General features: G+C 44.7%; 1 protein-coding gene across 1 annotated transcript; it reads left to right on the top strand.

Moving 5' to 3' along the window:
• The first annotated feature begins 56,733 nt into the window (after positions 1–56,733).
• LOC144935824 (visinin-like protein 1) lies at positions 56,734–100,193 on the top strand. The gene is made up of 4 exons (XM_078862612.1): positions 56,734–57,265; positions 85,460–85,636; positions 95,423–95,638; positions 99,334–100,193. The coding sequence occupies exons 2-4, from the start codon at positions 85,475–85,477 to the stop codon at positions 99,529–99,531; spliced, it is 576 nt and encodes a 191-aa protein (XP_078718738.1). The 5' UTR covers positions 56,734–57,265; positions 85,460–85,474; the 3' UTR covers positions 99,532–100,193.
• The last annotated feature ends 43,986 nt before the right edge of the window (positions 100,194–144,179 follow it).

Below are 144,179 nucleotides of genomic sequence, written 5' to 3'. Positions count from 1 at the left end.
TCATCTCCAGCCACTAATTTCCTTTCTTCACAGCGGCGGGTTACTCCCGGTCAAGTGGATGCAGGGACAGACTGCATCATCTTCTTGAAGAACAGGTCTGTCGAGAAGACACCTGAGGATGGCTGCTTGCGTTGTGGCCGAAACGTCGTGATAATTATTTTATTATGTTTAATTTTTATTATTTTATTATTTCCATTCTACGTGACTTTACCGAAAGATCCAAGAAGATGAATCCCTGCAGTCACGAAAGCTTTAAATCGAAATTTAGACTGCATCATGTCGGGAGTTAGGGAACGGTGTTGTTGTGGGGACCGTTATGGTGGAAAGACCTTTAGAATTGTACCGCCGTATTCTGTGGTACGGTGATGTAATGAAAAGTTATACAAACCTGTTTCAATGTTGCATTAGAGACGAGTGACCCATCGCTTAGACGTCGTTAGTGGTATCCTACCTGTAACAGTGTCAACTCAGAAAAACTTTGACCTCGTTTTTTTTGCAACGAGCTAGAGGATTTAGCTTAGTGCTCTGATATAGATGTAAGCACTAGCTCTCGAAGCTACACATCCACGTTTTTCATATCAGTTTTATTCGTATAAATTTCATCTTCTGTCTGATTGTTGTATGTTAATAATACTTAGTGGTATTACGGGTAACAGACTTGTTATGACTTGCCACAATTTCCACTTCAATTATTTATTTCTGTATTTTGTCAGAAGGATTTTATGTATCGTACAACTTTTTTTTACAACCTTGTGTACTGCATACGACTTTTTTGGCTTGGAAATATGGGTGTTGGACAGATGTAATTATTTCTTTACGTTTGTTTTCTTGAAGTAAAACTTTGTGTAAAGAGATTTATGGTGTAAAAAAAGGGTTTATGGAAACGTTTGGACTACCGTATTTTAACTGTCAAACCCCTATTAAATGATGCTCAAATATTTCCATCTGCTAACTTTCCTGTTTGCTGTGCTCTTGAGAAGCTGTATCTTTCGATAATGCTCACTCAATTGCCACATTGTGATGGTGGAACTAACTATTATTATTTTACCAGACAAGGCCCACTGAGCTACATATCTATTTTTCAAAAGCAACCTGGCCACAAATGATAGCTCAACGAATTGGCTGATTATGTGGACATTTATAGCAGCCATGTAATCTAAATGCATGTTTCTAAATGTGGAGGGGAAAACTGGAAGACCCAAAAAAATCCACGTGAGCACAGGGAAAGCAAGCAAACTCCTCCATGCCAGGCGAGGTGGTTAACATCTCACCACTTTAGCGCTGATGAAATTTACATATTTCCTGATTGGTTAAGAGAGGTTAGATCTTATCTATGCACGGCAATTCTGTTCGCAAAACTTACTAGAAATATAAAAAAAGAGTACGGCTTAACATTATTATGTTTACCGTGGTGCCTCCATGGTTTCGTGTGAGCATGACCCATCGATAATAATTATGGCATTATCAATTTAATGTCATGCCCTTTATATCCCCAGGTGATGAGTATTACATAAAGGATATCAGTGGTGGCTGTGTCTCTCTGCTCATGCAAGCAGCAGGGTGGCATCATCTCCATTTGGTGGCCCGAACCAGTGGTGGAAATTCCACATTATCATGGCTAAGTGAATATCCCTCTATATAGACAACCGCGAGTGACTCTCAACAAAGTGGCACTCGTGTTGTTGTTTACCTTCTCATGCTGAAATTAAGTATAATATCGAATTTCAACAAAGTCCCTTGTTTATAGAGGTGAGAGCCCACGGATATCAATTATCGCTTTTGCTGGAGCGAAACATAAGACGTCGTTCCGAACAACGTGGGCGAACCCGAACACACACCAGAGAGCAAGCGATACGGCACATCTGCGAAACCCCTCCACAGTGGCACTCATTGCATTGACACTGCACAGGGTTCTCGAGTCGACTGTGCACCGACACTCACCCAGCATATACTACCAGACAGCACCACTAAGCCAGATGTAATAGATATTGCATATCTTCTCTGAACGATGGACAAAAAAAACACAACCAGTATCTTCGCATCAAAATCATCTCCTCCTCCTCCGCAAGTCGCACGCGTGACGCACATGGCCCCGCACGTGCGCGCGTCTGTAAAATAATAAAATAAAAAAGAGGTTGCGGAGCCGGAAATCTCAGAGTCATCTCGCCAATCGGTGGCCCACCTCTTCTTCACAAAGGGCAACCCCCTCCCCCCCCTCCATCATCGATGTATACGGTTGGCTACGTACGGCGTGAAAGAAGTTCAACGTACATAAATACATGCACACGTATTCTAGATTTGAAGTTTTCGTGACTGCAAGGATTCATACTCTTTGGTTTTTTCGGTAAAGTCACGTAGTTAAAAAAGAAAATTAAAATAAATGAAAAAAAACTGAATTAAATCACGAAGACGGAAGCTTGTGTTGCCTCCGAAAAGTCGTGATTGAATTCAGTTGTTTTTTCATTAATTTTACATTTATTTTTTAACTACGTGACTTTACCGAAAAACCCAAAGAGTATGCACACGTATGTTAAACAGCCCCACCTCTGCACGCACGTGTCATGCTATCGTCAATGCCGCTCAATTCCCATCCGCGAACCACACCCTCGCTGATGACACGCGCGTGCACTCGCCCCTGGGGCAACAGCGACTCCCTCCTCCTCCTCTTCCCTTATCGGAGCAGCCCGTCCGCGTCCCCGCTTGACCCCAGCTGGTGACAAACTCCACGTGAAATTCGCTCGACCAATTCCCATGCAATTGTTGTTGATTTGTTTTTGCATACCCGGCTAAACCTGATTTAACGACGCTTTCTAATACAAGCAATTAATGCCCCTTTATTTATGGAGGTGAGAGCCCCACCGAGATCAATTATTGCTTTTGCGAGGGAGACCTCCGTAAGTGTGTGGAGCATTGCTAATGATGCGTCCGATGTATCTGTGTCGTGCCTGCATTGGGTGCGTGCGGCGTGCTTGGATATGAGATGGGGCGCCCGTACACAATTCCGTACTCTGATACATAGCGTCACGGGCTCTTTGACATCAACTTCACAGTGATAGTTAAAGGCGCAGCCCTGCAATTTCTTGCTCATGTCGCTTCTGGCGGAAGGGCATCCATCCACTAAAAAAACACACTCAGCAGGGAATATCTACTTTGACAATTCCTGCGTTGATTAGTAGCTGTCTCCTAATTGCTGGTTCCGTGATGAGCGCGATGCCCGTCGGAGCTGCCCCGCCGCCCGCCACGAGCCGCGATCGATTCCCGCTTCGTGCATTTGTCGCGCACAGCTGCTTGAACCTGGCTTCATTCCATGCAGGAGAGAGGAGAGGGAAGCCCATTCCGGGCTTTATGGCACGCTACGACGCATGCACGCTTTCCTAATCATCGGCATCAGCATTGTTCATGCGCGTCTAATTATTGCGCTGCAATTGCTCACGAAGCGCGCAGAATAATTAGGAATTGCAGCTGCTCGCAGTGGGGGGGGGGGGGCTTGTGCCTTTGTCATTCCGATGTTAGGAAGCCACTGGAAGCTCTGCACTTTGAAATCTTGATTGAAATCTCATTCATCTAAGAACTGCATTTCGTGGTTAGCGTGTTCCCGCCCCCCGCCCCCACACCTCCGATTAGCACGGTTGGCTACGTACGGTGCGAATGAAGTTCACCATACATACAGTACATGCATTCCAGCGAGGGTGTGGCTCGCGGATAGGAATAGAGCGGCATTGACGGCTGACATGAACACGTGCGTTCAGAGGCGGGGCTGTTCAACATACGTGTGCATGTGTAATATCTTCAATAATGGCGGGAGACGAGTTGACGGGGCAGCACTCTTTATTCACAACGGTTGCACACGTAACAGTCCCAACCGAGATAACACCTATGTCACACGTGCCTGACTCGACCACGCACTCCGTCTTCCCCGTGGGGTACGCGCACCTAACTCTGCCTCGACTCAGGCTCTCCGGCTACGCTCTCCCCACGGGGAGCTATCAGACCCCTACGCGCACTCGGCTCGGGCCGCACTCAGTCTCTCCCGTAGGGTACGCGTGCCTATCTCTGCTTCGACTCAGGCTCTCCGGCTACGCTCTCCCCACGGGGAGCTATCAGACCCCTCTTGTCAGGCCACGGGTCTCGACCACTGGGCTACACAGCCCGAGCCCTTACAAGTGCGTCGGACCGTGAATCCCAAGGCCTCGCCTCTGAGCCTCTCAGAACCCCGGCCCTTACAAGGGCAGCGGGGCTAGGGGTCCCAGGGCCTATCTCTTCCTCCGTCTTCTGTGTTCACCGGTTACCAACCCCCCGAGTGCCCGCGCGCATCGCCTTACATAGCCCTCCGTTCCCGAGGGGGCGGAGCCTATGCGGACCGCGATGTGAGCACCCATTCGATGTAACCAATCACCACGCGCTGCCTCACGATCCCTCCTGCCAGCGCGTATCACCACTACATCACCCCCTCCTACATAGCTCGGCTGCTAAAAAAAAACCCCACTCCACATGTGCGCCCCGTAACATGAACACAACACAACACAATAACCACGAACATTAATCAGTAATAACAAGGAACCTATGTACAAACCGACGAGTAACTCAATAAAAATTTTTTATAAGACCGACGTGTCCAGAGTCTTCTTGACCCCCTGGTCCTCCCCCCCCCCCCCCGCTCGCCCCTTGAACGGAACAATAGAGCGGTCGGACGGACGGGGAACGCTGTGACGAGACGATCCGACCGAACCGTCCCGCACCCCCCCTCATTTATTCAGTCATGAAAAGTGGTGCGACCTAGCGCGAGTCCGCCTGGCCGGTCCGTCGTACGGGACGGGACGTTGTCAATCGTCCGGTGGCTCCGGCAGCCCCGGGAGGCATGGAGCAGTCCTGGAAGAGCCGCCCGTGACTTGAGGATCCGGTCACCGCCGGTCGGCAGCCGTCAGTTCCGAGACACCGTGGGTAGTTGGGACGACTTGGGGCCTTGGTCGTCGTCCAGTCGAGGTCCCGCGGCGCGCTGACGTGGAGCGCGGCACCCGGACGCCACGTGGCCGCGAAGGCGGCAGTTGTAGCATGTGACGAGGGACGTCGCAGGTCTCGGTTGCTCCAGCTTGCGGGTCGATCGCAGAGGCGAACGACCCCCCGACCACCAATCCCCCAGTCGCGCTGTAGCGAATGCCTCCACCCGTGGGCGGCTGACTTGAGGTTCGGTGTCCACCGGGGCAGGAGCTGAGACCGCGGCAGAAGCGCAGACGACCGCCTGTTTCCGTTTTAGGACCTCATGCGCCTGGATGTTCGTTGCAACTCGCAACGAACAAACGTCCACCTCGTCTGCCGTGTTGATGGGGACCCCCAGGTCCTGAGCCAGCGTCAGCAGCTGTTCCAATACCATGGCGTCCTGCCCCTTCTCGTCCATGCGAGGGAAGGCGGCGTCCGCGAGAGCCAGCAGCGCTGTGCGGTATGCGAGCGCTATCTCCGTGTCCCCCTTCCGTCGCCCGTAGATTTGGTTGGCGGCAGGCGGAGGGTGGACCATTCACCTTGGCCATGAGGCCCAGCGCGGCCTTGAGCGTGGAGCGGGCCGACCTCGGAGCGGACCTGAAGGCCGCGAGCGTGTTGTCGTCCAGCATCGCAGGCAGTGCCCGTAGCGCCGTAGCATCGGACCACCCCGACATTTCCTGATGGGCGAGGAATCTCCGCTGGAAGGCGCCCCAGTCACCCCCTTCGGCTTTGAAGGCCGTCAGTGCGGGAAGTCGCTGCTGAAAAACCATGTCGTCCTCCGACAGGTGATTTTCCCGCGCCACGCCGTCGGTATGGGAAATGGCGGCCCCTATCACGGGTGGTTGATGGCCGCCCGTAGCGCACGCTGATGACGTGAGCGGCAGAGAGTGGAGGTCCCCGGTCACGTGTTGCTCGCGATTCCCGCCAAATGACGGCCGCTCGGTAAAAATGGCGCCATTTTCAAAGTCCTTGGCGCGCAGCACATTTTGACGGGAATCTCCCACGCGACCCCTCTCGACGTCCGTCGACATCCTTCCTCCTCCTGACGCGGTGATCTCCGCCAGGATGGACGCCGCGGCAAGTAGCAGCTCCGCCAGACGAGAGTGTGCGTCGCGGAGTCCGCTGTCGGACCCCAGCGGATCGTCGGGCGCCCGTGAAGGTTCCTGCGGTGTCGGCATCTCCTCCTCCTCTCCTCCCGATGCTCGCTGTCCCGAATCGTCGTGGTCGTCCTCCCGGTCACGCTCGTGAGTCCGATGAGTCTTCCTTGTATCCATGACTTGAAGACAGGTTCACTTCTGACGCCAGTTGTAATATCTTCAATAATGGCGGGAGACGAGTTGACGGGGCAGCACTCTTTATTCACAACGGTTGCACACATAACAGTCCCAACCGAGATAACACCTATGTCACACGTGCCTGACTCGGCCACGCACTCCGTCTTCCCCGTGGGGTACGCGCACCTAACTCTGCCTCGACTCAGGCTCTCCGGCTACGCTCTCCCCACGGGGAGCTATCAGACCCCTACGCGCACTCGGCTCGGGCCGCACTCAGTCTCTCCCGTAGGGTACGCGTGCCTATCTCTGCCTCGACTCAGGCTCTCCGGCTACGCTCTCCCCACGGGGAGCTATCAGACCCCTCTTGTCAGGCCACGGGTCTCGACCACTGGGCTACACAGCCCGAGCCCTTACAAGGGCGTCGGACCGTGAATCCCAAGGCCTCGCCTCTGAGCCTCTCAGAACCCCGGCCCTTACAAGGGCAGCGGGGCTAGGGGTCCCAGGGCCTATCTCTTCCTCCGTCTTCTGTGTTCACCGGTTACCAACCCCCCGAGTGCCCGCGCGCATCGCCTTACATAGCCCTCCGCTCCCGAGGGGGCGGAGCCTATGCGGACCGCGATGTGAGCACCCACTCGATGTAACCAATCACCACGCGCTGCCTCACGATCCCTCCTGCCAGCGCGTATCACCACTACACATGTATTTACGTATGCTGAACTTCTTTTCGCGTCGTACGCAGCCAACCGTGCCCAAGTCGGAGGTGCCATGCGTGCCTTTTGTGGTTGTCGACGCTCGCCTGCACCTTGCCTCGTGCTTCCGTTTCAGGAGAGCCATCGAGTGTCCTCGGGAAGACTGTGACGGCAACTATGACGTCACACTCGTGCGTCAGCAAAATGTGCACGGTCGCGTGCGCATTTTCCTTTCCACGCTCACTTTTGTCCGCATTTTTACTTCGCTTATTTAAGACGCGTGTCTCGTGCCAAGAACAAGTCCTCCGAGATACGCGTGCTGCATTTGTACTGAAGATTCAGACCTCAATTTGCAGCGGAAGTATTGATTTGGGGGGGAAAAAATCAGTCGCGCTGTGCTTGTTTGTGAGAGTGCCGAGTCAGCGCTGCTGAACTCATGGATTATAATCGCGCGTTCCTGCGTGAAATAGGACTACGTTTAGGGCGCTGAGCGGATTGGATCTACACTTTAAACTTGCAATGATAGGCACACAAAAAATAATTCATAACAGAAAAGTCGTTCTGTGTTTATATCAGTGTAGCCCTCCTCTGACAACTAAAATCTGACAACTAAAATCTACCGTATGCATGCATGATATGAAGTGAACCACTCAACTGCACAACACGTAGGGGACAATGTCCAGGCTGCTGGTTAAGAGGAGCCTGGGAGTGACATCAAAAGTAGTGGGTCTGCTGTGTGGTCTGGGTTTATTACCCACTACAATTGTGCAGCCCAGTTTTGTTTTTATATATGCATGTTGGAGAAGACACTTTTTCACTCTGTATCGACACATATATTACAATTATGCATAATTGGTCATGAAATCACCGAAGATCAAGGTTATTCATAAAACAGAGATCATATTTAAATTGTCACGTTTCCCTTACACCGGGCGGCTTTTTTTTACTTGCAATGGGATTTCAGCAGGAACACTTGACTTAACACCCATGCTCTTTGTGAAGAACGGTTAAGGTATTATTAGTGTCCGCCGAGTGGACAGGATCTCATTTTGACGTCCCACGCTGAAGCTGACACTCCGAGCAGCACGGGGCCCCATTAGGACCGAGCAAGGACAGCGGTTGCAGTCTGGCCCAGAGGATAGAGTGCTCCCAATGGCCTCCCAATACCCCCTCCTGTGCAGGAAGTAGAAGTAATTTTGTCAACCTGTTTATGAAGTCGGTTCTATTCTCGGCGCTTATTTGGCCAGCGTGTAGCGCCGTCGATAGAGCAGCCGAACTGATGATGACATTTTCAACAAGTTACACAACTCATTGAGAGCGTGGATACTTAGAGGAATAACTGATGAAATGGTCTGAAGGCTAGTTGGATGACGAACCTTAAAGGGGTTTTTTACACCCCCAATTAAATCCAGATTTTGGTATTGGCATCATATCATGAGACGAAGTGTCCATTCCGATCTCTCATAGAGCATTGCAACCCGTAATGTTAGAAAATGGACCACGGAAGTGGATTTCACAGAGCTACGTCTCTTCCTATTCCATCCCCTCGCCCCTCCACTCCTTCCCATCCTTCCCCTACCCTTTTGTGATTGCTAAGTACCCTATCATTCCCTAATCCTTGCATGCCATGCCATTAAAAAAACAGTCCATTCTGTCACCGTTATTTTTGTAAAGTCAAGCGCCTTGAGTGAATGTGCTCCATAAATATCAAATTCGATCAGATCACTTAAAGTGACCTGGTCCACATGGGTAGAGGGCAGCACTTTTCCACCCACTACATGCGAGCAATTTTCATCCGATGACAGTCAAATCAATATTTTTACATTTTCAGAGCTGGATTTTAGTGAAGGTAAGTGAAGTTATTGGTAACAGGGCAGAGGCCGCAAGCTCACAACTATTGAAGACCTGATTTAATTATTGGTGGCTGCCTGGACTCGAACCCAGAATCTCAGCAGTACCAGCCGGGCGCTCTTACTTCTAAAGCACCCAGCCACCCAGCTACCCAGCCACCCAGCCACCCAGCTACCCAGATACTCAGCTACACAGCCACCCAGCTACCCAGCCACCCAGCTACCCAGATACTCAGCTACACAGCCACCCAGCTACCCAGCTACCCAGCCACCCAGCTACCCAGCCACACAGCTACCCAGCAACCCAGCCACCCAGCCACAAAGCCACCCAGCTACCCAGCCACCCAGCTACCCAGCCACCCAGCTACCCAGCCACTCAGCCACCCAGCCACCCAGCCACCCAGCTACACAGCCACCCAGCCACACAGCCACTCAGCCACCCAGCCACCCAGCTACCCAGCTAACCAGCCACCCAACTACTCAACCACCCAGCCACCCAGCTACCCAGCACCCATCTACCCAGCTACCCAGCCACCCAGCCACCCAGCCACCAAGCCACCCAGCTACCCAGCCACCCAGCTACCCAGATACTCAGCTACACAGCCACCCAGTTACCCAGCTACCCAGCCACCCAGCTACCCAGCTACCCAGCCACCCAGCCACCCAGCCACCCAGCTACCCAGCCACCCAGCTACACAGCCACCCAGCCACACAGCCACTCAGCCACCCAGCCACCCAGCTAACCAGCCACCCAGCTACCCAGCCACCCAGCTACCCAGCCACCCAGTCACCCAGCCACTCAGCCACCCAGCCACCCAGCTACCCAGCCACCCAGCTACCCAGCCACCCAGCTACCCAGCCACCCAACCACCCAGCCACCCAGCTACCCAGCCACCCAGCCACCCAGCCACCCAGCTACCCAGCCACACAGCCACCCAGCCACCCAGCCACCTAGCCACCCAGCCACCCAGCTACTCAGCCACCCAGCCACACAGCCACCCAGCCACCTCTGTGTTATTTAAGTTTGTGCTGGTGAAACAGACTCTTGTCTGTTTTATTCATTTAATATTTATAGCCCACTATCCCCCAAGAAAGCACGTAATAAACATTGTTAAATTCTTCAAATTGGTTGAGAGCCAATGTCACATGATAGAAGGCCAATGATAGAGGGGAAAAGCCTACGATGTCACTTCCAGTTCTTTCCGCAACTGTGGGAGGGTGCAGAATGGAGAACACTTTGCTATGTGGACAGATGCCAATAGCATGAGACTGGGATATGCGGGGTAATTGATGGAGCATGCAAAAAGATAGCAAAGGGGAAATCAACGCACTGTACAAACAACAAGCATGCTAAAACATTCTGCAAATAACAAGCTCGGTAACCACACGTTAAAGAACATACTTACTTTGAAATAAACAACCATAATCGTATACAAACAAGCCAGTGTATAAACACGTTTCAGTGAATACACATATACAAGGAAATTATGCAAGATACAAATGGTTTTGATGATTCATAGAGTAACCTTTAAATGCATTGATTTTAAAGGCAAGAGGAAAACGAATGAATGTTCTACGTCCGGTGCTTGGGTCTTGGTCTCGCCATCTGTCTTATCTTTGGCTATGCTGGATGGAATTTACTATTTTTATAATGGGGGGGGGGAAATTTGTTGTTTCGAAAATCTTGGATTTGTCCTTACATTTTTTGACATTCACATGCTGCACAACATTCCTTACTTGACAGTAAAACGTTTACATTTTGGCTTGAAGGTATTGGTACAGCTTGCGGTTTATTTTTTTGGAAGGGATGAGGACATCGGATAAATCGTCACACAACTATTTTGGGCGACATTAAAGCTTTAATTTAAATGCAATTGATTTTGGCTTGTGTTCCTGCGATGATATTATTGGAAGGGGTTGAGTCATACCAAGAAGCAAATCACCTGGTAAATACAGATACTATTTGCTTGCTATTTCAACTGCACTTCCATGTATCTCTCAGGGTTGCCCTTTTCTATTTTTCCACATAATGAAATAAAACTGAGCTATTAACAGCTGTACAGGGTGCAAAAAGATGGAAATCCTTGCACTGGGAACACATTACACATTTTGGAAATGACCCCAAATTGTATTCATCTTTTAAAAATGTGTCATCCTTTTTTTGTTTGCATTCTGACCACAAGCATTGTGGTTAATGCAGACATGATTCCTTGTAAAAGGTTTCAGTTTGGTGTTTTAACATCTTAACACCTGGTTTTGTTTCCATAAAAAAGGGGAAAACCTCATTATCATATTTTGGTATGGGCAACGGAGGTCCCATAATGTGTCATCCTTCTATGACATGTCTTGCTCTTGCCACTAGACTGCCCTGTATTTAGCTGTGCCAATGTACCGGATTGCTCACGATGCGGCAATAGCCGCAATATGCATCTTGAGCTGGGATTCACCAAATTCAGAACAATGCAATTTGTATTTCCATGTTATATATTTACGCTACTTTAACTCAAATATTACCAAAAGTGGTGTGTGTACATATAACTAGATTTAATTAGGAGAAAAGATGGTTACATGGGCAGGCAATAGTCATCACTTAAAGTATGTCTGTTGAGAGGGAATTCCAACTGCAGGCGTGACAGAGGAGAAAATGGGAGAACTCCAACTGAGCAAAGTTTGACTTGAGCAGAGAGCATATGAAGGGTATAGAGAATAATGACACTTGAGAAATATGCGGGAGTGAGTATATGGATGATCTTGAAAACGGTCATCTCTTCTATGAAGAAGGATCGTTCCCTGAAATGTCAATTATTATAGTATATACTTTTCCCCTGAAGGGCCGCGTTTTTTACGAATGCTTTGAGGTTTTTTTTAAACGGTTAGGGCAATCTTGCGGTTCAACTCGAAATTGATTGAGAGCCAGTGGAGGGACCAGGTAATGGGGTGATATGGTCCCATTTATTGGTGCAAGTATACAGGCATTGTGGATCATCTTGAGTTTGCATGTGAGGGATTTAAGGTGGCTGTAGAGGAGAGAGTTGCAGTAGTCACATTAAGAGGTGACAAACGCATCGATGGGGGTCTTGGCGGACGCTGGGGCAAGAAAGTAACACATGCAGAAGAGATGTTGTGCATATGGAAGGAGGTCCACAAATGTCGATGCTGTGGTGTGTTTTTTGTTTATGTTCATTTGTAATTGTACGTATTTCTGTTCATAATGGATCTACACCTAGGCATAAGTCAACTTTGTCAGTTTGGAAGATGGCAATACGAAGTACAAAAGCCACTTTTGATTTCTGACCATGAGCCACCCAGCCAGCATGATTGACATTTTTTAATGGTAATTTGTTGAGTGTGCGTGACCTTTAGTAAACTAGTGAAGCAGTAGTAAGTAATTTGCCTAGCACGCTTGTATATTTGAAAGCTATTGTGAGAAAAGTGTCTGCCTGCATTGTGTATCATTGAGCTACAGTGCTGCATTTCTGCATCCTCAGAACTATTTCCTTGGATTTATTTCTTTCATGATGAAACATTTGTCCCATGAATTTGCTTCCCTGTTCATTATTTTACCTCAGGTCCCCATTATTTTACCTCAGATCTCCATTTTTTTTACCTCAGGTCTCCATTATTTTACCTCAGGGCTCCATTATTTTACCTCAGGTCTCCCTCCTTTTACCTCAGGGCTCCATTATTTTACCTCAGGTCTCCATTATTTTACCTCAAGTCGCCATTATTTTACCTCAGGTCCCCATTATTTGACCTCATGGCTCCATTATTTGACCTCATGGCTCCATTATTTGACCTCATGGCTTCATTATTTTACCTCAGGGCTCCATTATTTTACCTCAGGGCTCCATTATTTTACCTCAGGTCTCCATCATTTTACCTCAGGGCTCCATTATTTTACCTCAGGTCTCCATTATTTTACATCAGGGCTTCATTATTTTACCTCAGGTCTCCATTATTTTACCTCAGGGCTTCATTATTTTACCTCAGGGCTCCATTATTTGACCTCAGGTCTCCATTATTTTACCTCAAGTCCCCATTATTTAACCTCAGGGCTCCATTATTTGACCACAGGTCTCCATTATTTTACCTCAAGTCTTCATTATTTTACCTCAAGTCTCCATTATTTTACCTCAAGTCTTCATTATTTTACCTCAAGTCTCCATTATTTTACCTCAAGTCTTCATTATTTTACCTCAAGTCTCCATTATTTAGCCTCAAGTCTTCATTATTTTACCTCAAGTCTCCATTATTTTACCTCAAGTCTCCATTATTTTACCTCAAGTCTCCATTATTTCACCTCAAGTCTCCATTATTTTACCTCAAGTCTCCATTATTTTACCTCAAGTCTTCATTATTTTACCTCAAGTCTTCATTATTTTACCTCAAGTCTCCATTATTTTACCTCAAGTCTCCATTATTTTACCTCAAGTCTCCATTATTTTACCTCAAGTCTCCATTATTTTACCTCAAGTCTTCATTATTTTACCTCAAGCCTCCATTATTTTACCTCAAGTCTCCATTATTTCACCTCAAGTCTCCATTATTTTACCTCAAGTCTCCATTATTTTACCTCAAGTCTTCATTATTTTACCTCAAGTCTCCATTATTTTACCTCAAGTCTCCATTATTTTACCTCAAGTCTTCATTATTTTACCTCAAGTCTCTATTATTTTACCTCGAGTCTTTATTATTTTACCTCAAGTCTCCATTATTTTACCTCAAGTCTCCATTATTTTACCTCAAGTCTTCATTATTTTACCTCAAGTCTCCATTATTTTACCTCAAGTCTTCATTATTTTACCTCAAGTCTCCATTATTTTACCTCAAGTTTCAATTATTTTACCTCCGGTCTCCATTATTTTACCTCAAGTCTCCATTATTTACCTCAAGTCTCCATTATTTTACCTCAGACTTCATTATTTTACCTCAAGTCTCCATTATTTTACCTCAAGTCTCCATTATTTTATCTCAGGGCTCCATTATTTTACCTCAAGTCTTCATTATTTTACCTCAGGGCTCCATTATTTTACCTCAAGTCTCCATTATTTTACCTCAAGTCTCCATTATTTTACCTCAAGTCTCCATTATTTTACCTCAGGGCTCCATTATTTCATCTCAGGTTTCCATTATTTTACCTCAAGTCTCCATTATTTTACCTCAAGTCTTCATTATTTTACCTCAAGTCTCCATTATTTTATCTCAAGTCTCCATTATTTTACCTCAAGTCTCCATTATTTTACCTCAAGTCTCCATTATTTTACCTCAAGTCTCCATTATTTTACCTCAGACTCCATTATTTTACCTCAAGTCTCCACTATTTTACCTCAGGGCTCCATTATTTTATCTCAGGGCTCGATTATTTTACCTCAAGTTTTTATTATTTTACCTCAAGTCTCCATTATTTTACCTCAAGTCTCCATTATTTTACTTCAAGTCTCCATTATTTTACCTCAGACTTCATTATTTTACCTCAAGTCTCCACTATTTTACCTCAGGGCTCCATTATTTTATCTCAGGGCTCGATTATTTTACTTCAAGTCTTAATTATTTTACCTCAAGTTTCCATTATTTTACCTCAAGTCTCCATTATTTTACCTCAAGTCTCCATTATTTTACCTCAAGTCTCCATTATTTTACCTCAAGTCTTCATTATTTTACCTCAAGTCTCCATTATTTTACCTCAAGTCTCCATTATTTTACCTCAAGTTTCCATTATTTTACCTCAAGTCTCCATTATTTTACTTCAAGTCTCCATTATTTTACCTCAGACTCAATTATTTTACCTCAAGTCTTCATTATTTTATCTCAAGTCTTCATTATTTTACCTCAAGTCTTCATTATTTTACCTCAAGTCTCCATTATTTTACCTCAAGTCTTCATTATTTTACCTCAAGTCTTCATTATTTTACCTCAAGTCTCCATTATTTTACCTCAAGTTTTCATTATTTTACTTCAAGTCTCCATTATTTTACCTTAAGTCTTCATTATTTTACCTCAAGTCTCCGTTATTTTATCTCAGGTCTCCATTATTTTACCTCAAGTCTCCATTATTTTACCTCAAGTCTCCATTATTTTACCTCAAGTCTTCATTATTTTACCTCAAGTCTCCATTATTTTATCTCAGGTCTCCATTATTTTACCTCAGACTCCATTATTTTACCTCAAGTTTCCATTATTTTACCTCAAGTCTTAATTTTTTTTACCTCAAGTCTCCATTATTTTACCTCAGGTCTCCATTATTTTACCTCAAGTCTCCATTATTTTACCTCAAGTCTCCATTATTTTACCTCAAGTCTCCATTATTTTACCTCAAGTCTCCATTATTTTACCTCAAGTCTCCATTATTTTACCTCAGACTCCATTATTTTACCTCAAGTCTCCATTATTTTACCTCAAGTCTCCTTTATTTTACCTCAAGTCTCCATTATTTTATCTCAGGGCTCCATTATTTTACCTCAGACTCCATTATTTTACCTCAAGTCTCGATTATTTTACCTCAAGTCTCCATTATTTCACCTCAAGTCTCCATTATTTTACCTCAGGGCTCCATTATTTAACTCAGGTCTCCATTATTTTACCTCAAGTCTCCATTATTTCACCTCAAGTCTCCATTATTTTACCTCAGGGCTCCATTATTTTACCTCAAGTCTCCATTATTTTACCTCAGGGCTCCATTATTTAACTCAGGTCTCCATTATTTTACCTCAAGTCTCCATTATTTTACCTCAAGTCTCCATTATTTTACCTCAGGGCTCCATTATTTAACTCAGGTCTCCATTATTTTACCTCAAGTCTCCATTATTTTACCTCAAATCTCCATTATTTTACCTCAGGGCTCCATTATTTTACCTCAGACTCCATTATTTTACCACAAGTCTCCATTATTTTACCTCAGGGCTCCATTATTTTATCTCAGGTCTCCATTATTTTACCTCAAGTCTCCATTATTTTACCTCAGGGCTCCATTATTTAACTCAGGTCTCCATTATTTTACCTCAAGTCTCCATTATTTTACCTCAGGGCTCCATTATTTTACCTCAGACTCCATTATTTTACCTCAAGTCTCCATTATTTTACCTCAAGTCTCCATTATTTTACCTCAGGGCTCCATTATTTTATCTCAGGTCTCCATTATTTTACCTCAAGTCTCCATTATTTTACTTCAAGTCTCCATTATTTTACTTCAAGTCTCCATTATTTTACTTCAAGTCTCCATTATTTTACCTCAAGTCTCCATTATTTTACCTCAAGTCTCCATTATTTTACCTCAGACTCCATTATTTTACCTCAAGTCTCCATTATTTTACCTCAAGTCTCCTTTATTTTACCTCAAGTCTCCATTATTTTATCTCAGGGCTCCATTATTTTACCTCAGACTCCATTATTTTACCTCAAGTCTCGATTATTTTACCTCAAGTCTCCATTATTTCACCTCAAGTCTCCATTATTTTACCTCAGGGCTCCATTATTTAACTCAGGTCTCCATTATTTTACCTCAAGTCTCCATTATTTCACCTCAAGTCTCCATTATTTTACCTCAGGGCTCCATTATTTTACCTCAAGTCTCCATTATTTTACCTCAGGGCTCCATTATTTAACTCAGGTCTCCATTATTTTACCTCAAGTCTCCATTATTTTACCTCAAGTCTCCATTATTTTACCTCAGGGCTCCATTATTTAACTCAGGTCTCCATTATTTTACCTCAAGTCTCCATTATTTTACCTCAAATCTCCATTATTTTACCTCAGGGCTCCATTATTTTACCTCAGACTCCATTATTTTACCACAAGTCTCCATTATTTTACCTCAGGGCTCCATTATTTTATCTCAGGTCTCCATTATTTTACCTCAAGTCTCCATTATTTTACCTCAGGGCTCCATTATTTAACTCAGGTCTCCATTATTTTACCTCAAGTCTCCATTATTTTACCTCAGGGCTCCATTATTTTACCTCAGACTCCATTATTTTACCTCAAGTCTCCATTATTTTACCTCAAGTCTCCATTATTTTACCTCAGGGCTCCATTATTTTATCTCAGGTCTCCATTATTTTACCTCAAGTCTCCATTATTTTACTTCAAGTCTCCATTATTTTACTTCAAGTCTCCATTATTTTACTTCAAGTCTCCATTATTTTACCTCAAGTCTTCATTATTTTACCTCAAGTCTTTTTCACCGCAAGTCTTAATTATTTGTTTTAACAGATCTCTATTGTTTTACCTCTGGCTTCCATTGTTCTACCTCAGTTCTCTTTTGTTTTACCCCAGGGTCTTTAGTGTCAGTAGCCCTTACACTGTTTAAATAAAAGCCATTGATTGATTGATAACTGCTTCAGTGGCTTGTGCATTATTAACCACGACGTGATCCATCCATGTCGAAGTGAGGACAGAGCTGTGAGTCCTCATCTTACAGCCCACCTGCAGGTTAAAACAATTGAGTTTCTTTAGCAGCAGCACTGAATTGCCTTTGAGTTTCAGCTAATAACTGTAATCATAATTATAGTAATTAAGCGTTGCCGTTATCTTCATTGTAGTCGGAATCATTACTGGAAAACATCTGCTCAGGATTCTCTCTCTCGAGTGCTTCTGCTGCTGTTGTTGAGACCGAGAGAGATTGAGAGGACGGGGGAGCCAGCGAACAAACGAAAGAGAAGAGCCGTCTAATACTCACAATTGCTGTCTGCTTCACTAGCATTAAGTGTCAATGCATGGGTGGCAAATAAGTACAGCCTCTCGAAAAAAAAGACAAACAACCACCTGCCCTCAATTACACATGCGGACCCACCACAAAGAAAGGGTGGATAAAGAGCTAATCTATAATACTGTACAAACATTACCATGCTGATCTACGACCCTTTATAAATACACGCATGCACATGAGACCCTCTCAAATCATACAATAGATTTTTCAGTATTCCTCGTTTAACTGGTAATTCATGTTGACACAGTTTATTGCATACATTGCACTTTATAGTTGTGATATTTAAAGGAATCGCTTTTGTTCAAAAGGCTCCAAATGAGATGTGTCAGGGTTGGTTCAGGGCACTAGGCTCACATTGCTTAGATGTTGGGTTCAAATCCGGGGGTTTATCCATCTCTAATTAAACGACCAATGGCTGCACACAAAATAAACATCACATTAAATCTCATTCTTCACTTAATTTTGGGTAATATTCCATCTGTGAGAATTTTAAATATATCTAACCTACTAATGAACATATCTGTAGCATAGCACGTGGGAACATGCAACACGCTTAGTTTGGATAAGAGGTTAGTTGAAGGGATCTCAGAATAAGTTCTGATATCCGCTTCCACAGGCTGCTCTATACCATGGGGGGATGCACCACTCTGAATTATGAATGGACATTCCTTTATCTCATCATGTGATTCCGTGATGTAAATCCAAGCGTGCATTTCGCCATGCTTCTTTGCATACTTTTCAGCTTTTGATTCATGGTCTTTGTCAGAATTTATGTTCCTGTTCCATTTGTCATAGCGGGTAATGTGCACGGATAAAATGTTCCTCATTAGGAACATTGGTTCGTTGCTTTTCATTATGAAATGAATTGTTTCCAAAAACACTCCATTCTGTACCTCTTTATTTCATTATTTTCATCGCAGCTGGCCTTCAATAATTTTCCTAGGTGTACATCTTATGCCGAATTTTCTGATTTTGTCCCTCCAATAATGATTTCCTTTTGTTGAATGAACTTGTTGTGTGTCGTATTGAATATTGCAAAAAAGAAGGCATGAAGGCCAATGAAAATTGGTGATGAAATAGTAGCCAAAGGAAGGAACACATCTGAGAGGACGACCACCACACAGATGATGAGATGGGCGATGAGATGGGCCCATGCGTAAAAGCGAGATGGTTTGTGGCATCATGGGTCATAAGGGATGACGACGAGATTAGGAGGCCTTCCTCCAGCAGTAGATACATTATGGCTGCTGATCATATTTGTATAAATGCACAGTACTGTGTCTATTTTACTATGTCACGGTCCATGGCTGAGAATTCCGGAGCATGCAGAGGGTTTACTGATTTGCAGATGTCAATACACCACACTGAAATGGGTTATCGGACATGAAGGAGATCGTGTCATTGACCTCTGACATATGACCTAAATTCAATCACAGGTGAGAATGCTTGTCTTGGCTCTTGTCGAGATTGCTCAAACAGTCCATAATGTACAGAAGAGAAAGGCAACTTGACAGACGAGCAGCCAATTTCATATTTTCTTTAGGAGCGTGATAGTAATTGAGTAAACTATGACGGATTGCCATCCCTCCAGTGGCTGGATGTGGCTGAGTGCTCAGGGCACTCACCATTGAGCCACTTGTGCGTGGAATCTCACGGTTCAATTCCTGTGCCAGTTGCCATTTCGAATTGTGAGAGTGACATTTAAAACCCTCTAATATAATTTGGACCAGAATTAATGGGCACGCAGGCTTAGACTCAGACTAAAAAAAACTCAACGTAAGCTACAATTACATAATAACTTAATTATCTACAAGTTATCTAATGACGGCAATATTGATTTAGGCTAATCTTAGCTACATGTTAATTTGCAGCTGAAATAAGTAACGGTACCGAGAACTGCCTTTGTACCCCAGGTAGTCCATCCAATGAGTAACCCACAATGGGGAGGTCGTGTGTGGTGGGGTAAGATGATTGTGCTCCCACCACGTCTAGAATACCATCGACGGGGGCTCTCTAGAGACCCTCTATCAGAAGCCCTTTCTGCCAGCAGCGGCTTTAGCAATAAATTGCAAGGCTGCACCTTTATCGTCATAACAAAAATCAGGAAAACCTCTGAAATATTGCACCGATTGAATTTCATCATTCTGGTATCATTACCAATTTGTGGACCAAAGAAGTGATACGTACTGATATGCATTACTTTCCTGATATTTAAAAAAATAGAGCCAATCCTAATCCTGACCTTGACACGAACCATTGTGTGACACCTCAAAGGATTATGCTATTAATTAGCATGCTCGACGCAATGCCTTGCACGATGCAACGTCTACTTGTCTCCCTGTTTCCCCGTCCCCTTGACCTCCTCACCCGACTGACCCCCCTCCCTAACCTCCACCACATCTCTCACATAACAATGATGCCCGTGTCAACTGTTAACAGGCTACTTAAATTCTCAATGCGGGCGTTGTAAATGTTGACTTTTGAGTTATGTTTTTTCAATATTCACACGTGCAGTTTCATCCTCAGAACTCGCAAATGTTTTATTGTTATTTCATTTTACATCATTTCAAACGAGCGTTTTATATATGTGCACTTTCAGTCCAGTTGTGAAAATATTGTTTAGATTTAATTTAATATTCATGTCGTTGTCCCTGATGTGCAAGATCTTGGTTTCGTTTTGCTGTGTGATGTTGATTTTGCGGATTTTATTTATTTGCTGTGGTTTACGGAGCAAAATAAACAAACTACGGAATTGAACTTGGATATCATTTGAAATCGTTTAGTTTGCTCTTGTTTGACCCGAGTCCTCCTTCAACCAGGTAAAAGCCTCCATGGGGTCTGACCTGGATACATAAAATATGTATTATATTATCATTGCGCATGTGACGATGCATTGATTCGCCAATGAAAATCGCTTCTTATGCTCACTCTGCATGCATAATGAACGTGCGCGTGTGCAAATGTATTATTCACAAGATGTGAACATTTTACATAACTTATGTATTCTTGTAAAATTCTGGCTAATGAAACTTAAAAAAACTATCATAATCATTGTATAATATTACAACAGAGAGACGGAGTAGTGGCAGAGTCCTATATAGACAACCTCCCTCCTGCAGTCAACCATGGTAATATCTGGTCAAACAAATGTAAATTAATATTTATTCATTAAAATATCTCCAATGCCACTCTGCCAGCATCCATTCAGAGATTATGATCGCGTTTAATGTTGATAGCTGGTGATCAAAAATTAGCCCATATTATTGTGGTATATTTTTAAAATCATGGGTCTAACATACAATAATAATATAATTTACAGTACTTTATATATTGACCTGAGAAAGGCTTGCTGAGCTTTGATACGATATTTTTTAGGAGGAACCTGAAATTAATTGTTTGACCAATTTCTCCTGGGAATTTTGCTCAATGGCAGGAATCCAATGCTGCCTGGAAAAAAAACACACAATAAAAAAGAATACAATAAGATACAATGCGGTTGTATTAACAGTAGTGTCTACATGCGACTGCATCTCAAGACGTTGTACAGAAACAGTGGGCATGTTGATGCTGAAGAGAGAAATAGGCAGTGAGTCATAGGCAGAGGTGAAAGGGGGCAGTCTGAAGCCTGGACCTGATCAGGGAAGGAAGTCGCCAGCACGGATCCCTGGGGAAAGGACGTTCCAGACATTAAGGGCAGTGGAGCAGAATAAACAGGGAAGAGGAGGAGAGACAAAGGTGGAGAAGGAGCTGGAGACAAAGAAGGTTGAAGCAGGAGAAACAGGAGGAGCCAGAGATGTAGGCTACATTTGCACAAATATATGAGCAATCTTGTTTGTACATTCTTGTAGGGATTGCTTCGTTGCCCTGAAAGTGTCTATTTCAAGCAAAAAAGGCTCAACTCTTGTATAAACCACCAAATTGTGTTTCTACATCCCTAGATTGCAAGTCTGGAACACCGCTACATGCAAGCCTTTAAACTTAGAATGTCTCCCAACCTCACATCGTTTACAACCAAACGTGTGGCTACATTGTGCTTGGATGAGCGACAGCCATACGTACAACGAAACATATTGTCTGCTTATGTATTGTTGTATATTTTCTCCACATTGATGCAAATGTTTTTTGTGAGTTATGTATTATATAATTTGGTGTCAAAATCGGACTTATATCGTAAAAAGAGGGTCATTGCCTGTAAGATGGGCATTTCAAAAGATGACAGCCTTCACACGGCCCCACTGTTAAGTGAGAAATCAAGACAAACGCCATCAACGTGGCGACCGAACATCGATCGTCGATCTCCCCGACTCCAGATAAACAACACAAGGGGAGACAATCGCAGCGATACAACTCGGCTGCTCCTGACATGGTTGTCTGGCTTGACCACCATGAATGTGAAATTGTTGTTGTTGTTGCTCTGCAGCTACATTAGCCGTACGAAAGAAGAAGATTCAAGCAAAGCTAATTCTGCTTATGAGACGCTGTATGTTGAAACCGGTTCAGGGTTTATTTGTCTTGAAACAAATACTGCTGAAATGTTGCACTCCCAGAAAGCCGTTTTGGCTGCTGAGTCGTGTTAATATGTTATTTTGTTTACGTTGAGACATTGCTTATTTCATTTGCCATGCATAACACAGGTTTGTTATAGACTGCTGTTGTGTACAGCAGAGGGCAGTGCAGCAAATGCTATTGTACTTGCTGTACGATGTTACCATGTGTATGCTGTCCACTATTACGAACCCGCACTGACCATCACGGTGAGGGTATGGTCAAATAACACCCATGATCAGCACGGCCATGGCAAGGCCCTCATCCAGAAGTAGTAACTAATCGGCACGTTTTATTTACGTCACAAACCTTATAAATTGACTGTCGGCACGTGGTGGTGTTAACAACACATTTATATTTACGCGATCTGACAAAAAAAACCTTGATTATAGATAATATTGGTCGCGAAAGCCTACGTGTTAAACTCATCCAGAATTATATTGACAAAGAGGATGTGCAAATGCAATCTTCCAGCCAGTATTTTTGTTTCCAAAGCATCCCCATGTTCCAAGGTTGATTATTATAATTGAAGCAATGTCTGCGGACACAGATGGTGCAGCTTTCAGGGCATGATTGGGTGGCTTTGTGTAGACAATCATCACGTACATGTGCAGCCCGTTTTGTCAATCCACTGACCACAATGCCAGTCACCTGACTTTTACCCAACGTTGGGAACCGATTCAGGTTGAACCCTGCTTACCTCCCACGATCTGATGGGATCAGCTGCATTCTGGACAATTTGGTCATTGGCAAGAGGCGCTGCAATGGCGAGATGTTAACTACCTCGCCTGGTATACAAGAAGTGTGACTTTGATCCTGACCCTGACGTCTATATATTTGGAGTTTGCATGTTCTCCCCGTGGTCACATGGCTTATTCTCCAAGTCCCCCGGTTTTTCCCTCTACATTGAGAAACATGCGTTTAGAGTATGTAGCCGTTTTAAGTTTCGACACGATAAGCCACTTCGTTGGGCTATTATTTGTGGCCAGGTCGATTCTGAAAAAGAGCTATATAGCTCAGTGGGCCTTACCTGGTCAAATAAAACATAGTTTACTTGAGTTTTAGTTGAGTAAGATGGGCATCATGGGGACATTTTTTTCCTTAAGCGGGCGTGCAAGCAAGTTGGTTGTCCTATCCATTTAAATTATGGAACGGACCTGAGTTTTGCCGATGTCGATAGCACCATCGCTCCCATCGCATATTGGCTGGGGGAGACCACGACTTCTTTAATACCCCGTGGATGCCGTTGGGCTTGCTCTGATATCACCCCCCGTGCTGGGAACAGAATAGATGGTTGCCTGTGGCCATCGCAGACATTCCAGGTCCATTAATAGTCATGCACGTACACATCTCTCTATATGTGTTTGTGTGTGAATGTAGGCTGGGTTTCTGTTGCATACCGAGCACAATACCAAGTCAGTTTGCATGGAGTCTGCAATTAAGTTCTCGCAATCTCCTAGTAAGTTCTGCAGGGACTTACCATAGCCTGCTACATGTTATAAAGCCGACATGAGAGTATCTGTTCAAATAGAGTGTACTATGCATGCATGACGTAATATTGCACAAGCAAGCATGTGCAGAAATAATTATATTGCAGTTATACGTATATGTATTGATTGTTACAATGGGTACGATGTTGCAGTTGTTAGTGCATTGAGCAGTGATATCTGACCAGTGCAGCTTTGGCAGACCTTTAGCCAGCAGTGAATAGACAAAAATATATAGTTAAATTAAATAATTGTTAACTTTGAATACATATGTATATGTGCCAACAACTCTTCCCCGTTTAGCATTGACAATTCCCACACAAGTGCTTTTAGCGAGCACCTATTAAGGTCAGCATCACAATGGAGAGGGTTGCGGAGCCAGTATGAGACTCAGCCACCTTTGTCTCTCCATCGCTGATTTTTATCACACCGCACCAAGTACTCATTTAAGTCTGAGTCAGCCTAAAGGTGGTCAAGGCCAGGTTCTAGTGTTGTAAGCGGCCTGGAATGGAACTGGGTTCCACTTTTATTGTAGAGTATGGTGGTTGCGTCAACACACCGCACAACCGCTCCATTACAAAATTGGTGCTTCCGTCAAGGATACACCTGCACACGTGCACACATTCATACACCAGCACACACACACGTGCTATAATAAAGAAACACGTCAACGTTCTGGATATAGGAAAAGCATTATAAGGATCGGTTGTGGCAGATCATTTGAATTGGCAGAGCTGTGCGTGGAATACTTATTGCTTTGGTCATTTGTAATTCTGAATCGACCATTTCCTCCCGTTGGGCATAATCCTCGGAGTGTTTGTGGATTGTTTGATTATTGCTGCTTACCAGCGACAACTAAATAACCGAAATATTTGTTTTTCTTTGAAGATTTTAGATTCCAATCAAAATTGCCGACGCACCTGCATTCATTTAAAGGTCTACAGTGACAACGATGGCATATTTTATGTAGATCATTATATAAGATCATCACGTGACAGATCCAAACAGCCTCTTGTGCCAAACTGCTGTGAGACAGTAATTGGCATGCCAGTCCATGAGTTATGTATGCGTGTCTGAGTAATGTATGTGTAGTGGGTCACTCAGAGACACACGTAGGAGGCATACACGTTTATTCTACACTTTCCACAGTACAGGAGATAACTATACACAGGTCAGGACAGCCGGCACACTGCCTGATCCAACACCGACGAGGTGGACGAAGACTTCGTGGACGACGGCTCCATTCCCAAACCGCAGTAGCCCTGACCCTGCGTCGGGGCCTCCCTTTTATCCTCCTAAGCGTGGCCTGGCTCTGCCCTCGGCCACGCTCCCTTCTGGAACCTACCAGAAGGTTCTGGGCTCTGCCCCACGTGTCCCCTCTGTCACCTTTACCCTACATCCGTGCCTGTCACGTGCCCTACTGGCAGACTGGCCGCTGTATCCTCAAATGTCCTTCACTGCCAGCAACAGGCGCTACGCGCTCCAGGGCACACTTCACATGCCCTGCTGGTAGACCAGGCTATTACACCCACGATCTCTCTCTCTACCAGTAACCAGCGCTACGCGCCGTAGTGACCAATTCTATGTCACTACATATGTGTGTAATGTATGTGTGTCCGTGTCAACCCTGTGACATGACCGTGTTTAATTGGGGGGCGGGGGGGCATACCAAAACTTAGGGGAGGCACAGCACAGTCAATGTTAAACAAACTTTAAACAAATGTTAAACCTCAAACAGAATGCATAATAATGCGAACGGCTCTATCATGCATTCTGCTCCAGCCCTCGCCCCTTGTGTATAGAGCAACAGCTGTAATGCCCATCGCTTAATTGGACACATTTTTGGGCCAACATTCTTTTTACTTGAATATCAGAATTTAGCAGTGAGGGTTGAGCTTTCATCAGGTTGGGTGGGGGGGGCTAGCCCTCCTCCGGCGTCCCCAACGCTACTTATCTGGTCTGCATGGTAGTGACACCGAAGAAATAAAACAAAAGGGTGGCAACGTGCAGAGGCCCACGTGGTGCATCGGCCAATCATCTCAGTCACAAAACTCATTACACCTGGGTCTGTCCCGTGACTTCCTACCAGCAAGCATTCGACATTTCACGTGGTCCCAAAATGCACAAGCACCGAAGTGATATGGCAGATGCACCACCTGTCACTTGCCACTTTGTGGTGTATGGCAGTTGTTATGATTGTCTCTATGGTGTGCAATGGCATACTGCTTCAATTTGTATGCAACAATATATGGACTTATCAATTAAAGTTGATTCTTATACCCACAATACATGGATTGAATTGTGTGTATGAAATTATTTACAATTAATAATATGATAATGCTATATTTATACGAATGGAGTTAAGCTGAATTTGTTTTACAAAGCTCACGAGACAATACAAATAAGCATTTTAAGAATTACCATAAATAAATAAATTACTCATGACCGCGAATCGTGACAATTCATCAAACCGCTGTGGTACAAGATTGTTAGAAATTATAGCAAGGAATTTTTTATCAATAACAGCGACATCATTGCAGCAACTTACTCTAAATTGCAAAAAAATATGTATCGTAGATGACAGCCCATTGAAGACGCCCAGCACAGGTGGAGCGATGAAATCAGCTCGCGAGCCGGTGCTGGGTGGGGTTGTTGAATAGTGGGATAGTGAGGAACGGCGACGACTTGAGGCGTTCATCAAGCATTGGATTGAGAGCCCATTAAGAGCTCATTCAGACTAAAACGAACCCTTTTCAATGGGAGACCTGTGCAACAAGAAATGTGTGGCTGTACAAAATGCAGGCTTAAACAAATAAAGTAAATCAATGTAAAACATGTAATGCAATTTGAAAATGTAATGAGGAAACAATTTAAGATTTATGTACAATGTAAAGTACAATTCAAAAACACGTGTATGAATAATGTCCCAGCAGTCTAATCCATTAGGCCATTGAGAACTGAACGTGATGGATCAGCTGTTAAGTGTAAAGTAGATGCATTCCAGCTCCAAGTGTGGGGAGCCGATAATGTTAGTGGCACTGTCACAGTGGCTACTTTCTAAATCAAGGCTTAAGACCAATGTCCAGACATTTTGCTTTGTTATTTAATCGTGGTACATTATGCTAATTTTACTGTTTTATTAATTGTTCCTTCTTCTATGTAATTTTATTATTTCATTCGTGTTTTTCCAACATGTCTTAACTTGTTGTATGCAAGGCACCCTATAAATAAAGAGCATCATTATTATTCTTAAAGTGGGCGTGGTGAGAGTGATCTGTGCGTGTATTGGCAAGGGTTTGGTTCCGCCTGACAGATTCACATGCCTGTCGGTGCTTTCTCTGGGTGTGATGTGCAAAGTCTTGCCAAACCAAAGCCTGTGAGATGCTGCATCAGGACACGATGGCAGGGCGCAGGAAGTCGTCACTCTCTGAGCTGTCCACCAAATACAAGTTCTGAATGATCCCTGGCTTACCAGGCCTTCACAAAATGATATTACAACTGTCAGAGAATATAAATCGGCGACCCCCCCCCCCCCCCACTTCTTCCGCGAATATTAGTTACCCCAGAAACAAATATTGTTCCTCGTATTACATTAAGTTTTTATTATTCAGCTTGTTTACCCAGGAAAGCCTCGCTGAGTCTCGAGACTATATTTCAGTAGGGGGGTGAAATTGCTCTGTATAATCCCAAATGATTAATTGCAGGTATTTTTGTATGTATGGGCAAAAACGGTTACTTTGAATGTTTAAAGCTTTGGGAAGAAACCTGGGAACCCAAAGAAAACCGATGCAGAACTGGGGGGAGACCATAAACACTTGGAGCCCGACTCGAGAATCCAGCTCGGACCATTCTTGCTGTGAGACACAAGTGTTACCACTGTGCCAACCTTCTAAAAAACAATATTCAGGAATATCGTCTCCTCTTATGAATATTTGTCCCTATTAATTTTTTGTTAAGAAAGTACTGTATTATTTTTGCATATGAATTTACATCCATGCAATGTTTTGTAAAACCACAATTGTAAAAAAAAATCCAAATGTAATTGTGAACCAGTTGCGAAGTTTGATAATAGAGTATCGTGATATTTCTTTAATACCTTCTGCTTAGTCCCAAATTCGTCCTAAACAATGTACGTAACCATAACCCCTAACCCGGACGTACAAATAAGTAGGTGAGAACAAATGTTCAATGGTGGGAACAAATATTCATTTTTTTCTGGGGGAAAAAATATTCGGGTGAACCAACACCGTTTTCATTTACTTCGGCAACTTCTTTGTCTGAGCTGCCACCAGTAGGGGCAGCAGGGGAGGAGGGGCGACGATTTTATTTGTGGGTGCAAACGAGGCCGTAACCTGCAAAATGTAGGTTCACAGCACAACTTCGCCCCGACAAATCCCACCTGAGGTCATCATGGCAGCGGCGCATGCGACAAGTCTGCCCACTGCATGCGATTAGTTGTGTGGTAATTTGCAAAACGTCACGAAACTAAACTAAAAACTAAGCAATTTTGATTTTTACCAGGCAAGGCCCACTGAGCAATATAGCTCTTTATCAGAAGCGACCTGGCCCAAAATGATAGCGGCTTATCATGTGGAAATGTATAGCAGCCAAAAACTCTAAACGCATGATTCTGAATGTCAAGGCAAAAACTGGAGGACCCGGAGAAAAATCCACGCGACCCCAGGGTCGGGATCGAACCCACACCCTTCTGTATACCAGGAAAGGTAGTGATCATCTCGCCACCGAGGCGCCAAACACTATGAGCTGCCAGTCTTGGGTCTCAGCCTTGGGGGTGGCTTGTGGATGTTTTCTCTGGTCTTCAGGGGTGTGACCTCAGTCCAAAGTCTTGGCTTAGAGGGACCGGCCTTGACACTGATCTCAGCCGAGAGGATCCAGCCTTGGCCTTGGCTTGGTCTTGTGCCTCCCAATATCGAATCCAGGACAGGCAGTTGCTGCATTTTTGTGCGCGTGAATTTGCTGTTCTGTAGCCAGTAAGTGCAATCAGAACAATCTCACATTTGCAGAAATGTTCCAGTATAAATGTGATCTGCACCCTATAATGTGTAGGCTGCGGAACCAGCCGGATAAGACTTTACAGCACATCCTAGTGGATACACCTGGCATGTAAACATTTCATTCGAAATGCAATTAAATGAAACACCTTTTGCCCATATGAAGTACTCGTTATGTAAAATAGTCAATGCAAAGAAAGTTACTCGGCGTTTTTATTTATTAATTAGCTCATTGTTATTGTTAAAATTCGAGTTGGAGTGTAATCCTGTGCTGATCTCAATCATCGCTCCAGGACTGCAATTTCGTAAAGAGCATACAGGCCCTGTCAATCTCTTCACCTCCATCCCTCGGGGTGCGTCCTCTTTTCACAAGCCCATTTGCATCAGATCTCATTTCCATGGCGGCATTTACACGAGGAGCTCTGCACAGATCACAGACCTCAAGCGCTAAAACACGGCTGAGCCTGGATGCTATTTAGATGAGCAAACCACACTGGTGCACAACAACAAAGGGAGTTGTAAACGTCGTGGGCAGAACAAGTGCAGCAACATCCATTGTTGTTCTGTACTCCCTACACCTTCACCAGCGTGGTGAAGTATTGTCAAAACAACTTCGTGACCATTGTGGTGACGTGTTTAGAACCTCACCCAAGCAGTGGATTGACACTTGGAGAAAGTCAAGAAATCTTCTTGGTTCTTTCGGTAAAGAAGGGAAGTAATAAAATAATAAAAATAAAACATTATAAAATAATTCTCACGACGTTTCGGCTACAACGCAAGCAGCCGTCTTCAGGTGAAGAATGAGACACTGCCAAGCTTGGAGCTTATATATAAGCTGGGTTGGAGGTGGAAGAAGAGCGCCTTAACAAAAGAATGTGCATATCAAGAGGAATTTAGCATATTCATGGCAAATGCGTAGGAGGTGGGCGGGGGGGTTTCAAAGTCATATTATGCCCATGCATTATGCAGGATTAGCAGCATCAAAGGGAGGGGGTAGCATTAATGAAGGGAGGGAATGTTAATAGTATGTAGAAGCAATGAAACATGCCAATGGGAGAGCGTGAAAGGAGACCCGCAGCGGAGCAAATAATGCATTCCCTGTGGAGAACACAAGATACACAGTCAATGCCAGTGAGTGGACTGCGGTCTGAAAGTCACCGTAAACGTGAACAGCAATCAGTTAAGATCCGAAATGGTTTATTACGTCTGTCCAATGATTGCTGAGCCAGAATCCATCTTCTCGGTTGAAATTGTCTCTGTGTTTGTATATGTGGATCGCCTCATGAACGAATCTCTCATGGTAGCCAGATGGCTTGCAGATAACCTCTGTCTTGGAGAAGTCAATGTCATGTGAGCCCACTGAATTGTAACAGTGATCTGCCACGGCTGAGGTGTTTGTCCTACCGTTGTTCAGGTCTGCTTTATGTTCACGGATGCGGTCCGAGACATGTCGTTTGGTTTCTCCAATGTAACTGCTACCACAGAGGCAACTTAGTTTGTAGACGCCAGGGTACTGTATGTCTGGAACCACGTATTATACAGACGGGACCAGATCACGGATTTTATGTACTGTGTTGAATCGGACCTGAATCTTGTGTTTAATCAGGATTTTGGAGATATTTTTTGTGACCCCAGCAATGTAGGGTAAGGTGATGGTTTTGAAAGGCTCCTCAACAGGATCCTTCTTGATGGTTGGAGTGATGGCTTTACGGATTGTGTAGTCGGAGTAACCACTAGCCTTAAGAGCTTGGCGTACGTATTTGAGTTCACTGGCAATGTGTTCCTGGTCGGAGATGCATTGGGCTCTATGGTATAGAGTCTTGATGAGGGAGTTCTTCTGGGATGGATGGTGGTGGGAATCCGGTTTTAGATAGGCATCCGTATGGGTGGCTAAACCCGTGGACAGGGTAGACACGGCAGAATCCCCAAGAATCATGGTGGGTCAAGGGCATCTGAGAGACTTGGCGTGATAATGATGTAGCTTTGTTAACTGTAACCTCGGCTGGGGCATTGAAGAGTCACTTCAGCTTCTGAGGCTTGACACGCGTTCTTTAATGTGCTGACTTCGTACTCGGTTTGGATTCCGTGTTACTGACCAATGTCACGGATGAGCAGGCAGACCCCGATCTTTCGATAGGATTATCATATTGATGTCAAAGCCTTTCCCGATGAGGAGCCGCGTCCACTCTTTAGTAACTGTTTGTCCCTGACCCCCAGATGCACGGTAGTATCGACTACTGATGAATTGCAAAAGGTGGGATTGGGCCAAAAAACAGTCTGCGAATCATCCATTGAGACAGAATAAAAGGTGGTAACGCAGCGCACATGAATGACGCCCCCTGTGGACTATGACAAACCCAGTGGAACACCTTCTGGTCTTTTAATACAAGTTCTACATTGTTTCGGCGTGATGTCCAACGTTTCGCTCGACGTGCTGGGAGCTTCTTCATGGACTGAATCGGGCACGCACAGCGCTGCCTGTTGCTGCTGCAGATGCCGTCGGCTCTTGATTGCTGATTGCCTGATTAAAACCAGCACCAGCAGAACTGCGTGGCAGGATGTGGAATGCGTCATGAAGGTTTGAAATATAATGTGGCAACAACAACAACAACAACAAAACAGCGCTGTGGATGTAAACGAGAAGAGGGTTGTTTGCGATTGGGTGTGAGGCATGTGCAAGGACGGAAGAAGGCAGATTCATTAACGAGACAGACATTGTATTGGCAACTGTGGATTGGCAGCCAACAGAGAGACCTGAAGTATGATGGTGGAACACTGCAACAACAACAAAACCAGGCCTTGAAGGACTGGTCTTGACTTTGCTACCAGCTGCATGATCTAAGAGAAGGAAGACATGCAACTGTGAGGTGTGATTGCATCAACTGAATTGGCATTGATGATCGATTTACCTTGACATTTAAGTCGTTTTGTATTTTGTTGCTCTGTCTACATCTTCCCCCCCCCCCCACCGTGAGCTTTTTGTCCTTCAGTCATTGTCCTTTTGTATCCATTTGTTCTGCACAAGTCCACTTGCTATTCTTAATGGCTTGATGTTTCCCGCTCATGTTTGTTCCGTGATCCGTGTCCTTCTCTCTCATATCTTGGTGAGTGAAGTGAAGCGAGCGGCCGTATGCTTTTCATGCCCCTTTGCATTTTCAGTTCAGCTTCGATCACCAACCAAGCTTGTGATCTGTACGAGGAGCGGTACAATTGTCTTGTTTTTAAGGCACCAAAAAATATTGAAGCAATCTAAAACTAACATTTGTTGCGTGAGGAGAAGGTTTGGCCAATGACCTGATTAGCACCGATGGTGATGATGGTACATCATCACGTAGCATGTTCACCACTTGATGGTCATGGTGATGACACATCACCATCACCATCATGAACCTTAATTTAAACTCCATGAGAGCCCATTGAGTCTAAACTTCTCTTTTTCATCTGGGTCACAAAGCAGCATGATGCACGTGTATACTAAAAGTCAAAACAAAATCACAAAACACATAACGAGGCGGAAAATTCAACAATTTAGAAAATATTACTTTCAATAAGATACATTTTATCCGTATCACATAGAGTCTAAAAGCACATTCAGAGTAATACATTAATCTAATTGCAATTAAATCACTGACTGGAAAGTAATAATTTTAAATGTAAGAGAGATTAAATATTATTCCAAGTATGAGAAGAATCACGACAAGAAATACATTTTACCAAATTTATATTTAGTCTTGTGACACAATATAAACAGTTTTAAACGCATCTTCTTTTACAAGGACTTAAATGTGGAATTAATGCCCCAGATAGACAAGAGTCACAAGACCAATTTTCATGAGAGTTTTGCATTGGGATGTTTGGACAGTACCACGTGGGAAGAAACTGCAATAACCAGAGAAACGCACGCGTGTAAGAGGGTCATTTTTTAAAGAAACCCCTTAACAAAAAACATACAACTCACGGATATCTCTTCACATTCGCGAATGGGACAGTGACATGACCTCGCGGTAGCGTGTTCACTACTTGTTTCAGAGGATCGCGGTTCGAGTCCAGTAGCCATTCCCATTATATCACTGGGGGTTTAATAACCGTGATAATACTGTAGGGCTGTTACGGGAGGGCTGTAAGTGCATACGATCCAATGGGTAACAAACACAGTGGGCGGAGTTACGGGAGTACACGGGGGGGGTGCCCGCAGCGACGTCCGCATCAGGCAGCCTGGGGGGTTGTGATCCTGATGGGGGGTATAAAGGGGGAGGACAAAGAGAGCTCGGGGCTCAGTCTGGGAACGAAGGAGGAAGAGTGAAGATCCTCTAGCTAGAGCCCTGGACTCCCCTCGACGCCGCCCTTGTCAGGGCTGCAGAGGAGCGAGCCAGAGGCGTGGTTCCGTGAACCAGGGTTAGACCCTGGGACTCCGGAGACCGTAGCCCGACTCACCAGTGTCGGGCCAGTTAGCCTCCCCTAGCTCGTTAGAGGAGGACTTGGGGATAGGTGAGATTAGCTAGGGGGTATCCCCAGTTATCCGGGTGAGGGGGCCGCTACCCCCTCTAGTGTTGTCCTGTACCGATAAGCTGAAATAAATATACGTGTGCCTCAACCTGGGTGTCCAGCGTCTTCACCGGTACTTCATCTGGTGTCAGAAGTACTACGGACATGGAAACACGTCAGACAGCTCGAGCCAGAGTACCGGAGGAGGACACTGCTGAAGTCGTTGAGCCCGAGGCGGCTCACCAAGACATGGCGCAGCCGGGGGCCGACGCGTTCCTACCGGGGCATCGGCATGAAGAGGGGCCGCAGCCAGACGCGCTACGGCTGGCTCACGAGAGACTGGCGGAGCTACTGTACGCCGCTGCCGCCACGCTGGAAAACATCACGCGGCTGGGGGCTGGTGGTCCACCACGGGGCGAGGGGAGCCGTCAACCTGAGCGCCTTCCCGCCATTTCTGAAAACTCAAGCTTTGAATTTCCCGCCATCGTCACGGCAGCTGCGGAGGGCGTGGCCGGGCTCAACCTTGGGTCCGACACCGCTCTCGCTGGGACAGCTGCGTCATCTCCAGCGGAGGGAGCGTCATCACATCCGCGACAGGCGATTCCATCTGCCATTCGCGCCGACGCACAGCCGAGTCCCGGGGATAGCAGCCTACAGACGTCCAAGGCGAACGCTGCGCTACAACAACGGCTGCCTCCGCTTAAAGAATTTGTTGGTGCAGAGGGCGACTGGGGCGGCTTCCAGCGACGCTTCATCGCCCACCAAGAAATGGCAAGGTGGTCCGACGATGAAGCCCTCTGCGCGCTGCCGGCGCTCCTCGACGCAGACGCGCTCGCCGCCCTCACATCGGCGCCGAAAGAGAAGCGGTCTACTCTGCCGAAGGCACTACAGCTGCTGGCCGGGGTCTATGGACCTTCAGCGGAATGCAGAGAGCGGTTCTACGAGCGCAAGCGGGGTGAGAAGGAGTCGCCCCTGGCATACAGGACGAGCCTCCTAGCGCTGGCTAAGACGGCTTTTCCCCGTATGGACGACGATGGCGTGGACGCGATGGTCACGGAGAAAATACTCCTCCTGGCAGACGACCTGGACATCGCTGTCGTCGCACAGGAGGACGCCGAGATGACCTCTCTTCAGGCGGCGCGCCTCCTTCACGCCAACCTTCTGTCCCTGCGGCGGAAAGCCAGCAGGGCATCGGCAGGGCGTGCGGTGGCTGCAGCCACCCTTCCGACGGAGGAGCTCTTCGCCGTCGACCATCGACGGCAACAGGCGCAAGAAGTACGGTCGGCCCGGGACGGGTCAAGCCGTTTCAACCGCCCGTCGTCTCCACCGGGGCTCCCGCGGTGTTTCAACTGCGGCGTCCGGGGCCACGTCGCCTCGGGGTGCCGCTCTCCTCGACAGCGCGGGACGACGGCTCGACGGGACGCCGGGCCTCCTCCTCCCAAGCTCCAGCAACATGACCCGGCGAGTCGCGGCACCACACATGTTTGGCCAAAGCACCTACCCGTTGCACGCTCTCGCACCACAACAAACGGGGGGCCGATGTCGCGTTGCGAGGGGCTAACGCGGATCACTGCGGGGACTCAAATCGAGCCCAAACAGTGGTCCGTGTTGGCCCATCGCGTGGTAGCCGCGTCGTCAGGGTCGTCGGCCGTAGTCGGACACATTGACGGGGTAGAAGTACGCATCTTGGTCGATACGGGGGCATCGGCGACAATCATTTCGGAATTAATTTACAATATTCTGCCCGTACAAAGCCGGCCTTTACTGCCGGTTAACGTCCCATTCTATGCCGCTAACGGGGGCTCTCTCGGCATCATGGGACAGATTCGAGCGCAAATTTCTATTGGGGACATCAAATTGTCGGGGCCGATTTTCGTTTCCTCCTCGCTGGCGGTTCCGTGCCTGCTGGGGACGGATTTCTTAGGTAAAATGCCCATTCGTATTTTGATCGACCAAGGATGCATTGAGCTTCCATCGGGGCGGCGCATGGCATTCCTGCCATCCCCTGCGGCAGCTCGGTCGGCGTTCGCGACGGTACCGGCGTTCGTCGTTAAAACTGTTCGTGTGCCGCCGGGAGCTCAAATGCTAGTGCCTCTGAAACTTCGTAGGCCCTTCGCTAAGGGCATAGGGGATCAGGGTGTTTTGCTGGGACCGTCTAGGGCCGGGGTTAATGGGCCTCATTTGATTCCGGCCCAGACCGTCGTAAGAGGGGACGGGGACCCTTTCATCGCGGTCCTCAATGTGGGATCGCAGACGGTGGTGGTTCCTCAAGGGACGGTGCTCGCTCACGCGACGCCAGTGCCCTGCGAGGAACCTGTCGCGAACCACGTTGGCACTGCTTCCCGGATGCTCCCACATTCGGACAGCGATGAAGGGTGGATCGACGCGCTTTGTGCGGGATCGACGGACCTGACAAATTCAGAGCGCCAACAGCTTAGAACGCTACTGAGGGAATTTTCCGACGTTTTCAGTCGTGATAAATATGATTTGGGTTGCACTCACCTGCTGCGTCACCATATTGACACGGGTGACAGCGCGCCAATTCGCCAAAATCCGTTTCGGTTAAGTCCCGCCGAAAAGGACCATGTCAAATCGGCTGTTGATGACATGTTAGCCGCCGACATCATTTCTCCCTCCACCAGCCCGTGGGGAGCGCCGATCGTCCTGGTTAAAAAGCAGGACGGCTCGTTGCGGTTTTGCGTTGATTTTCGGCGCCTTAATAAAATTTCGGTTGCCGACGCATACCCGCTCCCGCGGATGGACGAATCGCTGGACGCTTTGGCGGGAGCGCGATTCTTCTCCACACTAGATTTACTTTCGGGATTCTGGCAGCTTCCTCTGGACGATGATTCTAAGCCTAAAACTGCTTTCCGTACACCGCACGGCCTGTTCCAATTCAACCGGTTGCCGATGGGCTTACACTCAGCGCCGGCAACTTTCCAGCGATTGATGGAATTGGTTTTGGCTGGATTGCAATGGGAATCGTGCCTGATTTATTTGGATGACGTTATTGTCTTTGGTAAAACTTTTGATGAACATCTCCAGAGGTTGCGGGCGGTTTTCCTAAAGATGCGGGCTGCTAATTTGAAATTTAAGCCCCAAAAATGCCATTTGTTACGCGAGTCGGTGCGTTATTTGGGGCACATCGTAGGGCGCTCGGGTATTGCTACCGATCCCGCCAAAACGCAGTGTGTCAGCTCCTGGCCGACTCCCACCTCGGTGGGAGAGGTCAGGAGTTTTATTGGCTTCGCATCATATTACCGACGCTTCGTCGCTAATTTTGCAACGATTGCCAAACCCCTACACGCGTTAACATCTAAAGGGGTTCGGTTCCACTGGGGTCAGGATGAGGAAGCTGCTTTCTGCTCCCTTCGGGACGCGCTGGTGAAGGCTCCTCCCTTGATTTACCCAGATTTTTCGAGGCCGTTTTTGCTCGACACCGACGCGAGCAACACGGGTATTGGAGGCGTGCTTTCCCAGGTGGTTGACGGCGTGGAACGGGTGGTCGCGTACGGCAGTCGGGTGTTGTCTCCAACGGAGCAAAGATATTGTGTCACCCGTAGGGAACTGTTGGCAATTGTCTATTTCATCCAACAGTATCGCCCATATCTGTACGGTCGGCATTTCACCGTCCGCACAGATCATGCGGCACTGCAGTACGCCCTGAAGGTTCAACAGCCATCGGGACAATTGTCCCGATGGCTGGAGGTCCTCCAGGATTTCAGTTTTGAAACCACTTATCGTAAGGGCGTTCGCCACACCAACGCTGACGCTCTGTCACGGATGCCAACCGCCTCCGAATGCGCATGTCTCCTGGGGTCGGGGCGTTGCAAGCCAGTAGGGGACATGATGGTTCCGGTCCTGGCGGCGGCCGCCGACGATGAAACGGTAGTCCCCATTGATATCGCCGAACAGGGGAGAGATTCCCTGCTTGGATTGCCCGTTGATGAATAGGGGCGCCTCCAGTTGGAGGATGCCTCCCTCCTCGCGTTGCGTCGTCGCGCCGGGGAGAGGGGGCGTGTGACGGGTCATGCCGACGCATGGGAAACCCATGCGGGCTTGCTTATGCATTGGGACGGGAAATCCCAGCGTCACCGGCTGGTGGTCCCTTCTGGCCTACGAGGTAAGGTGGTGTGGGCTGCTCATGAGCGCCTCCTCCACCTAGGTACCCAGAAAACACTCGCCTTGCTCCAGCTGAATTTTTTTTGGCCGGGTATGACAAAGGATGTCACTGATCTGTTGGCGGCATGCCCTCAGTGTGCGCAGCGCAAACCACCGGCACGGGAGTCGAACCCGCCCTTGCAATCCATCCAGGTCTCCAGAATAAATGAACTGGTCGCACTGGATATTCTGGGGCCATTCCCCGCCACCTCCAGGGGAAATAAATATTTGCTTACTGGGGTCGAATATTTTACGCGCTGGCCTATGGCCTGGCCCCTGGCGAATCAGTCGGCAGCAGCCATCGTCGACGCCTTTGTCCAAGGTTATGTCATGGACAAAGGTGCCCCGGAGCGGTTGTTGACCGACCAGGGTAGAAATTTTTCGGGGAAACTCCTAAAACAAGTCTGTGATCTCCTGGGAACGAAAAAAATTCGAACCTCCCCCTATCACCCGCAAACGGACGGGATGGTCGAGCGTCTGCATCGCACCATCACGTCTATGTTGTCGCAGCAAGTTTCGGACTCACAGGCTGATTGGGACTTACATATTCAAGGGGTTCTAGCGGCATACAGATTGGCTCCCCATGCTGCGACGGGGTTTTCACCTTTCTTTCTTATGTATGGCCGCGAACCCGACCCACCTGTTCGGGCACAGTTGCAGATCCCCGTGCCGCTGGGCAAATCTAAATTGGACGATCACGTTAAATTTAATCTTGACAAACTGACTGAGGCGCGGGATGCGGCGAGGCTAAATTCTGACAGGCGTCAGAAGGCGAACGAGCGCCTCAGACTGGCTCGCGCGCACGTGCTGCAGTGGAAGCCGGGGGACAGGGCATGGCTGCACTGTCCCCAGGTACCACTCGCGACCTCCTCTAAACTCGTACGCCCGTGGCGGGGCCCCGTCGAGGTTGTTGAGGTTTTGAGGCCTCAGTGCGTTCGAATCCAATGGGGGAGGCGCCGGTGGTTTGTACACCCCTCTAGGCTGAAGCCGTTTGTTGCGGTGCGGGGGCCCACGCCACGCACGCGAGGCCAAGCATGTGGGGGGTCGACCGACTCGGAGGGTCCGTCGCTGCTCTCGCCTGATGTGTTGCCGGCTGTCCCACCCACAGGTGTACCGGGAATGACGGGCTCACGCCCTGGAACCCCCACAGGTGATGCCGACAGTCGCGCGACTTCAATCGCGACCTCACCTCAAATGGGACAGCCGCCACCGGATGGTCCGCCGTCCGGGGTTGCCCCGTGTGACGGGCCTGCGGCAAGGACGCGCGCTAAAATGCGCAGACTCTTATAATATACAGCAGGAAGAAAAAGAAAAAAAAAACTTTTCTTATTTATTTTCCTTCACGTGTCATGGTTACTGTATGCTGCGTCGGTGGTGTGCTCCTTGCACACTGAGTGTGTTGTGTTGTGTGGGCGCGGTGTGTGTGTTGTGGGTGCGTTGTGTGTCGTGGGTGTGCTGTGTGTGATGGGGGAGTTCCTGGCTAGTTGTACATACGTGCTTACGGATTTCGTATTTATGCGGGGGGGGGGGTGCGTCGGACATTCCCTTCGGGGGTATGGTTGTTGTTCTTGTTGTTGTTCTGCTATTTGCATTTTGTTGAAAAAATGAGGCACACACGGGGTCGAGGGGTAATTGTTCCTTTATTTGGAATTGTTGCAGCCGGGACGGCTGCGAGCTGTAATGGGGGGGGTGATGTAGGGCTGTTACGGGAGGGCTGTAAGTGCATACGATCCAATGGGTAACAAACACAGTGGGCGGAGTTACGGGAGTACACGGGGGGGGTGCCCGCAGCGACGTCCGCATCAGGCAGCCTGGGGGGTTGTGATCCTGATGGGGGGTATAAAGGGGGAGGACAAAGAGAGCTCGGGGCTCAGTCTGGGAACGAAGGAGGAAGAGTGAAGATCCTCTAGCTAGAGCCCTGGACTCCCCTCGACGCCGCCCTTGTCAGGGCTGCAGAGGAGCGAGCCAGAGGCGTGGTTCCGTGAACCAGGGTTAGACCCTGGGACTCCGGAGACCGTAGCCCGACTCACCAGTGTCGGGCCAGTTAGCCTCCCCTAGCTCGTTAGAGGAGGACTTGGGGATAGGTGAGATTAGCTAGGGGGTATCCCCAGTTATCCGGGTGAGGGGGCCGCTACCCCCTCTAGTGTTGTCCTGTACCGATAAGCTGAAATAAATATACGTGTGCCTCAACCTGGGTGTCCAGCGTCTTCACCGGTACTTCAATACTATACGACGTCTGCTTCACAGTGGATGTTAAAGATCCCATCATGGCATGCGCAAGAGTAGGCCACTGTGTGCCGATGTCAGGGTCCAAATTTGCCAAATAACAAAAAAATACTCAATTGGGATTATAATCTAAAATAAAATAAATAAAAATGTTTTTAATTTTTTTTTTATACCTACGTGACTTTACCGAAAGAACCAAAGAGTATGGATTCCTGCAGTCACGAAAGCTTCAAATCAAGATTGGGATTATAATAGCAACTATTGCCCCCTACCGGTAGACTAATGCCCCAGGTCACACTTGCGAGTAAGATTATTCTAGTCTCTTGAGGTCACACCAGGTTCAACAAAATAAACCTGAAGCTTGAATCACCACAACATTCCAGGTTCTCAACTGGGCTAGAGGAAGGCCCATGACAAATTGAGACAATGGCACGCTTCTCGTGTATGTCAGTCACTCAACAGGGGTCAACATGTATACCCGATCAGGTTTATTTTTCCATCCAGTGGTTCTTCTAAACCAAGTTGACAAATGCCCTTTGCATGCCAGCTTTGTTTATTTTCACGTATGCAATTCCATCAAAGGCTATGGTACAAACATGTTTTTGCTTTCTCGAGTACATATTCTCAGCCGAATAAATTATTTAGCTCGATAATAATTTAAAGACTGTTTCCAATATTTACTGCACTACAGCCTGTACAGTGTTGATATATACATGATCTGGTAGTGGTAATGATAACACATTTGTTTACCCAGAAAAGCCTCAATAGGTATCTTGGCACTTTGAGATGTTTGGCCAATTTATTTTCAAGTGTGTTTATATTTATAGGCAAAAACTGGATTGCCTGTAGAAAAACCCAAAAATACAGAGAAAACTCTCGAGAAATGCCAGCAATCTACTTTCATTACTGTCTTTTGCAAGTATCTCGTGATTGTGCGGGTGTCTCTCGTCAGGCTCCATAGACTACTACTGTCTCTAAGTTGCTTTATTACATGCATTCAGTGCCACCAGTAGGATCTTAAGAGATCATATGCCATAGTATTATTTACCTCTCTGTGTAAGAGTACACCCTGAATATGTTTAATCCTATTTCGTGTGTATAGTTTGTTTTAAAATAGCATGTGCGTGCGTATGTGCACGTGGAGAGTGGTGGTGCAGTGGTTTCTGCCGTGTTGCATACTCGGCGATTTGAGTTTAATCCCTGGTCACAGATAACACCATTAGCAATTGGTATCCAATCCTGGCCTTTCTGTTAGGTCCACGCATACCCATAATGCACCATACCAGCGTTGATCGGAGCTCACTAACAGCACTTGCCCATACCCTGCACCTCCGATTAGCACACGTACGGTGCGAGAAAAAGTTCAACATACATATATACTTGATTTGAAGCTTTCGTGACTGCAGGAATCCATACTCTTTGGTTCTTTCGGTAAAGTCACGTAGGTAGAAAAAAATATAATAATAATATATCACGACGTTTCGATCGCAACACAAGCGGTCGTCCTCAGGCAGAAAAAAATGATCCAGCAATGGAACTACTGAACCAGGGAGAGAGCCGTTACAACAAGAGGTTATTTATGTGGTGATGTGGAAAGCAAGCGGGGTCTGAGCTGGAAAGGAATTCCATCCCCGGACGCAAGCACGTCAGTTGTGTTAATGGGGGAGATTAGGGGGAGAGAGATTAGCATGAAATGAGCTTCTGTCGCCGCATAAGAGTATCATCCCCGCATATGCGCACAATAGCAGTGTTAATGGGAGATTAGCATTTATGTTGATGGGAGAGATTAGGCAGGGAGATTAGGAGGATTAGCAGGTTAATGTCATTTCCATGAGTACCACAAGCTGTGAGGCTGCCAACTGCGCTGTGAGGCAAGCGCGTCCACGCAAGAGAACCACAAAGCCCATCACAAAGCCCATCTCCGACCCTCTGAGTCGCATTGCCCTGTTAGGTGCCTCTACATTAACGGGCTGGGATCTCACTAACATGGCCACCTCTGCTCCCTTAGCCTCGATGTATCGATGGTTCTGGCTGTGTGATGGGCTTTGTGTCTCACTGCCGCCACCACCGTTGCGGAAGAACCAAAGAGTATACATATATACATTTCCCAAAGGCTAATTTGATATTTGTATTTTGAGCACGCACGTGTATGTGTCTGTGTACGTGAAGGCTGGATAATAGGCACGCTGGACACTGAGCCAAGGCAATAAATTTGACTTTCCAATCCACGATATATGAGATCAGCCCCTCATTCACCCCCCTTCATACCCCAAGGGGAACCTCAGGCAGCTACCTGCTCTGGCTTCCAATGACATTTTAGAGACCTCGTGGGCAGTGGTGTTGAGGCACAGATTAAAAATCATTTACGGCCCACCTCCTTCATTAACATACACTGCCTTGAGATGTAAAAAACAATACAAAGGTGGAACACTTCAAACAATATATCTTCATCGGAGCAGATGGAGAGAGGGAAGGCAAATAATAACGTGTGTTATCTTGACTTAAAACTTTCGTGACTGCAGGAAATCATATTCTTTGGGTCACGTAAATCGGTTCAAATTAATAAAAAATAAAATAAACAAAAACCACTTGGCAACTGAATTTAGAGCGCTTTGCTTTACCTACCCTCCCCAATACACAACACACATTTTCTCTGGGTCTTTCGGTAAAGTCACATAGATAGGTTCAAATTAATAAAAAATAAAATAAACAAAAAACACTTGGTTTTTTTAAATTAAATGAACAAAAACCACTTGTTTTTTTATTGTTTTATTAATTGTAACCTATCTACGTGACTTTACTCTACCCCCAAGACATGGCTAACAGCAGTGTGCAAGTGATATCTGAAGCAATCATCCAGCAAAGGATTGACAAAGGGCTGTGAATGTATATTGTGTATCAGTGCCTTACAGTGATGGGAACCTGAATGATGATGGTAAAACGTATTCTACGTGGTGTAGCTGAATTATTCGTGCCCATGACCTTGCTAAGCTTATGTAACGATGGCCAGCACCTTAAGTGTGTCACAACACCCATGGCAAATCACTCCAACAACTTTTTTTCTTTTCAGCATAAAAAATATATAAGCTTCATATTTATTTCATGACGCAGCTGCCAATGTGAGTCATTCTGTAATAAGCATTTACGATTAAAAAAGATGGAGAACAAGGCCTTGAGTCGAGAAGCGTTTCTAGCATGGTCCACATAGCCCCATACATGTGCTTTCATGCCAAGTTCTTTGTTCATTTATTACCTCAGATATGTTTTTCCTCAATATAAACAAAATTATCTTCACGAGTAAACACTGGCACGGCGTGAGGAGGACACTAATCCTTGGAAGTGGAAGATTCACTCATCATCCTCAGAAATTAAAGAATGTAGGTAGCAAATGAAAACAAACATTGTGGGATATTTTTTGCTACTCTCTTTAAGTGAAGGCCACTTGCAGGTGAATGGAAAAGGTTGTGGATACTGTAGAGAGTTAATTTAAATCGTTTTAATGTATCCTCTGTGACTCTGCCTCGATGTCCCTCCATGATGTTTACTGGGCCAGTTAGTCTGTGTGGTAAAAGTTCCTCAACACTGCGCTTCAAAACACACAATCTCGTTCCCAATATAGATTTTGCAATCCGCTTCCAGTAAACGGAACTAAGGGAAGCAGAGAGAGAGAAAAAAAATTAAATTATATGCAACAAAAGAGAAAATCAAATGAAAGCCAGGAAGAAAAATCAAATTTGGTTTTCAAGCTGTTGAAAGGCCTCAAGATGGTGAGTCTGGTGAAGTGGGGCCTTGGTGGATTATGCTGGGGAGGTGGCTGGCAGTGGGTACTGTTGTGGCATTGGTAAGAGCCGCTGACAAGCCTATGACTCATATGCTCAGACAGGATATTGATCTCGATTTGCCCCAAACTCTATGCCGTTGGCAAGTCTTAAAAAAGCATATGGACTCGTGTATATGTGTGTGGGTTGAGCGGGGGTGTGATACAAAATAATGGTTAAATATGCAGCCCTGTGTTAATCCAATGCTGGATGAAGGCTGCCCCATGCTGTAATGGTTGTGGGCTGTGTTTGGCCATATTATACCATGCTGGTTAACATTGGTTGGTGAAGGAGTGGAGAGCTCGGGAACTATTCAGATATCACTCGCAACAGCTATTGACCATGGCAGGGAATTTAACTTAGGAATGGGTTTATAGCACAGTGTGTTCACCACTAAACTTCCCTTTATCTGATTGCAGAATTATTCATATACAGAATACAAAACATGCAAATATGCATGTCCATCAATATACAAAGCTGATTGTGAGTGGATGTTTAAGTAACTTTTAAGGTTCATACTTTGTTGCATTTACATAAGAACACGTTTTATTATCTAGGAAAACATTGAGTCTTATGGTCTCGTAGGGTACTGTAAGAGCAGACATTGAAGGGTCAGGTATCAACTTTACAGCAGAAGGAAGGACGCAATGAAACACAGTGTGGTGGCATCAGCCATGATGACCTCTTGACCTCTGACATGCATGCATGTTTGGCCAATTCCTTGTTTTAATATCTTTACACGTGGGAGGAAACAAGAGAGTTTGGAGAAAACCCATAGTGCAGAGGGAGAAGTACTGTATTGACAACCAATTACTATATTTCCGATATAAATAATGTCTGCTTCTGTTTACAATGAAGGCATCATCATCTGCATTGTTAGCTATGCTCAATTCACTGCTGGATAAAAGCTTCAACAAGCTGCCGCCATGTCTCATGATCCTGCATTGTTATAGTCCAAACCAGTAGCTGTACACAGGTTGCAATCAAAGTTATATCTTCTTAGGAGGGGATAAATACTAATAATATCCCACAGCGTTGGATGTACTCAAACGTTTTCGACCACGCTGGGATGGCGATGATTATTTTACTTTCGTGTGTGTCACACCCATTGACTTAGTCCACAAACTAGGCCATATTTTCCAAAACTACAGATGAGTATCTTCAAAATGATTCACCACATATATATTATTAGTATTTTGAAAAATGTTCACGGGGAGATTGAAACATTTAGATGTGAGATTGTATAAACTGCCGCCTTATCAGCCGTGTAGATATTTTTTAATACCGTGGGTTTTACACTCCAAATCCATCATTTGGAGCATGTCACATACAGCTTACACTTTACTTGGGGGTACGGCTATTGACTACGTCTGGGCATTTTCTAAAAATAGCATGCGCAAGTCAGCACCTTGATCGATAAATACAACGTTAACACTGATTTTGTTAATATTGATATTGTTACCAAAACAATATCAATAGTCCTAAGCACACAACACATGGTATACAATGTACAGGCAGATATACCCTTCTCATAACCTCTCACTGGATGTATGCTACCTGGGTTAATTTCTGGACAATAAGACGAGTGATCTGAGGAACCCCGAGGCGTACTAAGCCTAAAATGAGAACCAGCTTTGTGAGGTCAACATCAGTATCAAGGATACAAAGGCAGCCAGTCAGACGTAATGTTGTAGTGAGGTTCCCTCTAACAGCCTTTGGGGCCGTCCATAAATGACGTCACGCACCTGGGGGGGGGGGGGTCAGACATTTGTGACGATGTGTGACGAAGGGGGGGGGGGTTGAGAAATGTGACGTCACGTAAAAATGCGCAACTTTAAATAAATATAGACAACACGTTCTACTTAATTAAATAGACGTTTTAATAAATGTTTTCTCCTACAACATCAGAGTGCATCGCCACATTAAATACGCACTACAATGACAATTGTTTAAAGCGATTTGAAGCATGTTTTATTTGGGGGGGGGGGGGTGGCAGAGCTTTGTGACGTCATATGTGAGGGGGGGGTCTGACTTTTGTGACGCGGTGTGACGAGGGGGGGGGGGTCAAAAATCGTCCAAAATCGCGTGACGTCATTTATGGACGGTCCCTTTTCTCCATATTCAGATTGTTTTTTTTGTTAAAGACAGCAAATTGAACGATTGCCACGTTTCTGGGTTCACCACAGTTAGTCGATTGGGAGGTTTGTTGGGACAAAGTGTGGACACTTCCACCTCTTCAAAGATGCTTGGCCAAAATACCCTTGAGCGGAGCTAGCGAGAGCCCCCTCTAGTGGCTTTCCTTCCGCCAGCAGTGGCACGAGCAAGAAATTGCAGGGCTATACCTTTACCTTGCCACTAGAGGCCGCTACATTCACCGCAATGTAAGATACAATTCTGAAAACAATTCGTGAGCCTTCCTTTACCGTGGCAATGTGGTTGGGCATCAGACTGACCAGTGTGCTGAAGTATGGTCAAACAGCTCCACTGCCCCACATGGCATGGAGAGGCCTTCATCCAGCAGGATATTGACAAAGTGGCTGCACTGTCACGTGATTGCTACATTCAAGAGCGTCAGTGTTCCCGTGCTCAGAGAAGCATTATGTGCTTATTCCTGTCCGTGGTCCTGAGCTAATGCAGGAAAGGCCACATTGCTATGGTGGAGAGGTGGCTGTGGAACGGTGGCGCAGTGGTTAACATGCCGCGCAATGCACCTCAATTTGATTCCCAGCCTCAGCTGACGTGAGTGGCGAGTGATTTCGGAACCATCCGCCCCCTTCACCAACCCTCAGCAGAGGTCGCAATCGGGTACCCGATACCCGTACTCTACCCGATACCCGGCTACCCGTACCCGGCCGGGTACGGGTAGCCGTTTGCGACCCTGGTGCGGCCGGGTACGGGTAGGCCGTGAGTCACTGGTGAGTAACTGTTTGTCACTCATTTCCCAACGTCTTGTCTCTTCTCACAATTCAAGTTCCTAGAATCAACCCACCCGCGCCTGCAACATGGCTTCATCCCAGAAGTCGCAATCGGGTACCCGTACCCTACCCAATACCCGGCCGGGTACGGGTAGCCGGGTATCGGGTAGGGTACGGGTACCCAATTGCGACCCTGGTGCGGCCGGGTACGGGTAAGGAATCTAAACCCGTTTGCGACCTCTGACCCTCAGTGACCATAATGGTGAAGTATGGTTCATCAACCCTTTATGACCGAATCAGTATAGAGCAGCCTGCATCCAGCAGTGGATGGGCAGAGGGCCGAAATTATTACTGGTATGGTGGTGAACAGAACCGCGTGTATATACATGTATACAGTAATGTTTATATAATGCAATAAATATTTTGAAAATTAGAAATTTCAATGAACTCGGCGAACCCCGTACGCCTTTATTTTCAAACATACTGTAGTAATTCCCAACGGCAACAACATTATTATATGGTTAGTGATGTTTCTCGAGATGGGGCTTCAATTTAATTTTTACATGACATTGGTTTGGCATTGTTTAAAAAAAAACATTGACTGCCCTTCCTGTATAAATATATGCGTAAACACACGCAGGACTATATACACACACAAACAACAGATGAATGGTATCTAATTTCAGTATGTGCGTAGTGCTCATAGTACATTACATTTATCACCAGTTACAGTGATCAGCAATATTTCTCTAAGAGAGCACAATTCATCACCATCTCGTTGAGTTACTCATTCACTGATATCGGTGATTGAATTTCTTCGAGAATGGTATTCTGTGACTTTACATTTATACAGTAATTGATCGCAATGACGGTAAGCCTGGCCAGCATGCCTGACATTACCTTCTGACCGACAGCCTTTGGATTTACTGCAGATATTTATCCGTTCCCTGTCAGCATGACAGTGCTCGCAAAAATGCATACGTTCCCTGTGAACGCAGGCAGATTTTTCACGCCAAATAAAAACACACACCGAAGCAAAAGCACAACTCTATTTAGGCTGCACACACGTATATTGGAGACCCCACGTGATTTCCGCATTTTTAACTGTTGTTCAGTCCAACGACGTACATGTGTAATGGGCCCACAATGTAGCAAATGTCTCAGCAGCATCGCATTGGATATGAAGAGCGAGGGAAGGAGAGAAAAGTGTCAATTAAGGGATCTGAGAGCATAGGGTTGGAGATTAAGGCTATCACGGTGGCGAGATGTTAACTACCTCGCCTGGTATACAGGAGGTCGTGGGTTCGATCCCGACCTTGACGCTTGTATATTTGGAGCTTACATGTTCTTCCCGTGGACGCGTTGACCTTTTCTCCGGGTCCTCTGGTTTTTCCCTCCACATTTAGAAACATGCGTTCAGAGTATTTGGCTGCTATGAATGTAAACATAAGCCACTTCGCTGAGCTATCATTTGTGGCCAGGTCGCTTCTGAAAAAGGGGCTAAATAGAGCTCAGTGGGCCTTACCTGGTAAAATAAAAGAAAAAAATGTGTTTAGGTTTAGAGAAAAAATGTGAACGCAGAGACAGTGGGGATAACCAGGCGGAATGGCCTTTTGAGTGGAGATCCAGAGGTCGGGGGTTACGTGGCAGCTATGGAGCAGCGGATATTGTATCCTTTGTTGGTTTCTATCTTACATGCTGAATAGGCAGATCTCTGCGCCGATGTGCTGAATAGGCCCTAGCAGCTGGGATTGACTGATGTAGGTGCCAACACCAGGGGGACGGGTGAATTCATGTGTGTGGTGGGATTGCATTCAGGCGTTTCCGTCGACCTTAATGCGCGTGGCAGCATGTCCCATCGGCCGTGCGTGATAGGTGGGGCAACAACAACAATTGCCGTTCACCCACAAAGTGGCGGTGATGTTGCCACGGCGTTTGTGCCACTTTGAGGCTACGTAAAGTGTCGAAGGCCCGCTGGCAACGCTGGCAGGAGGTCACGGAGCAGACCCACGTGCCATGGGTTAACTGACTGAGATGACTGGCAGATGCACCACCTGTGCCTCCCCACTGTGCCAACTTTCTGCGTTTTATCCGCCCGGCGCTCCATTCCCTTGTTGTGAGCGTCGCTCCTCTGCCCTCCGTCGTTGCTGGAGGGGCGACTGCCTTCAAATCCCCAGCAGCGTCCTTCACGAACCTCCTGCACAAGCCCAGTGGGGCACACTACCAGCCAATCGAAGCTTCGAGGAGGTGGGGGTGAGAGGAAGGCACGGTCAAACCAACCAGACTTGGATGTCTCACGCGACTCACACGTGTGTAGGCTGATAATGGCGATGAAGATTAGGAGGATGAAGCTGAATAGAAATATGATGGTGATGACGTTCCTGATTATGACAATGCTCCTGCTGCTGCTTTTATGCTAATGTTTGCGTGTGCATGTGCATCTGTGTGGGTGTTAGCTCTAGCCGACCGGTCATCCCATTCAGCCAACCCATGGCACCCGGGTCTGTCCCGAGACCTCCTGTCAGCGAGGCCTTCGACACTTCACGTGGCGGCCTCAAAGTGCACCTGGCCTGGCACAGGCGACGTGGTGACGTCACCGTCACTTCGTGGCGAACTGTGGGTATTGGTATTTGTGCTTGTAGACATGCGTTGTATGTGTGCTTATTGGTAGATGTGCGTATCATCACAACGTATCATCACAACGTGTCATCACAACGTGTCATCACAACGTATTATCACAACGTGTCAACACAACGTATCATCACAACGTATCATCACAACGTGTTATCACAACGTATCATCACAACGTATCATCACAACGTGTTATCACAACGTATCATCACAACGTATCAACGAGCAAGGGTCAACCCGCTGCTAGAGGAAAGCCGACCCATGCAGTCGCCATCACTCACTGGGCTTACGATGCCACAGTTCATCTCACTCCTACACATGAACTGAAAACTGAACCAATCCTGGCCCTTAGGTTGACTCAGCCTTAAATAAATTGTATACATAAATTGTCTATGCATCGGCACTGGGGAGACAAAGGTGGCCAGGCATGGTGCTGGTCACACTACCCCCTTGTGCAGTGGGCCCATCTCCATAGATGCTCGCTCACAGCAATTATCCCAACGGTCAATGTATCGGATCAGTCTTTGAAGGTGTACGTGTGCATTTATGGTATGTGCCAGCGTGGTGAGAGATAGGCAAGACTCCAGCTCTAGCAGGATTTGGTTTTCCACCACAGCTGCATTTCCCCTACCAGAGTGAAACTGGCGGTGCTTCGTGACATTTTCCCCATCACTGCGTGACGGCAGGGACATGGCGATAAACGCAAACTAATCACACCGGAAGCATCCTGGCCACGCTCACTTTCCAGCTTAGGTCAGCACTTTCTTGCCATGATGGGCAGGGTGGCGCAGTGCTAACACTCGCGCCTTCACAGCAAGAAGGGCCTGGGTTTGATTCCTGATTTAGATGCCTTGCTGCGTGGAGTTTTATATTCTGCCCCTGTTATGCATGGCTTTCCTAGGGATGCGCTGGTTTCCTCCCATAGTTTGTTGTCCTTCCCCACATCTGCGATTAGTACGGTTGGCTACGTACGGTGCGAAAGAAGTTCAACGTGTATTATTAAAAAAAAACATACGATATAACCAGAAATGGCCAAAATATCCCAATACTGAAAAATTACTCAATTTCAATAATGCACAGCAACATCATCATCCCTTTCTGAGAATACTTGTCAGGATCCTGCTGAAACACAAACTTGAAACTCAGTGAGGCTTTCCCGGGTAAAGTGTATTAGGAGTAATATTAATTGTCAGGGTCATACCCCATTGCGTTTAGACCACACCTACTCCAACCAGCCGCCTCAGGCGAGACGGGTAACCCCCCCTCCCCCCATTGGTGAGAACAAACAATATATAGTGGCGGCTGATGGGACCAACCCAAGATTGGCCGTGACCTCGCCTCTGTGTGTGGGGGGAAATGCTGGTGCTAAGTGTTCACAAATTCCCGTTTAGATTTTTTACTTAACTTTTTGTGTGTATGTTGAACTTATTTCGCAGTGTACGTAGACCAACCATGGATACTGTCGTGGCATAATGCTTAACACATTTGATTTTCAATTCAGAGGTCATCGTTTCAATTTCCCTTTGCGGCAATTAAAACCACGGTCAAGTTTATTTTTGTACCACTTTTGTCTACCCAGCGGTATAAATGGGTACGCAACAGTTGATTATGAGGTCACGTGTCGTGGGTTAAAGTGTTGGTACTTCCACCTCTTCCAAGATGTCTGGCCAGCGTGAAAGAGTAGGCCAATTACCCTCTACAGGAGCTCTCTCAAATTCCTTCTCGTGGACGCCCTTCTGTCAGCAGTGGCATGGGCAAACAATTGCAAGGTTTTGATTTAAAGCTTTCGTGACTGCAGGGATTCATATTCTTGGTTCTTTCGGTAAAGTCACGTAGAAGGGAAATAATAAAATAAAATAATATAAATATAAAACAATAAAAATTCTCACGACGTTTCGACTGCAACACAAGCAATCATCATCAGGTGTGAAATCCACAGCAAGAACATTTGATAAAAGTGGTGGTTTTTCCTAACGTTAGGAAAAACCGCCACTTTTTTCAAATTTTCTTGCTTGTGTTGCAGTCGAAACGTCGTGAGAATTTTTATTGTTTTATATTTGTATTATTTTATTATTTCCCTTCTACGTGACTTTACCGAAAGAACCAAGAATATAATTGCAGGGTTGTACCTTTTTGTACAAACACAAGCACGGGGTGTTTGGGTTAAGACTTTCAAACTCACTGCACTTGTGAACATGAATTTTACATCAGGCGGGAGCATATTAACCCAGTGCTACTGGCTCAATGTTCTTATCACAGGCATTGCATCAGTCAATTGCATCAGCCAGCTGAGTCACACGACGACCACCTCCTTGGCAAAAAAAAACAGACTCTAATTTCCAGGCAATAAAAAAATTGTGCTGAGTGATTATAATCTACCAGCTTACTTTATGTGCGGGTATTTTTTTCGTCCTCAATTTCGAAATAATGTCTGCAAATCGAGTTGTCGCCTCACTGTCGTACACTCTCGATTTAAAGCTTTCGTGACTGCAGGGATTCATCTTCTTGGTTCTTTCGGTAAAGTCACGTAGAAGGGAAGTAATAAAATAATACAAATAAAACATAATAAAACAATTCTCACGACGTTTCGGCCACAACGCAAGCAGCCGTCCTCAGGCGAGGACGGCTGCTTGCGTTGTGGCCGAAACGTCGTGAGAATTGTTTTATTATGTTTTATTTTTATTATTTTATTACTTCCCTTCTACGTGACTTTACCGAAAGAACCAAGAAGATGTCGTACACTCGTTTGCATCAAGAGAAAGCGTTCTGCGCGATCTCAAATTGATGACACGCAAAGTGCTCGGGTCTGCACGCTGAATAATCACATCTATATATGCCCCCATTACACGGCGCTTTATTTATATATATACTTTAGTGTTGCCCATCGCAGATAATTCCTCCGTCTTCCTCTCCACCCCTGTGAGACTTTGGGTCAAATTTTGCCCTTCCACCGGTGTGGAGTGTCCACAAACCCCCGTGAGTGGGGAGGCTGATGTGGGGATGGGGATTAATTTTAAAACAGGAGGAAGGTCTCAATAGGCTTGCGGCTGGATACCCCTATGGTGGTCAGTGTTCTCCCAGCTGAGCCAGTTTACGCCGATGCGAATGGTTTCGTTTCCACAGCTGCGCGGTAAATTTCTGTAGGGAATTGCCAAAGCGCACTGTCTGCTGTATAGAGTGAATGTTTAAAACTACATGAGTCCCCCCCCCCCCCCCCCCCCCCCGTTTTGTAAAACAGAAAGAGAACCAGTGTGTGTACCTGTTTGATGGCGCAGATCTTTTTTTTTTATATATTACCGACAATTACATTGCCAAAAAAAACTGTCCTTACGTAGTAGTGTTTAACTACAGAAATGTAATCGTGATATTTTAACCTAATGAAATAAATTAATAACCGTGTTCGGTCATAATAGTATTAATTTATAGCTCTATGATGTGTTGTCGGGATTAACCGCTGTTGTTTGGAATAATATGCGAGGAGCTTCTTTAGTTCCGAACAGAAGCGCCCCGCAAATGGAGTTAAACGTCAGACATTGTGCTGAAAGAACACGCAGGAGAACACGTCGGAAAGTTGTCCAACACAGCCGCGAAAACATAACACAGTCAAAGTGATCGTTGATGCTTGGTGACAGAGTGAGTTTTATTAAGAAGATGGCCCCAAAATAACCGTCAATAAGGAGGCACAAGTGACTCATGGAAACAGCCAAACTCCTTGTACATTACACATCTTGTATATTACACATCTTTTTTATGCTGCTCCGTTGGCTGTGGTGCACAAGCACAAATACCAAAACAAAAACTGAGGGATAGGGTGGATAATAATTGGAGACTGAATTTTACACTTGATTTGAAGCTTTCGTGACTGTAGGAATCCATACTCTTTGGTTATTTTGATAAAGTCACGTAGGTAGAAATGTTTTTATACCGCAGAGAATGATGAGAATGACATATTAAACCGTTTCCTGATGAACATTTACATATACGTTATACCTATTCTGTACCTATTCTTTTGAGGTGGGTGTTATCGACGAATTTGTTGAGTTTGTTTGTGATTTACACCATTGGAACCTCATTTGCCAGTAACAAAATATGATAATTGTTTTTTTTACCCTTTTATCTGGCAACAAAACTGACACCTTTTTTTACAAGGAGTCATGTTTGCATTAACCACAATACCTGCAGTCGGAAAGCAAACAAAAAACATAACTCTGATAATGTATGCACTGTCCTTGAAATTGATTGGTCCACACCCGAGACAGCTTTCTTTAGAGCCTAGTCTCACATGGTGTTGATGACGCTAAATAAAGGTGTCAGTTTTGTTGCCAGATAAAAGGATAAAAAACCAATTATCATATTTTGTTACTGGCAAATGAGGTTCCAATGGTGTAAATGCTTTACCCGAGCTCTCATACTCTGATGGTCCATTGTCCTTGAGTTGTGCGCCTTTTGGCGTCATCTGGTCCAACACCATGTGAGACTAGGCTCTAAAGAAAGCTGTCTCGGGTGTGGACCAATCAATTTCAAGGACAGTACATCCATTATCAGAGTTATGTTTTTTGTTTGCTTTCCGACTGCAGGTATTGTGGTTAATGCAAACATGACTCCTTGTAAAAAAAGGTGTCAGTTTTGTTGCCAGATAAAAGGGTAAAAAACAATTATCTTTGTTTGTGGTACTTGTAGATTGCAGGTTGGTTGTCACCAACTGGCTTAAACGAAGCAAGTTGTCTTTTCCCATTGCCCCGAAGAAGGCGAAAGGAACAGAACGCGATGTCTCCACGTCATAGAGATATTCACAAATCTGTGGTCCAATCCACGTGTCAAGACTCATTTTACACGTCTGCTCGAGCTGCGGGAAATTGCATTGCAGTTCCCTTGCTCAACCATTTCCAACCACAGCACTTGAGAAAAGGCGCTTTAATGTGGAAACAAATTGCCACCAAACATCCCCTTTGGCGTCGCACGTTACGGCTGCAATTTTTTATGTTGGTCGGAGCACTGGGCTGTGTGATGAGTTTGGAGAGAGGGGTGGGAGTGCGGGCTAAGCTGGCAGGGTGCTCCCCTTAATTAGGATGCGCGCACACGTGAACGAGACCATTAACGGGAGGGGAGACCTCCCATTCTTGCCAGGTTTGTTGCCCGACTGTTCGCGCGCTGCCAAAGTCGATCAAGCCAGTTGATCTGATTGGAGAGAAAAAAGGCAACAGATATGTTGATAAGCAGCCATATCCGCGTGACGAATAGTAATTAATGTAAGCGCACTTTTCTGCGTAATTATATTACCGAGCTGTACTGTTTGCGTCCGTCACGCGCCTATCGTTCGAAGGCCGCTGCACCATCTAAATGTAAGCGCACGCTGCTTGTTAATTGTTTAAATGAGATTCATCAGCGCTGTGCATCCAAGTGTGTATGCAATTCTACAGTGATGAGATTTAACGCTACATCCTGTGTGCCACGCATGGATAGAATTCATTCATCTTAAGAGGCTTCGTCTGTAGCTTTGCTCGGTATGTATGCCCTTCACTGAGCAAGTGAGTTTGGAGACACGTCTGTTCCATTCTCACCAACCACTCTGAATTGTGGGTGCCATTACCAATAATATATTGTTATAAATGAAAGACCCCGTATTTATTTGCGATGGTTTACCAGAGCTACATTTATTCCCAGTAAAAATACCCCCCCCCCCCCCATACAACGATGACTATTAACAATTCACAAGTAAATACAGTTATGATAATTGGTTCTTTACCCTTCTATCTGGCAACAAAACTGACACCTTTTTTACAAGGAGTCATGTTTGCATAGACCGCAATACCTGCAGTCATAATACAAACAAAAGAACATAACTCTGATAATGTGCACTGTCCTTAAAGTTGATTGATCCACACCCGAGACAGCTTTCCTTAGAGCCTAGTCTCATATGGGTTGGACCAGATGACGCCAAAAGGCGCACAACTCAAAGACAATGCACCATCAGAGTATGAGAGCTCGGGGCAAGCATCTACACTATGGGAACCTCATTTGCCAGTAAAAATATGATAATTGGTTCTTTACCCTTCTATCTGGCAACAAAACTGACACCTTTTTTACAAGGAGTCATGTTTGCATAGACCGCAATACCTGCAGTCATAATACAAACAAAAGAACATAACTCTGATAATGTGCACTGTCCTTAAAGTTGATTGATCCACACCCGAGACAGCTTTCCTTAGAGCCTAGTCTCATATGGGTTGGACCAGATGACGCCAAAAGGCGCACAACTCAAAGACAATGCACCATCAGAGTATGAGAGCTCGGGGCAAGCATCTACACTATGGGAACCTCATTTGCCAGTAAAAATATGATAATTGGTTCTTTACCCTTCTATCTGGCAACAAAACTGACACCTTTTTTACAAGGAGTCATGTTTGCATAGACCGCAATACCTGCAGTCATAATACAAACAAAAGAACATAACTCTGATAATGTGCACTGTCCTTAAAGTTGATTGATCCACACCCGAGACAGCTTTCCTTAGAGCCTAGTCTCATATGGGTTGGACCAGATGACGCCAAAAGGCGCACAACTCAAAGACAATGCACCATCAGAGTATGAGAGCTCGGGGCAAGCATCTACACTATGGGAACCTCATTTGCCAGTAAAAATATGATAATTGGTTCTTTACCCTTCTATCTGGCAACAAAACTGACACCTTTTTTACAAGGAGTCATGTTTGCATAGACCGCAATACCTGCAGTCATAATACAAACAAAAGAACATAACTCTGATAATGTGCACTGTCCTTAAAGTTGATTGATCCACACCCGAGACAGCTTTCCTTAGAGCCTAGTCTCATATGGGTTGGACCAGATGACGCCAAAAGAACCAATTATCATATTTTTACTGGCAAATGAGGTTCCCATAGTGTAGATGCTTGCCCCGAGCTCTCATACTCTGATGGTGCATTGTCTTTGAGTTGTGCGCCTTTTGGCGTCATCTGGTCCAACCCATATGAGACTAGGCTCTAAGGAAAGCTGTCTCGGGTGTGGATCAATCAACTTTAAGGACAGTGCACATTATCAGAGTTATGTTCTTTTGTTTGTATTATGACTGCAGGTATTGCGGTCTATGCAAACATGACTCCTTGTAAAAAAGGTGTCAGTTTTGTTGCCAGATAGAAGGGTAAAGAACCAATTATCATATTTTTACTGGCAAATGAGGTTCCCATAGTGTAGATGCTTGCCCCGAGCTCTCATACTCTGATGGTGCATTGTCTTTGAGTTGTGCGCCTTTTGGCGTCATCTGGTCCAACCCATATGAGACTAGGCTCTAAGGAAAGCTGTCTCGGGTGTGGATCAATCAACTTTAAGGACAGTGCACATTATCAGAGTTATGTTCTTTTGTTTGTATTATGACTGCAGGTATTGCGGTCTATGCAAACATGACTCCTTGTAAAAAAAGGTGTCAGTTTTGTTGCCAGATAGAAGGGTAAAGAACCAATTATCATATTTTTACTGGCAAATGAGGTTCCCATAGTGTAAATACAGTTAATCAATTAATCAAGTCTCCCAAGCACCAACAAAAATAACCCTTGTATCTCAAATAACTCTCGCACCCTCACCTGGTTAAATCAAATCCACACTGGATTCGTATTAATTCTTCGCCGCCTCCCGGTGGATTTTGATCGCGACGCTCGCCCACGTCTCTGGGCTACCGGCCAGCGAAGTGCGGTGGCATTTTCCCTGGCAGCAACTGCTCCGAAATTTCCTCTAATAATGCGGGGATTTTTTGTTGTTATTGTTGTCTATGCTCGGTGAACATGCGGGGAGGGGAGTGAAGAAGAAGAAGAAGCAGGAGGAGGAGGAGGTGCTGCAGTGCACAATGGAAACTGCAGCCACTAAAAAAAAATCCCCTCCTCACCAGCCTCTCCCCTATCCGTTGTTTTTTTTTCGTGCCGTCCCGGGGCGTGACGTAAGCCGCTGGGCTGCGCTAAAGTGCCCTCTCCCTTCCCCTCCCTCCTTCCCTCCTGCCTTTGGGTTATGTGCAGAGAGGCGAGAGAGGGAGAGAGACTGGTGGAGCTGGCGAGGTGTGGGAGTGCCTTTAGCTTGAATGTGAAACGCGTGCGCGCGTACCACCACCAACCAACCAGAAGTGCCCAAGGTAGAAATTTGCGCCGTCTCTTCTGTGTCCCATCCCGCGCATCTATTCACTGCCTCGTTAATGCTCCGTGTCTCTCTGCACCTTTCAAGTGCACTTTAAACAAAAACTAAAAACAACATCAGCAGCAATTATCGCTACCGGGGAGAGCTTTCACTCAATTTGATATCATTTAATTTTCTATAAATTTCCTCGCAAGCTCACCCTCTCGCGCGTCGCTTGCGTGGGAGAGGGCATCGTCTTGCTGCAGGCTAGCCGGCGCTGGGTGTTCGAGCCACTCCCGACTGCTGAACGACTCGGCTCCCATCGCCAATCACACCCGTGGGAAGAAGACACCGCGGCGCAATCAACAAGACCGGTAAGTTACAAACTACATGTTTACATCACGCACCGCGTGCTGCTGTATAAGCAGCGCGCTCCGGCAGGAGTAAATATGCACTTTTATGCACGTATTCCAGCATGCTGATTGCACAACGTGCATGCACTATTCGTATAAATCCATGAACCCAATGCGTGATAATAATTCGAATTAACGGCCCTTTGCCAATCCACTGGTGAATGATGACAGTGAGGCTTGTTTGACCATATTGCACCACGCTGGTCAGTGCCGGGTTGAGTTGAAGGAGGTGGTGGCCAGGACTGGTTGACATCGCACTCGCTTGTAATGTCATGGACGGGAATCCAACTCGGCTTGCGGGACTCTCATCGCAATGGCGCTCACCACCGCACCACCGCTTCACCAACCCAATGCGCATGTTAGACGCAATCATAACTCAATGCGAAAATCAATCGTGGTGTATTATTTTCGGAAGAAACCCCAAAAAGACGAGGTAAGATGCATGTATATACATTCAGCGTTTAACATGCAGTATATGCAAATAGCATGTAAAGTAGCGTCAATATGTATCACTGGAGTGTGTTCATCACAATTGTGATTAACAACCGAATGAGAGCCTCTGGAATATATTTTTCAAGAGAGAGAGATCTGGAAAGAAGGTGGCAATTGAGAACATGTCAGGGTATATGATACTGCATCGATAATTGTTTTGTGTGATGGGGAAAAAACCCCAACAAATTACCACGTACTGTGCTCATCTATTAATGTACATTGTGTAATCAATGTATGTATACGTTTGTATACAACACAATCATGCACGTATACCCTCTTCGCATGGAACATACATTATTAGACAGTTATCTGCAGTTTATTACAATATGCGTACATACGTATGTGCGTGCGTGCATTTGTACATGTGTTCAAATGTATATAAATATACCTATGTGTTGTTGTTGCTGCCTTTCCCCTCCGCCCCTAAGGCTGCAGCGTTGCGTTGCGATGTATGCAATATGCCCTGCTCGGCGAGCAGCGGAAATTTTTTTTTTAAAGTGACAACCGCTGGCACTGGGTGGGCAAATGCTTCAGTGAGCTGAAGTGTCCACACATCGATGTCCCGAAAAATCCACCGCGTTTCGCGCGCACACAAAAAAAAGGTGGCAAGGCGAGGTCTTTAACGAAGGCGATTACTGGGAGTTTATAACGAGAGCGAAACCTCCCGTGATGCCACGGAATATCCAGGGATAATTATTAACAAGCGAGCACGCAAGGGGGCCTCGTTGCATTTAAAGGGCTGTGAGGACGGTGGCGTTAACTGCTGCTGCTGCTGGTAGTGGCATAAAGCCTCATTAAACAGGTGGGCACGCGGTGGGTGGGGTGTGAAATACCACAAAGACAAACATGTTCCCGACAGTCACAACAGGATGTTGGGCCAAGTGCTGTTTGCGAGCACCTATTAAGGTTGGCACGGCACACGAGGGGTTGGATGGCCAAAACCGCTCGCCGGCCGCCTTTGTATCGTCTGTGTTGATGCTTGCACACCGCACCAGGTGCTGAGTCGACCGAGGTTAAGGCCGACGACCGTGTTCAAATATTCGCCACGGTTATTTTACCGTGAGCTGGAATTGAACGTGGCCACCGGTGTCGTGTACTTGTGTTCATATAGTCATGTACTGGCCCTTTGTCACTCCACTGCTTGATGTAGGGCCCTCCCCACGCCTGTGCAGGTCGCGAGGGTGATTTTTTTTTACCGTAGCCGATGACCATGCTGGCTTGTGCGGGTTTGTGAAAGGCGGGGGAGCAAAGACGCAGACGCACAGAAGTACTGTGCAACAACGGGCTTCCCTGCACTGCCCTCTACTGCCCACCACGTACGGCCCAGCCTGCAAGCCCTACGGAAAACTGTTTGTGCATGGCGAGCACCCATCTAGGCACTATCAAGGCTAAATACCTGCTTAGCTTCCAAATCGCGTGAGCAGATCCCGGGTGATTATACATGTCGAACGCATACACGGCTATAATAAACACATACGTGTAATATCTATCAACATTGTGCATATCCAGAGCACAATTATTCATAGCCAGACAATAAAACACACACCTGTATCATCTAACGTGTATCATGCATATTAAATTAGATGTATTCATGAAATGGCAAAGTCTTCCTTTCCACTCATTAAAATGAAATGACATTGATTTAACGACTGTATTTTAATTCACCTGGCACTTTATACATTCAGTGAAGCACCGACTTTAAACTTTACTCATACAACACTTGTGTGCTTACGATTGCATACATATTCAACATATACGTTCCATATAAATGTGATAAGCCTAAATCATGTACCTTGTATAATAGTTACTGATAACTGTGTAAAAACATGCTCATATATATAAAGACCAATATCTATAAAATCTAGAGACCAATGAATGAACACATACTGTACTATATATTATATGCACGCACTTATAAAAGACACACACCTAATCGTGCATACATAGTGGATGACTAAATCGTATACGCAGTGGCTGTAAAACACTTTCATGGCCCATTCCTATAAACACAAACCTACCTACATAGGCATGCGCATCTATAAATACATGCCTTTCCAGCTTGGTTACCGTATGGTCAAATAGCTCCTCATAATCCACACTGCGTGGCGAGACCTCGTGAAGCAGTGGATTGTCAAAGGGCTTGCTGTGCGTTCACACACACGGAGACGTGCACACTGACTCGTAAACGCACTCAAGTGAAGAATTTACAGCTCCCTTTCAATCCACTGCCCTTCGTGCCCCCTCGGGCACGCGGGGGTTGCTTGACCTTACTTCACCAAACTGGTCAATGCGGGGGTTGGTGAAGGTTGGGGAGCTGGTGACCAGGACCAGTTCCAACATCATTAGCCACACATAGACAATGAGTGTTCCCTTTCATCCTGCGTGTATACGCCGTTGAAGCAAGTGGCGTTAGTGAGAGCTCTAGTGAGAAACTGGCAGGACGATGTGGGACCACCACACGATTGTTGTCCAGTGCCAGGTACTAATTTTGAGGCTGAGTCAACCGACAGGATGCTCAGTCCAGGCTCAATTGATCTATGTCACACACACACACAGACAAAGATTTTTCCATGTAGACATATAGATAGACATACGAACCGTGGTGGCAGGTGCTGGTAGTCGGCACTCAAGCATGCCAGCGCGGGACATGAGCAGGTGGTGTGGTGAGATCCATTCCCAGCCACCTTTGTCTCTCTAGTGCTGATGTTCATACACCGTGCCAGGCATTAATTTGAGTCAACTTGGGGCAGGCCCAGGACCAGATCAGATAATCACCACTGACGTTAACCATGACTGGGAATCGAACACAGGTTTCATACTCTTAGGTTTTTTCGGTAAAGTCACCGAAAAAACCTAAGAGTATGAATCCTTGCAGTCACGAAAGCTTTAAATCTAGAACGAGCACAGGTCACCAGGTTCGTAGCGCAAGTTCGCTAACCACTCCGCCACCGCTCCCCACACTATTACAAAAAACAAAGACAAAATTCCCCCGTATAGCTGCAATAGACTGTTGGGGCAAGTGATGTCAGCGAGCACACTATTACACACGCACACGTACCTTCATGCGCATCTATAAAGACACGCCCCTTTGTCAGTTTCTTGGCGAGCTCTTTTATTCTTGCAAATGCCAGTAAAGAGAGGCTGGTGTGGTGGGGCCAGCAACACAACCAGTTGCCAATTTCTCTCCATGGCTGGCATCAATGCTAATTTTAGGCTGAGTCCACCTAGGGGAAGCCCATACAAGGGCGTGTGATTAATATGGATTGCTGCTAATGTGTTAGACTGGGAGTCAAACCAAGGTTTGTGTATTTATGGCCGAGCAGCATTAACCCTGCATGCTCAACACGCTATAAACGCACTTCCTTATTAATATTTTCACACCACGTACATATTAATAGATACAAATACGCACACGAACACAGATGCACCATTGTTCGTAGCCAGAGTGTTTTAAAGCCGGGTGCAGCAGCAGCAGCAGTCCCTGTGTTTGTAGCGGCCGATAACCATTGCAGTTTAATAACCATTGCTACAGTCTACATTATAAACTGGCAGTACACTCACCAAACTTAATAACAAGGCTACAGTCCATATTATAGATTGCTAGTACACTCACTCCGATTAAGAACCAGGCTACAGTCTACATTAGTGTTATTTTTATTGTATTCACTTTTTTTTTCTATCTACGTGGCTTCACCGAAAGAACCAAACAATTAGTAGCAGCCGGTTTCCAGCGCTATAGAACGTGCTGCCAATGTGGCTGCGACAGCGTTGACTCGCTGCTGAAGGATGGATTCTGTTGCTCGCCTACGAACTCCTACAACTGTCGATTATCTTCAATAACATCGCTTGCAATTGCATTTTACGCATATCCTTGTCCGTTTACATAATTGGTCCAATCGTCACCCTATATTCGTATAATTAATATGTCGATTGAGTTGTCATTGCTGCTGTGAACATCTAAAGAATAATCTGTCCGAGCTGAGAATGTATTATTTGACATTGATTTGTGCAAAATTTTTGATTTCTCATGTGATACCATTGTTTGTTTGTACTGATTTCTATTTGTTTCATTGTTGTGTTTTATTAGCTTTTTGCCCCTGTCATTTTGGAGGCGAAGCTCACTCTTGCAAATGAGACTATCCTGGTGTCTTGAGATCTCACCTGGTAAAACAAAATAAGCTTGAAACATGAAACGACCAACACTAATACAGAACAACCTGAATTTGTATCAATTGTATTCAAAATATAAAGGTGAAGATGGGCAGATATTATGTAAGCGGATAGAAAGCGTTGGCGACGTGTGATCGCAACCAACGGATTCCTGGCACGTGGCAGGGTCAAACACTGTGAGAATTGGCGTTCGGAAGGAAAAAAATATTAATTTAAAGAAATGCAAAGTATAAACGAGGAGTTCTGTGTTGTCTGCGGTACGGCATTCAGTGTTTTTTTTTTCATGAATATGTGTGACCAGGAGCACAATCATCACGATCATCACCAGCCATGGTTTATCCACTGCTAGATCTAGGCCTCCCCAAACCATCACCATCTCTCAAAATCAGGTCATACATTCGAGTCCAGGTCAAGGGGTCGACTCAGCCCATCATCCCGTCAGGGTCATAAAATTGATACCATTTTGTAGAGGGTCAAAAACCTCTTATTGCACTGTGAGGCATGTGTCAGGAAGTTTGAAGGACATAAACTGCAATATGATCATGCAGTTTATGACAAAGATGTCATATTAGAGACTTGTCCCCACTGGTTTTGGTCAGCCACTGCTAATAAGCCCCACGCATTGATCGCTTGAGTTCAGGAACACTACATCATGGGTCCTCCTTTGCCAGTACCAAAATATACTAATAGGGTTTTTCCCCTTTTTTTGGCAACAAAACTGACACCTTTTGCAAGGAACCATGCTTACATTAACCACAATACTTGCAGTCAAATGCAAAAAAAAACTATACTCTGATAATTTATGCATTGTCTTTGAAACTGATTGGTCCACACCAGAGACAGCTTTCTTTAGAGCATAGTCTCATATGGTGTTCGACCAGATGACGCCTTTTAGTATATTCAGGAACACTACTTCACTAATATTTAAACAGCCAGCGATTCATTAGCCAGAGAACTGAGGGGTTTTGGTGAAATATTCTTGCGTATTGGCGCCTCACGCATGGTGGGCGAACTCGCTAAATTACCGCCGAGTCGTTATGGCGGGCAGCGTAGGTGGTGTGTCGCTCTCCGCGCTGACATTGATCCAAGTGCACGTGTGTTCCCCGTGCCTCCCAACACGGCTTGTTCAATTCATCATCAACGTCCCGCCGCCAGCAGCCGCTGCCGTTGTTTTGACACTACATTTACCCAACCTCTGAGAATTCCAATTCGTGATGGTAGCTGAGAGGGCAACTGCTGAGACTCGGCTAATTTTAGCACTGGGTGAGAGAACCCCCCCTCCCCTCTCCCTTTGTTATTTAGTGTTAAAGACAGCATCTAGAATCCCACCTTTGTCTCTCCCTCGGAGCACCGGTCACCACAACCGCTTAATCCCCCCAAACTCGCATTTGATCGAGCCCTGCGATGTGGCAGCAATCTTAAATTACGTTGGTGCTTGGAATTATTGATGTAAAAATAAAATGCCCAGCAGACACCCCTGTGTTTTTATGTATTCTCTATACAAAGTGGTGCTTTTCAGCGATCGGTCCTGTTTGTTTAAAGTGCAGAAAATGCAACTGGAATGAAAATCAATCACTGTCCCTTATTTCACCCGGTCAGAGAAATTGAGATGTATTGCACGTTTATCAACAGAGGCCCCTGTGACCATAGTTTCATAGGGACCGATACGTGTGGAATACTATATATTCTTGCGAGGTGTTTTCAGATGTTCTGTGACACAAACACCATGTAAAATGGTGGACAATTTATATTATGATTGCCAGTTAATACTAACAATAATGACAAGAACCAATAACCCCAAAAATCATGATGGATATCATTATCATCAAATGTTATTATCTGAAAGTCATTTGTTGAATACAACTGAATGTCCGTTATGTAATCAGGTAGGAGATCATTGTGATTCATGATTTATTTTGCATTTTTATTCATGTGTGTTGAGGTGAATGCTATCTCAGACCGTAGGCCAGACCACGTGGTATTTTTACCACTCCTTGAATGTCAAGTCCTACCATCAGGGAATCACAAATGTGAACAAATTCAAGGGTTTGAGGTCAATTATTGCCTGAGGGCATCCACCTGCTTTGCAATTCCTCGCTTTATATTTTAATAATGTGGGCGTTTAAAAATAAATCGCCAATTATATCAAAATTGTGCCACTGGCATCCAAATACAACGAATTTTCATCTCGCGGAACCATGATAATCACAGAGTTGCACGACCCATTAATAAGTGAGCTGTGAGTGACATCACTTGCCTGAGTCTGACATTCGTTAAAGATCTGGCTTACCACCTCCCATAAACTATGCTATAAAATCGTTGGTGCAGATGGGTGGGTACCTCGGAGCCAAGCAAGGGAAAATTGAGTGTAAAACATAATTTATAGGAGTTGATTTTTTGTGCATTTGTTGAAAGCCAGGCAGAGACTATCAACATACCACACGGAGGAATCTCATGTACTTTACATGGCAATGGAGAAGATTGTTCGACACGTGAAGCTGGCATATTGCTCTTGAAGGACACATTTTTCTTTTAAAACGAAGAAAAATAATTTGTTGAAAATGTTCTCAAAAAAGCAATTGCGATAGCAAAGTTCTTTCGTTACAAACTTCTGTCCTTGCCACGGCACCAATTCTCGTTGACATTTCCTTGGCCAAAAAAACCCCACAAACTCATTGAGGGTCTTGAGAGCCGTGACAGCACACTGACGTCAATGCAAGATGTAATAAATTCAGAGATCTCAGAATGCAGTGCACATCAAAGGGATGCACCTGGGAGGTTAATGCAGGTCATAAATTGCAAATAAATAAGGATCGGCCATTCAACCCCTTTTCCTACATTTAATGAGCTGCCTGGATGGGCTGTAAGGTGCATTTGCAAGTTCATCAGCGGTGTGAATCATGCATATGCAAATGTAGGCCTCAATATTATATATCCACAATGCATTGCCACGTTTAAATTATTTTACACACACTACATTGGGGCACTTTTGGATTGTACATGTTCATGTGTCTATTTGCAGTTTATTTTTTTACAATTAAACCACGTAACAAGGGTTACATTATTTAAAGTGTAGCTTCACTCGCATGGCTCATGAAGGCCAATATCCAAAGCCTGACACTTGAATCCAGGGACTCAAGAGATTCTGAATGACTACTCTTACATCATTATCATACATGGTCTATCCACTGGTGGAGGAAGGCCTCATATCGTTACCGTCCCACATGGTCCCAGAAGCCAAAGTCCATCTCTCTCCTGCACAAGCTGATTTCAACATTCCGCCTCTGCAGTAGATGTCCTTTCAGACCTGTTCCCTCCTTTGGTTCTGACGTTATGACATCGCTCCATAAGATCTGTGCACGTGATGTACAATGTCCCGTGGCCAATTAACAGCATGTATATCTTATTATTAAAAAGCCACTGGACCTAGACACTTTTAAATATAGATTGAAAACTCATTTCTTTAGAACTGCTTTTTGTCTTTAGTTTGTTGTCCTTCCCCCGCACCTCCGATTAGCACTGTTGGCTACGTACGGTGCGAAAGAATTTCAGCATACATGTGGCCCGCCAAAAAGTAGATTTATAGATCCTGTACTGGAACTACATACGACATATGATCATCAGATGACTAGCTAGGTGACCCACATGACAAATATGGTGTCGCCTGTTCGAGCATTGAGTGGGCACTAGTCGACTTGAGTTGACTCCAACGCGGGTGGATAAATATAGGTTTTGGTGTGCGTTACATTTGATGGATACAACCCAAATGCCAGTGCCTATATGTAAATGTAAAGGTACAGCCCTGCAATTGCTCGCACATACCACAGCTATCAGAACTTCCACTAGAAGGAGCTCGAGAGAGCCGCCGTAGAGGGTATTTCGGTCTACTCTTCAACACTGGCCAGATGCCTTGGAAGAGGTGGGAATGCCTACACTTTACCCCACCACACGAGCCTAGCCGATTGACTAGCTGCGGTACGGTGTACCCATTTATACTGCTGGGTAATGACTATACATGATCAATGGCCATAATTTAAATATTAATTGGTTTAGTGATTGATTTGATCGAGGCCATTATTGACAAGCCTCGTTACCCAGATAGGCTCAAGTGGAACCACACACACCCATCTGCGTGGCTGAAGTGAACACAGCCCAGTGGTATATACAGCACGAAGGCTATCGGGCAAAAGAACCATGACATGATTTTCAAGTCGAGTCACATTGACATCTGGTTGTGATCTTGGAAAGATAATTTTGGACCAGATGCCAAGAGTACGTTTGAAATTAAATTTGGTGGATATCTTTTGGTAAACTAAAAGGGCATACGCTAGCTTAATGAAGATGTGTTCCAGACTAAGAGAAGACAATGGATTCGGTTTTTTTTTTAACAATCTCGTGCAGCCCAATAAATGTGTGCAATTTATATTCCCGCACCCTGCACACACACAACATTCACGATGATCGTTTTCAAGCCACTAATATGAAGAACGTGCCTTTAAGGAATCCAAAGTTGACGTGCAGTGCGAACTATTAAATGTATATCCTACCCACAAGCCACGCTTGCCTGAGATAAACATGATTCCATATGGGTCTTATGCTACAAAATCAGTAGAACGAATGCCAATCTATAGCCAACTGATCCCTGCAACTGAACATGTATATCTTCATGCCAGCAACAATTGTCTAAACATTGAAAGGTTGCATACAGATGTTGGGAAGTTTTATGAAAATACTTTCGATTATGAACTTCTATAGCAACTTATGCAAACAAACAAAAAAATCCCTCTGCATATTCATAACTAACACTGCTTTGAGCAGAACTATTATAATAGGCAACGTATCGCCGTGTCAGCAAATAGAGAGGCCACAGGGATAGTGAAGAAGGTGCCATTGATCCATGACATCCAGAGGTCGCAACCGGGTACCCGATACCCATACCCTACCCGATACCCGGCTACCCGTACCCGGCTGGGTACGGGTACGGGTACCCGTTTGCGACCCTGGTGCGGCTGGTTACGGATACGGGTAGGCCGTGAGTCACTAGTGAGTAACTGTTTGTCACTCATTTCACAACGTCTTGTCTCTTCTCACAATTCAAGTTCCTAGAATCAACCCACCCGTGCCTGCAACATGGCTTCATCCCAGAGGTCGCAATCGGGTACCCGATACCCGTACCCTACCCGTACCCGGCCGGGTACGGGTAGGGTACCCGTTTGCAACCCTGGTACGGCCGGGTACGGGTAAGGAATCAAAACCCGTTTGCTACCTCTGATGACATCACATTTTATACACTTTTCCTTTTTAAGGCAGTTTTATTGTTGAATATTTTCAGGGGGGTGGGGGGTTGGTTGCTATTGTACTACTTTTATTTACCAGGTAAGGCCCCACTAAGATCTTTTTCAGAAGCGATCTGGCTATCACGAATCATAGCTCAACTAAGTCGCTTATCATCACGTGGAAATTTATAGCAGCCAAATCCTATAAAGGCATGATTCTAAATGTGGAGGGGAAGACCCGGAGAAGAATCCACACGACCACGGGGGTAACATGCCAACTCCATATCTACAGCAGGCGTCAGGGTCCGGTTCGAACCCACCGCTACCAATACAGTATCACCAAATAAATTAGTTGTATTTTTCGATTTAAAGCTTTCGTGACTGCAGAGATTCATCTTCTTGGATCTTTCGGTAAAGTCACGTAGAAGGGAAAAAACATTTTTATTATGTTTTATTTTTATTCTTTTATTATTTCCCTTCTACGTGACTTTACTGAAAGAACCAAGAAGAGAAATTAGTTGTATTTAATCTTGCTGTTTGTTGTTGGCCACTTTGCATTTTGGGTATCAGGGCCTGTGCCTCGCAACCTGTGCTAATAAAATAATCATGGGGCAGCAGCGGCAGCAGCATTTGAGTACAGTGCTCGGTTCAGAATCAGAATCTCTTATTTAGACTGGATGAATTCGATGAGCTATGAAGCTCTTTGTCACAGATGGGGGTGGGGGGGAGTTCCTCAATATGGTGATAGGAACACAGGGAACAGTAACAAACAATGTCCAGAACTTAAACAATATCAATAATAATGATAATCATCCAGCCAATTCACAATGACTGAATACCCAGTACCTCTGGGATGCCCTGCAAGGATGCACAGATAACAGGCGTGTAATGATTCACTGAATCAAATCGATTCTCATTCTTATGCTACACGCATCAAACAATGCCCTTGAGAATTGATCATTTACGGTTTATGCATATTATGGGCTGTTTTTACATGCAGTGATTTAGGCTACTGGATTAAACAGAGTTTTTTTATTTTGAAAAAATACAAGAGGCAGGACAAATTAGAAGCGGTGCAAACAAGACGGCAACACTCATCTTCATCATCCATTTTTCGAGTGAAAGAAAGGGCCTCCCCAAGCCACCACCATCTGCCACGATCCTGCAGGGCCCATGAAGGAGACAGCCAAAATGAGACCAAAAAATTATAAATTCTTGAAAAGAATATTGACCCTGATGACGATGCATCATCATTACAGAGGGGGGTGATCAAAACACCAACATCTGCATCTTATTTGTGATATCGCCAAACAAGATTATGTTTCTGCCTATGAAATAAACAAGAGCAGGATGGATAATTTGGTTTGTGTGACCCACGGATGGCACAAGGGGAGTCCTTAAACCAGTATTGTACACCAGAGGAAGGCCCAATATTTAATAGTTGATGCGTCATGTGCCATATATATGATGCGTAGGATCATCAGCAGCAGCAATGTTCGATCCACTGTTGGATGAAGGCCTCCTAAGCCACTACAATCACTCACGATCCTGCGATGTAACTGTCGCTCGTGGCCCTGGGATGTGGTAATCCACTTAGCACCGGCATACAAGCTGATTTCATCTCTCCATAACAAATAGGATACTGAATGTTATAATGACATTTTATCCGGTAAAATATGTCGTGTATCAAAACTTTTAAGAGGCCCCTGCATTGGCACGTGTGGCCGGAAGTGTTTTGGATGTGGGCAGAAACTGGAGAGCCCAAAAGATTGCCCAAACATACGGTCCACGCAGACAGGTTCGCTGCCAACATCCCGAATATCTCGCAACCCAACACGCCTAGGAGTGTGCCCAACCGATGCGATCCACAAATAAGTATAACCCGTAAAAACAAAGTTTTTCACTATAAATCCTTTATATGCGTGGCGGCTAGAGTCCTCTCGTCCTCTGGCTTGAGGTGGCTGCCACCTATGGGTCAGATGATTGCATTGCACCATTAAGCAATTGGTAATTAAATATAATATTTTTGTCCTAAAAAGCGTAAAATTTTGGAAAAAATTTTCACGAACATTAATTGTCACGCACAACGAGTCTGTGTGGAAAATGTCAGCTCGATGGGATCACGGGAAGTGGGTTAAAAAACGACCGAAAGATTTGCACGGTCCTAAGCAAGCAAGCGAACTTAATATAAAAGATTTAAAAACCATGGCCTCGATGCCCCGCGCGTACTATGGCAATATTCTATAACAAGCACACGGGGACGAGGATGCTGCGTGCATCGCCGTGCACGCTCGCCCCCAAACTAACGACGGTTTTCAGTTAAGTTTCATTTATTAGGTATAACCCTGTGAGCCATTCGGCTCTTGAATCGGGTGCAACCGCAACAAACAAAAAATATGAACAAGAAAACATCTTAAAGTGACTATGCGCAAACAGAAAAATCCAGGAAAAAACTGCAAAGTCTCCCAGAAAAAAAAGCACCGTACACCAACGCTGTGTGCAAAAATCCCAGTGGGATGCAAGTCAAACAACAACAACAACCACAAGACAACTTAGATTAAAGCCATCATTCTAACGCCGTAATACAACAAACAAACGTGGCCAAACCAAAAAAATCACCAAAATAAAGCCATAAGCAATGTAACAGTGATCATAGGAACTGTGCCCGAAATTTCACAATAAACGACATACACAACATGTACCACCAAACCCTGTAGCATGTACCACCAAACCCAAGGCACGAGCCTTGCAAGAAAGCCGTCGTGAGCGCAGAGTGAAATGCACCCCCGCCGCACAAGTCGGTACGCTCGTGCCGATGTTCCCTGTTTCTCATTGACGGTTGTGATAATTATCAAACATGTATACAATTACACACGCACGCACAGCTAAGCGTTACAGAGGAAGGCAACACATGTTAACATCTGAGTGCCTTTCCAAAACAACGTTTGCCAGAAATGCCGTGAAAAGAAGGGGGAGAAATATTTTATATTTCTAAAAAATATTTTTTTTTACAGTAAAAAAAACTGTTTATTGGTTACCGCCTCTTTCATATTTAATCTTCCCTTTCATCTCACTGCGAAAAATGACATTTACATGAAGTAAAAATGTCATGAAAATATCGCATCGAAAGCTGCTTGATCCGCAGAAGGAGAGTACACGCTTTGCAAGATCATCGCTGCCACCTTGCATGAGCATTATATTCCGTCTGTTGTCGTGCGTGTGTGTAACGTATATTAATATCCTTTGTGCGTGCGTGTGTGTGGCGATATACGGGGGGGGGAACATTTGTACCCAAAGTCGCTGTAACCACCATAAAGAAATAACCGAGCAAGCGAGGAGCAATTAGGGAGCATTGTACAGGATGCATCCCATGCCCCTAGAGTAAAACACGATTTGCACAAAACAGATTTTATCTTTCAAATGAGACATTGAGGCACAATGAGAGCTGTGAGCCAAGGCTTATTAATGGGCATGACATTTAAGATTGGCATGTGTGTCCCCGCTGCGCATTGTTAATCCTCGCCATATTTGAAGCTGTTTTATCTTAATTTGGTAGATAAATTGTGTTTTTCTTTGGCACTGCCATCATCACCGACTGTTTGCACATGCGCGTGTAGTTTTTAATTGTGTTCAATTCGGTGAGACGGCAACGCGAATAATACCAGAATCATGCTCCTATGCGCGTAAATCTTATTGGATCTTATGAAGTAGAACAGCATTGAGCCCTGTTGAGTACTTGAATGGGTGACCACCCCTCAGGACTTTCCAGGTGTTGTCGGCATGGGGCTGCAAGGTGTGGCCATGAGATGGAAATGCTGAGCGTCGCCCCTCGTTTCCCGTGGTGGGTTTTCTCTCACACACGACATGCCATTGCAGGGCCACTTCTGAAGGCCAGTCTTGAGACTCAGTCAGGTTTATCCTGGAAAATAATTGGCATGTATTATTACACGCGTGTAAATGTGCGTGCACGTGTTTCTTGTTGGGTATGTTTGGGGTACCGTGGTGGCGAGATGTTAACTACCTCGCCTGGTATACAGGGAGTCGTAGGTTCGACCCCGACTCTCACGTCTGTATATTTGGAGTTTGCATGTTCTCCCCATGGTCACGTGGAATTTTCTCCAAGTCCTCCGGTTTTTTCCTCCACATTTAGAAACACGCGTTTAGAGTATTTGGCCGCTTTAAAACGCCACGTGATAAGCCACTTTGCTGGGCTATCATTTGTGGCCAGGTCGCTTCTGAAAAAAGCTATATAGCTCCGTGGAACTTACCTGGTAAATAAAAAATAGTTGATTTATTTTATGTGTTGGGGTTAAGGTAGGGAGGTGGCACGGGATGAGTGGATTGACTTCGACAAATTCATATTGGTGAAGCAAGATTCTAACCCAGGAATTCAACGTTGCCAGTTGACTGCTCCGACAAGGGCAAAGCAATATCCCTCCTGAGCCATCGCAGCCTACCTCTCGCAGCGATGTTTGTGCCCTCGGCTTAATTAAAAGCGATAGGCGAGTGCCACGAGTGGCATAACACGATCCACGAGCTTCATGGTGCCAGTTAAAAGGTGGAAGAGAATTCCGTTGAGTGAAATGCAATAAAATGGCATCCCCTGCATCCAGTAATATATTTTTGTACCAGTTTAATCACTCCGATGCTCGAGGCTCACAGTGGGGTCATATTTTTCCGTGTTATAGGGTCCGCTGTGAGAATTACGCCGTCAGACTGAAATTGCTGAGACTCTGGAATGCCTCGCTCTGTTGTGCGTGCTCTCCTATGTCCTGAACCACGGATGACACACGTGCAAGAACTTCACCGTTTAGATTTCTGGACGTACGTATGTGTGGAACTACTGGGCATCTGTAAAAAAGAGCTTTATAGCGCATCTGATTCCTCCTGTATAAATACATATTCTGATTCTGATCATTGTCACATAACATGTGTCCGAATTAACCATAATAGAGGTTTTTGGGTTAGATCGCGTAAATATAAATGTTTGTTAAACCCGCCACCACCCGACACAGCCAATGAGTAAGGTTTGTCACGTATACAAAACATGCCAATTCGTTACTAGTTTTGGTGGTGGTGGGTTTAACCTCTATAATTATGGACAATATTGGTCACAAAAGCCTACATGTTAAGCTGTCCGAATTAAGTACGCAAATAAATTGATCGTATATGTAAATAAAGCAGATATTTGTTGACATGACTATAGCTCAACAAAAAATATGCTTGAAATAATTAAACAAGCTGTACATGTGTGGTTTGTTGTATTTTTTGTTCGTTGTTGGAAAGCATTCAAAAAAGAATGTAGTGTATTATTCATGTCCTGAGTTGTTTTGTTATGAATTATTTATCTTGCCTACGAGGCATGTAAGGAAATAACAAAAAATGTGGAAAAAATGAACAATCTTAGCAAAACGTGAAATATAATTTGCTTAAAAGCGCCGGGTAGACTTTGGTATGCAACCTCAACACGGTGTAACCTTCATAAAAATGTCAGAGATCATTACACATTATTATTATTATCAATCAATACATTTTTCATGCCGAGAACGACGCAGTAGCCAGGCTACACAGCTTTGCAGGAAGAAAAACAATTGCATGTAATTTAATTTCAGAATTTGTGAAATTATGTTTCTAATTTGAGATTTTTGGGAGAACATTCGAAAATAATGGCCTACTCTTGTGACTCTCACAGGGTCTAGAATATAAATTCCGAAGTAAATGCTGCATTATGATAATTAAATAACAATAGGCCATGACAATTGGATCCATGATGGCCACGTCGGGACCTTGCGCCTTCAGCACTGAGCCTGGGTTTGAACCCAACGAGATTTTTAAGTGGAGCAAGTTGATGCTCGTTAAAGCCTGTTCCACCAATTACTACTGAAAGAATGACAAGAAAAACCTCTATTCATATTTGTTATTCTCAATCAGCCTAGCACATTTCAGGGTCAGATTACGGAAATGTGGCGAATTGCTCTTTACGGAACGTGACTTGGCACTGCTTGGTGTTGGCCAAGAGTGGTGTCACTCCAATATTGGAGTGACACCAAAATTGGAGTGACACAAAAACCAAGGTGGCCAAGAGATAGGAGTGTTTATCCCTCATGTGCTTGGGGTTTCTCTGGGTGTTCGGATTTCCTCCCAAATTCCCAAAAAGTTGTTCACAGTGTTGTCAAAACAACCTGAATGCAGTGATATTATGTAAATGATTTCCTGGGTGGCATTATTTGTAATGCACTTAAATACGCATACGTACCATTATTGTTGTGTGTGTGTGTGTGGGGGGGGGGGCGTAAATCTCAATTTTATTTTTTTATTACATCGTAACATTTTAGGACTATTTTATGACAAAAAAAATTACCTATATTGACTGTAGGAATTTTGGATTTTTAAGCAATAAGATCCAATGTATTGTGTACAGCAAAGTGCTGTATTCTATTTCAAATATATAATTGTTCATAGTTTAACTTTGCAGGAGCCACACTGCGGGCAGCAGAGGGCAATTGCAGTGCAATCCATTGTTGTACTGTGCTATGATCCCATATCATTGCTTCCCACCTTCACTAACCAGCACGTTGGAGTATGGTCAAATAACCCTCAACGACCCTCATGGCATGGGGTGGCCCTATTCTGGAATGTTACCCGCAGGAGATGGCTTTTGAAGTCGTGAACGTCCACACACAAATCTGCAAACCACCAGGCAAACGCATGCGCGGCATCACTTAACGTCTTGACCGCCACGTGACCCTGCGCAGGGCAGCACGCAGCAGCGGCCCTGCTCGCATTTACAATGAAGTGCCACTGGGCAAGGCAGCCCGGGGAGAGGGTGTGAAGCTGTCTGCTCGTTGCATAATCGCGGAACATTGTCAACACTTTATATTCAATAAAGGTCAAAATTGCAATGAGCCCCGTGTCATACATATGCATGCAGGCACAAGCCATAACTTCATACGCTATGCATAATTGCATATGTTATCTTGGCTCTGCATATATTGAATCGCTCGGCAAATATCGATTCATAATGTAACGATTCGTGGTTTAAGAATCGTACAAATTACAAACGACAACAGCTGTAACCAAAGCACTCTCAATGCGCTCGATCTTGTCGAAAAGTAGGCATTGTGGAGCCTGGTCAGTAATGAGATGGTGTTGTAGGCTTGGGCTGCGATGGGGCCAGGAGATTGCCGCACAACGTGGATTCTTGAATCCATCCGCGGAACGTTGCTTGTGTTTCGATTCAAAGCTTTCGTGACTGCAGGGATTCATCTTCTTGGTTCTTTCGGTAAAGTCACGTAGAATGGAAATAATAAAATAATAAAAATAAAACATAATCAAATAATTCTCACGACGTTTCGGCCACAAAGCAAGCAGCTGTCCTCAGGTGGAGAACAGGTCTGTCGAGAAGACATAATAATTCAGACTCTGTCTTCTCGACAGACCTGTTTTCCACCTGAGGACGGCTGCTTGCGTTGTGGCCAAAACGTCGTGAGAATTATTTGATTATGTTTTATTTTTATTATTTTATTATTTCCATTCTACGTGACTTTACCGAAAGAACCAAGAAGTTGCTTGTGTTGGTTGCGTCTCTTGGGTGTGCGTCGTCTCTGGGTACTGCTTCCTTTTCATGGGCCAAAATACTAATTCGTGGAATTGGCCAAACATCCCATTGCATGACCCACCTGAAAGTGAGTTTCAAGACAAGGATGAAAATTTTCTGAATAAGGGGCATTATTATATTGTCATTGATAGTGAGCTGAGATAATTTAGGAGATTAAATTATCACAATCAACTCATTAAATTAACTTTTTACATGTAGTTTAGCAATTGCCCAATTGTGTGTTAGTGTACACAAAAAAATATCAAACCCAAAAAGCAAACAGTTGTTTTGTAAGGCGCTAAGGCACCAAGGCTGTGTATTCCGGAAAGGGCAACATAACATTCAAACATTAAAATAAAACATTAAAGCTTCGTTAATGTAAAATTTAACTTCCAAGCTCGTGACCTTAGACTAGGCTGAGAACACTGTACATGACATGTGGCAATCACATGATGTGTATGCAAGGCACGATGGGAGTTGTGCCTTCCTGCTGGTTGTGAGCACACCTTTGTGTGCTATTAAATGTGCATAATGAGGCAAAGAAGAAACACAACTGGCAACCATCATACTCAGCATAGTAACAGTAACATCCACAGGCTAAAGTTTTGACAATGTGCTTTTTCCTTATGTTCATCATGGCATGCCTTCTGCAGATTCTTACTGAATCGATTTATTTTGTTCTCAAAGCAGAAATTTGGAAGCCATTTTTTTTCACCATTTTTGTGCCAATGGCGGGCACTCTTCTAGTGTTGACGTAAACATCTGACGAGATGGTCTGTGCGAGGAGAGTATGGTCACGTTCCGATATTGGAGCAGGAGCCACCGCAAGAGGCTGATATTATACGTCACTCAACGTTATCGCGTTTTTATACGACAAAAAACCGAGATCATTCCGCGTATCCGAGCGATCGCATCGTGATAGCAATGGCACGTTTACAATCCTGGACAGGGTTAACAAATAAAATTGACCTTTAAAGGATAACGTCACGAAGACTTAAACATTGCAAAAGCATTAGGGAGGTGGCAGGGTGGTTCAAGGGTCAGAGCGCTGAGCCAGAAGCGCTGAGATGCCATGATCAGCGGGGTGCTCAGGTGTAGCGAGCTGATGGTCATGGTCTGATCAACAATCGCTACGTGAAAATAAACACGTGTCACATTTTAGTTTTTCACGTCACGTGGTTCAATTCTACCTGTGTGAACTGCTGTGGTCACATGGCCTGGCGGTAGCACGTGGATCGCTTGTCGCAGAGGTTCACGGTTCCAATCCGGCGGCCGCCCCGGTTATCACTGTGGGTGTGACAAGCATAACAATACTACGTGCCATCCGCTTCACACCTCTGATGTCTTTAGTAAGGGTAAAGCCAATGTGTTGCCGGCATCAGGGTCCACGTTTTATCAAATGCTAAATTACTCAATTAGGATTATACTTAACGATCATCGCTCCCCCACTGGCAGACTAAAGCCCCAGGTCAATCTTGCAAATGAGGCTCATCCTGCTCGCTTGAGTTCTCAACTAGTTAAACAAAATATTCTTTAAACTATTAGTTTGCCTGCTGTGCTACAAAAAACAACCACTTAGCATAGTGCAGGGGCAAGTGTGCACCTTACTGTATAAATATAAAGAGGCACTGGAAGATTTGTTCAGAATAACCTTTGCGCAACATTTTTGTGAGGTTTTCAGACTCGCAAAGCCACACGGCTCTGCGAGATTTCCAAATGCATTCTTTGTCTCATGATATGACACCAAGAGCACGCCAGGAATAACATTTGGAAGAAGAAGGGGAAAAAAGCCTAAGAAATGTTCACCAAATAAAAAGTGAACAAACAATTAGTAATTAAACACTGTAAGGTCAGTTTATATATAACTGTGCAATTCAGATCTATTTTCTACCTATTTCAGTGCATTGAATGATAACACTATGTAACACGATTTTTGTTCCTGGGTAGTATGCTATTTTCTAATTGGCTATGCCTCAAAAGTATAGAAAATGGCTGTTATTCCCCACAAACTTTGCTTTTGTGACCAGGACTTTACATGAATAAATTACACAAATGCACACCACGTTTTATCATTGAAAACAGGTACATTTCAAAATATCACTGTCTTGGTCACAAAAGCAAAGTTTGTGGGGAATAATAACCACTTTCTGTACTTTTGAGGCATAAACAATTGGGAAATAACACTTACTACCCAGGAACAAAATATATATTTTTTTGTTACACACTGCTGGAAGAAGGGCTACCCCTCATCATCATCGCCATCCTTCCTGGTCCTGTGATGGCCACAATCTAGCCTCGCTCTGGCACAAGATGGCGTCTCCTCACTCCTCCTCTGGTGGCTGTCGTCCTCTTGGGGGTGTTTCCTCCATCGACTGCCATTCCATCACCGGTCTCCTCCCATCGGCCATCATTATCATTCCTTCTCGGGATGTGTCCTGCCAAAACCCACTGACTTTTCTTGGCATTCGCTTACTGTTCCTGATGACCGTTTATATCGATCTCACCACTTTCGGAGGTGGATTTATTTTGTTCTTATAAGCGGCCACAACTGTATGCGTGTTGAACTTCTTTAAACATTCCATTTGCCAAGCTACTCTTAAACAAACCACACATAAGCGATATAAAAAGAGAAAAAAAGCTAGAAACCCGTTGAGTGTGCGGCAGGAGTTGTATTCACAATGACCGGGTGCATGCCTTTCATGGCCTCTCTGTTCAATTATCAAATCTAGCTGATGGTAAAGCAGCGCCTAACCCCCCCCCTCACTCCACATTTACTGCACGCCCATCCATCAATTAATCATAATCAAGGTTTTTGGGTTTAGATCGCGTTATTTATAAATGTGTCGTAACCCTCCACCACCCGACACGGCCAATCAGTAAAAAAGTGTCACGTTGACAAAAGACAAATAGTTCACTGCTTTAGCCCACCGGTGTGTTGAAGCGTGAAACCACAACATTTACAATTTGAGTACGACGTTTCGCTGGTAATTGCATCCAGCATCATCGGGCAGTTCTCATCTCTCCTGGGCAGATGGCCAGGAGGAGTGAGTTTAGCCGGCACACTCTGATGCACCACTCGTCTGAGCGAATGCCCAGCCACGTGGTCCCGAACGCAAATTAAACCTTTGCGTGTGGTTGTTTCTTAAAACAAGTTTGGAAGAAGAAAAAAAAATCATGCTTATGCATGGATTCTGGAATGCTTTCCAAATTTTGTTTGTCCTTGGAAGTATTTAATTTGATGCACGTACGGAACACGTGGTTCTTTTGTTTCATAGAATATTGGCGCAACCATTGTTGGCCATTAAATCAGAAACAATTACGAGAGTGGGAAAAATATTCCCTTTTGATTTGTGTCACCAAGTTGGACAATTTGGTCTATTTTCTACGCAGAAAGTCCCTAATCGCAACATAACTTATATCAACGTTTTGTTTATATTGGATAATTGTTAGGAATGTCATTATAACCCTATGTAACATACATACACGCATGCAGATGGACAGAGCTGAGGCATGCATGCTTCAAACCGTCGTAAGACAGCGTAAAAAAATGCAATTGGGCAGCAGTAGAGATAATTCTACCGACTCGCGCACCACATTCCACTAACAATTCTTCTCTTCACCCTCCTACAGCCACACGGCAAATCTCTTCCTTCTTTCTTTTACAGTCACGTTGGTTTACGTAACGTAAGTCAGCGCGATTGTCAAAAAACACGTCCTGATGTCCATGCCGCCTTGCTCCACGATGTCGGTTCTTCTCCACTTTACAGGTTTTTGTTCTCTTTCTCCGGCGTGTGATTTGATTGCGGTTTCCCATTTGATTTATTTATGCTACTGGGACACGAATCCATTTGATTGATTGGGTTGATGTTCCTTTGTAGAATAAGACGAGATTCCCTCCGAGATGCTCTATCACTGTCGCAAGGGGAGACCTGAATTGGGGACAGGTACAAAGGGAATTGTCAGACAATATTTACAATTTAGTTGCGAGTTTGTATTGCAAATGTAAAATTCGGATGTGCCACGGGCACAGGATGGGCAACGCTTGTGAATAATATAGCGGCATCTTTAAGCATCTTCTTGGTTCTTTCGGTAAAGTCACGTAGAAGGGAAATAATAAAATAATAAAAATAAAACATAATAAAATACAATTCTCACGACGTTTCGGCCACATCGCAAGCAGTCGTCCTTAGGTGAAGAACAGGTCTGTCGGAAAGACAGCGTCTGAAATGTCTTTCCTGTTCTTCACCTGAGGACGGCTGCTTGCATTGTGGCCGAAACGTCGTGAGAATTGTATTTTATTATGTTTTATTTTTATTATTTTATTATTTCCCTTCTACGTGACTTTACCGAAAGAACCAAGAAGATTAATCCCTGCAGTCACGAAAGCTTTAAATAAAAAAATTTTAAGCATCTTGCTTTTCGGCATATGTGGTACTTTTCATAATTTCCTGCAGAAGTTACCTGGCAGCTCTAATAGGAATCACAAACCACCACGGTTCGCTCTTGCAAATTATCAAGAATATTTCATGGCGAGCATATTAACCATCCACAATGTGGGATTGTGCCGCGTGTGTTGTTCGCAATGATATCCGACGTTTCGCTCCGGCACGTGGAGCTAATTGTCGGACATCATGCCCAGATATTACAATTATATTACAATTCAGTTCCTAAAAAAGCTCCCGGCACGTGGAGTTGAAACGTCGGATATCGTCTCGAACGAAACGCGGTGTAACCCGAAAACACGTCGGAGAGCTACAGAGCACGACCCGCGCCATATTATCAACAATGGAATTTGTAAAAAATTCCATTCGGATAAAGACCTGGCCATCACGTGCCACATTCCCCCACGGATCTCTGGTTGCGTCAGACGCAAAACGCTGCGTGAACATTGAAAGCCAAACGACATTCCGCTCTGCAAGCACGCGACGTGACCCGTTATCACGACGGCCTCATCGAAAACGAATTGCGGGAAGGAATTAATTAAAAGAGGAAATGAACTCGCAAATTTCTGAGGCTCATCCTCGGCAATCTTATACCATCATCTCCACCCTCCTCCGAGCACACCCTGAGCACCGGGGCTCTTCTGGCTTTGCCCCTAACGGCGGCGTGTGCTGGGTTTAAATGAGAAGGTATCTGACCCAGATTTGGGGCCATCATCAAAATCAATTAATGCGTCCGAGTCGTTAGCGAACGAGGGAGATCCCCACGGTAATTATAGGGGATGGTTTGCTGATCATTGTGCATTTGTCACCAGCTTCCCATCTACCAGTAAATCGAGCTAAATGCTTAAAATAGAAATTGAGGAGAGATAAGAGGAATGCATTAGCGTTTCCTGAACCCAGTGTTCATGTCATTACAGCGACAGACCCTTTCTTTATACAGTTTATATAAAAGTGCCTTTTGTTTATTCTTCAACGCTGCTCAGGCGGCTTAAAAGAGATGGGCTCTGCATTTACCCCACCACCATGATCTGCCCTGCGCTTGACTTAATAACACCGCAACGTTCCTCAGACCACTTGTGAGTTGGTAAAAGAAAATGGTGGAGGGAGAGCAACTTGCCTTCAGTTTCAGAACACTGAGGCGGCACTGCCGAAACCATGAATATTAACATTTTTATCCTGCGCAGAGTTAAGGATGCAGCCGTGCGGTGTAATGGCTAGCACACCGGACTAGCACATCAGAGGTCACCGGTTCGGTTTCCTGAAGCATCAGTTGAAGCAATGACGCACGGTTCTTAAGTCTCCCCGCCTCTGTCCATCCAGCAGTGTCAATGGATGCACCGCAGTGAGCCAATCGGCAGGTCGCGCGTGGTGGGGTAAACTTTGGGTATTCCCAGCTCTCCCAAAATATCTGGCCAAATGCCCTCGAGAGGGGTCTCTTTGGAGCACCCCTCTAATGGAGACCCCTCCGGCAATAGTGCTGTGGAAACACAATTCCAAGGTCTCGTGTTTACCTCGTTATGCAAACGTAAGCCATATTTTCACGTCGAGGGAGTTATCAACGACTACGCAAATGTGCACAGGGACAATTTGTTCATAAACCAGGGGGGTCGGTAACGAAAATCACAAGAAGAGCCATATTTTCGAACTTCGGGAAAATAAAAAAAAACCTCAATAATTCAAGAGCCGCAATGCATTGTGGTGAATACGAGACGGCGGTGCTTTAAAAACAAGGTCACGAAGCGGTCCATAAAGAGCCGCGTGCCGCTCCGGAGCGGCAGGTTGCCGAACCCCCATTGGTTGAAATTCTTGATTTGCTAAAGCACATTTCGATTTAAAGCTTTCGTGACTGCAGGAATTCATCTTCTTGGTTCTTTCGGTAAAGTCACGTAGAATGGAAATAATAAAATAATAAAAATTAAACATAATAAAATAATTCTCACGACGTTTCGGCCACAACGCAAGCAGCCGTCCTCAGGTGGAGAACAGGTCTGTCGACTTTACCGAAAGAACAACGAAAATTGCTAAAGCACAGTTTCTGTTCTTACTCAGCGGCAGAAATATTGCTCATGCATCGCGTAAAGAAATGTAAATGTAACCACAATATCACCACAATTCATAATCAACGTTTTGGGTTAGATCGCGTTATTTATAAATGTGTCGTAACCCTCCACCACCCGACACGGCCAATCAGCAAAAAAATGTCACGTTGACAAAAGACAAATTGTTCACTGCTTTAACCCACCGGTGTGCTGAAGAGTGAAACCACAACATTTACAATTTTTGAGTACGACGTTTCGCTGGTAATTGCATCCAGCATCATCGGGCAATTCGCCAGAATGGTGAGGCTCTGCTCTTGCTCCAATTCTTAAATAGAGCAGCAGCAGGGTGACGTCATCACCATAATCATTACATTTCTATAGTGCCTGCACGTAGTGTATTAGCCTCGAATATATGTAGACACAAACATCTGACGACAATGCTTCATTGAGCAAGCTATGTCATTAAATGCGCCTTGAAGACTGTAATGCTGCCAGTATTATTAATTTAAAATTGGAGCTAATTTCGTAGCTTTAGTTCAAGCCGAGACGCAAAACTAAGCAATAACTTTACCGTTTCTGCCCTCACCACCAGTAATTAGCATTTTATGTGATCACTTTCATGAACACCTTTTATATTTCCTTCATAAGTTGTTTATCAAGTACGTATTTTGTTACTATATATTAAGGGGAACGGCGGCACAGCAGTTAACATGATCCCGGGAGCTCAATTCCTGGCCACGGCTTACATCATTGGCAAGTTAGCATCTGGACCTGTCAACATGGTCAAATATGGTGACACAACCCCAATGGCCAACATGGCATGGGGAAGCCTTCATCCACCAGTGAATTGACAAAGGTCTGTAAATTATTATCATTATTATTGTATTCTTTATGATCTTGTGTAGCAACTTGATTCTGTACATGGTAGGCAATTACTTCATCAGAATAGTAACCTATAAAATAACTGATATGTTATAAATGGACCACTGTCGACCCATATATAGTAAGGGAGGCCGACTTGGACACAGCCCTGCGTTGAGACTTTTAAGGTCATTCCTCAATGCTCTGTGAGCCTCTGCTACCTGTGTGTTGTTCTTAAAGGACATTTATGTGTCATGGAAATGAAAACTTCATGAAGATATTAACTAAAACCCAACTTAACATCACTCCTAATAAGAATTTATATTACACAAAACAAATCACAAGGCTATTACAGGGAGGCTCAAGGCTTTTACAGCAGGATCTTCCTTGGAAAGTTGGGCCAATTTATTATTGCTCCTCAAATAAGGCCAATTTCATGAACATGTTATATAAGTTGCGGTAGAAAAATGTCCAAAATGAGATCGTCATGATGATATTTTAGATACCGTTATTTCAAACATGAAACCCATAATAACGTTGGCAAAAAAATCCATCTAATTACTCGCCTCTTCTGTGACAGACAAAATATCCTTAAAATATGGCCACTATTAAAATAGCTCGGCAACCTACTTGCGGTACTGCCTGTCAATATCGACACCCTCGATGCTCACCAGGTGCGCGAGTCATCATCTCGCACATGTCTACAGCGCCATCTCTGCGTGTTCCACAAACCCGGCTGCAAATCATCGCCTCAGCCCAATATGAACCCCCCCCCCCCTTAAATATACATATTTTTTTCTTTTTTTTACGAAACCGTCACTGCCTGCATTAAAGTCTCGCTCGCTGGACCGACTCGAGCCGCGAGCTCAAGGTCTCGGGGAGACTCATCGCACGGCGCAGTGTCGCACACTCGGCTATCAAAAAAATTGCAGCAGCAGCTGGAGAGAACCCGCGTGGGGGGCTGCCTCATGGTTTATGAAGCCGTAACTCCATCTGTTATTCCTCGCACCCTTGCAGAGTGCAATTACCTAACACCGCAAGAGTCTGAGCCCTATATAAATTAATCTGCTCGTTCAAACGCATCAACGTGAGGCGTATTCCTTTATTAAAATGTGCAGCCTTTTTATTGTTTTCAGGCCTGTGTTTGGTTGACCCGCACCTGTCCGTCTTTCAAAGAGTCCAAGTTAAGGTGAAATATGTTAATGCCGTATAGTGTCATGGGAAATACCCACAGTGCTTTGCAAGTCAAATCAGAGTGCATATACCAACCTGGGCTCCCACCAGCATACTTGCCTGATAAGACTTCCAGATTGTAGAGGCCTGTGCACACTTTTTGTCTCAGATGGTGGGCACTCTCATCTGCCGAGGAAGACATTAGCACGTCGTCCACCTCTTTAAACTTTAATGCGTTCCATGAAAACGTGACGACTCTTAAAATTTAAATGCATCGTCTTGTTTTAAGTTTTAAAATGGCAGCTATTAATTTAGAGCGCTCAGATCCTTCATAACGCACAATTAGAAAATCTCATTCTGCACCAACATTCACAATTATTTCTGATGGAATGTCCCATAGTGTATGTGCCAATTATTTATAATTTTAACTAAAACAAATCTCGAGTATGTGCGTGGTCACTGCAGAAGCAGTCGTCCTACACACATTTAATAAGTACAACACATCCCCATAATTCAATGCTGCTTTCTTTCATTCTCTAAAGCGAAAAAAAATCGAAGTCGACCCTTACGTGTCCGGTTAGCAGTCTGCCTGTGCATCTTGGTTATATTTTCATCTCCTGGGGTTCTCAACCACTGTCACTGCCCGTGTTGCTGTATGCCACTGTTCCCCCAGAACAAGATGTATTTTGATTTGATATTAATGGTAATGGGGAAATGTTCCCATTATTTTTTTGAGTCTGCAGGTGTCAATGCTGCTTTGTATGAGTCTAATCTAATTCTGTTGCTGCTGTGGAGTGATTTAGCATGGGTGGGGGGGGGTTAGTTGAAATTATCTGTGCTCGAAAAGTGTATCCTACTTAAAGGCATTCACAAAGGTAAATGCGTTTTATATTTAAGAAGCTATGGGAATAGTTTGTGCGGCCACATGACCTCCCCGACACGTACAACACGTGTTGTCCGTCCCCTAGGAATTGCGGGCTACCTCCTGTGGGTCGGAGGTCAATTTTTTAGTTTGTAGGTGACGAGAGGAATCCTTTGGGATGATGGCTTTCAGAACATTGCCATCAATATTAATAAAGGGTTTCTAAATGGGGGCAAGCTTTGGGGGTAAGTGAGCTCAGATATCACAAAGGCTCAGGGTGATTAAATTGCCATGGTTTGGCACCGGATGGACTTGCTTGTGTCCAGCTATTCGGATGCAAGCATTGTTTTACCATTTGCCCTTTTGTTCACAGAAGAATAAATGGTCTATCGTCTGTCAGTATTGTCACTGAGAGCTTGTTACACGGCAGGATCGTGATAGGTGGCTGGGGCTTGGGGAGGCTAAGCAAACTTTGTTTTACAGACACATTATAAATGCTTGCCACTACAATTAACAATAATGTTCAATTGTCTAGAAAATGTGTTTCTCATGCATCGACATTGTTTTGCCGCATCCTAGAACTCGGAGTGTGTGGATTGTCTGTGTCGCGGATTAACCGTGGGAATGAAACAAATATAAAGTATATACACTGTATTTAGCTTTTACCCATCCGTTGGTTTGAATAGCCACTGCTCCTCACTCACTGTGGGTCGGTGACTCACGTGACCAAAAAACCAACGTCTTCAAGAAACAATAAAAAATATCTTCTTCATCTTAATAGCCATTCTATGTTGGTAAACAACACATTGCGTTGTGTAACCTAATTCACATTTGTTATGCCCAATTCATATTTTTTTATCCGGGCTGCCCCTTCCCCCATTCCCCCAGATAATTGAGAGTTGACTATAATATTTTTTTTATTTACAGCCTGCATATATAAACCACAATTAATAATGTTATTTACATTTTAATCTTTTTTTGATCTGGTATATGTTGTGTTCTTATTATCCATTCAAGTTGAATGTCTACTTTTTACAGTATTTTATTTAAAATATCACGTTGCTTTCCTAACCAATTTTCACCAGTTGTAACAAACAAAAAATACTCTCAAGGCATTGCCAGATTTTCCCATAATGCTGCACGCCAAAAGCAATGTCGATTTGCTGTTGAGCCAGTGAAAGATGTTGTGGAGCCTTGGTGAGCAATGACCTCAATGACTCTGTCCTCTTCTTTTACCCCACAGCTCTGACCTCTCGCGATGGGCAAGCAAAACAGCAAGCTGGCTCCAGAGGTGCTGGAGGACTTACTGAAGAGCACAGAATTCAACGAGGCTGAGCTGAAGCAGTGGTACAAGGGCTTCCTCAAGGACTGCCCCAGCGGCAAGCTGAACCTGGAGGAGTTTCAACAGCTCTACGTCAAGGTGTTAGATCGGAGAAACTATTTTCACTCGCAATCTCTCTCCAAACATGCGATTTCACCAATCGTCACCTTTGGCAATTCTTACCCTTTCAGAATTAAAATCAAATAACTGTCTGGACGTTTTACTTCAGAGATGTGCAGAACGCTGAGCGTGGAATTTGCCCACAACGGCGCTCAGGTCTCTGGGCTCAATGTGGCGCTCTGCTGTGGCGACATAAAATTCCGCTCGTTTGCACGGATCAGTAAAACGTCAATAAAAATCCATGTTTTGCTTTGTACCCGGGGTCTGTGGCCGGCTGCGCATGACAGGCCATTTCCCTGCGATAGATTTTTTTTTTTTATTCCCGAGACACAATTACGCTGATTGCCCTCACTATGGATTGTTTCTTCTCATCCACGGTTATGCCACTTCAGCAGATATGTCTAAGCACTGTTGCATTTTAAATGCCCGGTTGTGTTTTTTTATCACATCCATCCATTAGTATGAGAGAGAGAGAGAGATATCATCGCAGCATGTTTTTGGGGCTTCCTGACTCTTTTTTTTTCTCTCCGTTATCTTGCTGCTCAAATTGCTGGTGCAATATGTTTGTTTATTCCTGTTTTTCATTTCGTTATATTTTTTTTCATTATTTTTGCACTCATTCTGTAACATATGGATGAGATGCGTTTCTTTGTGGAGGGCGCAGGGGAACGATTGAAATCATGAGCTTATTATGCTACAACTGAATGTCTGTGCTCAGAAAAATGCAGCACATTTGTCATCGTCACCAGCCATGATCTGTTCACTGCTCAATTAGCGCTTAAGCGGCCATCTGGAACGCTCTTCCTTCTGATATTAGGAAGCCACTGGAGCTATGCATTTTTACATCTAGATTGAAAACTCGTTTCTTTAGAACTGCTTTTTGTGTTTAGTTTGTTGTCCTACCCCCGTACCTCTGATTAGCGCGGTTGGCTACTTACAGTGTGAAAGAAGTTCAACATACATTCATACAATCAAGTTTTCCCCAAGTCATCACAGTCTTGTGATGTGACAATTCTTGCGCATAAGCTGATCTCGTCAATACATCTCCAAACTGGGACGTGCCCTTAAGTGTGTTCCCTCCTTAGCTGCCACTTTATTGTTAGTCTCGGCTACTGCCCATCATCCCTCCTTCTGACGTGTCTTGCCCATGCTCGCTTACTTTTCCTAACAGTCAATACAATGTCTCGGATTTGCATTTGATCCCTGATCCGTGCATTCCTCTTTCCATTTCTCAGTTGCAATTCTCAGCGTGCATCTCTCCACGCTTTCTCCGTGCACTTTGCACCTTCTGCGCCATTTATTTTGTCAACGTTTACGTGAACCATCTGCTACCACTGGTGATATAACGCTGATTAGAAAAACTCATTTAGGCATGCCGTTTTGTTGCTTTTCATTAAGTTCAGTTTTCCATAAGCACAGTAAGATGTGGGTGAATGAATGTGTTCTGGAATTATGATGTGATTGCCAGATGCCGGGCTTAATGTCAATAGGAATGTAACTAATTCACTTCCCCAGTGGTTCGACACGTGATCCTCATCGCGGTACCCCGGGGTACCCAATAATACTAAATGGGCCAAGGTAATTAAATATTATATTTCTGGGACACTATTTTTTCCAGGGGTGTACTTCACTCCGCGACTGGGGTACCGATCAATCCGAAATCAGTGCCACACTCCGCGATGTCGAAACGCCAAACATCAGCATAAAAAAATCTGTCATGGAAAATTTTAATTTGGATAGTACATCGTGTACAGCTCGTCGAGATGAGTCGATTGCTGCATCGCTGACCATCAACAGACTAAAAACGATTGCATCACGGACATGATGCGAGAGCCGGGGTACTATGGTAACCCCAGGGTACCATAGTACCGCCATAAAGTTAAAATGTCCATGAGACAGAGTCACTTAAGGTTTTTGTTTTTACATTTTTACCATCTTTATTTTTTCGTTCATTATCATATCTAGTTTGTACTGTTTTATGCACTGCATAATTTGTGAGTATTTCGGATGATTCATAAAATTAGTTGATTCTTACAAGTACAATTTGTTGCATGGATATTGGGTCTCTTGAGCGTAAGCATCGATTTTGCTTGATGCATATGTGCGCGAGTACATACGATCACCACGGATTCTGCCCGAATTAAGTTAAAGGTCAATCCTGACTGCAGCCAAATACATTTCATTTCGGGAATTAATCGGGATGTTATGTTAAAAGCTTAACGTTAAAGGCTTAAATGAGTTGGTGATCGCTTGCTGGGGTCATAGCCCAAATACAATTTTTTTTAGCTTTCATTCACAAACGAGAGGGAGCTCAAGAGAGACATTCTCGAAGGCAATTGGCCTACTTTCCCACACTGGCGAGACATCTCGGGAGAGGTGGGAGTTTCCCACAAATTCATACGTAAAATTACATTTTGTTTCAATTTAAAGCTTTCGTGACGGCAGGCATTCATCTTCTTGGTTTTTTCAGTAAAGTCACGTAGAATGGAAATAATAAAATAATAAAAATTTCACATTTTAAATAATTCTCACGACGTTTCGGCCACAGGTCGCGACTCTAAGACCTGTTCTTCACCTGAGGATGGCTGCTTGCATTGTGGCCGAAACGTCGTGAGAATTATTTTATTATGATTTATTTTTATTATTGTATTATTTCCATTCTACGTGACTTTACCGAAAGAACCAAGAAGATTACATTTTGTATTTACACATACACGGCCACCCTTTCTCATTATTTCAGTAGAACTTGTATTGCATTGCTCCGACTGTGAAGTCTATTCATATGTTACACTTGTAAGAACGATTTTACATTCATTTCTTGTGGGGGTTTTTCTTTCAAATGTGATCCAATATATTTTTCATTTTCCAGCTGTGATATTTTACTTAAAGTGAATGGATGCATCATTTTGTCAGTTAAATAAAATTTAAAAAAACATTTTAAATTTCAAATAAATTATATGGCAGTGCCTGAAGGCTGGATCAACCAAATTAACTACAATTGTAAAAAAAAATGTTTCAATCATTTTTTTCACCGCACTTACTACACAGCTGTTGAGTCTATGCCCGAAGGCCCAATATGTCAAACTGCTTCTGACGGCCAGACTGACACCGTCCTGCTGTATAGAAACGTGAAACCTCGTACCCCATGTGTTGTGGGTTGTTTTGGTAAAACGATAAACCTGTTTGATATGTTGGCATTGCGCGTAAAAATAACTTAACATTACACATTGATTAACACCCAAATAACTAACTGCGAAAGATTATAACACCGTGGGACCGAGGGACAAGAAGGGAAAGCTGATAGCGGGGTGGCAGTCGGCACCGCTGAGGAGGCAATTACACATCGCGGAGGTGAAAATTCTCGTTAGGAAAATTATCGTAGCGTAAAATAGTTATATTTAAACACTGTTAATTAATGCCTATAAATACAAATAAAAACTGCAATTTATTCCTATGAGTAAAGTGGAATCATTTTTTTAAAACACAATGCCGAAATTTAGCTGCACTGCAACTTCTGCGCATACTTGGATTTCCTTGATAGATGCGATGCGCTCGGTTAGGCTGCCAGTGATTTGCACAAATCGTGCTCGCTTATTGAGAGATGTGTGGGTGGTGCACAGTAACAAGTGCAGTTTTTTAAGAGTATTATGCATTTGTCCTCCTGGCACTTTGATACATTTTCACGATTCCGAGGTCACGATTGGACTCAAGGATCGGTGGCTTGTACTTCTATTGCAGTGAATGTAGCAACCTCAAGTGGCTGCATGGTTCACATGACTCAACTACATACAATGCATATCAATTGAGTACAATCGACGCTCGAACACGCAATTCAATGCGCGTTATCGCGAGCGCCGAAATAAATTTCAGTCGACGGATTGAGGCATCTCTTTCATGCTGTTTGCATTTATCATGCTGACATCATCATGTGCGCAACATAATCTACTAACATTCCATAATTTTGGTCCACATTTGTAAAAAGCCTACATCAACGTTCATTTACCGTCCGATGGATGAACACCGCATGTGAGAAAATGAAGCTTTGAGACAGGCAGTGGTGGGCAGGACCGTCCCTGCCTCACCACACCCCAAGACACAACTAAATCCATGCCAATACCTCGCGGCTATTTCTGAAGCGATGCATCCTGGCTTAAAGTGCCAGGATTTAAGTCTCCGCTTTTGGCAGAGGAAACCTACAAAAAGTGGGGGCCACAAATGGGTTTTACGACACTCCGGACGACGCAGGAAATAGCTGCGGGGTGCACAACCGGTCCTAATCGCCTAGATTGGTAATGGAAGAAGATAGTGTGCCACAAACCCTTCTCAACAGATCAATAAGCAGGTCGATAAATATAGGTCCCTCTCTCGGGTGTTGGTAAGTAGCTTCGAGAAAAAATTTGTCCAGAGAAGTATTAGAGGAATGCAGGAAAAGCATTTTGTTTTAAATATAAGATTTTATTGATTAGGCATGATTGTTAAAGAGAAATGTAATATTTATTCATGCAGTGGTCAGATTTGAATTCTCAAATATCGCTGTACAGGGGGCTTCAAAAATTGTTTAACAATTCTGAGAATTTGCAACAATGCCACGAGAAATGTGCCTCCGGGCTCTGGAGGCCACCTGGAGAAGATTCCAGGCACGTGTTGACATTGATGGCGAATAAGTGGAGACTTTTTTATTTTTTAAGCTATTAACATACATTTGTTATCATGTTACTGTGTATTATCCGTTCTTTTTCCATTAAAACGATAGTCCCATACAAGTGTTAACTTTTTTTTGAAGCACTCTGTATTTGCCAATAACACTGATTATAATTGTCTGAATTTCGATTTAAAGCTTTCGTGACTGCAGGGATTCATATTCTTGGTTCTTTCGGTAAAGTCACGTAGAAAGGAAATAATAAAATAATAAAAACAAAACAATTAAATTCTCATGACGTTTCGATTGCAACACAAGCAATCATCATCAGATGTGAAAACCACAGCAAGAACATTTTCTTACGTGACTTTACCGAAAGAACCAAGAATATAATTGTCTGCTTGTACTGAGAGACAGAAAGAGAAACGCACGGATCAGAAAACATATGCAGGTTAAAGACATAATTATAATTCATCTTCTTGGTTCTTTCGGTAAAGTCACGTAGAAGGGAAATAATAAAATAATAAAAGTAAAACATTATAAAGTAATATAATAAAAAAAGAATTTATTTTATTATTTCCCTTCTACGTGATTTTACCGAAAGAACCAAGAAGATGAATCCCTGCAGTCACGAAAGCTTTAAATCGAAAAATAATTATAATTGTTAAGGAAAGTTATGTGGGCGTCGCCAGGAGGGACGATGGTCAATGGGCAAATCCAAGGGCAGAGTGGTAGCCAAGGGATGAAGCACGCTTTGAGAGGACCTGTACCGGGGGAGATGGAATAATGAAATGAGCTCGTGTGCAGGTGCTGGGTGCATTGTTGTGTCACAGGATGGTGAGAGATGGCAACAGTTTGGGGAGGCCTTCATCCAACAGCAGATTGTTCATGGCTGATGATGATGATAATAGTCCGATGTTTGGAGCGGTGGTGCTTCTTCCGAGGAGCAGAGCGAGAGGGCAGAAAGAGTGACTGGTTTTATAGTTGGAGATCGAACGTTACACTGTGGTTCACTGAGGCAAATTTCTTTTTTAATAGTTGACATGGGCAGTTATTCATTCATATACATTGAGTAGTAATAAAAACCTCAGAAAAGTCGAAAACATAATGTACATATAAACTGATTTGAAGTAAACGTAACATTCTTGAATGAACGTACGAAACTTTATCGTGGGAACGCTGACAATGTCGGTGGGTACGGTTTAAAGGCCCATCGTTAAATTAACTCCATTCGTTATACTCGCACTGCTTGACTTTCCAATTCCCTCCTCCCATCGTCTCTCTTTCCAAAGTTCGAACAAAAAAAACCCTTGTTCAATTCAAGAAAGTATTAACTCTTATCTATCACGACTTTAATATCGCTGTTTGTTGCTTGGCCCTTGGTATTATTATTTTTTTGGTGAGCCTACAGGCCCGTGCTCAACAACCACGACTATAAAAAGTCAGCCTATTGTGCGTTTTTTTATCATTTCCTGCAATGCTGCAGTGTTTATGATAAATGTGGCAAGGTTTTTTTATTTGCTTGCGCTTGTGTACCACGGACAACGTAGTCCCTTGCAGCTTTGTTTAATTTTCTTTGCTTAAGTCGGTGATGGATGTCTTCGGGACTAGGTCTGCTGACTGCTGGTAAAGCCAACTGCTCTGTCACATGTAATGCAATACTTTACTGTTACAATGATTTTGTTTATTGCGCAGCAGTGAAATACAAAAAATCATTTCTAGGCACTGAGCAGGAAAGGCAATGAGCACCGAATAGTTGTTATACAAATAAACTCGACACATTCGTCAATAACGCCGTGACCTTAAAAGGGAAAACAAAAGTAGGCGACGTTTTGTGCAACGGCCCTCCTTCAAAGCACCAACAAGTTAGTAAACAAATGCTAGAGAGGACGGTACCTGCCGGATTGTTGTCCAGTTCAATCTCCCAAATAGCAGTCACAAGGAACACGACATTATTATTATTGTGTTCTTATATTATCTCTCTAGCGGTGGCTCATGTCAAAGAACTCCAAAAATATATTTTATAGAAAGAAGAATAAAAATCCTAGAGAAATTAAAACATGAGCAAGATTTAACGTGTTCAAAGCCCACAAAGCCATCCTTAATGCATGGAAACCACACGAGGAGCGCTCCCCCCGACACCCCACTGGTGCAATGCCCTGTTCCGTCTCGCCTCAATTGAACACCTCGGCTATATACTGGGAAGGCTGCAAGATTTCCCCAAAAAAAGGACGTGACACCCATTTATGCATACACCTCTTGAGCTCACTACAACGGCATCCTCCAGTCACTGAGGTGCTAGAGCAGATACAGACTTGAGACTTCATTTGCGTGGCCCAATGTACAGCCCCCCCCCACCCACCCACATCCTCGGAACAAATCCTAGGTAACATTTTTTTTATTTTACCAAGTAAGGCCCACTGAGCTATATGGCTCTTTTTCAGAAGCGACTAGGCCACAAATGATAGCTCAATGAAGTGGCTTATCGCGTGGAAATTTGTAGCAGCCAAATCCTCTAAATGCACGTTGTTTTTAATCGCGTGCGGGGAAAAACCGGAGGACCCAGAGAAAAATCTAAGCGACCATGGGGAGAGAGGCAGGGTTGGGATCGAACCCACGCCCTCCTGCATACCAGGCGAGATAAACCCCAGGAATAACGGAGGAACAAACTTGAATGATGTAATCCAATCCAGACAAGTCTATTGCCACAACTCTAACGATCTGGGAAAATAAGTTATATTAAAACGGCAGATGAGAACATGTGGATCTGAAGACAATGGAAAATAATTTCAAATGAGATTATACGTTATTTTAAAGTTCTCCACCACATGCATATTTAAATGTACATAGCCTTTGTGGTTAGAACAGTCTATTATAACGTGTGCATCACATTTAGGGTGCCCATTGCATTGTGGGGAGCGGTAGCATGCTGCGCTATGAACCCAGCGACCCGAGTTCGATTCCCACTCACGGCCAACACCAGTGACGATTATTTGAACCGGTCCTGCGCCTCCCCTAGGTCGACTCAGCCTCAAATGAGTAACTGGTGTGGTGTGTAAACATCGTCACTGGGGAGACAAAGGCGGCCAGGTGTGGTGCTGACCACCCAGCCCCTCTGGCCTTCATAGGTGCTTGCTCACAGCACTTGCCCAAACTGTCTGTTATGGCTATACGGGGGATCTGTGTCTTTGTCTTTTGTCATTACATTGTGGATTTTCCCAGTGTCATGCGATGTAACAATTACTTTATTGTAATCTTGGTGTATATTATTTGAGGGATAACTTGTAGTTGATCTATTTGGGAATATGAAGTCATACAGGCACGAGATTCTGTTTTTGTTAAGTTTGTTTTTGCCCAGAAGCCAGTCAGCCGTACAGTTTTATAACAACTGAAATTTGCATATCTAAGAAATTAGGATTTCATAGCAGAGAAAGTTGCAGTTATCAAGGTCCTATCAAGAAATCCTGCAGTGTTGTCAGAGACAATATAATTTATAGATATGTTTAATGAAGGTTTAACATGGTCGGACATGTGAGAAGTGGAAATGAATTGGGGTCAAGATAGTGCAGAAATTACAAGCCCGTTTAAGTGAGTTTAATATTCGTGCTAAGGAGTTAGAGCATTTACAAATATTAAGTGGGTTATTAGCACGAAGAGGTTCTCCTGTGCCTGGTGTTTTAAGTGGTATTATAAAATGGGCAATCGTTGATATATTTGCCCAGAATTGAGAGGGACAATGGGGCACTTGCTTGGAAATGAGTTGTAAGCAGCTCAATTAGGCTGCCCTCTGCAAGAAAGGACAAAGAAATGAAGATGTGTTTTGCGGTGCAGTCTTGTCAATACGCCATGTAATGCGGTAATGACTCGCCGGTAATTGAAAAGGAGAGAAATCTTTTGAGCGTGGGCGTTAAGCCTCATACCTTGCACAGACCCGTGCCACGCAGCATTTGTTTTTATTACTAGTATTTTGACAGGTTTATATGCGACTCTCAGTTAGGCCTCAGGGCATCAGTGCACAAGCAGACTGCGATTGCATCCGCAAGTGCAAATCTCTGTCACAAATGGAATATTCCCGTTTCTTGAGCCACATTCTGCTTCTGGGAAGAAGGTTTTTTTAATTTCATTAAACAGCGGTAGTTTAGCATTAAGGCATTATAGTCTCATCATGGCCACATCATCAGACCTATAACTCCCTCATTATATTACTGTTGTTTTCCCCGTTGATTGCGTTTGCATTTGAAATCGCCGAGAATTACCGACCTCATCAGATCTCAGAAGCTAAGAAGACTCGAGCGCGGATAGTGCCAGCTTGGGCATAATGCATAAACCATTTGCTGTAGGCGGCTGCTGTAGGGCTATGTAATCAGCACGGGGAAGTTCAGCAATATTGTTGTTGCCCTGTACTGTGCCCCTAAGCTGCCTTTACCAACGGGCACTGACCAACGTGGTGAATCACAGTCGAATTGCTCCGACGAACCGTTACTCATCCGGAAAGTGGATTGAGAAAAGAGCTCTGCGTGGACATTTTTTTGTATGTGTGCCCTTTTTTTCCAGCTGTGTGCGTGTGTATGTAGCCTCCTGCACTCCGAACTCAGCTGTGGCTTCTACTGCTATTGGCATCTGCGCCGTGCAGCAAGGGCACTTGTTCCCGGATGCAATGGCATTCAGAAGCAGCCGTTCCATTATTAAACAGGAACACTCAATAACTTCTGTTGCCAAGTTATAATAAGTGCTGGGAGGAAGCAGCATCACTCAACAGTTTACATGGCATAATTAGTAAGAGAGGAAGATTGGGGAGGAAGACCCTCATGCAAAAGAGGCATCCGACCAGATGCGATTATAACTCTTGATAAGTGAGCCGTCAAAATGAAACCAGTTGGTCAGTTACCGACTTTCTGTGCTGCTATATACTGCCATTAAAGTTTGTAAGATGTCATCTAAATAAGAAAAAAATGTTCCCTCGTCCTAATTCAATTCTATATTTGTATCTGTCTCTCCGTTTCTCTCTCTCTCATCTCTCTATCTCTCTGTCTGTGTGTCTCCTCTCTGTCTCTCTCTCCGTCTGCCTCGTGTCTTCCTCGATCTCTTTCTCTTCTCCCTGAATGAAAAAAAACAAACCCCATCAGTTCTTCCCGTACGGCGACGCGTCCAAGTTTGCTCAGCACGCCTTCCGGACCTTTGACAAGAACAGCGATGGCACCATCGACTTCCGGGAGTTCATCTGCGCACTGAGCGTCACGTCCCGTGGCAACTTCGAGCAGAAGCTCAACTGGGCCTTCAACATGTACGACCTAGACGGGGACGGATACATCTCACGCGTCGAGATGCTGGAGATCATCGAGGTGCCGCTCTCGCCCCCACCCCACTCGACCCCCCCCCCGCACTCGCCCACCACTTGCCAATTAATCAGAGCGCTCTGATTAATTTCATCCACGGTTATGTTGCAAATTCACTCTGAGTGCCTGTGGGGGGGAAACCCTACCTGGAAGGCGCCAAAACCTCATCAGAACACCAAAGTTAAGCAGGGTTGGACCTGAATCGAGATGCTGTTGACTGCTCTGCTGGGTAGTACAGCAAAAATCCACTGTTGCACTGTGTTATGTCCCAAGAACTATGCTGCCCGCCTTCACCAACTCAAACTAATCAATGTGATGAAGTTTGGTCAAATAACTCCAGTGACCAACCCGGTGTGAGGAGGCCTTCATCCAGCAGTGGATTGATAGAGGACTGTAAATTGTGTTGGTATCAGGACACAGGACAAAACTCTTCCATGTGAAACTCTACATCACATCTTGGTTCCGGCTACATCACTCTGAATGCCCCAGATCTTGTCAGATCTCGGAAGCTAAGGTGAGGTGAGCCTGGTTAGTACTTGGATGAGAATAAGGGAATAGCAGGTGTTGAAGGCTTGGGCAGGGGTTTGGCCAAAAAATGGTGGTAAAGAAATGTATTAATAAATCTGTGCGGAGGTTTGAGTGTTACCTTCTCAAATGATAGATTTTATTTTCCTTCCCGGGACTCCGGTTTCCAAGGGGAATTAGCCACTAAATCTCACCGTAGCACCTTCTGGAAGATAATGTAAGACTCAGCAAAGCTTTAGTGTGTAACTAAGAGACATTACAATGGTAATGATACGATTGGAAAAGTCACGTAGATAGAAAAAATAATAAAATAAAACACGACGTTTTGGTCGCAACACAAGCGGCCGTCTTGCGCCCGAAACTTCGTGTTTTCTTTTATTGTTTTTTCTATCCACGTGACTTTACCGAAAGAACCAGAGAGTATAGATTCCTGCAGTCACGAAAGCTTCAAATCAAGAATGATTTGAAAAGCCCATGGAATATAGCACTACGTAAATATGTTGGAGTCACTTCCATAGGTTTCTTATCAATAGGAGACAACGTTTCATTATTCCCTGTAAAGAGCGTTCATCGCATGGCAATCAACTTGAACATTGTATTGCTCAGAGTAGGAGTTTGCTCAATGAAGTGAAAACCAACATTTTATGACGGTACTTGCGTGTGCAGTCTGGCAAATGGACTGAGAACATCAAACGCTCATGATTTGTTGATTGGTAGTGATGACAACATCACACATTGTAAATATTTGTCAACAAGGTATTTTCAAATATTCCTCTGTGGTCATTCGCAAATAACCTTGGTAATTACCTCGTATAGGAATTACCGAGCAGAGGCAGCAGGAATCCCAGCACTGCCTCTGAGCAAACTGGCTGAGTGACAGACACCCTGATTGCTACACCTACCCAATGTGACATCCTTCCAAGTCGCCCTGCAATCACACGCGGCTCCGTCTTCTTGGGGCACTCTCTTCATGAGACACGTAGACCTGAGTAGCTGTACCGGATAGGAGCACCCATACCAGTCACGTACTCGGCGACACAAAATGTGCTTCCTTCACCAACTCGCACTGACCGCGTGGTGAAGTATGGCTGATTTGCCACAAGCCTTGGCTCCGTGAGACCTCGGCAGTTGTACTTCCGCTGACAGCTTCATTCGCCGGCTCGCAACGCCTCGCTGTCTCTCACGGAGGCAACGGCGCTCCTCATATTAGCGCTTGGAATTGCTCCGACGCGTGTCTGATTTGACGAATCCCTACCTAGAGGAGAAACGCTCGTCGATATGCAGCAACGCAGAGTGAATACAATATATAATGTGTGTACACACAGACAGCACATGAGTGCACTGGGCAAGGACGTGACCTGTTTCCAAAATTGTCTAACCTTTCGATACAATTCAATTCGGTTTGAAATAGCGTTGGCTCAAGATCTCCAGATGCTTTGTGGCACAGTTATACATCAAGGGTACGAGATAAGGCACAAGCAAGTATTAATGAATCTCACCTCAAGAATCTTTGCCAATTTAATTAAAGGACAATCAGTATCTCCCTCCAAGGAATGGTTACTCTTTATTTGAGACATTTGCCATCAGCTGTAGATCCATGTTTAAATGGTATTCAGCAAACGGCAGTACGTCAGGGGATTCTTGAGTCGATCTGTGTAGGGCTTTGAATATTATACCTTTAATGTGCCTGCGTTTTTTCCATGTACTCCAGTTTCCTAACATATGCCAAAGATAAAATTATGGAATTGGTCAAACACCCCAATGCAGTCTTGAGACTCGGTGAAGGTTTCCTTATAAAGGACATCGTTATTAACTTTCTCTTGCTCCTACTTTCAGAACTATCAACAGCACATTGTTTGTCCCATCTCCCTTCTAACACTGTTGGCATTCATGACATGCTAAGCACCCATGAGCAGTAAATGTGGCCTTGCCTCCCAAAATCTTTCGGAAAAAGCCTGCCACCCAAAAGACCGATCAGTGTTTTGTCAGCGAGGTAGGTTGGATTGTGCCACCGGCAAAAATTATCATTTGTTTCATAAGGTGGTCCTGGAGTTGGGCCGTCACACACTAGACTTAAATCATTTCCCATCGGATTGAAGCTGACACCTAAGTTGGACAGAGAGTGTTGGTGGCTCAAATCCAGAATCGTTAATTGGGCAATGCCCAGTTTCCCAGTAACTGAGGCAGACCCAAAGCAGTGAGTTAAACAACTTATTTTGGTCCAATTATTTCATAGCACTGTATACATTTTTGTGTACGTATTCTGACATTTTCTATTGCTTTCATTGACAGAATAAATTCCTAACTTTAGGTTTGCTTGTTATCTGAACATTATAATAATCATATAAACCCTGCGTAAATCAACAATTAGGTAACGGCCTTCCCATGCCATGTCATTCTTGGGGTTTGTTTAACCATACGTCATCACGTCAATCAATAAGCGTTGGTGAAGGGGTGGCCCAGGATTGGCTTGGCTGTCACTCGCCACCCGCGTTCGCCACGGCCAAGAATCAAACTCAGGTCACCAGGTTCATAGTGTGGGGCATTAACTCTTGTACTACTGTTCTACCCCACTTGTTATTTGTTGTGCAAGATATCTGAAGCGACACAAATTGAATTACTATAACTGCATATGTATAATACTTAGGCTGAATCTACCATAAGGTTGATCCTATCTGGTAAGCAATACCATTGATTCTCCAGACCATAATTTAATGGGGCCAAATTTAAAATATTTGAGTGGTGACTATACTACACTAGGAACCTGGTTATCTAAGTTTGATTCTCAGCCACTTTTAAACACTTAAAATCTAGATGTCAAAACTAATTTCTTTAGAACTGCTTTTTGTGTTTAGTTTGCTGTCCTTCCGTTGCACCTCCGATTAGCACAGTTGGCTATGTACGGTACGAAAGAAGTTCAACACACATACATCAGTGGTGATATATGAACCAGTGCTTGGGCCCCCCTTTAACAATCCACACTGACCAGCGTGGTGCATTATAGCGAATCAAAATGTCTGTAATTATTATTTATTGTAAGTAAAGATTCGACTACAATAGTCCCAAATGTACGCTTTGTAGGCCTTCTATAACCTATTTACATTCACCAACCCACCAATTTAAGAACGAGACAAAGGTGAACTCCGTCGCATCGTCCACGCGTTGTTGTTCTGCAGGCAATCTACAAGATGGTGGGCACGGTGATCATGATGAAGATGAACGAGGATGGCCTCACGCCCGAGCAGCGCGTCGACAAGATCTTCAGCAAGATGGACAAGAACAACGACTGCCTCATCTCCCTGGAGGAGTTCAAGGAGGCGGCACGCAGCGACCCGTCCATCGTGCTCCTGCTCCAGTGCGACATCCAGAAATAGACGGGGGAGGGGGGGCGTTCCTCGCCACCGTCGCCGCTGCTTGACCACATTTGTACGTTCGGGGGGGCAGTGCGCAGCGGTGGGTGGTGTCGAAAAGGAGAGGTGGGTTGGTGTGGCAGAGGGATTCTGTGTGTGAGGGAGGGAGGGTGGCATGAATAAAGTGTTAGCACAAGAACGGTTTAGGTCTGGGATTAGGGTTCTAGCGATTTCTGCATCGTAATGGGGTTTTCTGTTTGCCTGTCGCTTGTCATTTCAAATGCTTGTTTCATGACGCATTAGTGCTAAGCTAAGAAGTCATTCATTACCTCGATCGATCTGTCAATCAATAGCCTTCATTCACAACCAGGCGGCATCCCCATCTGATATGAAATGTATTCTGTAAGCTATGGTCTAGGAGACTGTGCAAAGGTCCGTTATATTATATTTTCGTATTTGCTGTGACACAGGAACACACTGGCCTACTTGTTTGAATAGTACGATAGACATATGTTTTAGTGTCTGGTAAAAATGTAACAACTGACAATAAGAAGATATGAACATCTTTTATGGAACTCGTAAAAATTGAAAAAATTCAAAAGTATCATTAAAATGTTAAAAAAAACATTTTGATATGATAATTGGTTCTTTACCCTTCTATCTGGCAACAAAACTGACACCTTTTTACAAGGAGTCATGTTTGCATAGACCGCAATACCTGCAGTCATAATACAAACAAAAGAACATAACTCTGATAATGTGCACTGTCCTTAAAGTTGTTTTTAAAGTATCAACTTTAAGGACAGTGCACATTATCAGAGTTATGTTCTTTTGTTTTGTATTATGACTGCAGGTATTGCGGTCTATGCAAACATGACTCCTTGTAAAAAGGTGTCAGTTTTGTTGCCAGATAGAAGGGTAAAGAACCAATTATCATATTTTTACTGGCAAATGAGGTTCCCATAGTGTAAACATTTTGATAATTTAACACTGTCACAAGTTAACAATTTACTACGATTAAAAAAACATTTGGGTTCCATTAGCCACAAAGCTCCATTATGCACATGGCACAACCATCACATTATTAATGCAGTTTAGAATGTATTCTCTAATTAAACATTTGAAAACGTTTCTCATTGATGAGCACTTAGGAAATGTTCTATCAATTACATATCGACCACACAGAAACGGGGTTTTAATTTGCTTCTGGTGAAATGCTCAAGCACCCACCAGGCGACACAGGGAGACCAAATTCTAATTTAGTTTAGTTCCAGCCACATGAGACTCGTTGCAGAGACACCATCGTCGGTGTCTCTGCAACGAGCATGTCCTCCTTCCACCATCCAAGAAACTTCCACCGTGATCCCTTTCACACCCCCCCCGCCCCGAGTTCATCGCATTTCAATCCCAAGTCCTCCGAAACACCGTCGTGTTATTTTTCCGTTGCCCTTTGAGGGCACATCATCAACTCGCAGTCGCGGTACGGGTGACCGTGTGCCTCGGCCCCTTCAGCGCAGTGGGCAGCGTAAAGTTGCGCGGCGTTCCGTGGCCGATTGTCAAGGTGAACCCCGTGAAAGAGTCGCGGGATGTTTAGTCGCTTTCACGGTTCGAGCAGCCGCACAGGCAGGCGCAGGCAAACGCTGCTGGCTCTGTCTCGCGGAAGATTTTCAAGTCATTTATCTGCAAACGTTACCGTCGCCCCCTGCACGTACTCACGGTGATGTCGCCTCTCTCCACCGACTCCCTGCGCTGTCGATGGTGGGCGGCCTGGCTCCTAATGCAATCCGTTTTGTTTATTCGTCATTGTGAACAATTAGGAGCCCTGAAAATTAGCCCAGTGTAAAAGTGTAAAGACCGTATCACCAGAATACCCGGATTGAGAAGGGTCTCGCATCGTTAGCCGGCGTGGAAATGTATGGCTGCAATTATTTGTGGCTCTGATTTGGGATTTTTTCATTTCCTTTTATTGTTTTCCAGCATAATTGCTGCGTGATTCCTTCGACATTGAGAAAGTAAAGAGCGTTAAACGGCAATAAAAAATATCATGGAGCGCTCGTTAGAAAAAAAATTGAAAAGTGCCATCGGCTGAGTGGTTCACGCGACTCATAATGGCCGTGTCGGAGCAATGAGCCAGCAATGCTGAAATCCTGGGTTCAACTTAACTGGAGGAATCATATTGACTGTTAAGACAAAAAAGTGGTCTTGTGCGGGATGCATTGTGAGACGGATTGATGGTCCGATGGATTGAGAGGTCGTACTCAGATTGTAAATGCTATGAGTTTACTCTCCAACACACCGGTGTGCTGTACTAGCAAACAAATTGCCATGTTCTGTTTACGTGACAAACCTTACTAATTGGCTGTTTCGGGTGATGGCGGGTTTAACAACACATTTATATTTACGCGATCTATCCCAACAAACATCTATTATTGGTTGAGACTGATGATGGAGTGGCAGCCAAAGGTAGGAAGATGCCCGAGATGGCGACTGCTGTGAAAACGTACTGATCAGATCAGCTCATGCAGATGCTCAAGATGGATAGTTGCATTGCAAGACCGTGACGGATTGTGATGACTTGGATAAATTACGGCTCAAGATGATAATACTTAATGGGCTCTCTCCCAAGTGTAATGAATTAATGACTTTAACCCGCTCTCCAAACAAGTTTACAAAATTACCATCGCTTAGCTTGGCTTAGCCCTTAGCTCTCTGGGATGATCGGCGCCGCGCGAGCCTCCGCTGATTGAAGGGGTTCAGAAAAGACAGGTCGTCATCTCGAGCCATGACCCCGATAGCACGACTGGGATTTAATCAGTGGCGGAGAGCTAACATGAGCAGATACTTTAAAGTAGCGGAGCAACGGACAGAACATCCGATTTAGAAACCCCAAAAGAAACGGCAATTCCTTGAAGACGCTGGGGCTGATGTCGCAAATTGTCGTGGAGCCGGCAGAAGTGGGTTTCACACCGCGCGCACTCACGGCTGCTGGCGTGGGCACGCGTAGGATGCGTGGGCACACAAGCGCGCAGCGTTCCCTGTGTCGGCAGAGAGAGAGGCCCTTCCTTCAGGCTCCCGGAGGTTGCGCGTGTGTCCCGCTGGCTGTCCGCCCCGGTCCGGACAGCCCTAAGTCTTGGAGCAGAACGGGCGTGACTCCACCACTGCGGTTTGCCCTGGGCCGTCTACACGTTTCTTGTGCTCGTGTTCCACGTTGCTCTGCTGCGGTGTTTATCGTCGGTGGCAGGTGTGATGAGCTTTACAGCTATGAATACACCTGTATTTACCTTCGAGGTATGTTTTGTTCCAATTTCTTTTGTAACACCGAAATTGGCTTTATATGCGAAGTCATCGGTGGCCGCACTGAGACTGTCAGACTCGCTATGGTCGAAAGGCTGCTTGAATGTTGATGGGAGCCTGTGATTGTAATCCGGCGTATCAGAAGAGCTGACTACGTCCTGTGATTGAGACCTTCAGTCCTGCAGTGTAACTGAGCTGCCTTGTCGAGGGCGTCCAGTCCGCATCCATTTGTATTGCTTATCGTCAAGTGCTAGATTTAACACGTAGTAGGCTTTCGCGACCAATATCATCCACGAGATGTTTTTGGGTTAGATCGCGTAAATATATAAATGTGTCGTTAAAAACCCGCCACCACCCGCCACAGCCAACTAGTAAGGCTTGTCACGTAAACAGAACAAGCCAATTCGTCATTGGTACAGCACACACATCTACGCCTCTATATAAGGAACGAAACAGGTGGACTTCTCCACAAATCTGGCTGCCGCCTGATGAAGCTGGTTGTAATTACTGGCGAAACGTCGTACTCAGATTCTAAATGTCATGGCTTGGCTCTCTAACACAGCGGTGTGCTGTACTAGTACACTACACTACACTATACACTACAATATACATTAGTGCTGTACTAGTACACTACACTATACACTACACTACTATACATTACACTGCTATACACTACACTACTATACATTACACTACTATACACTACACTATACACTACACTATACACTACACTATACACTACACTATACACTAGTGCTGTACTAGTGACGAATTGGCCACGTTCTGTTTACGTGACAACCCTTACTAGTTGGCCGTGTCGGGTGGTGGCGGGTTTCAACGACACATTTATATATTTATACGCGATCTAACCCCAAAAAAACTCTATTATGGAAGTGCTAGATTGCTGACTGTTTGGGCCATCGCCGCCATCATCGACATCACTGCGCTCGTAATCGCCAACGTGGCGAGGCTATTCTATTTTAAAGCAGTATTGTATTTTTAATTCCACGGGATGCGCGCGTGGCTTTGCTCGGACGGGAGCATGCATCATGAATTCTTGATGGGGGCCGGCGGAGGGGTGGCTGGGTGGCTGGCTGGGGGGGGGGGGGTTCTCCTCCGAGCAGCCACTAATGCGCCTTGAGCGTCCGCTTTGGCGACATCTCGACCGGTGCACGGAAAGCACCTGCAACCGAGGGAGTTTCCGAGCACGGATCCTCTCCTGCACGCGTAATGGAACACATCCGTCAGGGGCCAGCAACAGCTGGCACATTCCACTTTACATTTAGAGTGGGCTGCCCCTCTTCCTCCGCCGCAACGCCCGCGATGCTGTTTACGTACCACAGTAAAATAGGCAGCAGTAACATACTTGCTCGGAAATTATATCTTTCTTTTTTTATAGAACATGTGCCATGGGCTTTCTGCACTGGGGCGGATTCGAAGCGCGTGTGCCTCTCGTTGCGGTGTTTCGCCGAGACGTTTTCATGCCGGGTTAAGTTTTTCGCGCTGAGATGATTGAGGCTTGAGATGAAATGGTTCGGGGAGAAATATTATTGATGAGAATCAGAGTGAAGACTCGTAGAGGTGCCACGGGGGAGGTTTAGAAAGCAGCTACATAGAGAGGATGATAGAGGGACCTCATTTGGCGTTCTCATAGACAAGCGTGTCAGGCCAGTATACTCTGCTCGCATGCACCCCTAACTATCTTTCAATTTGGCGCGCATCGCCTAAACCTGTTTGAGGTCACAGCAGGTTTTGTTTACTTGGCTGTGCGGTGCGTGGCTCATTTCCCCCGTCAGAGCCACGCACGGCGAGTTCATGTTCTGTTCCGTGCGGCAGGAGGGCAACCGGTTGTGTCTCCTGTGCAAGATGCAGTGGGAAGTTAAGTGGATCTAATATCAAAATACCGTTCCCCGGCTCTCGGAGATAAAAACACAGCCAGACAGCGGATATTGGGAGATTTTGCCTCTGAATTTCACGAGCGCCAGCCATCTCCAACCAGTTAGCCCTTGCCCACATTAACCACGCAACATAAAACTGCCTTTTAACGCATGATGCTGAAACTGGCCGAAAGGATTCATATACTGCAAGGGACTCTGGGAAAATGACACGGGCATGGCCGGTCAACGCAAGTGCCACATGCTTGGTTCAGACATCGAGGGGGGGGGGGGGGGAGAGAAAACGATTGTGGCTTTAGAATGAAAATCACTCATCGGGTTCTGCCCAATTAATGTTTACATTGCCCTAGGGCCGACAGTCTGTGGCCTGTTTTGCCAATGCAGGTTGTAACGGACACAAGAGGCGCGTTGCGCTCGCATTTTATTTTGTTGTAATATCTTCACACACGTAAAATATGATACCGAATACTGGAATACCGCATTAAACACCAACGTTCACATGTCTGTAAATGTATGTGTATATACACAGTATATAAAACAGGACTCCCTTGGCAGACATTTTGTCTCGTTTCAGCAAGCTTAAACCTGGATAAAGGCTAAATATCGGAAGTGGATCAACCTCTTTATTCCTTTCACGATGTCACTGTCGGTCATGCACTGGGAAGAGACCAAGTGACTGGACAATCTCTCCTATGGCAGCAGCTGTCTCTCCAGTGGCTTACACTTGTCGGTATATTCGACACTATTTTACACTGCGCTGATACACTCCAATTTCAAAATTATTCTTCACTGCAAACATTCGGAAGTGATCAGTGAAACGCGCATGCGGTTCAGGATTTCTTTGAAGAATGGCACTCGGGTGAGCAAGACACACGTGACTTATTTACACGAACCCTGAGAAATATTGAACCATGCACACGCGTAACAGAGCCAGTGAACCACTGCGTATGTGTACATGGCATCTTAGCTCAGCGCCTGTGGCCCCTCTGCTGTACAAACACACGCAACAGATTGTAGGCAGTGAGTGAGTGAATTGTGCTCGATTTGGAAAACTAATGTATGAATCATGAGCATATCCAATAGGTTTTATTATTGACTGAATTATCCGTGCCAGACGACTGAGCTGCTTCCAGCCGTGCAGATGAGTAACTTTGTGTCTGCTACTTAAATCCTCAGAGCTGTGTTTGACCAAATTTATCAGAATGTTTTTTTTATATGAATGCAGTCGTCCGTGACCGCGCTGTGATCATCAACTTGCTACGGCTGAAACGCCTGGTTTAATTGCGCTTTGCTGCCCGGATATGTTGTCTGCTACTCTAGCACTGCGGGCTAAATCCTCCTTACATCGATGATGGCATTACCACGTCGTCGAACCACGGAGCCACCTCACGATTGTGAATCGGTTACGTGGCGTTTATCGTACTCGGTGGTGGGCAGCGGTGGTGAGGGTTAGAATCCCAGGCGCGCAGTCCACGTTCATCTGCAGAATTTAGACTTTGCCTGGCCCGGGTGAGAGTGCATGAGGAGGAACATTGGCGTGGGTGGTGGATGGTGGGTGGTGATGGGTGGGTGATGGGTGGTGGGTGGTGAATGGTGCTGGGTGGGTGATGGATGGTGGTTGGTGATGGGTGGATGGTGGGTGGTGAATGGTCATGGGTGGGTGGTGGATGGTGGTTGGTGATGGGTGGTGGATGGTGGGTGGTGGGTGGTTCCCTGCCTGACTGCGGTGGCGTGCACGTCAAGCAGTCGTGTAGGAGCGTGCGGTTGAGGTACGAGGCAGAGCAGACGGCAGGGCCATATCGGCCTCCATCGGGCACTCGCTATAACGTGCATCTTTGTGCGTTCGCCAAGCCGGTCGAATGGTGGAAAGAAATAAAAATCGAGACCCTGGAAGAGAATGCATTGCATGCATCTTGGCTCAGATTCGTAGTTTGCTCTACATCGGAGCTATTATTGCTACTCTTCTAAAATTTCGATGGTTTAATCGCAGCACGAGTAAACAAGAAACCCGCTTTTTGCGTTTCAATCTGAGGCAAATACAGTTTTTTTATTTAGTGGAATAATTAATATAGCATCGTTAAAAAATCCCTCCGTTTCCCCTGGGCTGCTTGGCTACCGTGAACATTCTTGTGTAAACACAGATGCTTATCATTTACAGCTGAGAAATATGGATGCCCCGTTTTTAATATATTGGTTATAATTAATTGTAAGCAATATTTTAAATTGTATTATTTGTGCCAAGAGGAAAAAACGGCAATTGAACCGTAACTGTAAGTAGCCAGATGTCCATTGCAGAAGCATTTTTTAAACTAAATTTACACTCGGCTGATTAAATAACGGACGAGAAATTCCGTTCAAGTAAAAAGAGCTAAAGGGGCCTGTGTGACGTTGGTGGCTTCTGTAAGTCTTGGCAGCCCAGGCCCAAGTCGCGGACAGCTGCAAATCATGCGCCCTCATCTCAAAGGGGCTTTCACCTGGGTTTTCAAATTCAGGACATCAATCAAATTAGCGGTGGCTGGCACTCGTTCCGCGCTTCGTGCGTGTCACGGACGCGAAACGTGTCGGGCTCACTCCTCACAGGGGGAGTAGCGAGCGGTCTTGCGTAAAGGCGGGGAGGAGATTTATATTCTTGGGTTCTTTCGGTAAAGTCACGTAGGTAAAAAATTTAAATTAATAAAAGTAAAATAAAAAATAAAATAAAAATCACGACGTTTCGGAGGCAACACAAGCTTCCGTCCTCCGAAACGTCGTGATTTTTATTTTATTTTTATTTTACTTTTATTAATTTTAATTTTTTACCTACGTGACTTTAGCGAAAAAACGCAAGAATATGAATCCTTGCAGTCACGAAAGCTTCAAATCTAGGGGAGGAGATTAATCGTGGCCGCGGTGTTGTTTCGAGTCGAAGTACTTCTTCACCGAGCCCTATTCCCGTGGTCGGCCACAGTGGCGGAGGTTGTGGGGTTTTATCGCATTACAAACTCTTGTAATTATGTTTATTATCAATGTCAGTGTTGCTGTCGTCGTATTTATTGTTGCTCTTTCTCGTGGGGGGAGGGGGGTGTTGTAGTTGGTATCGATGTTATTATTCATTTTTTTGCCGAATGTAATATTGTTATTCCTCAATGTATTATTACTAATGCCATTGTGGAAGATGTTGAGTTTTTTTATTATAATTGCTGTTGTCGTTATTTTTTTTATTGTTATTAGTATGATGTTTTCCAAATACGGATTATAATTATTATTAATACCGTGACCTAATTCGCAGTTTTTCAATTATAAAATGTAATTATGAGCCACAATTTAAAGTGGTGAGCCTTTTTTGTAGCGATCTGAATATATATTATTATTGCTTGGTGACGATTTTTATTTTAGAATTGGCTTTGTTGTGCTGCACTGAACACACACACGCGTATGTGTTTGATAAACGCGTTTCAACCACGCTATAACATTTTATAGATCTAAATAGTCATTATGTAACCTCCCGGCATACTGCGTGTATGTTGTGTGTGTTGTGTGCAGGGACGGATTCCCTTGTATAACACGATTGTGATTATTACAATTTACAGATTATGGTGGGGGGGATGGTGTCAAAGCTGTGTTGAACTGTTAGATGTAGTGCTTTCTCCGTGTGTTTTTATATATAAATATGGACTGCCCGTACTTAGAAATGCATGTACGTAAGTAATGTTATAACAATGAGATATTTAAAAGTGCAATAAAATGAGACACGCAAACTAGCGTCCACTGCAGCCACTGAGAGTTCTCATCAACTGGAAAACAAAAGCAGTGTGTGTGCAATGATGAGATAACAACAACAATAACCACAGCATATTGCACACTGTGCTGCCAAACAACACATCACTGGCCTGTTGACACAAAATTCGGCTGCTGTTCGCTTGCATCCGCTGTGGCGTAATTGCGCAACAGAGATACATCTCCAAACACGATGACAGCAAAACATGCTCATTAAGGTTCTGAAAACATATTTGTCGTTTACTCGGAATGGGGGCGAAGGATGTAGACCGTCGTGTTTTTATTGCGTTGTAACGTGATCGTTTTACTTGCAGACTCGTTGTCGGTAACACGTGGGCACTGCTCAGTCGTTGAGCCCCGATCATTGAGGAGCAGCGAACAAGGCGAGCCAGCGCGCCCGTGTTTTGTTAAATCAGCACTTGGCTTGATTCGCCTACGATCGTCAAAATGTACCCGACTTGTGGACTATTCCTGCAATGCAGCGCAGCCTGAATATTGTTTAGCGTCGGTGCGTTTTATTGAACGCGGCGAGTCTTGCACTTAATTCTAGATTTGAAGCTTTCGTGACTGCAAGGATTCCTATTCAAGTCAGGTAGGTAAAACAAATGTAAAAGTAATAAAATAAAAAAAATCACGACGTTTCGGAGGCAACACAAGCTTCCGTCTTCAGGTGGAACCGTCACAGCACATCGTGCTTTTTATTTTATTTTTATTTTACTTTTTTAATTTTAATTTTTTTTACCTCCGTGACTTTACCGAAAAAACCTAAGAATATGAGTCTTGCACTGTGTGGCATTGCACACAAAAAAGCACCGAGATATTACGGTTGGATTTTTTGAGGTCGTCCAAAACACAAACTGGGGGACCTTCAGGGCTGGGCCAACTGTTCATGTTTGCCAGTCTACAGATAAACACGAGACAGAGCCGTGTGTGTATTTCTTACATTTCAAAGATGGTGTGCAGTCAATTGGGCCCCGAGATTTCTTCATCACATTGGGTGTCTAAACTGACCGGGTCTTGTTTAACGAAACACGGTCAATTACTTGTATCGCCCTGTGACAGCGTCCTTGTGATTTTTATTTGTTAAAAGCAATCAATCAGCATTTTAAATAAGTGGACAAAAAATGTGGTGAATTGTTAATTTCGTCTTAGAATTATTCCGAATGGATGCTCGGCGAAAAATATCGAAGACTCTTGGTGGGGCCCAATTTAGTTTTTTCAGTGAATTAATATAGTAATAGATGGAAATGTCATAAATTAGTCAGTAGTCATTAATACAAACAACCACTTCAGTACAAATGCACGAATAAAAAAAAATTGCAGCATTGATGTTTGTGCAATTAATTTAATTGGCTGATTAAGGAAATTACACGATTATGCCTATTAGAAATTGGTGTTGTGCTAACACTACTGCTATGCAGATTAAAGTGTTCCGTGGCCACTCAATACAGAAAACATGAAAATAGAAACAATTATCATTAACGCTGCTTTGCCGTTAGTCGAGATGTACAGATGCGTGAAAATATCCAAGCCTGTATTGACCGATTGTGAGGCCTATGCTATTCACCTGACGTTGGTGACGAATAGTCGCAGCTTCTCCTGCGTAGATCTTCGCGGCTGTGACCGGCAGCTGTCCGATATGTTTGCAGGCTTCACCGCACATTGTTCGGCATGATGTCTGATGTTTCGCTCCGCATGATGGGAGCAGAAAACTGAGTAGAACTGAAGAAGCTGCCGGCACGTGGAGCGAAATCGACATCAGGCTGGACAACAACGCTGTGTGTGTGCAACCCCAAACACATCGCATGACGGACCTCTGTTGGTAGCCTCTTGATCTACTGCTGGTTGACGTGTGGGGATGGAAATGATGACGTCGCCTCATCTCTTTGCGATCCGTGTGGACATCGACTCATCATCAGAATATTTAGTTGTACTGCAGGAGGAATCCGGTGAGCTGTAAAGCTCTTCTTTTTCACAGATGTCCAGTCGGGGCGCGTGATCAACAACAAAAATACAAAAAGTATAGGAAAGGTGAGCAAATCACTAAAAACACAAATGAAATTCAACTATCTTTTATTTTTATTCTTTGGTTCTTTCGGTAAAGTCACGTAGATAGAAAATAAAGCTATTAAAAATAGAAAAAATAATAAAACTATTTGTTTTTTTAACTCACGACGTTTCCATCGCAACACAAGCGGTCGTCATCAGGCGGATGACGACCGCTTATTTTGTTATTTATTTCATTTGTTACTATATTTATACATTTTATTTCTATCTACGTGACTTTGCCGAAAGAACCAAAGAATATGAATTCCTGCAGCCACGAAAGTTCTAAGTAATTTTATTTTATTTGACTAGGTAAAGCCCTACTGAGCTATTAGCTTCTTTTTCAGAAGCGACCTGGTCGCAAATGACAGCTCAACAAAGTGGCATTGTGTGAACATTCATAGCAGCCAAATAATCTAAACGCATTCTTAGGTTTTTTTTCGGTAAAGTCACGTAGGTAAAAAAATTTAATAAAATAAAAATAAAATAAAAATCACGACGTTTCGGAGGCAACACAAGCTTCCGTCTTCAGGTGGAACCGTCACAGCACGATTGCTGTATCAAGATACAGCCTAAATCAGTGTATCAAGATACAGCAATCGTACTGTGACGGTTCCACCTGAAGACGGAAGCTTGTGTTGCCTCCGAAACGTCGTGATTTTTATTTTATTTTTATTTTACTTTTATTAATTTTAATTTTTTTTACCTACGTGACTTTACAAAAAAAAACCTAAGAATATGAATCCTTGCCGTCACGAAAGCTTCAAATCTAGAATCTAAACGCGTGTTTAGCCCCAGAACACGAGACCTGCCCTTGCAGCTAGAAACGTATCACTCTGCTCCACGATTCCTGGTTACCAAGTCACGTGTTGCAACCTGCAAGCTGTTTTGTTACAGAAACAGAGAGTTTGAAATCCAGGCTGTTCTTTTCACGAACCTTTGTCAAATGATCAAATTACCCATGTTCTCGTGACCACAACATTTTTGTTATGTTTGATTGGATTTAAATAGCGAGAGCTCTGGCCTTCAGCAACCATTTGCCTGTTGACGGTACAGCAACAACGTTCTGCCCTGGCCAATTGTTCTGCATTTCAATTAGCGTTAGAGTTGGGCCATCTGATTATTTTAAGTAATCGATTTCAGGAGTATCGGTTCAATTACTTGGCTAATCGGATAACGCGAGAGAAGTTGTAAAACAAAATTGTTGCAACAAGGAATTCTCACCTCGATTCCCACGTGTGCCGCTGGACGGGAGGTGATGGCCGGGACTTGGTGACATCATTGGTATAAAATTTGTGTAAAGCTGGCTTGTCTCGAAGAGGGTTTCCTGCCTTCTGGAGGCAGGATGTCGGGGCATCCCTCATGTTTAAATGGCCCAAAAGTAATCGCTCGCAAAATATGTAATCGATTATACCGGTTAGTTGATTAATCGCCTAATTGTCCCTAATTTACATACATGTGCAGCAGGATAACATTCTTCCAAATGCAACAATTCACCGAATGGTCTGCAGCCCTCAAAGTTCCACGTTTGTGGTTCTTAATTAAGTATACTCTGACATTTTCCATGAGGTGATCTTTTTTTTATCATTGTTGTCTAAAGGGGGAGTGAAAATGAAAGGGGTCATTTAAGAGGAATACGAATGGCGATGGAAACAGTGACATACAATGCGGCTCATAACTGGGTCAGTTAATGCGATGGATTTTCCAGTGCTCAGGTGATGACGCATGCAGGTGAACTAATTGATAATTGGAATGCAAAGGCAGCAAGTGGGGACGCTTAAATTAATACCGGCTCCCGCCAGACCAGTTCTCCTGGGAAGCTGCGTATGCCTATCAGGTGGAGAAATCGCTGATAATGATGAAGCCAATGACTGCCAGCACATTCCAGTGAGGTGATTAATCCACCTGCGCGAAACCACCTGAGCATGGAAAAACCCAAGTCAGAGGAATAGAAAACTCAACCACAAACAATGGGTCATGAGCTGCCACTGGTTGCAGGAGGCAGAATACCAGACCATCGTGTCCACCTGGGGTCACATACTACTTTTATCCACAAAAAGAGGCATTTTAAGCGTTTCCTGCAACCAACTTTTATGCCTGTGGATGTAAATTTTAAGTGGTTTCCTGCCACGGCAGGGCTGTAGGGAATCTCACACAGATGCGCTCTAGTTATCTGGTAGATGTGCAAATATGGGTCAGAATCCCTCCCGAGGATTGGAGTTTGAGTTTGACAATGGCCATCATAGACTGCACCTATTTTTAGAAATGCATATTTGCATTTGAATTGAATCGACATTTCCACTTGAATGGAGGAGAAGAGCTGATATGGGGAAGGGATTTGCATCCTAGTCGGTCCCGGGGAAGCATGATTTTTTTTATCTTCATAAATATAAGCGTATTGATTGGCAAGGGTCGATGTAACCCATTTTACATTGTGTTCAATTCGATCAAATATAAATGCTATTGTTCCGATTAGACTTCATCGTAAAAAATATGGTTCAAGCTTTACCCCAGGTCAGTGATATAGCAGTCCAGGTTTTACATATCCAGCACGAATAAACATGTGGATATAGTTAAAATAATTGCATGTGCTGTTCTGTTTACTCTACTGGCATCAGTCACATCTGTCGAGGAAATTGTGTCACCCGAGGCTAACTGGCAGGCCACACTGACCCGTAGTTATCTTAGGGCACACAATAACAATATCTTGACATTGTTAAACGTACGCACACTTTAAAAATTAACCCGTAAAAACAAAGTTTTTCACTATAAATCCTTTATATGCGTGGCGGCTAGAGTCCTCTCGTCCTCTGGCTTGAGATGGCTGCCACCTATGGGTCAGATGATTGCCTGCCACCATTAAGCAATTGGTAATTAAATATAAAAAAAAAAATTCCTAAAAAGTGTAAAGTAATGGAAAAAAATGTTCACGAAAATAAATTGTCACGCACAACGAGTCTGTGTGCAAAATGTCAGTTCGATTGGATCACGGGAAGTGGGTTAAAAAACGACCGAAAGATTTGCACGGTCGTAAGCACGCAAGCAAGCAAGTGAACTTAATATAAAGGATTTAAAAATCAGCCGCGCGGAACTTTTATTCAGAGTCTGGAGCCTTTTGAATCTTCTTTAACGGAGCTGCCTGCATTCAGCACAGAACCTGATTGAGCAACTGCTTCATACGCATACGAGGCTTGTATCGTAGCGTACACGTGTATGCGCATGCGCGTGGTGTATGTGTGAATGTACACGTGAATGTATATCTGTGCGTGCCATTATATTGTGTAGAGCAGCTGCAGCTCGTGCCATGTTCTCTGTGCAGGAAGGCCTACGGTACTGACATGGGGGGAAACTCGCAAAAAAATATCGCCACGTTGCCGGCAGACTCCCGAATCGCAGGCGGGGGGTGTTCGTGTACTTCTCGTGCCACATGGAGACACTTGCCACTTGGGGCTCTCAAGGCTAAGGCTGCCAGAAGGCAATGAAATGTGCGATTTGAGATGTTGCTGTCAGGCGATATGTGATAGATGCCGCGGCATTTAAGCGCCCTATAAATGAACATCTTAAAGCAGCGGTGCTTTAATGGGATCTAGTGTGGTTAAATAGTGGACAGTTTATTTTAATTACCTCCAATGACCCCACAGTTCAATTTGCATTCCACTATTAATCTTTCAAGGACACTCCCTATATTTGTCAACGTGCGAACCAACATTTTTCATCATTGTATTCATCTTCAATTCACCATTTCATTGACTGCGACCCGCAAATAGACACGGATGTGTTAAGGTACAGGCAGTAATCTTAGCACCATGAATACATTTCAAATGCATGTCAACAGTGCTGATTTTTTTTTGAGGGGGTGGGAGATTGTTTAGAAGCCACATGTTGATTTGCAGGAAGCTTTCAATTCCGAAACAAAAACCTTCCATTTTCATTTATATTCACGCAATTGCGGAAAAGAACATGATTTTATTAAAACATATTAGACCTTCCCAATGAGCTTTTAATATACGTTTTATTTCCATGTGGGATTCATTGTTTAGGTTAAGAGAGTTTAACGTAATTTCTGGGAGTATGAAACAACTTTTTCAGGGCCAGTGGCTTGTGATTTTTGATTCCATGAGACTGGGATTTGTGCCACAATTGTGGGACAAAATGAGTTTCTTTTTCAGCATTGTGACTGAGCTTCACTTTTTAGTTACAAATGCTGCAATATTTAGCCCTGGGTCTACCCTGTCAGTCCCGATGAAAAGAATGTCATTTGCTGTGGCATGTGGGAACTGCTGCCTCCCATGGGTTTTTATAAAATATTGAAATGGCTATAGCTGTCAGTGAAATATAAAACTTGTTTTTATTTTGTCACTAACTAAAACATGTTCAGAGGGACATTGAATTCTGCGAGCATTTTCCATTTAAGTTGGTCTGATCTCCAGAGACGTCAACACTTTTACTCTTCTGGTCTTCTTCATGAGAGTTGGTACCACACGAGTTTCTTCAACGGGCATCCACACCGTGGACCAAAAAGTAAATCTCCCTGCCTCCAGGGACTGTTTCAAACCACGTCGGTGACTCCATGGGCCCAGATATTAAGAATACAACCTTTGTGACGGCTACGTGCTCAGTAACAACTTTCTGCATGCGTGTTTGATGTAAAAAATGAACGATAAAAATATATATATTTAAATAAACAGCTCTCTGTGTACCAGGCAGTTGTGGAGTGTGCGTGCCATTGCATGCAGTAATAAGTATAGGCGGAGCCATGCCTCCAATCCGCTTACCCACCCACCCATGCCCCCTACCATACCCCCCCCACTCCATCGTGCCGTGCTGTCGCATAAGAGTCCCTTAGCCCGACACCTTTTCCCTCCATGCTACATTTCATGCGTCATGACGTTGCTCTTTTACTCCGATTCTGAAACTTGCATCTAATAAAACATGAAACGTCCACTTGGTGCCGTGTGTCGCGTGGTGTATTGTCCGGACGTTCGTCGATGAGTTCTGTAGGAGGAGCAGGCAAGATGTGGACCCTTAGTCGATGGGCAGGTCGAGTGTGGTGGGGCAGCGTGTGGAGACTCCCCATCTTTTCGATTTAAAGCTTTCGTTATTGCAGGGATTCATCTTCTTGGTTCTTTCGGTAAAGTCACGTAGAAGGGAAATAATAAAATAATACAAATTAAATAATCAAATAATTTTCTTCGTTCTTTCGGTAAAGTCACGTAGAAGGGAAGTAATAAAATAATAAAAATAAAACATATTTCATGTTTTATTTTTATATTTTATGTTTTATTTTTATTATTATTTTAATACTTCCCTTCTACGTGACTTTACCGAAAGAACCAAGAAGATGAATCCCTGCAGTCACGAAAGCTTTAAATCGAAATCAAATAATTCTCACAACGTTTCGGCCACAACGCAAACAGCCGTCCTCAGGTGAAGAACCCGACAGACCTGTTCTTCACCTGAGGACGGCTGCTTGCGTTGTGGCCGAAACGTCGTGAGAATTATTTTATGATGTTTTTATTTTTATTATTGTATTATTTCCCTTCTACGTGACTTTACCGAAAGAACCAAGAAGATGACTCCCTATCTTATACGAGACGTCTGACCCGCGTGCAAGAATAGGAACACAATACTAAACTGAATATATATTATTATTTTTACCAGGAAAGGCCCTCTTCTAGAAGTGACCTCACCACAAAAGATAGCCAAATGAAGTGGCTTATGTGGAAATGTATAGCAGCCAAATACGCTAAACGCGTGTTGATTATAAATGTGGAGGGGAAAACCGGAAAAAATCCCACGCGACCACGGGGAGAGAGAGAAAGACACGCCAACTCCAAATATACAACAGGCGTCAGAGTCGGGATCGACCCCATGATCTCCTGTATACCAGGTGAGGTAGTTAACATCTCACCACCGCGGGGCCCTCTCGTAGAGGGGACTCTCCAGAGCTCATATTATGGAGGTTCTTCTGCCAGCAGCGGTGACAGCAAACAATTGCAGGACTGCACCTTTACCTTGTACGTGAGCCTCATGTGCATCTGTTATGACATATGGAGCGGAACAATGGGCAATGCAACACAAAGCTGAGCAGGGCACAAAGAAGCGTGAAGATGTGCTATGCCTGGAATTTTACTTGAGAGATAAGAAGGGATGCCCGTGGAGTAGAGAACGCGTGCATATAGACATCACATTGACCGTTAAAAGAAGTCCGTGGCCTTGGGCAGAACACATCACGGGAAGGGATGCTGGCCAAGGGCTGAGAATAACGGCGCAGTAGCAGCCCAAAGAGGGAGCAGCAGAGATGGAGCAGTGAAATCAGCCCGTGGTTGGGTGATAGCCTGATTGTCGCGCGGTAAGAATACGAGAGAATTGGCCTTCATCCAGCAGTGGATAGGTCGTGGCTGATTGTGACGTGTACATGTGTAGTGGCGCACACCTGTGATGAAGCATTTAGGAGGTGGGGTTGATGAATCACACCGATGTCGGTGGAGGCGAGACACTCGCCCAGAGGAGCAGCAGCAGTGCCGGCAAGCAGCACAGAAAGTAGATCCCATGCCTTTTTATTACATGAACATCTGATATTTTGTTTCAACACTTAATGTGTTATTTTACGCGACCACGATCATGTTTATTTTGCATTACAATACATTGAGATGAAGATTTGTTAAACTTGGTCAGGGTCAAGGTGTGTTTAGTTTAGAAAATGTAAAAGAAAATGTATTAAAGGATTAGCAAGTTAAGCACGTATTCAAGTCAGATATGATGGCACACGCATTTAAACACATTTCTGCGGAGGGAGCTGGTAGGAACGTTGGGTTGCTCGGTCAATGGCCAGGGTCAACGGCGGCGTGGTGTATTCCGCAAATATGCCCGACTTTGAGGACGGGCACAAGCCGGCGTGAGTAGGTTAAACGTTGAGATTTATATGGGCACCACGGGGTGACCAGCCCCTCCCCACCCAGCCCCACCCCTCCCACCCCCCACCCAGCCCCACCCTCCCCACCCAGCCCCTCCCCACCCTCCTCACCCTCTCCACCCAGCCCCACCCCTCCCATTTTTGGATGCACGACGGACGGACGGACACAATAATCCCCTGTGGGCTGGTGGAACTAGGTGGTTCCTACCAGTATCAAACGTCTTGGAGGTACAAATTGTTGTTGTGCGAGTACTGCTGTCTGTCAATGGGCTCTTCACCTCTCTGTGAGGACCGAATCGCCTGAAATGCACCCAGCCTCATCAGTTCTGGGGAGGCTAAGCAGGTTTGAGCCGAGACAGTGCTTGAATGGGCCACCATCACACATAAAACAGGCGTCATATAACCATGATGACACGCAGAGTGCTGACTCACTCTCCAAAAAGAGAGAGCGACTCAGACGCGAGCAATCACAGACAAGCAGGAAGGCACCCACGCGGTAAGCCGGCGCCAACAATTTCCCAAGCTCCGCAATCCTCTATTTATTAAGATGTTATCAGCCAATTAATGAGGGTTAACATTCGGGAACAAGTCAAAGCAACCGGGAAAAACCCACGCTCGAAAGAGGGCAACACTCTATCCCAAATCGACGAATCAGATGGACTCCACGTGTTTGTTGTACCGCCTCGTCCATGCGAGCCACCTTCCGCGCCCACGGAAAGGAAGTTTCGCAACATTTGTGCGGTCCACCAACCCCCGCCTCCACGGTGCTGGGTGACACGCGTGCTGAGCCACCACCGCCCGGCTGCTGTTGAATTACATTGTCGGCAGAGGACAGCACAGCAACCTCGACTGTTGTGTTGCTTATACACTAAGCTTTAACTTTATCACGAGGTGATATAATCAACCTTATCATGTGGTGAGCACAGAGGCTGAGTTAGGTTGGGGAAGGTGCGTACACTCAGTCACGGTGGGGGGGGGGGGTATGTGACCACTTGAGCCTCCCGTGGTTCATTGTTCAATTGATTTATGAGATGTGAAATCACCCAACTGATTGAGTTATTGAATGTGGCCCTACGCCCATCGAGGCGTGTATACGAGGGAGCAGCTTTGAAGCAGAGGTGAGAGAGAGAGCCGACGGCGGTGGTGTTCATGCACCACGGATGATGATGATGACGCTGCTGGTTCTTGCCCTCCGCTGTTGGTGATTACGTGAGCACCGATCATTCTTATTCTTTCGTGTGGCGGTAGGGAAGAGCAAGAGTTCTGAAACGTGGTATATGTCTGAATGCTAAGTTCCCCAAACCAATCCAAGGAGTCCGTCACGCTGTGTGTATCACAGCGTCGCCGCCGAGACCCTGGTCTATGAATGCCCTCAAAGTGGCATTGTCTTTTTAAAAAAGGCTCACCCTCTTAAGCCTCACCTTACCATATGAATAAAAAGTGTGCTGTACTTGCCGCTTCCCCCACCCCCCTCTCCAACCATTATATAAACGGAGTGGTAGCTCCTGAAATCTCTCATTTACTTGATACAGCTGTCGTGGCTGTGACGGTTCCACCTGAAGACGGAAGCTTGTGTTGCCTCCGAAACGTCGTGATTTTTATTTTTAATTTTATTTTACTTTTATTAATTTTAATGTTTTACCTACGTGACTTTACCGAAAAAACCTAAGAATATGAATCCTTGCAGTCACGAAAGCTTCAAATCTAGAATGTCTTTGTGCTGTTCGCCTTTTGGCGTCCTCTGGTCTAACACTGGTTGAGACTAGGCCCTAAAGAAGGCTGTCTCTGGTTGTGGACCAGTCGGTTTCAAAGGCAATGCATCATCTACTACCAGAGCCGTGTCTGTGTGTTCACCACGGATATGTGTGGTTAGTGCGGACATGATTCCTTTCACAAGGTTTCTGTTTGGCGTTTGAACATCTTGACACAACTGTTTTATTTCCAGAAAGGGTAAAACCTATTGTGATATTCTGATGTGGTGTTTGATTGATGAGACTTCACCTCAGTGGCAGTTTGGCGATTCTTTGATCTTCCACGTGTGGAGCTGCGTTCGAGTCGGGGTCCACAGTTGTCGAGAGAGACAGAGAGAAGCCCGACTCTTCCACGTTCGAGTCATCCATGAGGTGTTTGTTTGCCACGGCCATCCAGGTGCCGATGTCGCAACGATCATTAGTCTCCTAAGACGTGAGTCCACCTTTGTAAATATCTTCGTAAATTTGCATCGCTGCTTAACGTGTTTCGCTTCTGAAGCATTTGTTGAAAGTGCCACCATGCAACAGTGGGGGGAAGGAGGGAATCTGCTGGACAGGTCAATGTCTCGGGTTGCCACCTCTTTCACAGGGCAAACCCGGACCTCTTGTCTCAAGTCGGCCTAGGTCTCATACTTCGATGAAGTTCAGCACAGTACCGCTACAAGATCGTAATGCTCATCAATTCCAGCCACGTGAAACACTAATGCCAATTCCCAGACAAACCCAGATGGGTAGACACCATACATAAATGACGGAGCTAGTGTAAGCATTGCATAACATATGTTGGGACGAGCAATGTCGATGAAGGGCAAAGCAACCTGGAGTGACCCTATGGGGAATTTGGTTTTCATGGATAAGTAACAGATCCAGCCTTTCACCGCGAGTGGCAGCCTCCTGCTTCAACTAGTGTCCAAGCAATCATTCAACAGCTCTGTCAAATCAGTGAGGTCAATCTATCAGACACTCGCGAAATGGCGGTCAGGCTATTGAACACAAATTATAATGTGGCATTTGCCTGTTTGAGATTGTAAAAGTCTACAGTGTGGCGCGAGAGATTTACAACTCCACTGGAAGATGACGAGCTATGAAATAAACGTTGGTGGGCACAACAACTCATTGGCATCGGATGGTTTTCGAACAAGCGTCTACTTTTATATCACTCACACCGTTTGTTCACCAAGGCATTTGATCTATTTTTGAAAACATATTTGCGTGGACTTCGCCGTTCGCTGCCTTCCCGGTGGGGTTTTAAAACGCTTTCAGTGAGGATTCTCAACCTGAAACAAGAACTCTCCATTATGAATTGTGTTTGAAATCTTGGACGGCATTTTAAAATCCTTTATATTAAGTTCACTTGCTTGCTTGCTTGCGCGCTTACGACCGTGCAAATCTTTCGCTCGTTTTTTAACCCACTTCCCGTGATCCAATCGAGCTGACATTTTGCACACAAAAATTTCCAGAATTTTCCACTTTTTAGGAAAAATTTTTTTTCATATTTTATTTAAAATACCAATGTGATAAAAATGAAACTCTTACTCAAGAAAAACAGAAATGAATAATAAAATAAAACCGATGCCACGCATATAAAGGATTTATAGTGAAAAACTTTGTTTTTACGGGTTAATTTTTTAAAGTGTTCGGTGACTTGACCTCAGTATCTACATATTATGAACCACCAACACCTTGCTGATCTCGTCAAGGAGCATAAATCATCACGCGGTCTCTGGTCAGCCTCGCAGCGGCTTTTGGATAACCGTCAAACAAAGGCGGTGAATGCTTCGTGCACTTTCAGATGCGCTTCTGTGGCCGTCTGGAACGCTCTTCCTTCCGATATTAGGAAGCCACTGAAGCTATGCACTTTTAAATCTAGATTGAAAGCTCATTTCTTTAGAACTGTTTTTTTGTGTGTTCATTTTGTTGTTCTTCCCCCGCACTTCGGATTAGCACGGTTGGTTACGTACGGTGCAAAAGAAGTTATCCATACATATGGCCACCAAGGACAATATCGCACGCCTCTGAGATTAGGCACACGCTGAATGAATGAACCCCGGCATTTAATCAGGATTACCAAGACACGGCCTGCAATGCGGCTACGAGGTTGGAGCCTGTCTCGCTGACGTTGCGGTCGCTATGGGGGAGGGTGGGGGTGTTGAATAGTGTGACCATACTTCACCGCAATGGGCAGTGTGGTATCGTGAAGACTGCTACCTGGGAATGTTGCACCACGCTCTCGTAGGGCACCGTTTCAACTGCTGGCGACCGTGGAATGCAATTGCAGTTCGTCACTGCATCGGAAGCCACAAAATATGTACAACAAAAGGGAATGCTAGCGTGAAGGACGCAAATGGAATGCGCATATCTGGGGAACAAATATTAAGTGTGGACTTAACAAGTGGACAGAAAGAGCTTGTTGGGATGCTTTTAGAAAATAAATTAGATTCTGAAGCGCAACGTACATTGGCATGTTACCTGCTGTAACGTGCGTATTTTGAAACATACACGGACAAAGTGGAACATGACGTGGAAAATACATAACACGCACGCTGGAAATTGCACCGAGATGAGAAAGGAGACCACGTGGATCTGAGAACAAATGCAAACTGGAGGACTATGGACCACCATTGGTACCTCATTTGCCAGTAAAAATTATGATAATTGGTTTATTACCCTTTTATCTGGCAACAAAACTGACACCTTTTTTACGAGGAGTCATGTTTGCATTGACCACAATACCTGCAGTCATAATGCAAACAAAAAACATAACTCTGATAATGTATGCACTGTCCTTGAAGTTGATTGGTCCACACCCGAGACAGCTTTTCTTAGAGCCTAGTCTCACATGGTGTTGGACCAGATGACGCCAAAAGGCATTGTGGTCTATGCAAACATGACTCCTCGTAAAAAAAAAGGTGTCAGTTTTGTTGCCAGATAAAAGGGTAATAAAACAATTATCATGACTATGGACCACTTAAGAAAAGTGGGCTTGGGCGAGACTCCCGGCTTGACGGGGATGGCGGCGACGGGTCTGGGGTAATGACGATGCGGCTGTCACAGGAAGCAGCGCGGCACGAGATGACGTCACTCGTCGAGGAGGAGCAATGAGATCCACTCGCGTGTACATCAACTGTGGCGTCGCAAGACTGAGGAATGACGTGAGTGATGCCGTCATCCGGCAGTGGATAGATTATACAGTGTAATAAAATGTGTGTTTTGTTCCTGGGTTAGTAAGTGTTATTTCCGAATTGCTTATGCCTCAAAAGTACAGAAAATGGCTATTATTCCACAAAAACTTTGCTTTTGTGACCATAACAGTGATATTTTGAAATGCACCTATTTTCAATGAGAAAACGTGGTGTGCATTTGTGTAATTCCTTCACGTAATGTCCTGGTCACAAAAGCAAAGTTTGTGGGGAATAATAGTCATTTTCTATACTTTTGAGGCATAAGTAATTAGAACAGAACAAAAAAATCGTGTTACATAGTGAATTATGGATGGCTGCTTATGAGGAATATTTTCTTCTTAAAGCTTGATGAAGCATTTTTCTTCGTCAAATTCTGTTTTCATAATGAACTACATCCTGCTCCTTATCACCCCAATTTCATTATTTTCATCCCAATCTGCTTTATATAATTGCCCTATATATATTCTGCTGCATTGCCGACTTGTCCCTTCCAATATATATATTTTGAATAATTTAAACTTGTTGGAGATTACTTTTATATTAAGTAGCCAAAAAGGTAACCAGTGGTCGATCGCAATAAAAAAAACGTGAAACATCCCCCTGGATTCCTATGAGAATAATTACAGCAATGTAGATTTTCACTAAAGGTGGTTTATTTCAGTTTTCAGTTTCATTTATTTGGTATAGCCATGTGAGCCATTCGGCTCTTGAATCGGGTGCAACCACGACAAACAAAAACATGAACAAGAAACATCTTAAAGTGACTACGCACAAACAGAAAAATCCAGGAAAAAGTCTTCCAGAAAAAGCACCGTATATCAATGTTGTGTGCAAAAATCCCAGTGGGATGCAAGTCAAACAACAACAGCAACCACATGACAACTTAGATTAAAGCCATCAGTCTAACTCCATACTACAACAAATATGGCTAAACTAAAACGTTTTCAAAATCACCAAAATAAAGCTATAAAAGCAATGTAACATTTGAAGGCCTCCTCACGAAGGCTTCCCCTTGCCATCGTCATCCGTCAAGGCTCAGTGCAGCCATCGTCCACCCATCGTCCACCTCGCTCCTGCACTGACGTCATAGTTACATCTCTGCTGTGGTCGAACTCTGACGCGTTTTCCCCTTTGGCAGCTTGGACCAAATGAATTTGGCAAAACGGTTGTAAAAAGTTTGGTAAATATATCTCGTATAAATCTATAATGTTCACCTATAAAAAGTAGCTATTCAGGAAATTTGGTTGAAACAAAATATTGTTGGTATATTTCTTGGATCCGTTTATTGCAAAGCATTATTCATTGTCAGCCTAATAAATGAATATGAAAACAACTTATTTGGCCACGATATAGAAGTCTTTACTGCATGATCTGGTTTTGGGAATATGCATAATTTAAATCAAGTGTAAATTAAGGCTTTCCTTATTAAAACAATTTTTATAGTAAAGTACATTTCCCGCCAAGTAATTCACCGCATGATCGTAAAACATTGCAAAACAAAGTTGTTTCAAACATTAAATTAACCCAACCACTTTTCATAAAATATAAACAATATTACTATTTTGGCATTTATTTGTTTCAGATTTTCCATCGGCATCCTCCACATTCACCACATGTAAAAAAAAAATCAACATCTAACGAGGCAAACCCCTCAGATGTAAAGCATGCATTAAAAGAGCCACCTTTTTTGCAAAGCAACACGGTCCAGTAACGTCATCCATCATCATTATCACCATCGTCCGTTCCAACGGCAGGCCCTTAACCCTGTTGCATCAAGTTCCAACCAGCCCATGCAGAGGAGCAATCTGGCCCTTAACGCTCCAGCTGCAATGGCATAAATCAAACGCACATCTTCCAAGGAAGCCAACATTTCTTCCGAAGGTGCCTTCGCAAGTGCGCAAGACACATTTCTTGGGTCACGTCTGTGACATTTTTGACTATTTTTTTTTATCATTCCAGGGTGGTTTTCAATTTCCCTTTAGCTCACCTCGTTGGACTCCGTTCCGTCCTCGCTTTGGACTGGATCCGAGGTTTTCCACAGCCAAAACGCACGCGGCTGAAACGCGCCATCCCGAGTGTGCATTACAAGGAGTGGGTACCTGGTTAATTTGCTCCGAGGCAAGTGACCTCTCCCCCTGCCTTCTGCGAACGGGTGTGCGAGCAGCATGAAGCACCGTGTTTCAGTTAAAGCATCCGCGTTACATAACGCATTGCAGCAACTACGAATTCCTTTAAATGCTGTGGACTTGTGCATCAACTGCGTAACACATTCATTTTCCTGGCTTGTCCCTAATCTCATTCTCACCTTATCCGCTCGGGTTTTTTTTAATGCAATGTAATTAATGTTTATGCTGCAACAACAAAAAAAAGTCACAATGACTTATCGAATTTCAATGTCGCGATAACGTTCATTTCTCCATCTTAACTCGTGAGAGTGGAGGGCCGCTATTAATCCGTTGCCATGTTAGCTTTGGGCATTTGTCGAGTGCTGCAATTTTAATCGCCGTTGACCGATACTGGCGCGTCGTGGCTTACTCTGAGAAATATCATGGCACGCGACTGATTAAAGTAGCACTTTTTTTTTAGAAAGCCTTTTTTTAATTAGGTGGATGCGTGAGCTAAAGAATTCGAGCAATGAGCTGGCACTGCAAAGATTCTGGGTTCGAATCCAGATTTTAGCCACCCATAAATAAACCGGGATTCTCGGGAAGAGTGAGTTGATCGCCTTCAGTTCCAGCCCTGCAAAAAAAACGCAGTTTGATTTAAAGCTTTCGTGACTGCAGGGATTCATATTCTTGGTTCTTTCGGTAAAGTCACGTAGAAGGGAAATAATAAAATAAAATAACTATAAAACAATAAAAATGCTCACGACGTTTCGACTGCAACACAAGCAATCATATGATGATTGCTTGTTTATATTTATATTATTTTATTATATCCCTTCTACGTGACTTTACCGAAAGAACCAAGAATATAAAACGCATTTGTTTGACTAGCAAGTGGAAAAAAACATATCTTTCTAAACGGGACCTGTGGAAAAGTGTGGCCCCATCTAGTTTGTGACTTAAAAAGGCCCCTGAAAGGGATCTCGGAAGCAGTTCTGTGATGTCATCTTCTGTGGACCATTTTTCAACACGGCGATGCACACTGCTGTACGAGAGTTCCGAACGAACGTGTCTCGTGATATGCCCTCATTCTCATAATTACATCTTGACTTAAAGCTTTCGTGACTGCAGGGATTCATATTTTTTGGGTCTTTCGGTAAAATCACGTAGATAGGTTCAAAGAAAATAAAATAAATTAATAAAACAACTTGTAGATCAATCTTGATTTGATTCTACTTGTTGTTGTAGTTTTTTGTTATTTTCTTTGAACCTATCTATACTGACTTTACCGAAAGACCCAAAGATAATTATAATTACATTTGAAAAGGGAATCGCAATGTTTAAAGATAAGTTGCACGTAAGTGTTGAAGTGATATGTCAATTGCATCCTCTCTCAAGAAAAAACGTTATTTATTTTATTTATTAAATCTGCAGCTATTTCTCGGCATCTGGCCTCGAAACTGCGGTAAACCCAAAGCAATGCACGCTCGGCACGAGGCGGGCAAGACAATGGTGCGTCATCAATGCCCATCCCAACATCGGGTCCTGTGTTGTTGATGTAAATGATATGAAACTCCCATGCCAATTGATGTATTTGTTTATCCGTTACTGAAGATTATTCGTGAGACGTAATTTCTTACATCCCTCGTCACGATCTGCAGCAGTGCTTCCAGCTTCAATGTTTTCCTGACTTTTGTAGTAGGGAAACAATGCAATGCCAATGAATGTTGAATTTTCGGGAGTTAGAAGACAACATTTTCCGGTCAAATAGTGCAAAGCCTCACAGCAGGGAGTCGTACTGCTGTGAACTCTTGAGGCTGTCCCGTGGCTGTCGGGATTTTTTTTAATGGAACTACGACTTCGGTGATTCTTACAGTGTTTTGTGCCGTCTCGATTTGCGTTCGACACACACGTGTATATGCCGCCGTGCCGCCTCATTGGGGAAAATGGAAGGCAGGCTTAGAGGAAGACAAAAGACGAACGCCACGCACGGTGTGATGAAATCACGGTGTGGACCCAGCTCGGCACGGGCGGGGGGAGACGTCACGAGAGAAAGTGCTGCTGGCACGTTGACTGTCAACCTCCGAACTCGAAGCTGCCACAGATGGAGAGCAACGTGGAAACTGAGTTTTAACCGTATTAGTTGGTATGCATCGTCGATAATTTAAAAAGAAAATCGTTGTAAAAACACAACGTTGCCATCCTTCGAACGGGCACAGCAAACACGACGCACCTTTGTTCAATTGACGTCCACCTGCGAAGCTGGTGGGACGGTAAAGCCTGCGGGAGCCGACGACTGCTCTCCCCCACGTGCCAAGGTGGTTTCTCCAAGCACTCAGGCTCCCTCCCATTTGTTGCCAAACATTTCAAGCAGAAACCAGCATTTAAAAAAATAAACATCACCATCACAAATGTACGTACGTTGAACTTTTTTCGCACCGTACATTATCCAACGGAAAGTGCGAATGTCAAACAATCGGAGCGCAATGCTCTACGACGACTGGCGTCGGAGTGGATTTGGCTACGAGGTGGTCCGGTCCTGGGGGCGTGTTGTGGCCTCTATGGGAGGCGAGGGGGGGGCGAGCAGTAGCAGGAGCAAGTCGTGTTTCGCTTGCTCGGTGACAAAATTAGGTTTTCTTGCTTTGCACCGACCTTGAGAAATGTATCTACAAAAATGGGGTTTTGTGCCCGCAGGCATTTGGGTTAGTGGCACATTGTACCCGATAACCTATGAATGTTGCAGGCCGTGCTGTTTGTATGTCAGAACGGATGTGATTAGGTTTACTCCCCTGCCTCCAGTTCCCTTTTGATGCTCGTTGGATTGCAATGTATGGTCTCTGCTTGGCTGCCATATATATTTAATTCCCTCAATATCACGTAAATTATCTGAGATGGTTCTCAGAGACGGCTATTACCCCAATTCATGCACTGTTTTTTTTCACTCGCAATTATGAAATGGCACCTTTTTAGATCCCTGTAGCATGAAACAACTGGGTAGCCAAGTGGTCGTTGTGCTCTTCGCTGACTGGAGTCAATAGTTCGATTCTAGATTCGGCTACCAAGTATTGCACTAGGAATGGAATTGCAAAACATGTACTGCATGCTACAAAGTGGATTTTTTTTCTTCACAATACAGTACGGCGTACGTAATCATACAACGGCTCAGCACGTCGTCCATCCGTCGCTAGATGCAGGCCTCCTCGTGGCTTTTTGGTGCTGAGAGTTTGTAAACGCATACTTCACCACACTGGTCAGGAAGTAGGTTGGTGAAGGGGGGACACGCGAGATCAGCTCAGATTTTGCCCTGAATTGATGTTGGCCGTGGTTTGGGAACCAACTGGGAGTGGCCCGGGTTTCATACCGCAGTGCACCAACCACTGACATGCGTTACATACAACGTAATTATTTCGTATGCCGTGCAATGGGCGGCTCTGAGGACAAAGGAATTAGTTGGCACTGCTGAGAAACATGGGTTCGAATTCAGGTTTCAACCACCCATGATTAAACAACGTTGGAATCTTTTGCGAGCTGGCAGTGTCAGCCTGATCACTAATAACTGTAATGGAGAAAAACAAAAACACGACTAATTTTAGTTTATTTATTATTTAACTTTTATTCCAGCTCTGCAACAAAAAAACATTTTGGTTTGATTTACATGTTAATGAACACTTGTTCCCCATTATGGATAACGGTGCCCATTGAAGTGATTGCTGAAGTAATTATTACGTGATACCGTCTGCCAGAGCTGTGCTCTGAAAAAACCCTCGAAGGTTTGTAAATGTAATAGCTTTATCTCACGACGCGATACCAGCGGCACAACTTCAATGTAATTTGTGGCTGTTTTCTGCCACAAACTCGAGTAATCGCGCTGAAATTGGCCCGTGATTATGCAAACAAACTGGCACAATCGTGGCTTGAATTTGCTTTTGGACTTTAACCTGGAGGCCCAATGAAGGGTTTGGCAAAATATAAGCGCACGGCTCCCTCTGCTGCCACAAGACTGTAGCCCAGGCAGCCAGCACTCCAGAGTCAGTGAATCTCATTGCGGTTCTAGCCTACACAAATGGACAATTCATAGCTCATAGTGCAACTGTGATCACCAATCTAAAACCATGGACCACATTGTAACAACCACCAGGATATACACCTGGCCATTCCTTTCTGTTTCACTCTACATTTTAAATTCATTAAACTCTAAACCCGTTGTGCCGTTATGACGATTGTCGTCAAGATTGTTTACAAAATATAAACCAATTTAGAGCCCTTTGTCAATTCAGCTGCTGAATGAAGGCCTCTCAATGATTTTTGGTTTATATTGGTTAGATGTGACCATACCCAGCCCCCTTTCAACAGACGGGTGTGTACGAAGTTGGGGAGCGGGCGGTACCAGGACAAGATTGGGGAATTCACTCTCCACTGACGTTATCCTGGGGCGGGTATTGCACTCAGATTGCCTGGCTCATCGTGCTATCTGTATTTTACAATACAAGTGTAAACTTCATGTTATAAGCGCACTTGCGTTATCCTGTTCAACTCTGCAATTTAATCTGCTGCTTTAGAACCTTGGTGTTGCGATGCATATTTTATCCTACCCAGGTCTCCCTTCAAAATCATTTTCAATTATTGTGCTTGTTCACCTCACTGTCACCAGACTCCTTTTGAAGAGGGTCCTTGCAAGTTTTTTTAAGAAAAAGGGGCAAAGTTGCTTTGTGAATCCCAACTGAGTACCGTAATTTGCAAGTAAAAGTTCAGCATTTGCATGGATTGTTGGCCAATACCAATTGCATTGTGGGTTTTTTAAGCTGTTGGAGGTAACCAGAGAACCCAGAGGGAATCCATTGCAGAGCAGTGGGATAACACAGAATTGCGTTTTTAAAACGTTTAAATCGATGCGTATTGTTCATGTGCAGGAGTGAGATGGATTGTGGCATCTCCGGACCACAAGGGATGGCAACTGTGTGGGGGAGGCATTCGTTCAGAAATGGCGAAGGAAGAGCGTGCCTTTGGGGCCGTCCATAAATGACGTCACGCGATTTTTGACGATTTTTGACCCCCCCCCCTCCTCGTCACACGGCGTCACAAAAAGTCAGACCCCCCCCTCAAATATGACGTCACAAAGCTCTGCCCCCCCCCCCCCAAAACCATATTTATATTTTGAATATAAACATGCTTCAAATCGCTTTAAACTATTGTCATTGTAGTGCGTATTTAATGTGGTACTGCACTCTGATGTTGTAGGAGTGTTGTTATAACAATTAGTGTTGTTATAACAATTCTATATTTATTTAAGGTTGCCCATTTTGATGTGACGTCACATTTCTCAAACCCCTCCCCTCTCGTCACACATCGTCACAAATGTCTGACCCCCCCCTACCCCCTAGGTGCGTGACGTCATTTCTGGACGGCCCCTTTGCGAAAGCCGAGGGAAATCAGCGATGCCGTCTCTACAATCAGAATGTGGCGTAAATGCGCGGTCGGAGTTCAGAAAGTTGCTTATGTTTTATTGATAACACAAAAGCTGTCGGCAAAGTGAAGCATGAAGAATTAATGACAGCGTGAGGGAATTTTTGGTCGAGATGGCAAAGACAAGAGTAATACAACATTTATATTGGGAGCAGAAAAACAGGCATTCGAGTTGATGGAGGTGTTGGTGAGTTCACGTACATAAGGAGAGGAAATTGACGTGCAGATGTCGAATAACCCGATTTATTTTCTACGTCGAGTTAAATGATTCCGAGATGGGTGATTTTGCATGGGTTGGACTGTACAAGTTGATTGTCCAAATATAAATTTCGATTTAAAGCTTTCGTGATTGCAGGGATTCATCTTCTTGGTTGTTTCGGTAAAGTCACGTAGAAGGGAAATAATAAAATAATAAAACATAATAAAACATAATAAAATACAAATTCTCACGACGTTTCGGCTGCTTGTGCTGTGGCCGAAACGTCGTGAGAATTTTAATTGTATTATGTTTTATTTTTATTATTATTTCCTTTCTACGTGACTTTACCGAAAGAACCAAGAAGATGTCCAAATATAAACAACTTTAGGTTTGCAGATGACAGTTGTATTTATGCAATAATGGTGGTGCACGCCTGTAAACCAGCACTGGTGGACCAAGCAATACCCTGACTCGTCAGAAGAAGGCGGATACAGCAACGTGTGGACTAATAACACATTCCTGCGGAGGGAGCTGGTAGGAACGTTGGGTTGCTCGATCAATGGCCAGGGTCAACGGCGGCGTGGTGTATTCCGCAAATATGCCCGACTGTGAGGGCGGGCACAAGCCGGCGTGAGTAGGTTAAACGTTGAGTTTTATAAGGGCACCACGGGGTGACCAGCCTCTCCACACCCAGCCCCACCCCCCACCCAGCCCCACCCTCCCCACCCAGCCCCTCCCCACCCAGCCACTCCCCTCCCACCCCCCACCCAGCCCCACCCTCCCCACCCAGCCCCTCCCCACCCAGCCCCTCCCCACCCTCCCCACCCCACCCAGCCCCTCCCCACCCTCCCCTCTCCACCCAGCCCCACCCCTCCCATTTTTTGATGCACGACGGACGGACACAATAATCCCCTGTGGGCTGGTAGATCCAGGTGGTTCCTACCAGTATCATCTGCCCCTTCTGTATGGGATCGAGTGCCCCCCCTCATTCTCATGGGTTTTTTCTCTGGGTGCTCCGCTCTCCTCCCACGTGTATAAACACTCGCTAGTTGTCTGACATTAGTGTCGTAAACTCGTAATGATTGGCATTTATGAGGCGAGGTTTCATCCAGCGATCTCAGTGCGCCATGAGAGAAGCCAGGGAGTATGAATATCGCAGGGCAGTCCGGAATCCCACTGGTTATGGGAAGTGTAGGCAGGGTGGAACGGGCGACTATTTTTATTTTATTTTATTACACGCTTTTATCTAACTCACTCTATTGTATCCTCAAATCTTGTAACTCAATCTTAACCCACTTCCCAATGTCGTATCGACTGGAAACTTGGTATACTTATGTCATACTGATGACAATACTATATTCTATCATTACAAATAAAATACAATTTAAGCAATCTTTTTTGACATGTTATGTTTCGGCTTGGGTCTAATTGTCCACGGTAATCTGACGTTGGCTGTAATTGGCCACGGTCCCCTTACGTTATGGCAAGCTTCGGGGCCACTCCTGGAGTCGTGGAGTTCTGCCATTACTAGCACGGTACATTTCATAAAAACGTGTTAAAAAAAAAATATTCATTATTTTCAGAGAAGAGCAAAAACGTGGCGAGTGAGCTCGCCTGTCCGACCACGAGTGGGCAGGGCGCTGGGTGTCTCGATCACCCCTGTCGCAGGAGTCTCGTTCTTGGCACGCGGAGTGGATGTGGACATTTGGCAGTCAGGGGAGGTCGCGGCGGTCTGCGTACAGGCCTAGCAGCTGTCCAAGGGGCCGTCCATAAATGACGTCACGCACCTAGGGGGGGGGGGGTCAGACATTTGTGACGATGTGTGACGAGGGGGGGGGGAGTTTGAGAAATGTGTCGTCACATAAAAATGCGCAACTTTAAATAAATATAGGCAACACGTTCTACTTAATTAAATAGACTTCTTAATAAATGTTTTATCCTACAACATCAGAGTGCAGCGCCACATTAAATACGCAATACAATGGCAATAGTTTAAAGCGATTTGAAGCATGTTTTATTTTCAAAATGTAAATATGGTTTGGGGGGGGGCAGAGCTTTGTGACGTCATATTTGAGGGGGGGTCTGACTTTTTGTGACGAGGGGGGGGGGGTTCAAAAATCGTACAAAATCACGTGACGTCATTTATGGACGGCCCCCAATGTAAATTGATGCGAGGTAATTTGAGGCCTTGTATGTCAGCAGCAATACTTTAAATTGGACCCCAAACATTGTGCATATGCTCTCCGACGTGTTTGCAGTTTATGCGGCGTTGTGAGATGCAGTTTGCATTAATGACGCTATGTAAACACACCGATTAATTATTGTTGTTCGGCAAGATGTCTCGTGTTTCGCTCACCGCGCTTGGCGCTTCTGCAGGAACGTCGGTCATCATCATCAACAACATGCGGTACAATTCAGAGAGGTATGCAGTGCAACAACGAAAACCGACGACAGTGGACACATTTTATTGGGCATCAAACTTGAGTCCGTGTCCTCATGGACAAACCAGTAATGCCCGTTGCTTATTTTCATTTCGCCTATCGCGTACAGTCCACATTATTATGATGACGACCAATTTATCGACACGACAATCAGAATTGACTTGTGCTTGTCATGAGGTAGTTAACTTCCCGCGGTGACGAGTTGTTAACGACCTCGCCTGGTATGCAGGAGGTCGTGGTGTTCGATCCCAACCCTGACGCCTGCTGCTGCTGTATATTTGGAGGTTGCATGTTGTCCTCATGATACGCAACTTCGTAGAGCTATCATTTGTGGCCAGGTAGCGTCTGAAAAATAGCTATACAGTAAAACCTTGGACTGCGAGTAACTTGGTCTGCGAGTGTTTTGCAAGACGAGCAAAATTTTTTAATACATATTAATTTGATAAACGAGCGAGGTCTTGCAATACGAGTAGTACGTGTACGCTTTGTCTGCCGAGCGTCACGTGATCACAACTGATATACGAGTGTTTTGATATACGAGTGCTTTGGATTACAAACACGTTTCCGGAACGAATTATGCTCGCAATCCAAGGTTGTACTGTATAGCTTAATTGGCCTTATCTGATCAAATATAAATTCTAGTTTAGACTTCCCATAATGTGGTACAGTCTCGCCCCAGTGTTACTCATTTTATAAACTACTGGACATCTAATCTTGATTTGAAGCTTTCGTGACTGCAGGAATCCATGCTCTTTGGTTCTTTCGGTAAAGTCACGTCGGTATAAAATAAAATAAATCACGACGTTTCGGGCGCAACACAAGTGTCCATCAGCAGCAGACCATGCTTTCCCACCTGATGACGGATGCTTGTGTTGCGCCCGAAACGTCGTGATTTATTTTATTTTATACCCACGTGACTTTACCGAAAGAACCAAAGAGTACTGGACATCTGTGAAAAAGAGCTTCATAGCTCGTCGGATTACTCCGGGATAAATAAATAAAGATGCTGATTCTGAACCCAAATAAGGGTGATGATGATGATTGAGTAAATACGTAAGGATTCTTCTCCTGTCCCACAACAATTTCATCGTCACAAGTTCTATCGTCAAGAATCCACGTGTGTATTGATTATTCTGTCACATTGGTGGATTCTCAATATTTAACTGTCATTTAGTATAAATGTAACAGCAGATCATTTGTGATTTACGTAAACACTAACTAATCGATTCGCTCACACGGTTCGATACGTGTGTTGTGGGTGTAAAAAAACGAATTTAATCGAATAATCTATGCATCGTTACATTCCTAATTACCAGGCTGAGAAACCCCTACCCAGGATGTTGAACTCATGATTTCATGACGGAGAGTCCTGTTGTTCTACCACGTGTGGGTCAACCTCGTGAAATTGTCCCAGCGGCAAGTGCCCTCTCGAACATTCCGTTCTGGGACATTTCTCCCCACGTTGCCTGCTACTTGATCGCCATAAAGTAAATTGGCAATGTGAGCGTGCGGGCGTGAATGGCAACAGCTGAGCACAGTTCAAATGACACGGCACCGACTTAACGCGTTACAATTTTTTTATCCCGAATCTAATCCCGAGCGTGCTACTGGCGTGATGTCATAAGACAAAGGAGCGATTCGGACCTCTTGCTGAGCAGTGCGATTTCGCGAAAGCTGAGCTAGCTGAGATCCTTTCGAACGACCTGTCCCGCAAGGTGTGGAGAGGGCGGCACTCTCCCCACACCTGCCCTGCTACAGAATTGCATGACAATAATAATGTCATGTTTTACATTCTCAGAGCTGGAATATAGCAAGTGTTGTACAGAATCAAAGTTGTTTTTGTGTGTGTGCCGTCATCGGTGACTGGGCTGAACACCCATCAGTGCCTTAGGGGCCGTCCATAAATGACGTCACACACTTTTGGACGATTTTTGACCCCCCCCCCCCCTTACTCACACGGCGTCACAAAAAGTCAGACCCCCCTCAAATATGACGTCACGAAGCTCCCACCCCCCCTCAAAAACCATATTTCCACTTTGAAAATAAAACATACTTCAAATCGCTTTAAACTATTGTCATTGTAGCGCGTATTTAATGCGGCGCTGCACTCTGATGTTGTAGGAGAAAACATTTATAAAAAAGTCAATTTAATTCAGTAGAACGTGTTGTCTATATTTATTTAAAGTTGCGCATTTTGATGTGACGTCACATTTCTCAACCCCCCCCCCCCCAGGTGCGTGACGTCATTTATGGACGTCCCCTTACCCTTGGGAGTTCAGTATTAATCACGGGTGAGAACGAGTGAATGAAACCTGCACTTGAACTCCGGTTCTCGGCGGGGCGGACTCGACGCCCTGACCTTGCGGCCACCTCAACGCCTGCCGACCTCACGACTCTCCTTCACCGTGGCCACACTGCTCGTGTGGTGGCGGAGGCGGGGGGGGGGGTTGTTAGGATCTGCCGTGGCTACGCACGTGGCCTGTAATCCAGCGGAGTGGAGGCGAGGGATGGTGGATAGCGCCAATGTTGTGGAACTCCCTTCCCGTGGGCATCGAGGTGCACGTAGCCTGGTTTTCCAGGAGACGGCAGTACGGTAAAAATGTGCACTCCGCCTGTTCTGTCTGTATGGGGATAGAGTTTACCCACTTGCACGCGTGGGTTTACTCCGGGTGCTCCTACGTGTAAACACTCACTAATTACAACCTTGATATATAGAGGACCGCAGAGCTTGGCCAATTGTCGGGGCCAGCTCATCAGGGGCCGTCCATAAACGACGTCACGCACCTAGGGAGGGGGGGGTCAGACATTTGTGACGATAGGGGGGGGGGGTTTGAGAAATGTGACGTCACATCAAAATGCGCAACTTTAAATAAAAATAGACAACACGTTCTACTTAATTAAATAGACTTTTAATAAATGTTTTCTCCTACAACATCAGAGTGCAGCGCCACATTAAATACGCACTACAATGACAAAAGTTTAAAGCGATTTGAAGCATGTTTTATTTGGAGGGTGGGGGGACAGAGCTTTGTGACGTCATATTTGAGGGGGGGGGGGGTCTGACTTTTTGTGACGCCGTGTGACGAGGGGGGGGGTCAAAAATTGTCTAAAATCGCATGACGTCATTTATGTGCGGCCCCTCACGTGCTTGCTGCCTTCCTGTGTGTCTGTGGTTCCTCGCACCTCTGAGTCGTTCTCTAGCCACGTTTAGAAGCGTAATGTTTTCATGTACCCAGTAAACGTGGGACGTTGGGCCAACGTTGGTCCAACAATCCAGTTTCAGTTTTCAGTTCAGTTCCATTTATTAGGTATAGCCCTGTGAGCCATTCGGCTCTTGAATCGGGTGCAACCGCAATAAACAAAAAACAAAAAACATGAACAAGAAAACATCTTAAAGTGACTATGCGCAAACAGAAAAATCCTGGAAAAAACTGCAGTCTTCCAGAAAAAAGCACCGTACACCAACGCTGTGCAAAAATCCCAGTGGGATGCAAGTCAATAACAACCACAAGACAACTTAGATTAAAGCCATCATTCTAACTCCGTACTACAACAAACAAACATGGCCAATCCAAAAAACTTTTCGAAATAACCAAAATAAAGCCATAAGCAATGTAACATTTATCATACGAACTGTGACCGAAATTTCACAAAAACGACATAAACATTCGTTAACCCAACGTTGGAATGTTTACTGGGTAGGTGGTTGATGGGGGTGGTTCGTGCCGCTTCTGTGGCTCATTCCAGAAGTGCAGCAGAACAAGAAGGACACGGGGGGGGGGTCAAGCGATGCTGCCACCTACTGCAAGTGGCAGTCGGTGGCATTCGGGGCAGCATTGTGAGGTCAACAAGAGGACGCACCGTTCCCTGCAGTCGGTAGGGGGCACAAGCGGAATTCTGTCGCCCAAATTCGCAGCAGCACACACTGCTCAGACACGTGGAAGACTTCTCGTCACCGAATCGCTTGAGGCTTACACAGTTTAAAGTCCTGCATGCGACGTGTCAGACGAACTCACATCTTGTAACGAACATATACCTCTCTGACCAAATCATTCTGAATGCCTCCTATCTCGCCAGATCTCAGAAGCTAAGGATCAGGAGTGGCTATTTATTTAGAGCATGAATGGACGTGCAACTCAAAGCACTTTACAAAATCCACACGAAAACAACATCCACAGGCGAAACGGGGGAGAGAGAGAGAGAATTAAAAAAAACAGAAACACAAATGTGACGAAGGACACACGACAACACCACGCATGATCTCTTAGGACTTGCTCATCACCGGGATCAAACACATTTCCAGGGAACTCCAGTACACAACGGGGATTAAGGTCCCCGGAAAACATGGAAAGTTTGTCCAATATCATAGCTGTCAACCCATTATGGTTTGCCCCGTCTTCTTTTACATGGAAGTTTCGTTTTCATGTCCATATGGCGTTACAGCCGTTTCAATACGAGCAAAAAATGTGTCTATTTGTTTGTGTTTCTCCCTTGTGATGGGGCTTTGTCGGATGAACGTTGAGATTTATAAGAGTCACCAATAAGGTCAGAATTGGTCTGTAATAAGGTAGGACACGCAGTCCACTATCCAAAGCACCCCCCCCCCCTATCTGATGAGACAGCCGTGTACAATGCATTCATCTCACTGACAGAAGAAAAACAATCCCAGCTTTCATCGTGTTGTTGAATTGTCATCTGGGTAGCTGGACAGTCACTTGCACTCATTACCAGAGGTGGGACAAAGTCATTGTTATGCAAGTCCAAGTCGAGTCGCAAGTCATCAAATTCATGACTCGAGTCTGACTCGAGTCCAAGTCACATGACTCGAGTCCACATCTCATAGGTGGGACAAAGTCATTGTTATGCAAGTCCAAGTCGAGTCGCAAGTCATCAAATTCATGACTCGAGTCTGACTCGAGTCCAAGTCACATGACTCGAGTCCACACCTCTGCTCATTACTGGTCCAATTTGCACGGTCAAGTTAAACCAAGCTGTCAGTTGTAGCAATGTGGATGAGCTCAGTCCAGTTTATTCAGCACAACAATTCACCTCCAAGCAATTTAATTAATTGTCACAATTTGGAATTTAGTTTTGATTCAAGAATAAATTATTAATCCTGTCTCGTTGGTATTGTGTCGAGCTTTATCTTGTTAGTACGATATTTTCATTAGCCTAAAGTCAACATTGGTAAAAAAAAATGTGCATGAGGCTAATTGATTGTTTCCCACACGTGACATGTATTTTCAACGCATTCAGTTTAATTGGTTAATTGAAAGCATCTTTCAAAATCAGTTACCGATGAGTGCATGTAAAAAAAACAGAAAAATACATTTCGGAACTGAAATTATTTTTTTCTATTTCTGAGGGATTATTCAGCAGATGGACAGGGTGAGTCACTCGCCTTATACTGTAGCTAAAGATGGAAGCCTAAAGGTCGCGTGAAGAAAGAGCCTTGAGTCAGAGTTCTTGCACAGCTGCCACAAGCCATCGTGTCATGAGACCGTGGCCATTTGGAATGTTTGCAGAACAGTGCAGCCCTGTTAGAAAATGATCAGAGGAGATGTCCCAACAAGTGCCCTCATATCGACATTACGGTGAAGAGCTTTCCCACTTGTCCCACCACACACACATTCTTCACGCAAGTCAATGAAACAGATTTTTCATTCACACCACTTGGATTTTGGCAAAATAAACGTATTGAATAGTATTTCTAAGCCATTCGTGATCAAGCTGATGATCATCGTCAATTTTCTACACTCGAAAACTAATTTTAATCACGAGTAGGCTGCTAGATCCAAACCCAATGTGGTTTAATTCTAGATTTGAAGCTTTCGTGACTGCAAGGATTCATACTCTTAGCTTTTTTCGGTAAAGTCACGTAGGTAAAAATAAAATTAAAAGTTCATAAAAGTAATAATGAAAATAAAATAATAAATCACGACGTTTCAGAGGCAACACAAGTCTCCGTCATCAGGTGGGACCGTCACAGCTAAAATTACTGCATCAAGTGAGGAAAATTCCAAAAGACCAGCCCTTAAATACAAGTCAACGGTCTCACCTGATGACGGAGACTTGTGTTGCCTCCGAAACGTCGTGATTTATTATTTTATTTTATTTCCATTATTACTTTTATTAACTTTTATTTTTTACCAATATGGTTTGCGACCTGAGTCACCCAGCCATCTCTCAGACATCTGCCAGCTCAATGTAGGGACCTCCCAATATTAGTGCCAGCAGGAGTTTAAATGGCCAGCACAGGCATGTTCTGAAGGTGTTCTCCGATGCATCTCAGGTCCATTAGGATGGCATCGGGATCGAATAACCTGCTAGGGTGGAGGGAAGTTCCTCATCCAGCTGTGGAATAGACAAAGGGGCTGTGCATGCACGTAGTATGTACATCAATCAGGACTGCAATTCAGATAGCAACAATTGGTCCAAATGTATTAATAACGAAAATGCTCATAGCATACTCTGGTGTCGGATATACTCGAACGAAATGGCTAGAAAATAGAGTTCGGTATCACTGCCAAAATTACTGTGTATGTTTTCACGGATGTGCTATATATAGCTGCCTGTTTCTCTGTGTGTGTTAAAGGTTGTACCGTGTTCCTGAAGAATTGGCTCCTAGCACGTGGAACGAAAGGTCAGACAATTTCCCAATTCCCTCAATGAGTTCCCAACACACGGAGCCAAAAAAAACGTCGGACTTTGTGCCCCACAAACACGCGGTTGTTTTGATATTAGTCGAGCGCAATAACACGCCGCAATGGCTTCTCCCCGCATCGCTGGCATCGCCCACGAATGTCGTCACCACCGCCACCGCTGCTGCTGCTGCCAGACGATTGACTCGGAGAGTTGACTCAGGGCTGCTATGTAAAGACACACGGCCGACGGCTTTGCCACGGCAGCTCTCGTCGGCGCGAGGAAGTGGGGAGTGACGAAGCGCCCGCGTATGTGCAGGGTGGTGGGAGTCAAATATTTATTTTTAGAAATGCAAAGCAACAACAAAAATATGACGGGTAAAAATGGCAGGCGTGTGTCCTCTGGGGTGAGGGGATGTGCCTGTGACTGGCAGCGAGCGAGCGAGGGGATTCATTATTATTCTCAGCGCCAGATTCAGCAACAATCACATCTGTGACCTGACGAGAAAAATAACTCGTCGGAAACAGAAAAATAACGCAGGCTGGTAAACTCTCGGTTTCTTTTTTGCAGATGTGATCATTGTTGATACTAGCCAAGCTAATGGGCTCCATAGTGTGGAAGTTGGGACTCCACGCATATGATTCCCAGAGGCAGACTTTGCAGCAGTGAATATTGGTGCTGATGATTGCAAATTATTATTTTTTTACCAGGAAAGACACTATGTAGCCCTTTTTCAGAAGCAACCTGGCCACAAATGACAGCTCAACGAAGCGGCTTATCATGTGGAAATGTATAGCAGCAAAGTGCTCTAAACGCATGTTTCTAAATAATGACGAAACCGGTCTACTACAGTTGTCTCTCTGCTGCCTGGTCAGTCGGTCACATTTATTCAAATTTATATTGATGGTGACCTCAACAAATCCAAGACGACAACAATGTACTTCTTCAGGGTTTTACTGATCCGTTTTGCATAACGTACAATGGGCCGAGTGCTTTTTCTCCAGCAAGCGTGACAATATTGCAGCTCCCTGTTAGGGACACGAGGAGGTGGCCGCGGCATTGCGTAGAGCTCCAGGCGCAGCTCACGGCCATGGCGAGCGAGCGAGCGAGCGCGTGATGCGGTGTCGGAGCAGGCAGCCCAGCGGCCGCCACGAACCTCCGCGGGCTTCCCCGTCTTCCCCGAGAAGCGATCCGTTGCGAGTGCTAACAAGTGGTGCGACAAAAGCGCAGAGGCTCGTATGGCGCTGCCGTCGAGAAATAATGACGGATAACCCCTGAGTGAGATTTTTGGCGTCCATTCAATGCGTGTAAAATTGGGTAAAACTTGCTAGAACACCGTCGTCAACAACCGTGACGCATCACTGGGAGTCTTGATGGCGGTGGTCGAGACGAACGGTAGCAAAAATAGGAAGCACGCCCAAGTCAATGTCCACCGTGGAGATGGAGCTTGTGTTCAGGAGCTGGATGGAAGCGTTGCATTCCAAGGTCATGATAGATGATGGAGAGCTTGGAGGCCATTATCCAAAAGTGAATAACTCATGACTGATGACGATGGGCCTCAATATGGCCTCGCCAATACATTGTATCAGATGTGGCCGAATCCTAACTTTAAATGATGTGGACATTGGGCTTGTTTCATCACTGTAAGGGAATAACAATTCATCGCCTTATGAGCCTTCATCCATATATTTTTTTCTCAGTTGCATTGAGTTTATCACACGTGCAAACATGACCAGGCTTTGAATGGCCGAGGCTTATCAACAAACTTTGGTCTGTTCAACTCCCAATGTAGCCTGCTACCATAAAATTACGATTAGATAGCAGTGCTTAATAATCACACTCCAAATATTTAAATACTGTACGGCGATTGTTTGGAGGAAATGTGCAAACCGTTTTTGGAGCTGCTTCATGGAATTAAGAATACTGTGGTAGTATGTGCTCATTTAGGTTGTATTCAAACGTTTTATGAGCAGAAGAAAACATATTTTAAAACGTTTCTGACCACAATCCGTGCCGTTTACCCCAAAATGCCACATTGGTGAGTAAAAAACCATCAATGTACTAAACTGAGGAACCTGCCTTGTCTTGGGTAGTTGCATGGTTTTGAAACCAGGATCTTTCCAGTGCAGTAACAAACAAAAAAGGTTCTTATCGTGGCTCTATAAACACCGATTCTAAGCTCAATAGCCCCAATGGATCCACATATAAAATGCTATTATCTGCTCATCTGCGAATCCATTCTTCCTGTTACCCAAGTGTATCGCAGATAAGAAGAAAGACCCCGAAGTGTGGGCACATTGATAGCACATTATCCGTGTTATATCCACAGATAGCCGTGCAAGGTATAATGAGTTATTAGGAATTGATAATAGTGTAGTGGGTTAAATTCAGGCGCACACTGGAACTTTCGAGGCAACATTATTAGATAAACACAATGGGTAACTTTCGATTTAACGCTTTCGTGACTGCAGGGATTCATCTTCTTGGTTCTTTCGGTAAAGTCACGTAGAATGGAAATAATAAAATTTAAAAAAAAATTACATTATTTTCTTATTATGTTTTCTTTTTATTACTTTATTATTTCCATTCTACGTGACTTTACCGAAAGAACCAAGAAGAAGAACAATGGGTAACTCTTAACATTAACAGGATAACGGCATAGGGTGGTAACCACCGTTTCTAACTTAGCTAACACATAGGGATACTGCACTACTGGACCCGAGACCTAGGATCGTAGATGGTGGCTTCATCCCACCCAGAGTGGACCCCAGCAGAACAGCCCAGCTCTCTGTCCACACCCCGCTTATAACCACTCCGGCGTGGCCGGCTCCACCCCAGGCCACGCCCCCCTTCCCGATCCTTCTGGAAGGCCCGAACCCCAACCACGTGACTCCCCTGGGGCCCTTTGCCCCCCCCTTTATCCGGTCATGTGTCCTGTTGGGTTCACGCAGAGTGTCACGGCTCGACACGACCCCCGTGACACCTGCCTACAGCCCCCATACCGAGCCAATACAGTAGTGTCGTTCTACTACACTACAATAGCATCCACCAACAGTGATTCCCCTAATATTGACGTGGGTAAGCAGAATTCAACGGTGGTGGCTTGCTCTTATAATAGCGTCATTAACAACAGGGGGTTATCCCCAACATGCCATCTTTGCTTTTGTTTGCCATTTCTCAAAAAGGGTTTTTTTCTGCTCAAACAATTATATGTGGCCGAGTGCAGTGGTCAATATTAATTGATTTGATGCATGGTTACAAAGCCAGTGGGTTACAGTGCACCGCGGTAATTGTTTGCTCACAGCGATGCTGAAAGAAGATCATCTCGAGGCCCAGCAATAGTCATAAAAACCGAAGTGTGATTTTGCTGTACATTTTGCTCGTCTTGTGCACGGTTAATATATTGATGAGCGAAATGCCATTGCCGTGGTCCGCTCACCACATGTGGGCTTCAGGTGAGCAGAGTTTGTGCGGCGTTTGCGATTCCTCCGTCGAAGGAGCTTAATGGAAGGCACGAATGAAAATAATGAATCGTTAGTGACATTTCTCGGCGTGGAGGATGGAGTGTGGAATCTGGTCACCAAACGTAAAGTGCAGCTGCTGAGTTTCGTCTGCAATGTTTTGAAGACTACACACAGCAAGTTATAATACCACTTCGTCCTTCTACAAGTGAGACCTGCAAAGCTGTAATAATGTGGGTACAGTCTTTCCTGTAATTTGGTTGTGGTTAATTTCCACATGCTATTATTCTACCATTGAGACAATACATGGAAACATTCATCTTGTGAATTGAGACCGTACTCATAAATTAACATCCCTTGCACAGCGGATGGTGTTTCTCAAGGTTTTCAGTGGTACATATATGATTATCATCAACATCAGCCGTGGTCAATCCACTGCTGAAAGCAACAATCCACCCAGCATCTCCACAATATATGCATTACGTCAATTATGCACCCTCCAGATTTAGAGTTTCGACACAAATTGGTGCAATTATATTTTGGCTCGCGAAACTGAAAATCACGAATACTGTCATGAGTAAAAAGAAAATAACACGGACGACGAAGGCTGATGTCAAATAAATCTTGGCCTTGTCTGCCCACTTTAGCTACTGGGCTGCTTCCCTTCTCCACGTGTCTCCTCTAAGAGGGCACCCCATATACACACCCGACGAGTTATAACTTAGTGAGGCAAGACTGCAAGAGCAGCTATTGGATGTCAGGGTGTTGCCGGTTTAACTGCCGTGGGATCTCTAAATGGGAAGGAAACAATGGCGAGGTGTGGTGACGTCAATGCACCGACCTGTGGCCTTGTCCCTAGGTCATTGTCCCCCCTGCCCCCCCACCCCCCACCTTAGATTGGCACCACATGTCTCTGACCCCGATGTCTGGCCCCTTTTGCAAAACATCGTGAATAGGTTTACATCATGGGACCTGCTTTGCCAGTACCAAAATATGAGAATAGGTTTTCCCCTTTTTATCTGGCAACAAAACAGGTGTTAAGATGTTAACACACCAAACTGAAACCTTTTACAAGGAATCATGTCTGCATTAACCACAATACTTTTCTGACAAATTGCCCGATGATGCTGGATGTAATTACCAGCGAAACGTCGTACTAAAAAATTCTAAATGTTGTGGATTCACTCTTCAACACACCGGTGGGCTAAAGTAGAGAACTATTTGTCTTTTGTCAACGTGACACTTTTTTACTGATTGGCCGTGCTGGGTGGTGGAGGGTTACGACAAATTTATAAATAACGTGATCTAACCCAAAAACGTTTATTATGCACAATACTTGTGGTCAGAATGCAAACAAAAAACGTACTCTGATAATATATGCATTGTCTTTTAAACTGATTGGTCCATACTAGAGACAGCTTTCTCTTGAGCCTCGTCTCAAAAGGTTTCAGTTTGGTGTTTTAAGATCTTAACACCTGTTTTGTTGCCAGAAAAAAGGGGGAACCCTATTCTCATCGTGAA

This window comes from Lampetra fluviatilis, chromosome 14 (assembly GCF_964198595.1).
Source record: "Lampetra fluviatilis chromosome 14, kcLamFluv1.1, whole genome shotgun sequence".
Taxonomy (NCBI): Eukaryota; Metazoa; Chordata; class Hyperoartia; order Petromyzontiformes; family Petromyzontidae; genus Lampetra; species Lampetra fluviatilis.
The sequence above is the reverse complement of the archived record's forward strand: the minus strand, read 5'-3'. Positions and strand labels throughout refer to the sequence as shown.

Excerpts from the sequence above, each read along its gene's own strand:
- LOC144935824 (XM_078862612.1), top strand. The coding sequence starts at position 85,475 with ATGGGCAAGCAAAACAGCAAGCTGGCTCCAGAGGTGCTGGAGGACTTA. Across the intron at positions 85,637-95,422 it reads TTCAACAGCTCTACGTCAAG|TTCTTCCCGTACGGCGACGC; the intron begins GTGTTAGATCGG and ends AAACCCCATCAG. Across the intron at positions 95,639-99,333 it reads AGATGCTGGAGATCATCGAG|GCAATCTACAAGATGGTGGG; the intron begins GTGCCGCTCTCG and ends GTTGTTCTGCAG.